The following is a 144,179-nucleotide window of genomic DNA, read 5'->3' on the forward strand; positions in this document are numbered from 1 at the left end:
AGGTCTTTATTCTGAGTGATAATGGGCTTTATAATGGGCTGAGCCTGTAATTACAGGTTCCAAGTGATTTTCACTCTGAACTCTGAGGATACTGCCCTCAGGATCCTGTCAGTCCCAGAACTCACACCTTCTTGTGTTGGAGAGAATTGCTTTTACGATTTCTTGGGCAATAATTTTCTTCCTTCTGTCTGTTCTCTCTTTCTAGGACTCAGTGTCCTGATATTTTCCATTTTTCTGTCTCCTATGCTCTTTCCCTCCTTTTTAGACATGGGACCTCAATATGTTACCCAGGTTGGCATCAAACATCTGAGCTCATGTAATCATTCTTATTCAGCCCTCCCCCCAAGCCCTGGGATTATAGGGGTGTGCCAGCCCTTTTCTTATTACTAGGTTGTTTTCTGTGGCCCTGGGATAAAGCCCATAGCCTCACACATGCTGGATAAGCACTCACCCCCCCCCCCATGTTTTTATTTCTTCATACTTAAAAAAAGATTTATATGTATGAGTGTTTTGTCTGCATATAGGTATGTGCATATGCATCTAGTCTGGTACCTGCAAAGACCAGAAGAGGACATCAGATTCCCTGGAACTAGAATTACAAATGGTTGTGAGCCACCATGCGGATGCTGGGAACCAAGAGCAGCCAGGGCAGGTAACCACTGAGCCATCTCTCCAGTGTCTTCAGTTTTATGTTCTGTTCTGGCATAATTCCTCAGCAAATTGTCAAGTTACCAACTTGATCCCTGGCTATATTCATTCCACTTCTCCGTCTGCCTGTTAAGCCATTTTCCTAGTTAAGGAATCCAGGTTTTTCTATTTGTATTTTTATGAAGTCAGCATCCTTGGGCAGCGTTCTGCAGACATTCGTTATTTGAATTCAAGATTTCTGTTCTTTATATTAGGTCTGATTCCTGAGCGACATGTCCCTGTTGACTGACTCTGGCAGCTGTTCCACAGTGACACTTGAAAGACTAATGCTCAGATTCTCAAACCAGCTCATAGATTTGCAAACAGATCTGTGCAGCTAGCATCACCTACAGCTACTCGGGCTGAACAGATTCCCGCAGGACTGTGTCTAAGGGCTGTAACCCTACCACACTTCTTCCAACACACCTCTACTTCCCTGTTCCAGGCACTTCTGGACAGGTTGGCTTGATGAGACTTAGGGAGTAGGTAGTGGGTCCTTAGGAGTCATAGCAAGGTGGAGGTATTCTCCCGTGTGGAAGGCAGAGGAAGAGGAGAGAGTCAAGATGTGTCAGAGTCTCTAGGATGTGAGACTCAGAGTCTCTAGGTTAAGTCAGGAAATGAGATAAATTGCCAAATGCAGACGTGGTTGAAAGGAAAAGCAAGACTGGTAAAGAACTGATACAGACCATAGTGACTGTGGTGGCTGGCAGTGAGTCAGCCCTGCACAGTGTTATGTGCTAACCTTGCTGAACCATGTGTCAGCACACGGGCTGACCTAGACATAGAAGCCTATTTTTCAGACTTCCCAGTCTTTTTCATTTTGCTTTGGGCAAGAAAAGCCCCGATTGTCCGGCTGTCAGAAGGAAAGGAGGGAGGGGGAAGAGAAGAAAGTCTCAAGTCATCAGTGTTCCAGTGACCTGGTGAGTTCAGGGCCATCAAAACCCCACAGAGCTTATACATAAAGCCACCTCCAGCTCTTCCTCTGTGCTCAGCCTCAACATCTCTGGAACTCAGATTGTCAGTCTTTCAGGCTATAAACATCTTGCTCACAAGACCTGAGGATCTCTCCCTCGCTCCTGACTGCTAAGTTCCCCCAGAGCCCAGAACATCCTTCATTCTAACTTGACAAAAGCACTGTGCTTTGAGGCCTGTTTTATAGGTTTTCTGTGCTACAGGTTTGCGGTCCGTTACCATCATCTGTCAGAGTTATAAAGCAGCAGTGTGCTCACTTTCCTGTTGGTTGATTTTATTTAGACACTAATTCCTATAACTGTTTAAAAAGAAGAAAAAGGACGAGGGCAGGTGGGAACACATTCCAGTCTCTCAGCAAATTCTCCTCACCTGCTCCATATATCACGTCTCAGGACAAGAAGCACAAATAACTCAAGAAACACGAATATACAACACCACCTGGACTTTAATAACAGACAATTAGTGGTCTCCTAAGTTACTCTCAGTTTCTGGCTGTCTCTAGATACTGGCTCCTGTGGAAGGCAGTTTCAGGGCCAGTAACTATCACTCTATGTCTTTACCAATAGACAGTACTTCGGCCATGGAGGCACTGAATAAATTCTTGTAGGCAAAATGATTCCTGCAAGAAAGAACCAGATCTGGGAGGCCAACGTGCTAGGCCAGGTTGATGGAGCCATTATTTAGGGATGAGAAGAGAAGGGAGGGAGGAGGCAGTCTGAAAAAGAACCATGAGTGATCTTGCTCAGGTCTGCAGCTCTCTCTGTCCCTGAGACAGTCATCTCCGTAAAACGAGACAGGTATGTTTTGCTCTGTCACAGCCTGAAAGCTGCTCAGGCAGAAACAAAAAGGGCATAGCCTCAAAGACACCGTTGGTCTCATGGTGTCTTTTTTCATTATGGGAAATTGGTACATCATGTAGCCATTTGCACATGTCTGTTCACTGGATATGTAGTCATTCACATGTAATTTTCCAGCCCCAGCCTTAGCCTCTATAAAGTTTTAGAGTCTACTTCACAGACCCCAGACTTGAAGCATTTGCTCCTTGAAGCAAAAGCAAATGTCTTTTCTGCTACTCAGACTCAGTGACGGATATTTTAAAATAAATTTATTGCTTTCTTAGGTATATTTATTTTATATACGTGGGTGGTTTTTCCTACATATATATTTATGCACCACATGTGTGCAGTGCCATCAGAGGTCTGAAGAAGGCATTGGATCCTCTGGAACTGGAGTTATCGGAGGGGATGAACTACTTAACGTAGGTGCTGGGAACTGAACCTGTGTCCTCTGTAAAGAATCGCAAGCACCCTTAACCTCTGAGCCATCTCTCCAGCCCCTATTTAAATTTTTATTATCTATTTATTATTTTATTCAGTGTTATATGAGGCCATCTTCTCACAAGTATATACGCACTTTGAACATACTCCCACCCCACTTCTCTCCCCTTCCTCCCTCTCCTATCAGCTCCCTTTTTTTACGTGGACAGTTTTACTTCTACTGTCACATGCGATTTTATGTGTCTGTAGATTTTATGTGTTAAACCCACCAGTATGGGGCAAACATGATATTTGTCTTTTTGAGACTGAGTTAATCTGCTTAAACTGAGAGTGTCCAGTTGCATCCACTTTCCTACAAACACTCAGTATGGCTGAGGAAAACTCCACTGTGTGTAGACGCCACATTTTCTGTGTCCACTCCTTTGTTGATGGAGTCCGAGGTCCGTTCCACAGCTCAGCTGTGCGCCATGCTGTGCGCCATTTGCTCTTCTCCCGTGGACTCTCTGTAGGTAGCTCTTCTGTGCAGCTCAGATGGACACACCCACCAATAGTGGCAGCATGTAGGCAGGAGAGGGAGCTGAGGCAGAAACCATGCAAACAGCATCCCTAAGGTTGCTAGGATCAGTCTTTGCACTACTGTATTTCATTTGAACTAGGGCAGGGGCTGTGAGCTGGGAAGTATTGTGCTCCAACTCCCTGCAGGTGAAACAAGTAAAGGGACCCTATTCTGCCATGAGCTTTGGCTAGAGCAACATTATGAATATTGGTAAAGTGCTGTTAATACCAACGGTAGAACTTTAGTCTAAGCACCACTTTTAATGTTTATTTTTAACGTAAGTGAGCTAGGATGTCAGGGGTCAGCTGTTAGACCTTTTCCATGTTCTTGGCTTCCTGTAGTAGAGAACTCTGGGCCTGCAGATCCTCCAGACTGCCTCCAAGACAGTCCCATTGCTTTCAAGTCTCCACAGCTACTGGCTGCAGCAGAGCTCAGCTCAGAAGGCACTGTCCCACAGCCACCGCTGCTTCCACAGTCCCAGGAGACCTTTCTGCCATTCCAAGCCTTTGGTGATCTCTAACAGGCTGATGGGGGGGGGGGGCACTCCCCAGTGGCTCAGCAGAAAGGGTGTGATGGCTGTGCAGTGGGCCCTCGGTTACCAACACTTGCTACACCCTCTTCTGGGCAATATGAGCAGGTGGTTGAGCTTGCTTTTGGGGTCAGCTTGGAGACAGTTTCCTGTGCTGGGGTCTGGTGTTAAGATATTGCCTTCTCTGAAGGCCCCCTAAAGTTTTTTTTCTTGCTTACTTATAATGTTTATCATTAGCAGATCTGGTTAGGAGGTGCCAACAGAATGAGAAGGTGACTGGAGAGACTTGGGAGCCAGAAGGCCAGGGAGGGAGACTGAGAAAAGCTGAAGGCAAGAAACCTCAGGCCCTGTTCATTGAAAGATCAAAGGGAGCTGCCAAGTCCTAAGAGGCTGAAGGTCCTGGCTTCTTGGTCCAGGAGATGTGGGGCAGAGGGTCCCACCACACAAGGTCCCTAAAAGCAGTGCTTGCTGTTGCCAGTCATTAGTGTTGGAAGCTAAGTATCAATAACAGCTGACCAGTGCTGGGGACTAAGGCCCAAGGCAGTGGGCCTGTGACCAAAAGCACCTGGAACCCCAAGTCTCTACTGCAGCCCGGAGCATCTGGACCCCTGTTCTCAGGGTTTCAGTTACAACCTCTGGCTCTGCCAACCCAGGCCCTGTGTCTCTGATGCTCAATTCGGGGAGCATCTCACCTGCTCAGATTTCTATCAGAGGAGAGGAACCATTGGCACAGTGGCCAGTCTCCCGCCCCTTTCCTGCCTGCTCTCATGATGTCCGTCTTCATAGTCTCTCCTCACTCATATTTCTGCCTCCACGTTGGCCACTCAACACCAAATTTACAAATTCTTTGAGCCTCAATTTCCTTGCCTGCTCAATAGGAGTGAGCACAGCATCTCAGTGAGAATTAGAGTTTCAGTAGGTTCATGCAAGGGTGCTAAGTGCTGAGGACCCTAAAGCCAGGGTGCCCCTTCTAGCTATTTACCCAGCCGCATCATGCAGCCCAGCCAGGATGGCTTTTAAGAGCTGCCTCTTTCATTTCATCCCCAATCTCCAATCTCTGTAGTTTACAGGACTCGCTTACCTACCCCAGTAACCCATGTCACCCTCCCCACTGTATTCTAGAGGAAGTCAAGACTCAAAGAGGTGGAGTCAAGTGAACTGGAACACAGCTCCCCAGGGAGCTGCTCTGGCTGCCTGCACTAACCACGCCTGGGTGGTGGTTGTTACTGGACTAAAGGCACGTGGCCACTTCCCTGTCGCGTGCTGAAGCCAGCGGGCAGTCAGCCTCACAAGTATCCTTGTAACCTTGCTATTTTGTCTGCGTCATAAGAAGCTTTGGCGCCACCAAGTGGTCATCTGGAGAACTGTGTCTTGGTACTGCAGTTTTGAGATCAACCTGAAGGGAGGCACCTCTGTCTAGCCAAGGGGGTTACAAAAGCTTACAAATCCTGGTTCCCAAAGCTCATCCCTGCCTGGATGCTCACTGGGGATGGAAACGAGCTTTTTGAGGATGCTTCACAGTGCACTCAATCCATACTAGATCCTTCTGTTGATGCCAGGCCCTGTGTCCTGTAATGAGGAAGCAGAGAGAGAGACCATGGGGTATGGTAGAGAAGAATCTATCTGCCAGAAATGCAGAAGTGAAGCCCTGTGGGCTTCCAAGTGAGGCCAGCTGAATTCTGTGATGACTTTTTAAGTGCCAGGAGCTAAGCAAAGTCACCCATGCAGAGGGCTGTCTCCTTGCCCTTATTGGCTCTGATACAAATCCTGGATGTCAGGCGTGCAGTCTTTCCTGTCTAGTGCTGTTATTATCAACAATAGTAACATTTGATGTGGCATAGGAATTGAACTCAGGGCCTTGAAGATGCTAAGCAAGCAACCTGCCACTGAGCCATGTACCCCAGTCTTTAAAACTTCTTTCCAGCACCTGAGTTGCCAACTCTTTCTACGAATTCTTGTCTGTATGCATGGTCCAAGCCAGGCTCAGCAGAAACACTAGGGGTTGTCATAGAACGGTTATTCCATACACCGCCCCCCCCCCCCGATTCTCTATCTCTGAGTCTGTCCACCCTTTCCCGTTCCAAGCCTCAGGTAACCCACATAGTCCTCAGGCATCTTTAAAAAACTCAGGCTCAGAATCCAAAGCTGTTTTCTCCCCTGAAGGCTCTTGGTACTTGTACAGATTTGCCATGGCCTTCTTCCTGGCTTTGTTTGTTAAGGACACTGGATAGGCAGGCATTTCCAGACCAAAGACAACAAGCTTCTCTCTGTACCCTTTCTCAAAACAGCAGGGCTGAGATGCCCTCATTTATACAACTTAAGGGGACTCCAGAGATAATAAGGCAAATCTGTTCCAAGGTGACTTAAGGTCTCCTTTCATAGACAGGGGAGCAGCTGGCATCATTCTACGTTTCCGCTTGAGTAGGCACTTCCATTACCCTCTGCACCTCTGTGGCTGGTTTCTGGAAGGATCGACTTCAGCAGGAAAGGAAGGGCAGGGACTCCTTCTCCCCTGGAGAGTCTCAGTCTGAACGCTATGGCTTGCATGCATCACATGAAGGATGTCTTCTCCTACAATTCTCTGCTCCAGTGGGTGATGAACTGGATTTACTCTGGAGGCATCTGTTGGCTCAGGGGAGCCTCGCTGGAACCACCCAAGGGTCTCTCTGCATGTGGAATGTAACAGCACAAACACTGTAAAATGGTCCATGTACACCTAAGTCCTGTGGGGATGGGAGGGCAGAGCTCTCATGTAGGACGAGGGAGGGAGACTTTGTGCTACCTTACAAAGAAGAAAAAGAAAAAAGAAATGTCTTTGTTCATAGCAGAATGAATGCAAAAGTAACCCTAATTTTGCTGCCCTTCCTATACCTATGTCCCCAAGCACTGTGACCATGCAGCAACTCCCAGGACACTCCATGGGATGTCTCCTACCCCTTGGATAGACTTGAGTTGGCCTTGGGACATAGTGTGGTTAACAGAATGTGGCAGAAGTAATAAAGTCTAATTTTAAGTGGAGGCCCAAGTTCTGCCTGCTTTCTTTCTCTTGGGTCTCTGGACTGAACTGGTAGAGCAAGAGGACACCTGGAGTCAAGAGAGTCATTCCAGTTGTCCTGGCTGAGCCTCTAGACACGTTAGAGCCCATCCAAGTGCAGCATCCCACATGGCTGCTAGACACTGCATGCTGTTGATACATGAGACGCTTCAGTCCAGCTAAGCAGAAGCACCGGGTACTCGGGTACTCAGAAGTGATGCTGCATGGCAGGTACCCAGTGTCACTGCTTGATGAGGCAGCAATAGCTAACCAGCATACCTGTTGTATCCTTCCACTACTGGACTTAAGTTCGTCCAGCTGCAAAGCTGTGTCTCTGGTTGTTTCTCTGTCTTCTGGAGTCATCTACTATCCAGGAGTCTCTGTGGACCTGGAGAGTCAGCAGAGGGTGCATTCACCTTGAGAGACTCACTAAATCAAGAAGATGAGGCTGTGAAAATGGGCAGAGGTTGGGATTCAGCCTCTGTGACTTCTTCTTGACTGTCATCTAAGGACTTCCATTTGTATTTCCCCTGGGGTGGCCTGCAGCTTCTCCCTAGAGCCCATCCTCCAGGAACAGCTTGCTACTGTGCTGATAAACAGCCTCAACAGACGTCTTGGGAAGTGTGTGCACGGTCACACTGAGTCCTGTTTCTGAGACTGTCTCTATTTTGCTCTCAACATTGGCTTGCTCTGAGTGTCTATGTTTAGAACAATTGTCGCTCAGGGATTTGGGGGCAGTGCTCTGATTTCTTCTAGCTCACAGAGTTAGTGAGTGTATGCTGTGGAGTGCGTGGCTCTGGCTCTCACATGCTTTAGAAGGTTTTAGGAGGGTTCTGCTCTCCCTGATAGGCTGAAACTTTGTGCTGAAATGACTTGAGTCATCTTTTTCCCTTGTGGTAGGGCCCCATTTAAGCTGAAGGCCTGGGGTTTAGAGGGTAGCTCAGTGGTAGGGAATTTGTTTTGCACATACAAAGTGATGCATGCCTTTGGTCCCAGAACTGTGACGCTAAAGCAGGAAACCTGAACGCCATAGCAAGCTCTAGATGAAGCTGAACTGCATTAAAAAAAAAAAAAAAAAAGGTGCCTGGAGAGAGGAGAGATGGCTCATCAGCTAAGATCACTTGTTCTTGCAGAGGACCCAGGTTCAGCTGCCGTCACCCACCGTCTTTAACTCTAGTTCCGGGGGATCTGATGCCTTTTTCTGGCTTCTGTCTGTACCAGACATGCAAGTGGTACACAGACATACATGCAAGCAAAACAGTCATACATATGACATTTAAAAAAAAACCTGGCTTTTAAAAGGCAATTGTTAAAAATGAAGGCCTATGTGTTTTTTATCTCTTGATCTCTGAATTAAGTTTTCTTCCTTTCTTTACTTTCCTGTTTTCTGCTTTTTTTTTTTTTTAAACCTTATTGTTTCTTATCAGGGTACATCACCTTTTACAATTTTTTAAATTTTATTTTATGTCTATGAGTGTTTTGCCTGCGTACATGTGTATGCCTGGTGCTATCAGAGGCCAGAAGAAGGCATGGGATCCCCTGGGATGTGGACAGATGGTTGTGAGTCATTATGTGGGCACTGGACCCAAACCTGGGTTCTTTGCAGGAAACGTACACTAACTACTAAGCCATCTCTATAGCTCTGAGAAATTTTCTCAGACAAAGACATATGCATAAATGTATAAATACAATAGAAGCATACATTTGCTCCTTTTCCAAATATTATGGTATTTACAAAGACAAAGAAATGGATTTTGACAGCAGTACTTCAAACTGTCTGAGTCTTTTTTGGGTTTTATTAATTACTTATTTTTTCATACCCTATTCTTGTTTCCCTGCTCTTTTCTAAAGATTGAAGATATAATTCTCAAATCTCACGGCTCATGGCTTTACTGTGTGCAATTAAATAGATTTCCTTATGTTCAATGAGTTTTGCACCAATCAAGAAAATCAACTCTTAAGTATCTTTATTATGCATTAAAAGCCCTTGTAACCCGTTGCTCAAATCCCCAGCACCCCCACATCTTGTGAGTCCTCTTCTTGCTGGCCCCTGGCAACCCCCATCTGCATGTGCACAGAGTATTCTTGGCTCTATAGTCTGATTTTAATATATTTCTTTTCAACTAATTAAGAATTACAAGGGATAAGAGGGGATTAATTAGGCCATATCCATCCTAAGAGGCATATACAGAAGAAAAAGACAGTAACTATGAAGGAAGGGAAAGGAACATGGTTATAGTTTCCAGCTTCAGTGTGCCCTAAAGGCCAGGTCCTGGAGGCTTGTTTCTCAGTCTGTAGCACTAAGGAGGGATGGTGAAACCTTTAGGGGTGGGACCTGGTAGGAAGAAGTTAAGTCATTGGAGACATAACCAGGGAGGGGATTTTAGGACCCTTAACCCTTTCCCTTGTCTCTTGGCTTCATTTCATCTTAGATTTTTAAATTCAATTTCTATTTATCCTCTTTTAAAATCAGTGTGACCACATTTAAAAAAAATGTATTTACTTTTTGTCATAGCCGTGATCAAACAGCCATCGAAAAGCAACTTAAGGAAGGAAGGGTTCCTTTCGGCCGCAGTTTGAGGGTGTGAGCCATGATGGCTGGAAGGTGCTCACATCGTGTCCACAGCAGAAGACATACGTGCTGGCGCTCAGCCTTTCTCAGCTTTGTTCAGTCCAGGACCCCACACCATGAAAGAGCAATTCCCACAGTGAAGGTGGGTCTTCCCACCTTGGGTAACCTGATCTAGAAGTCTCCTCGTAGACATGCTCGGAGGATTGTTTCCCTTGAAACTCTAGGTCCTGTGAAGCTGACAACACTCACCATCAAGGCTATAGTCCATTGTCTCCTTCTATTGAAAGGCATGTACGGACAACTTGATTGATGCTTGCTTTAAATGATGCTTGCCACACACGGACAATGGTTTGCATTTTTCTGGAGTTGGGATGACCCTTGACTCACTTTGCGTTTGTCCTTGACACTTTCATGCACTGAATGAGTCTGAATGAGAGAAACTAGTGAACATGTGCCTGCCATTGCCAGCGGGTGTTTATGTTATTGAAGAAAACAAGCTATCAATGCAACGTGAGAAATGGGGGGCGGGGACCGCGCAAAATCATTGTGAGGAACAAATAAACTAACAGGACCAAGCAGAAACTTGTGGTTTGAAAGACAGCCACGTGGATTCCCTCAGTACCGTGGAAACCGTGACAAGCCGGTAGCTCTGGTAGAAATGGTTCAACAGATGGTGTTGGCTTTTTGTGCGGGTAACCAACAAAATATCTGAAACAATTGACTTCAAGGAGGAGATGTTTATTTTGGCTCATGGTGCCTGAGGTGCTTGGTCCTTGTGCTGTGGGACCTGTGGTGAGGTCTCACTGAAGGTGCCTCCTTGTTCTCCCCAAGCTCACCACTGGTGGCAATCACAGGCCAATGAAACGTCTACAGGCAGAGACAGGGAGCTTGTGTGGGACCATGGGTCTTGTGTATATACAAACCACAACCAAGACTAGAAACGAGACAGATAGAAGAAGAATGGGGACATCCCTCTCATTCTATCACCTTCTGTCCTTACTTTCCCCAACCCTGACCCTGTTTGGCCCACAGGGCCATTGTCCTTCTGCTGCCTCATGACATTGCATTAGGTTCCCATTTGTTTTCTGGAGACCATACAGCAGTCCCAGGCCTTGGCCATTGGGCCCTGCTTACTCTGTAGGCATTAAATCTCTCACTGCCATCCACATTTGCATTCCCCAATGTGCCCAGCTGTTCTGCCTCTGCTTGGTTTGTGATGGCTTCTTGGGACTCCAGGGCCAGCCTTCAGTGTGTTAGCACCAGCTCCCATGTATCCCGCTCTGTGAAGCTGCCTCTCCAACCATGCCCTCAGTCTGGGCTTCTCTCTTAAGGACTCTGACTCCTGAACACAGGCTCTGTCATCAAGTCTGTGTTCTACCAGGGCTCTGGCTAGTCACCAAGTGTCTGAGGAGTAAAGGCATTACATGGGTCACACAGGCCCTGGACAGGGCTGGGAGTGTGGGGCAGCTGCTAAACATATGCCTGTATGCCACCTGCCTGCTTTGTTCACACAAGCAAGATAAGGAGAAGGATTCGAGATCCTGACCTTTCATATATGGATGGGAGGAGAAGCGAAGTCACCCAACATCACTACTGTACACACTGCTGATTTTCGATTCTGGTAAATCACTCAGTAAACTTCATATAAGCCAGGCACTATGCTAGACTTTATGGCTAGAGCTGTGGGCCTAATGATGATCTAGTCCCTCCCTCTCCGAGCTCACATGGTAAAGGGGCTGGGGCAGACAGTAAAGAGCAAACCTTTAAGTCAACATGGTGGCACACTGTGGTCTAGCACTTGAGAGGTAGAGGCAGGAGAGTCTGGAAGTCAAGCTCATTCTTGGTTCCTAGTGATTTTAATTAAGTCCAGCCTCAGCTGCTGTACGAGTCATGGTTCTCTGAAGAAATAGAGCTAATGAAATGAAGAAAGATGATAGGTAGACAGACAGACAGACAGACAGACAGGCAGGCAGGCAGGTTAGAGATATGTTAGGTGGGGATGTATTAGAGACGCTAATTGGCTGTGGTCTGAGAAGTCCAACAGTGACTGTCTCTGAACAGTAGTTGTTCAGCCCATGACGCTGGATGTCTCAACAGTCTAAATCTGGCACTCGGTACTCCTAGAGAGCTGGTTATCTTCAGTCCACCTATGAATCTCAAAGAAGTTAGTTCTAAAACCAGCAAACAGATGCCCCAACAGCAGGACAGATGGGTTTTCCAGAGAGAGAGTCGGGGCAAGTAGGTGAAAAGCAAACTTTCTTTCCTCTGTGTCTCCTCTGTGTCCTTTTATCGGGCTGCCACCAGAAAAGCTGACCCAGATTAGGGTGGATCTTCCGGCTTCAAATATTATGATCACGAAAATTCGTCACTGGAGCACTGAGCTGCTTGGGTGTTTAATTGATCTCAGACGTAGTCAAACTGACAGCGATATTAGCCAGCACTGCCGAGTAAGAGCTTAGCTCAAATCCAGTCGTAACCGGAGCATTTCCATCAACGGCTTGGGTTCCTTATGCTCTACCCAGACAGACCTCATGAACAGGCAAGAAGCTCTCGCCATGCCCGTTAGCAGAAAGTGGTGGCAGTTAGGCAGGTGGGAGCATCCGCAGGTAGCGCCAGCCTCATGGCCTGCCAGCCTCAGTAATGGAACCCTTAACATAGCAAGCTTCCCAGAGGGGGTGGTGTGAGAATTCCCCAGCCTTTGTAACAGCTCTGTGTAGGTCTGGAAATCAGGTGAGGTTTTCTAGTCCTTAGCACTGGGCACTGTGATAGCTCAGTGTGGCGCCTGAGACCCTTGGCCTTCTAGTTCCTGGAACCCCTCTGGTGACCAGGGCTGCTGTTTATGTTTCTGGCTCCTTCCTGCCTTCTATCTTCAGTCTCACTCTCTTTCTCTTGTTGCCTCTCTACTTTCTACTGAATGTGAAGTGTCCCCACGGGCTTGTGTATTTGAACAACTGGTCCCCAGCTCCTGGTCACAGTCTAGGGATGTATTGCTCACAGGACTGTGAGGATGGAGCTTATGGTAATAGGCTGAGTTCCAGCCGGAGCCTCACTGTGTCCTGGCTGACTGAGATGTGAGCAAGCTGCCTATTGCCCCAGCCACCTGAAAGTCATACACCTTTCCTGCCACTAGTCTGAGGGCAGGAAATGAAGTCTTCTCCACTGAATTGCTTCTGTTAGGCATTTTTCCCAGTGACAGGGAAAGAAATGAACACAGCTGCCCCTCTTTCTTCCCCAGGGCCCCCTCCCAGCTCAGCCTGCAGGCTGCCCAGCTTTTGTGGCCCCAATCCTTGTTGCCATGTCACCTGCTGCTTCTTTGTCTATATTACCCCCTCAATCCACACTACCAAGGGAAGACCACTCTGGGGGAGCCTAATGCTGCAACACCATGGGAGGCAGCACAGGAGGGGGTTCCCAAGGCAGCTCACCAAGTGCGCATGAACAGACTGCTTATGTCATCCAAGAAGGGGTGTCTGGATCGATCACAGCCATTGGCTTGTGTGTGTACCAACCATAGCCTTGGCACTGAGCATCAGTCCCTTGGACTACTTGATGACACCCATATCTGACACCGCTAAAGTGTCCAAGAACCTGAGACAAATTGCATCATGACCCTAGGGGAAAACCTACCTATTCTGGACCAGTATTCTGCTATAAAGGAACAAAGCAATAAAATGACTCCTAATGACATCGATGTACACATAGAACAGTGTGCCACTCAACCCTCACCAGAGAGGCTTCTTCTTGCAGTGGATAGTAATTAACACAGCGACCTGCACAACAGGACAATGTGCAGAGAGGGAGAGATGTTGGAGCACTCAGTTGTAAATGGGATGGCTTCATTAAACCCTTCCCTTCAGGGTTCTATGCAGAAGAGAAGGCAGAAGATTGTAGGAGCCAGAGGTGATAGACGACTCCAAGGAAACAAGTCTTCTAGGCACAAGACTGATGCACATATGAGCTCAGAGACTATGACACCATGCACAAGGCCTACAACAGGTTCCAACCAAACAGATCCTGTTGGGAGCCGCAGTGAGCGTGTCAGCATTCGCCATTCCAAGGTGGTGCGGGCATCTTGTCCTCCCACTAGTAAACAATTAACTGCGCCGGTGCAAAGGCAGAAAGCGCGCCAAAGTCACTGGCCAATCCCGAGGCATAATATTGGGTGATGAGTGAACAGCCAATCAGAAGTGAATACGTCACTCTAGGGTGTATTTAAGCTGTGCCTCTTCCTGTCTTTGCCCCTTCCGCGGTCTTCACTTCTGCTGATACAAGATTAAAGCCTCGCTGTGGTAACCACCCGAATTCTGCCTCTCGTGTCTCTCTTCTACGGGCGAAAGGGGACACGGGAGGCGCGCGGAACAAGATCCCAGGGTCTTAAGCTGTGGGTCAGGACACCACGTGGCGATACATATGAAATGTGTAGGTTGTGGAAAATTTGACAGCAGTGAAATGTTTCTGAAGGGGCTGGAAAGATGCTAGTCAGTGAAGGGCACTTCCTGCTTTTACAGAGCATCCGGGTTTGGTTCCCAGCACACACACATGGTAGCTTCCAAATATCTGCAATTCCAGTTCCAGGAGATCTGATACCACTGCTGACATCTATGGGTTCTTGTATACATGTGGTGTACATACATGTACTCCACAGGCTTGCAGGTGCACACCCCCCATACCCACACCCACACTCATATTCTGAGATTTCTGAAAGCCCAACAACTAATTCAAAATCAAAACATAATGAATCAAAGGTGATCCTGCCAGGTAGGGCTGACCAGTGTTGTGTTACCTGTGTTACCTGACTTCCGTGGGACAGCCTTGGATGAACACAACACATGCATGCATGTTGCCCTGTACATCACATCAAACCTACACACAGCCCATAAACACTGCCTGAAACCTTGCCTCAGAATGGAAGACTGGAGTATTGCACACTGCGGTGTTCTTAAGTCCACAGCAAATTCTTCTATTGCTATAAAAATGAATGATTTAATTACAGAAAACAAAGAATTTTAATATCTTCCTCCCGGCATTCCTCAGCATGTAAGGAACAAATTAGTGTATATTTAGATTTGTATTGTGTTAGAATGTTTGATTTCAAAAATTGCTATTTGAGCTGCATACTTAAGTTTCATAAAAAAAATCATTAAATGAGTGTTGGCTTGGGATTAGAGCAGAACTTCCAACCATTTCTGAGATAGCTCTAAACACTCTTTGTATTTATGCAAAGCTACACTCTCAGTATTGACAATTATAAAATTAAAATATTGATCAAATATGAAAAACAGTGACAATATTCTACCTTGTATGGTATCAAATTTTCAGCCAAGATTTGTTTTATGTAAAAATAATCAACCCTATTCATACATCTCATTAGAATGTAAATTTGCTCTCATCTTTAATAAAGGGTGAAACTATAAAGATACCTAAGATTTTTTTAAAAAAATAAAATTCATTATGATTTATTACCAGTAAACATTTGTGAATCTGTTTAATATACATACATGTTTAAGATCACGTGAAACTGTTCAAGTTAAAAGGGGTTGCAAGTGAAAAAGATCTGAGCTTTTGTAGGGTCTCTTAGGGTTCAAAGGCTGGTGATAACAAGTCTGGCTCAAATGTCTGAAACAGGCCTGGCTGAGCCTACCCTTCAGACGGGGCACCAGCTACTCTGGCTGTGTAGTTTTCTCAAGGCCTCTGTGAAGTGAGTATTCCAGACCACAGGTGCTAAGGATAGTCTAGCTAACTGACTAACAGTGGCTGTTAATTAGACTTCATGTCTTTGCTTATTTACAGGAAGATGAACTTCAGAAGGAGTACTTACAGTAATAACTTTAAAACTTGAGCCTGGGAGAGAGCTCAATTGATAAAATGTTTGCATACTGAATGTTCTTATTTGACAGAGAACAAGAAAGTTAGCTCTCCAGCCTTCTTTCCAAATGGTTCCTGTGTTGGGGATGGCTTGAGAACACGTTGTGCCCTAGTTACTTCCTGTTGCTGTGATAAAACACTGACCAAAAACAACTTAGGGAAGGAAAGGGTTTATTTGGGGAAAATCCCAGGTCACAGTCCATTATTGGGAAAAGTCAGAAAACCCAAGGGGCAGAAGCTGACGATGGAGGAATGCTGCTTATGGGCATGCTCTCTTACCACCTAGGACCACCTGTCCAAGGTGGCACCCCCTCTTCAGTGGGCTGGACACCGCCACATTTCTCACTAATCCGAAAATATTCCACAGGCTTGCCTACAGCCAATCTGAAGGAAGCATTTCCTCAGCTGAGTCTCTTTCCAGGTGACTCTAGTGTCCAAGTTGACAAAAACTAAGCAGCATACTGTCATAGTGAATGGGTGTGGATTGAGGGGTTAGGGAGGTAGTGACCTAGGAACCTCATATTAACACTGAATTGCACTAGGAATTTTTTATTCAGCTTCAGTAATGCAAATGTAAAAAAAATCAGTATTTCCTAGATAGGTTTTAGTCACATTTCCTGAAATAAAGTGAAGAAAGACATCTACCCTTCCTGAAAAGCACCTATTTTGACATTAGTGGAGAATCAGGAGTGGAAGGAACTGTGGAGAGGCCTCTGGGCGGCAGAAACTGTGGCAAAACGATAATGAAAACAGTAATTACAAGAATAGCAGAGCACGATACTGCGCCTTTGAAAATGGCAAGTGACTGTCACTGTGCCACTGGGCGGTAGACTGAGTAGTTTGCAGGCTCCCGGGGCTGCCTGCGCTAAGGGGGTGTAGCTTATCCCTGTAGAGGCCTTGGAGGTGGGACAAAGCTTTCCCGGGGGCGTGGCTGGTCGGTAGGCGGGCCCTCTCCGTGGGTCGCGCGGTCGGGGGCGTGGCCCCGTAGCTGTCCGGTGCGCCCGCGGCCAGTGCGTAGCGTTCTCAAGTTCTCAGCGGCTTTGCCGGCGTCGTTCCCTAGGCGGCCGCCCGCGTCCCGGTTCGTCAGCAGGTCCGGCTCTGCCGGGAGCGACAACGAAGCCCTGGAGAAGCCACCGTCCCCGCCGCCGCCTCCTCGGGCGCAGACCTCGCCGGGGCTGGGGAAGGTTGGAGTCGTCCCCAACCGCCGCCTGGGTGCTGTCCGTGGCGGCCTCATGTCGTCGCCACCTGGACGCCGCGCCCGCCTGTCGTCCCCCGGGACCAGCCGCCCGTCCACGGAGGCCCGCGAGGAGCTGCGGCGCCGCCTGCGGGACCTCATCGAGGGCAACCGGGTGATGATCTTCAGCAAGAGTTACTGTCCACACAGCACGCGGGTAGGCGGGGCCGGCCGTAGCAGAGCTCTGGGGCGGGGCCTGATGGGCAGGGTCTAAGTAATCCCGGTGGGAGGAGGGAAGGGAAGGTGAAGACTGGACCTGGAGAGCGGGCCTGGGAGGAGCCGGATCTCGGGTCGGCTCCGGGGGTCTGAGCACTCCCAGTGGGCGGGTCGAAGCCAGGGCTCAGTAGTTAGCGCTTGGTGGGCGGGGTCTGAACAAGGTTGGTGGGTGGGGCGAATCGGAGGTCTGTGGGAGTTCCTGATGGGCGTAACCGGAATAGGGTCTGGGCGGGGCTCATTGGGCGGGATGGAACCATGATACGGGCCCTGGTGGGCGGGGCTGATAGGGTCTGAGTGGCGCTCAGTGGGCGGGACCTAGTGGATGGGGGACGGGTCTGGGTGGAACCTAGTGGGCGGGCGGGCCTGAGCAGAAGAAGGTGGAAGGTGGGCGGGGCCTGAGGGTGGGCGGAGTAGGGCTTTTGTAGCGCTTTCACTGGCTTCATTGCCTACCTGCTCTGAGTCACTACTGGTCCCAGGAAGTAGCAACCTAGGGAAATACTTGCTTTCCAGCCTGATATGGGCTTTAGTTTATAAACATTAAAAAAAAAAAAAAACCCAACATTTAAAATTGTTGTCTTACTAAAACGGAAGTGCGAGGGATGGCGAGGTGAAGCTGGATCTAGATCCCATTTGTTAAGAAGCGTGTTTGGTTCCTTGACCAGGTTTCAGAACTAGCTGGGGCCTTGTAAGATGAAGGTAGAGGAGGTTGTAAGAACCATGGAAGTTGTGGCTAGTTTAATCTTTGTTGTACACTCTGTAATTTGGGGCTGGGTGGGCATTTGGCTTCGTTTGCATATTATGAGTTAAAAATAAACTTATAGACATCATTGGAAGGAAGATGCAAGATGGGGTTGTTCAATATCTTGATGTTTACTTAACATTATGAGAAAGTTGAAACAATAAGGGCCAGGTGTGTAACTTAGTGGGAGCAAGGCCCTGGCTTCCGTTTCTAGCACAATTTAAAAGAAAAAAAAAATAGATGCTGAGGCAGAAGGATCATGAATTTAAGGCCAGCCTGGGCTCCTATTAAGAGTCCTAGTACAAGAAACAGAACGAAATGGTGCCAGCTCTAGGACCCAAGTTCCATCCCCAGAACTCATATAAAAATGATGGCATAGTGGAGCACTTTACCTCAGTGTATAGAAGACAGAGACAGGTAAGTCCAAACTACCCAGCCTGTATGCGTCAGGCCAGTAAGAGAAGTTATTGGAAAGAAAGTAGACTGACAGTCTTATGGGAGTGACACTTGAGGTTGTCCTCTGGCCTGTATAGCTGCAAGTGTGCCTGCATGCAAAGATACACACAGTCACACACACATTAAAAATATGTATTTATTTTAAAAACTAATAAAATGCTGCTAGCAGCATGGAGACTCCAGGATGTTTCCTCCCTCCCCCCAGGGTTAGCCACATTCCTTACTCTTCTCTGAGAGGTATCTGATGTTGCACATCACTAACAGTGAGCGCTCTGTTCCTTTGGCCTGTGTGGGCCTTATGTGAGTAGTCACATGTTTTACAGCTCTTCCCTCAGCAGTTTTTCTTGGAGACTCATGCATGTTAGGACCTGTGGCTCTGTTTCATTACTCTCTCTGCTGTGATGTTCCCTAGGCTAACAATGAACTTGGGGTAATCCTCCTGCCTCTGTCTCTCAACTGTGAGGATTACAGGCATGAGGCACTGCAACTGGCTTAATATTTGGATCTTAAAAGCAATATGGATAGATACCTTTCCTTGGACACATCTGGAAGCACACCCCTGGCCAACATACCTAATTGCTTTTGAGCCACACTTGATCTTTGCCAAAAAGCCCAGAAGCGATGGGTGTCTTTCATTGATTCATGGAGTTGGTCACAGCAGCAGGGCGTTTTCAAGTACTTACACTAATTTGGCCTCTGCTGGTGTCCCCATTCTTGCTCTCCAGCCGTGGTAACAGCGGCTGCGTTACCCCTTTGCAGTTCTGGCAGGTAATGTTTTTCCGTTGAAGTTTTCATTTCCCTAATGAAGCTCAGGGTTATGGCTCCCTTGAGGAGTTTTCTCTTGTGAACCACCAATACCATTGTCTTCTTGTTTGTCTTTTGTTGTGCTGATTTGCAGGCTTTCTTTATGTACTATAAATACTAATCCTTTGGTTATATATTGGGAAATCTCGCAGACTCTCATGATTGAGTTTCCACTTTCCTTTCATGGTGTGTGGTTTTCCAGTCTTATTTAGGACCCCTGCTTTAGTCTTTGCAGTCATAAACCCATTGGCTCCTGCAGGTTTTGTAGTATGACTTCTACACTTGTTCTTTTTAACCCACTGGGAGTTGCTGTTGGTGAAGCCCAGTTACACTGGGGAGTCCCTTCTTTATATTGGCCGGATCTTCATATGTGCTGGTCTCTGTCTTGGTGTGTATATTGGTTTATAGTGGGGAGCAAAACATTTCCCGAGGTAGGATCTCTTACTAGCCCAAACTGGACTTGAACTCTGCAGCCTTTTCTGCTTCTGTTTGGATGATAGGTCTTCCAGCTTGTTCCTGGGTACATCCAAGAAGCCTGTCTTTTGGCAACCATTCACTGGCTGATTTTGTGGCAGTTTGTTCATGGGCCTATTAAATGCATCACCCACAATCCATTGCGGTTTCCACATATGTTCCCTACAGAAGCAACAAGAAAGATTTGTCCCTTCATTGAAGTGGTTATGCTGTTTAACAAGCATTAGTTATTGGGTACTTAGCACTGTAGAGACATGAACATGGATGGATCTGGCCCCCAGGAACTCAGAATAGCTGAGCCGTCACCAGCCAGCTCTCACGTATAGAAAAAAATGCTCATGACAAATAAGGGCTGTAGCAATGAGGGATAAAACAGTAGTTACTTTAGACAACCTACCTGTGCAGGCTAAGAGAAGGACAGGTGGGCTTCTCCTTCTGGGTTAAGAGGAGGTCTCCTTGTGAGAGGAGGCACACGACATAGTAATTGATGTCAGTAAAGAAAGGAGAGGGCAAAAGGCAGGATGTGTGACTCAATAGAAGGATTAAAGAGAACTGGGGTGGGCTTCCCTGGAAATGGCTGAAATTTAACTTCAAAAATTGTTAAGTGTTTCATGATGTTTTACCATAAATGTGGACTTAAGAATATGGTAAAGAACTGTTACTCCCGACCAGCAAGGATCTGACCTGGCCACCACACAAAACCTAGTAAGCCATGGGGACAGATGGATTCAAAGGCAAGTTGTAGTTAAAGGATATGTACAGGATAGCTCGAACTAAACTAGGGCAAATGCCTTGATATATATATATATATATATATATATATATATATATATATATACACATTTGTCATATCAGTAGAGTAGAGGCCAGTGACATTAGGTGTGGGGAGTAGAGGAAACCCTGAATAGGTGAACTTCTGAGTGAATGTTTGCTTTTGACGTTGGTAACAGCCATGTCAAGAGCTCCAAAGCCTGAAACCTTTGGGAAAGTTGCCAAGCCTTCCCCGGCTATGCTCAGGGAAAAAGCAAGCCTTCACTCCTGGTTGGAGCACTAAAGTAGATAGCGTGCACATAAAATGCCCATCAGAGCTTCCCTCTCCTAGCCCCTTTTCTACAGCCTTGACAACTGCTCCCCTCCAGAGACTGCTTCTACCAAGATTAGCAAAATCTGTGTCCTGGTTTCAGCTGTATGCAGCAGTCCTGCCTGTCATCCCCCACTGTCAACTCTATGTCTATATGATAAAATGCTTGGGGTGGATGCCAAGGTTTCTCCATCTGAGGCTCCAGACCACCATTCCTGTGTATCTGTGTGTTTGTCTTTTCTTCATTCCCCTGCCACCCTGAGTCAGGTTCATGTCCCCTGAGCCACGTGCAAGGCCTCAGCAATTAGAAAGAGCCATGTTGTTGGCCACCATCATCACAGTCTATTTCCAGAACTTTGAATCTGAATTCTAAATCCATCAACACAGTAACTAATGTTTCCACCTTCCCAGCCCTCACAGAGCACCTCCCAAAGATGAGTTTGACCACTCCAGGTGCCAAACAGAAGTGACACCATTCAGTGGTTGGCCTTTTGCTTCTGGCTTGTTTTGCTTAGTGTAATATCTGCAGGGCTTGCCTGTCTTACAATGTGAGCTGGAATTTTCCTTGTTCTTAAGGGTAAATAATGAGCCATTGTGTGTGTGTGTGTGTGTGTGTGTGTGTGTGTGTGTGTACACGTACATGTACCTACCTTGCCTATCACTCCATGCACCAGTTGATACTTGCCTTGCTTTTGACTGTTGTGAGCGATGCTACAATGAACACGAGAGCACAAGCACCTGTTACAGAGAATCTTGAGTTGTATTTTTCTGAGGAACTGTTCTTTTCTATGGTGACTTCCCTCATTTACTGGCAGACTAGCTTGTCTCTCTAATGCAGTGATCCTTAACCCTCTGGAGCGGGTATGGAAAGACCCTTTCACAGGGGTTTCCTGAGACCACTGGAAAACACAGATATTTACATTATGATTCACAGCAGTAGCAAAGTTAGTTATGAAGTATCAACAAAAGTAATTTTATGGTTGGGAGTTATCATAACGTCAGGAAATGTAGTAAAGTCACGTCCTGAGAAAGGTTAAGAACTGCTGCTCTAAAGGCTGTTGCCTCTCCTAGTTCTCGCCTGCCCATCTCCATTGCCTTTGAGATGGAACTTCCACATGGCCTATTTCAAAAGAAGTCACCCAGGAGTTCTCTGCTATTGTGGCCTGCCTCTTTGCCTTGTATGATGTTCTTGAGTTGGAGGTGGGGACAGTGACCTAATTCTCAATGAGTGGCACCTAGCTTCATGAGCAGGTTTCTTAATGGGCCTGTAGCCTCTGGTCACCTTGGCTTACCTTTCTCTTCCTGGGACTTGACCTTACACAGATAGCATGGTATTTTCCACCAGCCACCTAAGTAGAACATTTGACCTCTCATTTGACAGGAGGAAGGGAGCCCCTGTTTTGAAGCTTTTGTGACTCAGAGCTGTGGTGGAGCTGAGGAGTGCTGGTGACCTGCCGTTTGAAGAGACACTATTTTTGGGGCTACATTCACTTGAAATAGAGTTCTGCCAGGAGAAGAAGGGGCAGGTCCAGGCACCTGGGCCACAGCCTCTGCTTTTCCTGAGACTTTGGAAAGTTTTCTGGAATAAATGTTCGTTTGCTGAATGCTCATAAGGAATCTCCAAAACCTGAAAGGGTCACTCTTAGATAATTATTATGGTTATATGTCTCCAGGTTTTATCTCAGGGATAGAGGGAGTTGAAGGGTGGTCTTATAAAATGGCTGTAGGAAGACCAGTGGCTGCCATTGGAAGAACTGGAGTAGGTGAAGCCGATGGTGGCAAGAGCATGAGCTAGAGTTACTGTTGGGAACTAGAAAGGAGAACAGTTCAGGACTCAGCCATTGCAGGCATTGGGTGGGTGGTGGGGAGGATAGTATGACCTGGAAGATGTCCAGAAGGCTGGTGTTCTGGTGAAACCTAGCCAGAGCTTTGCACAGTGGTTATGGTGCAGATTCAACGCTCTGAGTGATGCCCACACTGTGGTCTCACATCTTATCTAAGTGGCCAGACTCTGGGGTGCTTTCCTTAATCCCAGTTGGAAATGGGCAGCAGTTAAACTTTCACCATGCTCCTGATTTCTGCTCCAGAGGGCAGAGCGTGTGTTTGTCTGGTTCATTGTTGCATCTTGTGGACTTGGAACTGCGGTTGACTGGTCCTAGGTGCCTCATGGTTGATTTAGTTGGACAGACTTAATGGCTGTTGAGAGGAAGCACAGAAAGGAAATGATATGGTTGAAGAAGATTTGCACTGAGGCGTGGCACCCATAGAAGAATGCCAGGAACCCGCCCTGTGCCAGAAAATAGATTTGGGCAGGAAAGTCGATTAGGAGTCATAAGGAGGCCAAGAGTAGAACAGAGGTGGCAGACTGGTCTAGTCTGGGGAACTATAGAAAGGGAAATATGATAAAACTGTTGGCCACACTCAGGTCCCTAAGGATAACCCATGTCGGACAACATCTCTCATTACCATATGTGACATGGGCACCCTTCAAAGCTGCTGAACCTTTTGAGAGCATGAAGCTGACAAGGGTCTCTCTTACAGGTTAAAGAACTCTTTTCGTCCTTGGGAGTGGTCTATAACATCCTGGAACTTGATCAAGTTGGTGAGTGGCCGTCAGTACATGCTGCTGTTTGTAGTGAATGCCAACATGACTGCTCTTTCCCATGGGCTTTCCAACTCCGTCTATTTTCACATCTTCCTATCAAATGAGCCCTTTTTATTTGTATTCAGCCACACAGATGATGAACCTTCAAAGGACGGTTGATAAAGAATTTCCATGGTTGAGGCAGGCCATGGGAGGAGCCGTAGGCTGCTAACTCTAAAGTGTTTGAGGTATTTCATCCTTGCCCGCCAGCATTCTACAGACTAGATTAGGCTGTCCTAACAAAAGGAATCCACTCCATTTCCTGATTTCTTACTCTGGGGAAGAATATCGTACATGTTCACCTTAGTTTTGAATCTTTGTCATCCATGGTGGGACAGTCACCGAATGCTTCAAAGTTTCTGCTGTTTGCCAGAATTTGGGATATGATAGTGACCAGAATAAAGTTCAACTTTGCCTTCATGGCATGCCAGCTTATCACCAAGTTATCCTGGTGAGGTGAGTCCTGGTGTGTCACAAGTCCTAAGTGTCATGGCCCAGCTGTATTTTCCAAGATGGAGGGTGAACTGCAGACCACACTCAGGAAAACTTCTAAATGTGATGGTAGGAAGTGTTTTCTTGGGAGCCATTGTGACAGGTTCCACTTGGGGTTTGCCTTCTTAAAGGACACTTGTCCTTGGTCGCAGCACGTAAAAGCTAACCCAGATGCTTTGTTTTGAAAGGAATCCATGGGTGGGCCTTTGGGTTTAAGGTGTCCTCTGAAGGCTTGGTTTTCCCATCTTAAGTTGTCTTTTCATAAAGTCTGGAGCAGTGGGCTGTCATGGATGGGAAAGCCACGAGCAGTGGAGCACTGGTCTGTCATGGATGGGAAAGCCATGAGCAGTGGAGCACTGGCCTGTCATGGATGGGAAAGCCATGAGCAATGGAGCACTGGGCTGTCATGGATGGGAAAGCCACTAGCAGTGGAGCACTGGAAGGCTTGAATTCTGCAAGGGCCCTTTATGGTGTCTTCATATACTGTTTTATTCTTTAGATGACGGGGCCAGTGTTCAAGAAGTGCTGACAGAAATCAGTAACCAGAAAACGGTGCCCAATATTTTTGTGAATAAAGTGCATGTGGGTGGATGTGACCGAACTTTCCAGGTAATGATGTTAATCAGACACGGTCCTCAACACTGTGTGTTCACACTGTAATTTAATCAGAGTCAATGGGAAGTAGCAGTGGAAAGGCACAGGGGCTGGCTATGGGATAATCCTGAAGACTTCAACGGAAATGAGATTTTCCACCAGTAATGCCTGAGAAGTTATACAATGCTGACCACCAGGCTCTGGAGGGCTGTTCTTTGCCTGAAGTCAGAGCAGCTGTAGCCTTCATAGGCCTGGGTCTACTACCACTGGTGTGTGCATGTGTGAGTGTGTGTGCGTGCATATGCACACGTGCCTATGTCTGTGTGTGTGTGTGTGTGTGCGCGCGTGTGCGCGTGTAGTATCATGAGACCCATGAGGGATTCATAGTGGCTCAGGAGCAGCTCATGACTCATGGGGTGTCTTGTGAGGCCCCACCTCTTCCTAGAGATAGATAAGCTGTTAATTAGCAGGAAGACAGTAGTCTTATACAGTAGTGTAGCTGACAGCAAGTTGCCCACTCTCCTATCAGCAGCCCAGTGAAAACGTGTAAGTTCACTAAACGATACCTGGAATCATCTCTTTGTTTTGCCTTATTGAAGGTGAACCTCTGTTCCATATTTGTTTCCATATTCTCAGGAAGAGTGACAGGTGGGTCACTGGGGCCAGGGCAAGTCTTTTCCTCCTGACAGAGTGAAGCAGACTGCTTCCCAGCAAGAGTTGGTCAACACAAACATCATTGTCTAGGGAATTATAATTCTGTCAAGACTGCCAATACTGGGTGGAAAGCACGTGGCCTTTAACATAATTCTTAAAATGCAGGAAACACAGGAGCCATTTTGGTAGAGAGTGACAGATTAAAACTGGGTGTTTATGGAGTGTGGCTCAAGAGTAGGGTGGCTGCCTAGCATGTGTGAGGTTCTGGGCATGGTTTCCCTTTGATGTTTATTAAATAGGGTCCTTATTCTATAATTAGTTTTTTTTTGTATTACAATTCAGTTCTATTTTAATCCCTTATGTATGTAAGCACAAGTAACCAATGATTGACTAAGTACGTATCTGAGATTTAATTAAGAGTACTTTTTGTCTGGGAGGATTGTCATGTTGACTGTTAATCCCTGATTCACATAATTATGCAGTAATAGCTCTGTTGTCCTGGAAGTGTCTCAACATGGCCTAGGCAATAAGTACTAGCCCCCTTAGCACACTGTCTAGCACTGTCAGTCCCAAGCTTGAAGATGATACCAGAGAATATGGATCTGGAATTCGAGGAGGTGGATTTTCCTGAGTCACATACACTAAGAAGGCCAGGGCAGTTTTTTTTTTTTCTACATTTTAAAACCATCCCAGGCACCATTCCTCAGTGGTCACATAGTTCCTTTGAATCCTGATGGTTATGTGCAAAGCACCTGGGCTGGTTCACAGGCAGGGCTAGCTCTTATCTGTTGCTTCCAAGGCAACAGGCTTTGCATGAAGACAATGTTTCTGGGTCACTTACCTGACTTCAGCCTATGGGCAGATTCTCATCAAGGGGTAAAATAGACAAGAAACCCCAGAGCCTACTTTATGGCCATTGGGAACAAAACAGTGACACGTGTGTTGTAACAGACATCCCCCGCCCCCAAGCACAGCAGTGGGATGTAGGTAGGTTTGGTAGCCTACATGAAGGTGCATAAGAGCCAGGTTTTGAATGAAGACTAGTCCAGAGGAACAAGGACTTGAAAAGTGACACTTGATCATTTCACCATGGAAAGTGGCCTTGTTTGACACTGATAGCAAGCCCAGCCCTCTGGTCATTCAACACATGATTAACGATCAGAATATCTAGGTCACGGTGGACATAAATGTTTGTATCTGTTGGCATAAGCTGTACTGTACTTAAATCTAGATAGGTGTACAATCTCAACAGGAATGTTTGATCCATTGTTCCTGAGGCTGTCCTCCCCCTACTCCCCTTTCTTGTTTTGGTGCCAGGAATCAAACTCAGGGCCTTATATTCCCCGACTAAGCTAAATCCCCCTGCTTTGAGTGATTTTTAAAAAAAGATTTATTTTTAATTTTTAAGTATGTGTATGGGCGGAGAGGGGAGAGAAAGTGTAGGCGTGTGTGCCAGCAGGGGTCAGAAATGTCAGTTTCGAGCACTTGTGTGCCCAGCACTTGTGTGGTGTGTGCCAGCAGGGGTCAGAAATGTCAGCTTCGAGCACTTGTGTGCCACCCATTGTGGGTACTAGGAACTTAACTCAGTTCCTCAGCTACAGCTCTTATCTGTGCTCTTGACAGATGAGCTGTTTCTCTAGCTTCAGATTTGTTTAGTCAAAGAATCTAAGCTGAATGTAAATGGAGTCATGTGGTATTCTGTCCCCTTTGGTAATCCGTAGGCACATCAGAATGGTTTGCTGCAGAAGCTTCTTCAGGACGACTCGGCTCATGATTACGATCTCATCGTCATCGGTGGGGGCTCAGGCGGCCTCTCTTGTGCCAAGGTGGGAGCATGAGTGGCCCATTATGACTTTTCAGAAAGTTAACTGTAATCGCGCATTCTACGCTTTTATAACAGCTGGTTCAAAGCGGGGTGGGAAGGAGAATGGTATCTGGAAAATTCAGATGTTCACTTGAGAGAAAAATGGGGCAAGAAGGTGACAAGGTACCTTTCCCTGTGCTTGTTCTTGTAGGAAGCTGCCAACTTAGGAAAGAAGGTCATGGTGCTAGACTTCGTGGTCCCATCGCCTCAGGGCACATCCTGGGGTAAGTTCCTGCTTGTCCTCTGCTCTAACAGGCAGCCTCTTTCCTGTCATCTCAGGCAACGCACCCCAGTCTCAGTAGGGTGAGCTGTCCATGGGTGTTGGCTCTGTAAAGGAACACGCAAACAGTTCAGCTTTACAAAGAGAAGGTGGTTCTGTGGCCCACGCTTCTGCCATAGATTTTGCATGTGTGTGCGAGTGCCCTCATTGTTGCAGGCACAGTGTATATGCTGTGTGTGTCCTGGTCACTTTCCTTTTCCGTCTCAGGCTCACAGCTGGGCTTGATGGCTGTATAGTGGCTGCCACTGTCAGTGTCCACTGTTGTTGCCCTTTGGTTGCAGGAACAGCACATGGGGTCCCTGCTGTGCACCTTGGCTGTGGGCTGCAGGGCAGAGTGTGCACCTTGCTCTGTGTGTGTGTGTATGTGTGCATGTGTGGTCCCCCCCCCCTTCTCAACAAAACAGAGCATACAGATTTTGTATAGAATGTTCATTCATGATTCAAGTGCATTCTTTTGTCTCTGGTCTGCTCTGGGCCAGATGCCTGACATCTGGTCATCTCTGTTTCTCTTGTTTCAGACTGGGTTTTGTCAGTTTGGAACAGTAAGGGGATGGGGGAGGGAAGCTAGGGTCCTGGTATGCTAAGCCTCATCATCTGGAAAGCCACACATGGTCAGTGCCACTGGCTCTGAGTCCTTCCCTCCCTCTGGCTTCTTGCCCCTTCTCATGGTCACGACCCTTGCTCACTCTGGGTACTGCTCTGTCTATGCACTCTTCTGTCTAAACTGCATTATCATTGCTCTATGGACTCTGTTCTGTACCCAGCCTGATTATGTGTTTTTGTTCCACTCAGAATCATAATAGACAAAGTATGAAAAAAAAGCGTTTGAAATTCAAGCTAATTCAAAGCTTTAGTCTGGAATTCCCAGGGTGCAGCAGGGCTTCTTGCTCCTTGACTTGTCCAGGTGCCTACCCATGGCCTTTTCCCTCCTTCTGACTCTTCCCCTCTTTTCTCCTCTTTCATCCAGAAACGATCCTACTAACCTGCACACTGGAGGAGTGCAGCAGAGAGTTCCTTACCTGGGTCCTGCGAAGGGGCGCTTAGGCCTGGTCTGCTTTGTGTAGGTCACAATCAGAGTAGGTGCCACCAGGCAGCTGGTGAGGACTGACAGTTGGCTCAGAGGAATGAGAGTGAGAGAGATCCTGGATGCTGAAGTCCAAAGCTACAGTGCTTGCCTCATGACCTGGGGCGTCCCTCATCCTTCAAGCATCAGACACAAGTGAAAGTCTGGATTCTGACTCCAGAGCTTTTCATATAGTTCTGGATTTTCCCAATTACTGGGTCTTCTTCACCGATTGCACGTTAGATAGTTGACCTAACCATTTGTGCCTCATATGGAGGATGAAAGTTGTCTCTGCCACCGCTTGAGCTTACCCTTCTATTGCTAGCATGTTTTAATAGCATTGCAGTGAATCGAGAAACCTCATGCAAGCATGCTTGCCACCCGGGAAACACTGACATGTTGCTTTCTTTTCAGGCCTTGGCGGCACCTGTGTGAATGTAGGCTGTATTCCTAAGAAGCTGATGCATCAGGCAGCCCTCCTGGGGCATGCTCTGCAAGATGCGAGGAAATACGGCTGGGAGTATAACCAGCAGGGTGAGCAGTGAAGGGGAGCCAGGGCGGGAGTACCCCACGACTCTGCATTCCTTCTGACTGGCACTCAGTCAGCTTTCCTTAGGTATATCCACTCTGCCCACCAGCTGCAGAGGCTGCAGCTTGGCTACTGTCCTGGGATATAGGCCTAGAGACAAAACTTGAGTAAGGCCAGACCCTCAGGAGAAGGTGGGAGGCAGTGACGATCATTTTTAGACTTTTTTCAAGTGTGAAGAAAATAGAATGAAAGTTTGTTGTGGTAGTGTTGAATCTAGGATAAGGGTCTTGGCTGAGTCCCAGCCCTGCTTGGTGTCTGGGCTCTGTCATGCAGGGTAATGACAACAGATCCTGTCCAGAAGGAGCATCAAATCTGCAGAGTGCCTGTGGGGACCAAGAGGAGCACCAAGAAAAGCTGGGAGGACGAAGTAATCCTTTGACCTTTGTTATGTTAGCCACTCTTCCCTCTTTTTCTTTTGAGGCAAGGACTTGCTTACCATGTTGCCCTGGTGGGATTTGAACTCGCAGGCTCAAGTAAGAATGCCTCTGCCTCTTGAGTAGCAGGGACGACGGGCATGAACCACCATGCCCAGTTCAAGCTGCATCTTGAAAGCCACAGAGGAGGAGGATGTTAGGGCTAGGAGCAGGTTGGCCAAAACTGTAGATGTGAGAGAAGGTCAGAGAGCTAAGCAGTTAGGTTTCCCCCAGAGCTGATGGGGGATTGAGCTCAGGCAGCAGAGAGGCAGACCGCAGCTTGGAGTCCAGATCCCTCCTGAAGAACTAAGGCACCTAGAGAGGGGAAGAGGACAGCTGGGGCAAGAAATGCCACCGGCCTAAACAAAGATGTCAAGGCTGAGAGTGGGAAGTGGATTTAGGGATGCTGAGGATGCAGATGTGACTGGATGTGGTTGTCAGCTAGACACAAAGGTGGAGGGTTTTCATGGCGGCTATACCAGAAGACTGTGTGGAGGTTTTAAAAATCATGAATGAGTTGTCTGTCTTCAGAGACCTTGATGTAGATATGGCCATCACCTGTCTATTGTCTTATAGATAGACAATTGTAGAAACAGCAGATTTACCCAAGGTGGAGGACAGAGGCAGGCATCAGGTTGTACAATGGGCATGGGCTGTGGTTCACTGAAGTAGATTGCACAGGCAGGCTCAGTTAGTAGCTGTGTGTGGCCCACTTAGTAGCTTGGCATGATAGAGTTCAGTTGAGACTAGACCCATCCCACCAGGCAGCTCCCTGAAGGACACTAAAGTAGGGTCTGCCAGTTGTCAGTGGGGTCAAGCCTCTCTACCTGGCAGGTTGGTTTCAGGGCAGGACTTCTGTATTTAAGATACTCCTTCTCCAGGAATCCTTCTGTTGCTTCAGATTCCACTGAAAGCATCTGGTGGACATCCTAGAAGGTTAGCTCTGTGGGGAAAGGGTCGTCTGGAAGGAGAGAGCTGTGAAGCAGAGTCACAGCATGTGGTGATAAAGTAGGGACTGGGGATATCCATAGATTGACAAGACTAGGAAACAGGAGGCTGGGATATTTTAAGACTCAAGAAGAGTTGAGGATAAAGTAACTATAATACTAAGTGAATCTAAAAACAGAAAACTGAAGCCTGTAGTGGGGACCCAAGTTACAGCATTAGTGTCTTAGAGGAATTTGTGTCACTTCTGAGGGCTCACAGTAGGTAACAAGAAGAACCTTTGTCAGGAAAGTACAGTCACAGCCCTAGAATGTGAAGGTGACCTAAAGTCATTTTATGAAAATCTCATACCTACAGTGCTCTAAAGACTCTGTCAGCAAGGCTCACATAAGAAACTTCTTTTCAGGATGAAGAGTGGGAAGCAAGGGTTTATTGAAGAGGTTGAGTCTATGTTAAATATGAGTTGGAGCTGCTCAGTGCATGACCACAGTGTTCCAGAGCTACCTAGTGCATGACCACAGTGCTCCAGAGTGACCTAGTGCATGACCACAGTGCTCCAGAGTCACCTAGTGCATGACCACAGTGCTCCAGAGTACCTAGTGCATGACCACAGTGTTCCAGAGTACCTAGTGCATGACCACAGTGTTCCAGAGTACCTAGTGCATGACCACAGTGCTCCAGAGTCACCTAGTGGATGACCACAGTGCTCCAGAGTCACCTAGTGCATGACCACAGTGCTCCAGAGTACCTAGTGCATGACCACAGTGTTCCAGAGTCACCTAGTGCATGAGCACAGTGCTCCAGAGTCACCCTGTGCATGACCACAGTGCTCCAGAGCCACCCTGGGTACATGGCTGTAATGCCTTTGGCCAATGCATGATAAAATTGGTCAGGAAAGAAGGGCCACATGCTTAGAAAGGGTTAATGGAAAGGTGTAATGTGATGATATGATATATCGAGAGCATATAAAAGATTGAGCTTAGCAATATTAGAATTAATTAGTTCAGTTAGTGTGAAAATCACATTTCTTACTTGCCAGCCATAACAAGCTAAAAATACGGTGAAAAATGACAAAAATGACGAGATGCCTTGGAGCAAAGCTAGCGGTGTACATGGGAAGACTGTTAGTGCGCACCAAAAAAGTACTAAGAATTAGAGGGGTTGTCTCAATATTATGAAGAGGCCATATCTCATGACTATGCAGACCCAGCACAATCTGAGACCTTATTTATTCCCTCCAAAGCTCAAAAGTGATCACTTTAAAGTTTATATTGAAAATAAACTTGTGAGACTAGCTGAGCTTGCTCAGAACAGAGGGTGACTTTTCTTATCCGGTTGGCTCTGAAGGAACAGACAGAGGGTGGAACCCAGCCAGGCCCTAGATTTGGCCAGTCAGTCACCCGGGGAAAGCTCAGAGAATCTGGGACTTGGTTACTCATGGGATATGCAGGTTGACGTACAGCCTTGTTTGGGGCCCTACTTTTATTTGTTTGTTTGTTTGTTTATTTATTTATTTATTTTACAGTAAAGGCCATTTGGCTTGTAAAGAGAATGTATAGGACCTCTTCGATCAAAGTGCCCCAGAGGGTTAGAAAGAAATGTCTTTAAGGGGTGAGGTTTGCAGAAATGTGTCACTGTGAAGAACTTTGCATCTGAGATTGTACAAAAACAACCATTCCAGGATGCAAAAGCCTAGAGCTCCGCTTACCCTAGGACCCTGGGAAGGCCTGATGTCCACATTGACTGTACTGGGGGCTGGAGAGGAGAGGGGCTTTCTGAGAGAGTTGGGGCGGTGAGGGAGGGAGGCGGGCAGGCCATGTCCCTTTGCTGCTAATTGGTTTTCTGGACTCTCATCCAGTTATCACCAGATTCCCCAGGCAGCCCCTTATGTCTTACAAATGTGGAGCTACACAGAGGTGTGTATGGGCCTCTAGATCCAGCACTTGTAGACAAGATGTAATACCACCTAGAAGAGGCAGGGGTGGCAGAAAGGACCGGCAGTTGAATCCTAGCCTTGTGTCAGATAGAACATTGTAAGATGAAAGGCAACTCTGAGTTCAAGCCTCGTTTATTGTAAAGAAATGTAAGGACCAGAGTGTTGCTTTGTAGTAGAGAAGCAGGTTGTAGTTTCCAACAGGAAGACGCAGCAGCAAGATGGCTCCCTCTAGTGTTATAGGACTTGGGCAGCATCAGGAACAGGGAGAGATGGGTATCTTGGAAGACTTAGGAAGTGGGGATTCCCCATCCCCTAGGCAAGATGAATTCTGCAGTTTGCCACGACTGCCTCAGCTCACAGCTCCTCAGGCAGGTATCACGGCAGGTCACATAGATCTGACTCTTCAGGAGTCTTCACCACCTCTGTTCCCTGTCAAGAACTCTGGTGGTTTCCATAGCCCTAACCTTGGCTTCAAGGCTTGGCCTCCAGTTGTTGTCTACTTCATCCAGGGCAGCTCTGCCTGCCTCCTTTGCTGCCAAGGCCTCGGTTGGCACATGGCTCCCCTCTTCTGCAGTCTGGCCCGCTGGCTGCTCTCCACAGCTCCACCTCTGTCACAGCTGTTACAGCAGTGGCTGCTCCACAGTCTGCTGTCCCCGCTGCTGTTTTCAGCTCAGCCTGCCCTACTAAAAATAAGCAAGCCAGACACCCCGAGATAAGTGTTTTACTTGGCCTAATATTGCAACCCTAAGGGAGGCAGCACCGGAGAGGTCTCCCACACCCCCTGATTTGCTGAATGAGAGGGGCAGTCTTGCATCCAGAGAAGGGGCATTGCCACCACCAAACCAAACCTCCCACGTAAAGGAAGGTTTCTGTTTGCATCAATCAAAGTCATATTAATGTCCCTTTTAGCACCAGACATAGTAGTCTTTCTGCTGGATTGCCAGAGGAAGAACTCCCACGGGCCTCAGAAAGTGGCTGCAGAGTCATCAAGTGGTCACCAAGGCTCATGACAGCAGAGAATCTGGTGCAGACTGTTTGAGTCAGCCCTGGGTGGGGCTGCACCTTCAGGAGCTGGAGCAAGCAGCTATGGTGGATGTGCGGTTTCTTTAAGGTGTCTGCAGAGTGTTCAGAAATGGCTGGTGATGGCATAAGGGTAGTCCTGCTGGCTGTTTGTCCTTTTGCTTAAGGCAGCCAGGTCACGAGGGAACATAACAGCTGCCAAGGAGGGAGTCAGGTCACCCGTCTCCCAATCTCCTTGCTCATCTCTGGGAAAATGGATGTCTGAAGCAGATCTTGGGTTGTGAACTTACCCTGTGATTTTTAACAGTATTGTACAGTGCTCAGCTCCTGTCCATGCCCATGGAGAAGGGTTTTCGTGTCTGTCTCAACCTGAGGACTTCTTCCTACCCAAAGGGCTGGGAGAAGCACATGCTCCATGGTGTAAGAAGGACTTCTGGGAGATGCTCCCTGTGACAGAGTGGCCCTGCCCTTGCGTGGTGGACATCAACACATGAGATGTGTACCTCTCTGTGGCTTCCTCCTTCGTCTCAGAACTCTGTCTCTTCTCTCCCCCACACTTTGTCATGTAAGCTGAAAGAAGAAGAAAGCATAGCAGGTGCAGGAAAGATTAAGTGGCACCACAATCTTGTCTTTAAAACAGTGGCACGGCTCATATGTGATCAATCAATCTGCATGGATGTGGTGGTGTACACATAATCCATGCAGGCAGGAGGATCACAAGTTCAAGGCCAGTCTGGGCTTCAGTGAAATACCCTGTTTTAAAAATGAAGGAAATACCAGCAACAAAACCTCACTCTGTACATTTACCCTGGTTATTTTCCAGTAAAGCACAACTGGGAGGCCATGACGGAAGCAATCCAGAACCATATTGGCTCCCTGAACTGGGGCTACAGGGTAAGCCTTCGGGAAAAAGGTGTGACCTATGTCAACTCCTTCGCAGAGTTTGTGGAACTGCATAAAATAAAGGTACGATGGGCATCTGCTGAGTTCATTGTCTTTCTTCACTGTCATTGACTTTGGCCTTGAACTGAAATTAAAATTCCATGTTGTACATTAAGGACATCAGCTGGTGTGTCACACTCACAACGTGTGGCCTCGTGTATGTGTGTGCTTTTCAGACCGCTGCTTGTTGGTTACATGTCACGTTAAATCGTAGTGTGTGCATTTTAAAGAACTTTTAATTTAGAGGTATTGTTTGCCTTTCATTTCATTGTTACTCAAAATATTTAAACAGCTTGAAGTGCAAAAGACTAAAAATAAGTATTTCAGTGGCTGGAAGCTTTTAGAAAATGAAAACATAACTTCCAGTCTGCAGTATTCATAGGGACTGCTTAATGTGGTTATGTATACCATCGAATTTCTGTAAGCAAATGCTTATAGAATGCTTGTATACCATTGAATTTCTGTAAGCAAATGAGGTCTTTTGGATGACCACAGGAAGATTAAACTGCAGTTGGAAAGACATCAGCCATTGCCCTCAGTGGATCCCTGTGCCACCAGATCCACATCTGGATTGTTTTGTACTTTTCTTGCAAACACAGCATGAGGTAATCTTTGTAGGATCTCAGGTTCTTTTGTGGTCAGTTAGACCAGCTGAGACCAGTGAGGCTGGTCAGCTTGAAGTTGTTCCTTCGAACCTTCCAAATTCTGTACTAACTAAAGGTAGCTTGTTTCTCAGCCTGTCTGAGGCCTGGCAGATGGCTGAGTTGCCCTGCCCTACCCAGCCTCTTCTGTGGACCTTATTTCCCCCAGGGGCTCAAGTTCAGAGCATCTTCTCTCCCATCCCACCCTCAATTGTCTGCTTCAGTACCATCCTAAGGAGCCCCTGACTCAAGCAGTAGCCTTCCAGCTGCTTGTGCCTCCACCTGTTTAAACACCATTGTTGATGTTGGAATTTTTTTTTTTAACCTGGAAATGTATTCTGAATCATTCCTGAAATCACAAATAACCAGTAACTCTTGCTTGCTGAAGATCTGTGGTGTGGTGTGTGAGGGCCTTCATTCTTAGCTCCAGCCTGCCTTTTAGGTTATGTGTTCAGGTCGTTCAGGGCAGGAATGCAGGCAAGAACAGAGGCAGGAACTGTGGAGGAGAGCTGCTTACTGGTGTGCTCATTTTCAGCTAGCTTTCTTAAGCAATCTGCCCAGGGTGGTACTGCTTCCCTACACCAATCACAGGCAAGAAAATACACCACAGACTTTACCCACACCAGCTTGATAGGGGCAACTCCTCAGTACTTCCCTTGTCTCTAGGCCTTCTGCAAAGCCATCCTAAACTGCCTTTGTACTTGCCACGCCAGGGCAGGGCTGTGGCCACTGTGCTGGTTCTATGTACCCATCACGACTGTTGATGCTACTGCGAGTGTGGTGATGAGACCATTTGCCAAAATGTATTTTCCTTCTTTCAAGGCAACCAATAAGAAAGGGCAGGAAACGTTTTACACTGCTTCGAAGTTTGTCATAGCAACAGGTGAAAGGCCGAGATACTTGGGAATCCAGGGAGATAAAGAGTACTGTATTACAAGGTAAGAGTAAACAGACCATTTCAACTTTGCTGCTTTGTGCGCTTTGATGTTTCTGTTTTATATGTTCCCTGTCTCATATCATGAAGGATTTGAGTTCATGACAAAAGTATACACAACACAAGAAGCTTCAGCTAACATACTAAAGTGGAGAGATATAAGATCAGGCTAGTGGTAAAGTCATTGGTAGAACCTACCCGGAAGCCATGCTGTGTCAGGAGCCATAATGGCACAAGCTAATAATGAGCAGATGATCATCTTGAAATGCTTGCCTCGGATTATTATATATTTTGTGATGAGTGTGCCCCATTAGCAAGGTTGTGGTGGATGTGATTTTAGGAAAAATTCCTGCTATTAATATGCTTTTCCCATTATTATTATTATACATATGCAACAATCACTAAGTAGTAGCACACCCCTTTGGAGCAGATCTCTGCAGACCCATGAAGATGTACTGTCTTGTAGTGATGCTATATAGACAAATAGATGACTTCTTAAGTCTTAATGATGATCCTATAAGAATTCCTAAAATTATATCAATGATTATTAAGCTTTTTTATAACGGGACTGCTATTAAGTCCCTCAGACATAGTTGAAACTGCAAAGAGAACTCTGTCAGACTTCTGAGTGTTATCAGTTAATTGCCCCGAGAGAGATAGTAACCAGACCTTCTCCTGTTTAGAGCACATTCCAAGAGGTAATAAAACAATTAACCTAGATCACTAAAGGGAATCAACGATTTATTATAGGTACCAGGACAGAAGAGAAAATGTTGCCTGGGTTTATCTATACAAAACTTCACTAATTTCTTAAGTTATAGTTTCAAACTTTCTGCGAACCTGTGGAGCTAGACAGGTGATGAATGTCTAGTTAGATAATTACTCCTAATGGGTATTCATGTAAACATTCTGTGTTGTAAACTTCTATTTCAATGTATGATTTGAATTTTGGTGTGAACTTGTGATGAACTTTGTAACATGTGACCATGTACTCTGAAAGATGCATAAGTACTGAAGACAAGGACAAGGAGGAGTCAGTCAGTTAGTTAGTTAGTTAGGAGCCCATCGTCCTTTCCTTTACTTTTCCCCCTGCCTAGAATTTTTCTCCCTTAGAATTTTTACTTTGTTAGAATCTTTTCTTCTTCCCCACTCAGGACTTTTCCGCTCAGATAGCTGCATAGGATACCTTTTATACTTAAATAAATCTATAGCAACATTTTAAAGTGTCTTTTCTTCTTGCGACCTCAGATTAGCAGATGTAAGTTAGAGCCCAGAAGTTCCTGCTGAGATAGAACAAAGGCCACATTGCCGAATCCTCTGCCATTAGGCTGCAGGTGTTAATCACCCTAGCCTGCAGTCTCTTACCCTCAGAAGAAGTTTTTAGGATAGCACAAGGCTATTTACTTAACCCCTTGCTGGTCTTAGGGCTGGGATGCAAGTGCCAGTTTCTGGCCACCTGCAGTCAGCTACAATAGCATAGGGCTGCCTCAAGAAGAACCGGACAGGAGGAGGAGAAGAAAGAAGAAGCAGCTGCTTCTCCCCCTCTCACCCACACCAGGGCTGGCCCCTGGCAATGCTGTTTCTAGGTAACTGCCAGAATTGGCCAAAGCAAAGACAGAAACCTAGCTGTGAGGTGCATGGCCCAGGAAAGCAGTGAGCCAGGTAGTCAGAGCAGATGGCTCTTTTGGCTCTTCCTATACTGCAAGTTCACTCCAGTGTCCTTAGGTGTCAAGTTAGAGACTGTGGTGCTGCAGGGACTTAGACTGTGGGGCAGATTCATGTTGAGGGAACACATTTTTATCACACATATTACTTACCACAGATGCTGTATATTACTCATATATCATACACACTCGCATACACCCCATACTACAGTATCTCATATACTGTACACACCCGCACATACCCCATACTACAGTACCTCATATACCATACACACCCGCACATACCCCATACTACAGTATCTTATGTACCATACACACCCGTACATACCCCATACTACAGTACCTCATATACCATACACACCTGCACATACCCCATACTACAGTATCTCATACACTGTACACACTGACACATACCCCATACTACAGTATTTCATACACTGTACACACTCGCACATACCCCATACTACAGTATTTCATACACTGTACACACTTGCACATACCCCATACTAGAATATCTCATACACTATACACACCTGCACATACTCCATACTACAGTATCTCATACATTGTACACACTGACACATACCCCATACCACAGTATCTCATATACTGTACACACCTGCACATACCCCATACTACAGTATCTCATACACCATTCATGTCAGCACAACCACATAAACTACATGCCATACACTAACCATTTTCATACACCATATACATTCACACACACCACATACTACATACACTAAACATACTCCATATACCATACATATGCATATAACGTACCAGATGCCTCTGCAAAGCAAAATTTTTTCCATTCCCTTTTTAAAAAAATGTATTTATTTTATGTGTATGGGAGTTTGCATGTATTTCTGTATACCATATGTGTGCAGTGCCCACAGAAGTCAGAAGAGGGCATCAGAATCCCTGGAACTAGAGTTAACAGTTGGCTGTGAGCCACCATGTGGCTGCTTGTAACAGCCCAGATTCTCTGCAAGAGCAGTCAGTGCAGTTAACCACCGAGCCTTCTTATTTTTTAGTAATTTGCTTGTGATTTTATTTGATTTTGAACTCACTAGCCCATGCCTTCTCTACATTCTCTCAGCCAGATCTGACTGGAAGCTTCCAGTGGCTCTTGTGTTCTTTTGATGTTTCTACTCAGGCACCAAATTGCCATCCAACAACAGATCAGCACACATCGAAACCTGTTTCATGACTGCCACATGAACTCTGTCCTCTTGTCTCTTACAGTGATGACCTGTTCTCTCTGCCATACTGCCCAGGCCGCACATTAGTTGTAGGTGCCTCTTATGTTGGTCTGGAGTGTGCGGGCTTTTTGGCTGGCTTGGGGTTAGATGTGACAGTCATGGTACGCTCCGTCCTTCTTCGTGGCTTTGATCAAGAAATGGCAGAGAAAGTGGGATCCTACCTGGAAAAACAAGGCGTCAAGTTCCAAAGGAAATTCATCCCCATTTCGGCAAGTCTGGGCAGCTTGGACCTTTGGCTGTCTTTCTTACTCTTTAAAGTTCGCCCTCCTAGCCGACTTCATTTCATCAAATACACTAGTTCCCACACTCACTCAGTGAGGAAGGAACATATCTACACCCAGGTCTACATCAAATACACTAGTCCCACACACTCAGTGAGGAAGGAACATATCTACACCCAGGTCTACAAACAGCCCCCTCCCCTGCCCCAGTCTCCCTTTTCAAGGCTGCCCTGCCTTCAGTCTCCTGACTGTCCTGTTTTCCCATCAGCTTGTCTGCAGACAAACCAGCCCTCCCTGCCTTTTGACTGGCTCCCCGCCATTCCTTTTCCTTTACAACCATCCTCTGCACACCACCTCTATTTTTCCGCCTGTTTCACAGTCGAATGCCTCCTCCTAGTTTTTCAGTCCTTTGAAGCTGCGTTTCAGAAAGCCCGCTGGCCACGACTGTGTCCACATGTTATGGGTCCCTCTGCTGCTTGTAGAGACATGTCTCCTCTGCCGAGGGCTTTCTGTTTTGTCCGGTGCAGCCCCAGCCTGTGTCTTCCCATCCAGTCTGCTCAGCCCTCAGATGCTGGCGCCCATTTGGTTTTGTCTGCATCTCTTCACTTTTTATGAATGATCTGTGACTTAGTTTTCTTTGAGCACTAATGGCACTCAGATTAACAGCTCCTGGTTGAGGTGTCTCCTGAACCCCCCACATGCATTCAGAGAAGCACTAGACACCACTACTTAAGTCCCCATGAGTACTTCAACAAGATAACATTTAAGCACCACGTTTCCCACTTGGACCCTGCTAATCTTTCTGACCCACGCAGTAAGTGGAGCACTTACTTAATAAGCCAACACCTGGAAGACTTCCTCTGTTCCTTTTTTATTTTTCAGTTTTTGCTGCCTCCTGTCTTAGTGAGTCCTTCACTTAATTCTGTCTGCAACATGCAGAACATGGATGTTTTATTTCTTTGCTTAGTCTAGAGCACTCAAGTGTACCCAAATATATATGCGATGATGATCACACTGCAAGCACCCCTATACATGTGTGTCCTTTGGTCAGTTTGTTGTCTGCCATGTTAGAGTCAGTACCTCATGTGTCCTTACTAGGTTCAACAGTTGGAGAAAGGCTTACCTGGGAGATTGAAAGTCGTGTCTAAGTCCACTGAAGGACCAGAAACGGTAGAAGGGATCTATAACACGGTGAGTGTGCATGGTGTGTGTTATGGAAGTGAGTGGACAAGGCATTGGGAACCTGGTAAGAGGAAACAACTATGGGGGGGGGGAGAGTGGGAGGGTGGGGGGAGGGGGAGGCTGTGACCACAGTTATGTTCAGTGATGTGTAAAGAGTGTCATGTGAGGTGTGCACATATGTGACTGTGCACAGAAAGCTCTGGAAGCTCACACAATCCACATTGATCTCTTGTTCTGAGAACCAGATATTTCATACATACATTTACTTGGAAAATTTTATGGTAAATATCAAGTATATTTTATAGACAAAAAAAAAAAAAACCAATAAAGTTTTCCTTTTCAAGGGCAAACAATTCCTGATTCTTGAACCAGCGTGTAGCCTGAGAGGCTGAGGTGCCAGTAGGTCTCTTAGATACAGTTTTAATAGGAACTGTCCACCTACTATGCAGTCTTCATTCATGTGCATTATGAAGTTATCTAAAAAGTAAATAAGTGAATGGAGGAACAGGCAGGTTAGGAAGTCATAACCAAGCACAAGAGCAGCCTCTGCCTGCTGAGGCTCTGGGTAGGGTCACATGGTGTACAGATGGGGGCTGGCTGCTCTGTTCAGTGGTCCAGGGAGATGACAAATCAGTCTAGGCATTGAGATCTTAGAGGCTCCACCAGCAGCCACCCAGGCCTCTAGGAGATGAGGGCCTCTTATGGGTTTGTTCCTGGGAGCTGTGTGGTACATGGTTACAAATGTTTTGTGTGTGTTTTTTACTGTGCTGCTGCTGTACAAAAAGGCCAAATTTTGTGGGGTTTTAAAATTATTTATTTGTGTGAATCCTATCTGAAATCCGTTCCTTGTATTGCTGTGGATTTCCTGTGCACACATTCATAATCTTTGACAGTAAGCAGTTTAGTCTCCTTGGCTGTAATGCTGGTTAGGGTTTTTGTCAACTTGACTCAAACTGGAGATACCCAGGAAGAAGGAATCTCAACCCAGGAATCACCTCTTATCAGGCTGTGGTGTGGGCATGTCCTGGGGTGTTTTCCTGATTGATGTGGGAGGGCCCTGCCCACTGTGGGCAGTGCCACCCCAGGCAGGTGGTCCTGGGTTGTGTAAGAAAGCAGACTGAACATGAACAGGGAGCAGCTCCCTCCATGGCTCCTGCCCCTGCTTCTGTTTGGGTTCCTGCCCTGACTTCCCTGAGTGATGGACCATGACCCGGAAGTGTAAATTGAAATAAACCCTTGCCTCCTCATGTTGGTTGGTCAGTGTTTTATCATAGCCATAGAAAGCCACCCAGGACAACACACCAGCCAGGGCTCCAGAGCAAGGTTTATAAGTAGTGGTGACAGACAACAGGTGACTCTTGTTCTCCATAACAAGAGGCAAGTTCCCGTGGCTTCTTATGAAAGAGTGATGCTCTCCTCAGTGTGCTGGTGGCAGTTGAGGACATTCTAGGTTTTGTTTGCCAAATGTTTTTTTTCTCACTTTATTTCTGTATTTAAAAATTAAGCACAGAGATTCACTTCTAACTGTTTCTCCAGCGTTTGGGAAATGTTGGGTTGGTTTCCTTCAAACCTGTCAAGGTGTTAAGTGATGTTTTCAATCAGCTTTGAATTCTTGGTATCAACCCAGTTCAGTGATTTCAATTTGATTATTTAGAATCGAATTGTTTAAATATATATAGGTATGAGTTCATGTTGGTGTATGTATGTGTAAGCTCATGTGTGGTGTGTGTGCACACTTGTATGATTTGTGTGTGTGTATGTATGTAGCATTTGTCAGCTTTTTTGAGTAAGTCTGCCACTAAATAGTCATGGCTGGCTTTAAACTCACAATGTGGTTCAGGCTGGTCTCAGACTCATAGTGATCCTCCTGCCTCGGTCTCCTAAGTGCCAGAATAATTGTGTGTGTTGCCATGCCTGGCTTTGACTTATAATTGTCTTTTACATTTTACATCTTAAACATTTTAGGCTTACCTGACTGTCGAGGTTATTGTGGTTCATGGGAGACACTGATAGTGTGTTTATTCCTTTATTTATCTTCTGGCCACAGTTTACCAAATATTAGGATTGGACTTTTATGTTTGGTGGAATTTACTGATGGAACCTTTTAGACTTAAATTCTCCAGGGGGAATGTGTGAATGCAGGTTTGTGGATTTTTTTTTGATATTTACTTTTGACTTATTATGTCTTCTTTTAGGAATTAGTCTATTTCAGTTAAGATTTCCAACACATTGTTATACAGTTGCTCAGATATAACTTACAGTCGGATGATCAGCCCTGTTGTACAGTTGATCATTTTTGGCAAATGCATGTGCATAGGTCACACTCCTTTAAAGCAGTAGAACATGTCTGTGAGTTCAGAAAGCTCCATGCCCTTGCCAGTTCCCAGCCACTCCTGTTTGGTTCTGTCACCACACACTTAATGTGTCCTGGATATCACACTATCATGGTATATTATTTGCTCTTCAGTGCCTGGCATGGTGTATCTAGGTGGCATTCCTAGGGCCTCTGGTGTTGTGTGAATCTGTAAGTGGGGGCAAGAGGAGGGGGTAGACACTGTATGTATGTTGGTACTTTTCTCTCTGTGTGTAGTGTGGGCTTGTGGCAAGGCAATATAGCATGGCTGGAGCACATAGTAGGAGCTGTGAGTGAAAGGAGCATGAGAAAGGACTGAGCTCCCACAATCCCCTTTGAGGGCCTGTACCTACTGACCTCACTCCTCTCCATAGACCCCACCTCTCAAAGGCTCCTCAGCTCCCAAGGGCACTACAGGCTACTACCAACTCTTTAACACAAGAGTCCTTGGAAGACATCCAAACCAGAGGAAGGGCACACTCATGTGACCTCAGTTTACTTTAATTATCACCAAATCCTCCCTATCTCCAGATCCTGTCACAGGCTGAGGTACTCTGGGCCAGTACAGAAACATGTAGGTTTGGAGGTGACATACCTCCTGGGTTTCTGCAGGTTGTGTGGGTAAAGTTAATGTGATGGTTTGTGCTGGGCAACCCAGAATCTCCTGGAGAGGGACCCCTGTGCAACTTAGGGGATTATCCTGTGTTAACTGAGATGGACAGGTTTGCTCGCTGTGAAGTGTGCCATTCTCTGGCTGGGACTGTGGCCTGTGTAAGTGGATAGAAGAACTGAGCAGCCTACGAGTCCATCACAGTCTGCGTCATGATTGTGGATGTGATCTGACCAGTTCTGCAAGCTTGAAGCCTTGACCTCCCCCACCATGAGCTGTAGCCAGAACTCTTTCTCCCCTTAGTTGATTTGGTTGGGCTGTTTTATCACAGCTACAGAAAAGAAACTAAGATGGTTACTAGGCTATGTCTCTGAAGGAGTCCATCTAATTTACTGGTCCAGGCCACTTACAGTATTTCATTGTTAGTCTTTTAATGCCTCAAACATTTGTAGTGGTATCTCCCTTGTCCTTCTCATGGGGATAATTTATGCTTCTGGTCTCCTCTCTAAATGCAGGTTTTGTTAGCAATTGGTCGTGACTCCTGTACAAGAAAAATAGGGCTGGAGAAGATCGGGGTCAAAATCAATGAGAAGTAAGTGTAGGGTCGTGTCAGTGTTACTGCGCATAACCCCATAAAAAACTCTGCTGATTGTTAAGATGCAACATTCTAATGCTTTAGGTTTCTCACCATAAGTATGATGCCAACCCAGTATTATTATCTTAATCAGCCAATTAGGGACTCTTAGCACAGGCCTTAAAGAGCTCATGTATTCAAAAGCAATCTAAAAACATATTCATAGAAATGTGTTCTCCCACTGTATATGGTTTAAAGTGAATTTTAGTGTCTATGATCAGTCAAAGAGAAAAATTCCGAAGCCCTGGGTGATCACGGGGAATGTGGAAGCTTCAGACCTTCAGGAAGCATGCTCTAAGCTGTCATCTGGGTTACTGGACACTGCAGTGCCCAGGCCGTGGTGCCACTTAGCAGTACAGCTCCTTAGTGTGTGTGCTTTCCTCCTCACTCTACCAGGAGTGGCAAAATACCAGTCAACGATGTGGAGCAGACCAACGTGCCGCATGTTTATGCTATTGGGGACATACTGGAGGGCAAACCAGAGCTCACACCCGTTGCCATACAGGCAGGCAAGCTGCTAGCACGAAGACTCTTTGGGGTTTCTTTGGAAAAGGTAAATTCATTCCTATTGTTGACCTGTTTGTATATATGTGTGTTTGTGTTTCTCTATGTGTCTGTGTGTCTGTCTGTGTGCCTGCTATGTATCTGTGTGTCTATTCTTTGTGTGTCTGTATATGGGAGCATGTGTATGTGTCTGTCTTTGTGTGTATGTGTTTGTATGCATAAACATGTCTATGTGTTTCTCTGCATGTGTCTGTGTGTACATCTCTCTGAGTGTGCATAATATAGCTTCTGTTTGAGTGTGTCTATCTATCTATCTATCTATCTATCATCTATCTATGCATATGCCTTTCTGTCTGTGTGTTTTAGTGTATGAATATGTGCATGTTGTTGTTTTTGTTTGTTTTTTTGTTGTTTTTGGTTTTGGTTTTTTGAGACAGGGTTTCTCTATGTAGCCCGGGCTGTCCTGGAATTCACTCTGTAGACCAGGCTGGCCTTGAACTCAGAAATCCACCTGCCTCTGCCTCCCAAGTACTGGGATTAAAGGCGTGCACCACCACTGCCCGGCTATGTGCATGAATCGGTGCTCTTTCTCTCTCTGTGGTGTGTGTGTATTTGTGTGTGTGTGTGTGTGTGTTTGGAGCTGAAGTCTGGGTCTCATGGAAAACCAAGTAAGTTATCTACCACTGAGCTTCATCCCGAGCCCTGAGACAGTATCTTCATCAAAATTAGGGTATCCATATTAGTACAAATAGCATTCATTGACTCAATTTCTAAATAAATATTCTTAGCAATAATTTCCAGTTGAGTGAGTTACCACTGATTAAAGAGTTGATAAAACGTGTATTTCTTGCATTCTTGAGCTGTCCTGTGACAGTGAAAATGACTGGGTCCAGCCCCAGGACTCACCAGATAGGTGGGAGCTGAGTCCTACAGGTCTCGGACAGTCCATAGATAACAGTCCAGAAGTGTAATTATGTGTCAGAATGCTGCAACCCAGTTGCTGCAGGGCAGGAAAAGATGCCTGAATTATCTGACAGGCTGGAAACAGGCCTGTTGCAGCTCTCAGTGGAGAGTGTGTCCTCATCAGACTGTGAGCATCTTGCACTGCCTGCATGATCAACCCCGTTCACGTGCAATTTCACATCTATCTTTTGCAAGATGACAGCTATGAACAGCTGGTTTCCTGTCTTGGTATTTCTTAGTGAGTCATTTGGGATCCTGGTGATTCCATCGAGGAAGCAGTGGTCTCTGGGTAATTCCATTGAGAAAGCAATGGACTTTTCTAGGAGTTGTATCATCAGATAAGAGGTTTGTGGGAATAGTAGTGTCCTCACAGGGACCTTTGGGAGGAACACACTGCCCTGGCAGTAGTCCTGGGGACCTGTGGCAGGGCTGGCAGATGCAGGGTGATGTCTCTGCTTGTGTGATGCACATCCCGATAGTGCACATGGCACTTGGGGTGTCTGCAAGGGTAGTGATTGTAATGGGTAGACAAGTGGAAGGAGGCTGGTGCTCAGAAATCCATGGTGAGGCCTCCTGTGTTCCATGGGGGGAGGTAAGGCCTATGTTCCCCAGCTGCATTTAGGAAGACAGCTGGTGGCTTCTGCAGGAACCATGTCGATGTGCCCGGCTAAGCCGAGGTGCCCGGGTCTCTTGAGTTGTGCTGCTCAGCCTGCTCCTCTCCTCAGAATAACTGATAAACACACTTTTTTCTGTTCTGAGGTTTTTGAAGTGGTAGACATCAGTCTAATTTGCCTCTAGCTGCTGGAGCTTGTGCTGCTTAAACACAAATATGCTTTCTTTCTTTCTTTCTTTCTTTCTTTCTTTCTTTCTTTCTTTCTTTCTTTCTTTCTTTCTTTCTTTCTCTCTCTCTCTTTCTTTCTTTCTTTCTTTCTTTCTTTCTTTCTTTCTTTCTTTCTTTCTTTCTTTCTTTCTTTCTTTCTTTCTTTCTTTCTTGCCTTCCGAGACAGGGTTTCTCTTTGACTAAGAGATCCTGTCGCAGTGGATAGGGTAGAAGAGTGATGGAAGATGATTCCTGATGTGAACCTCGGGCCTCCATGTGCTTGCAGACACACACCCATGTGGTGTGTGTGTGTGTGTGGTGTGCTTGCACACTTATAGCTCTTGGAGAAGAACCAGGTTTAAGTCCTAACACCCACATAGTGGCTCACAACTGTCTGTAACTCCAGTTCCAGGGGATCCAACACCCTTTTCTGTCCTCTGTAAGCACTAGACACACAGGTGGTATACAAACATACATTCAAGGAAACACCACACACATAAAGTGAAATAATAAATACCAGCAAATTTAGGCTTCTCCAGTCTTCATCAGTTAGCTCTCATAACTGCCAAGTCCCTTTTGATTTGACACAGCCCAGCTGCCTTCTACAAATCCATGTTGTAGAAACTTGCTGGGAAGCAGGTCATAGAAGTCTGGTGGTTTTTTCTTCTAGTGCGATTACATTAACATCCCAACAACAGTGTTCACACCTCTGGAATATGGCTGTTGTGGACTGTCTGAAGAGAAAGCCATTGAAATGTATAAAAAAGAGAATCTGGAAGTAAGTCCATATGTCCTTTATAATCACCCATCCGTCCTTGAAGCAACTCTGTATGTTGTAACTTTGCAAGTCTCTGTAGTGCTGATGTTAGTACTTGGGAGAGTTCTAAGTGAATCTAAACTCTGTCTCACTGGCCAAGTGATAGAAAGAATAGAGCTGTGGTGGGAGGGAAGTCAGGTATGCGAGTTAACACTTTGGAGATGCAGGTTGGAAAGGCTCTTGCCCCGTGTACAGTGACTCAGAGAAGCCTCCCCAGAGACTTGGCTGAGTCGGGTGGGAGCTGGGGTTAATAGTGCAGGTGTTGTGCCTCATCTTAGGAGGCAGGACAGCTCTGTGTCTGCTGATCTACCAGGTTTGGGGTGAATATGACACTAGGCAGGGGTCTCAGTAGTCACCTTCTCAGCCCACACATGAGTTAGTATGGTACCTTCGCCCAACAATGCTCGAAATGCTTGAAAATGGAGTTTAGCGAACAGGAGGCTGTTTGTATGTCTGACTAATGGCTGCACAAAGCAAAAGCGACATGTTGGCGTTTTGGGAGCCTGGCTCTAATGCAGCCATCAATGTGCTCCAGCTGGGACCTTGGGCTTCCACTTCTGCAAGCTGTTGCAGCCTGTCAGCTTAGGGGCCTAAAGAGCTTACCGAGGAGTAGGTTTTGTATGATGTTAATCTCAAGCTTCCCCCTTCTGGTCTAGGTGTATCACACCTTGTTTTGGCCTCTTGAGTGGACAGTTGCTGGCAGAGACAACAACACCTGTTATGCAAAGATAATCTGCAACAAATTCGACAACGTACGTAGATGCTGGATGCTGTGCTTTCTAGTCTACTCCATTTTCTCTGGGGGTTGGGCCCAAAGCCTTATTTGTGTGAAGTACACCGTCTACCCTGGGCTGTGCCTCCAGCCTGACTGACTGAGATTTTAAAATACAGCTTGGATTCTTGCCAGTTGTGTTTTTATGGCATCTCTAAAGATGGTAGTCAGGGCAGGAGCGAGCTCCCAGCTGTGTGCAGAGGCTGGCCCAGGAGCAGGTTCTCAGCTCAGCTCTTCCTGTCAGGAAACAGGAGAAGCTGCTGCCCAGAGCCCATAGTTGAACATGGATGGTCTAGAACTGTGGCTACTAACACTTTGGCTACCATCCAGCACCGTGTACAGTGCATGTTTGTGTGTTCTTCATTAGTGGTATCACGTGTGCTTATGAGAGGCCCTCAGAGAGAAGCTCCAGGGCAATAGGCAGGTGCTGATGGAGCTTGGGCAGGCAGGGATGTCTCCTGTTCCTGGCTCTGTCTCCTCTGTCCCTTCCTTGGTCCTCACGGAGGATCAGAATCCAATGACAGAGCTTGGCAGTGGACAGCCTGTGGCTTACCACTACCCTGGGTGCCCACTGCATGTTGCCCTGCGGAAGGTCTTCACTAACCATTCTTGAGCTCTGTTGAGTGTCAGGAGCAGGTATCTGCTCACTGGGCCCACACAAATCCACTTCTTAAGACCACAGGCCTTGGGATTATGCCAGTGTATGGCCTTGGTTCCTATGTGCCATGTTCGTGTGGCCCTCTCTCAACATAATTCAGAAGTCACACTTCACCCATGAGCTTCATCACAGGTAGGCAAATTGAGTGTGCTAGTGAATGAGTGTGAGTTACTTCTTACCACACATTTACAGATCATTTGAGAGGTTGCTCTCTGCTTAGTTTCTTTCCTATGGGCGATCCTGTATATTTTAGCTGTGAACTGTAGGGAGTATTCTCTCATTCTGACCCTTAGCTTATGGGAATTCTGTGTTCTGTATTAAAGGACCGTGTGGTAGGATTTCACCTTCTTGGGCCAAATGCTGGTGAAATCACACAGGGATTTGCAGCTGCAATGAAGTGTGGGCTCACAAAGCAGCTACTGGATGACACCATTGGAATCCACCCCACCTGTGGTGAGGTAAGGAACAGGAGGGTGTGTGTGTGTGCATGAGTGTGCATGTATGTGTGTGTGTGTTTGTGTGTATGTGTGTGTATAGGCCCAGGGACAGCCTTGAGTGTCATTCCTTAGGTACTGTCCATCTCTTTTGGAGATAGGGTGTCACACAGACCTGAATCTTGCCAATAGGCTAAGCTTGCTGGCCAGCAAGTCCCAGGATGTACCTATCTCTGTCTCTGTGACATGGAGATTTTACAAGCATGTGCTGGCACATTCAGCATGGCTTTCAGGGCTTGAACTTGAGTCCTCACATTGCCAGTTCTTTACCCAGTGAGAGTCTCCCCAGCCCACAGTGAGGTACAACAGCTTCAAAACAATTATGAAATGTGATGTCGGAGATTTTTGATTCTAATATATTTTATATTAGTAACCTAATTTAATGTGTTCTCTTAGTTCAGCTGGAGCACGTCCTTATAAAGCAGCAGTGACATTGCCATCTCTTGTCTTCTTTGCAAACAGGTATTTACAACATTGGAAATCACAAAGTCCTCAGGGTTGGACATTACTCAGAAAGGCTGCTGAGGCTAGCCCTGCTGCTGTTGGGTTTCCCTGTCACACTCTCACTCTGTGCCCACGACATCTGCTTGGGCACTGGGGACCAGTGCCGGGCTTTCTCCTGGCATAGAGACGAGAACGTGGCAGAGGACCAGCAGCAGCAGCATCTGGAGTCTCAGCTGACGGCATGCAGCAGCCAGGCTGCATCCTTGACGCCTTGGCTCGGAACCTGCAGAGGTGAGCCAAGGCCGACTCTTGCACGTCAGCCTCGACTTCCCCCCACAAGACCTTGGATGGCACAGTGAGCCCACCTCCCTTTCCCCGTTGCCAGTGCTCTGACCCTCACCTTGTTTCCATGAAGAGACTGTCTCTTTGCAGCTGTGGACTTGTCTGTAAAGAGGCGTGGTGTCTAGAGCACAGCACTCACGGATCTGTGGTGTCTGGGGAGCCATGTTACAGCAGTTGGCTGCACAGGCCTCCTAATATAACCTGCTGTCAGAAACCTGACTCATACCTCACTCCTTGCATAGCTCCTGAGGGGAGAACCTTGAAGCCACTTTCCTCCCAGCCTCTAGTCTAATGGAGCATCACAAAGAAGAAAAAAAGAATCCTTGTATTGCTATTGTTTTTCCATGTTTATCTTAAGGGTACTATTAAAAAGATTTTACTACAGTTTGTGTGAGCTAATTTGTTAAACATGATTTGTTAAGTCATGATCCATTGAAAAAATATTTCACTAAAATTAAAAAAAAAATGTCTATACTGTTTTATTTCTGAGGCTTACTTGCTGTTACTTGTCTTACTTGCTGTTATAACAAGGCTGTCCTGGAACTCAAAATCCTCCTGCCTCAGCCTCCAAAAGGCTGGGACTGCAGGCTTGCACCACCATAGCAGGCGGCCCTTTGTGTTTACACATCCATTGTCTCAGGCAGTCTGAGCTGACCAACAGCCATGTTGTTACAGGGAAATGATACTTCACATCTGATGTCTAACCAATGCTCCAAGCACTGGCCGAACCATCAACTAAATGTCAACTAAATGACAGGCCTGACCAGGTTAGGTGATGTGTTGAGCTCAAAGGAAAGAGGTCAGTTTCTAGCTAGTGTGGCTGGGCACAGCCCGGATGGAGAGAGAAAAGAGGGGCAGGTGTGTGTATGTGGGGGAGGGGCCAGGCTCTGTATGGAGGGGTCTGACTGTCCTGACTCATGACTCCAGCACCAGACTGCACGCAGGTGTCTTTGCATCTAGAATGGCCCATGTGGGAATCAGCTTCTGGGACTGCTGGTTGTTCTCTCACTGCTGTGAGATTCTATGGGTACCAGGTCACTTGGATCCAAGGCCACCAGGGTCCCTTGCCTGTGATCATTTACCCACAATTCAGAGGTGGTACATGGCTGTTGCCCTTTGGGGTCAGTGAGTTCAGAATGCTTACCAAATGTGGGTGGCGTTAGCCTTGTTCTCAGGAAGAGATTTAATCCTGGAACACACAGTGGCGCTTTTGCAGCTGCTTGCTAGGTGATGTACATGTCTGTCCAGTCACTGCAGAATGTCAGAGAGGCCATGCAGCCAACTGTGTGGAAAGTAAGCATATTGGGTGCACCCCTCAAGGCAAACACTGACTAGTGCCCAGCTGGTCATCTTTTTTATTTACTATATGTATATGAAAGTTTTGCTTCACATGTCTGTGTACTGTATGCATGCCTGGTACCTGCAGAGGCCAGAAGAGGGCACTAGATCTCTTGTGGCTGGAGTTACAGACAGTTGTGAGCTACAATGGGGTACTGGGAACAGAACTCTGGTCCTCTAAAAGAGCAGCCAATGCTCTTAACCACTGAACTGTCTCCTTATCTCCCAAATTGTCTTCTTAAAGCATGTATGTTTCTTCAGTGTGTTTGCTTTGAGTGGCTAGTGGTCATGGCTGACCAGATCAGCACTTTGCCAGAGGTGGCCTATCCACCATGTAGCAAGACTTCTTTGTAGTTGAACCTGGCTCATGTCTTTAGAAGCAAAAGCAGCTGACCTGTGGCGACTTGAGAGGGTGTTGTGTATAGGACTAGTTGAACTAGAAGCTGGTCGATACTCTCAACCACTGGTAACAGTGGCCTTTGCTAAATGCTTCTGCTGCTCAGTCTCTGTGGACTCAGCCCTGGCTGGAACACATCATGGCAGCAGTCAGACCTTCACAGGTCATTCATTGTACACAGTGCCCTCAGAGTTTGCATCTAAGTAGGAATGCCAGGCAAGGTGAATGCATAATTATACAAATAGCTTTGTCAGGTCCTGAGAAGGGAGTGGGCACCAATGCCCACAGTACTGCCCAGTGACAAACCAAAAGCGCTTACCTTCAGAAGAAACAGATGAGGGAACTGTCCCTAGGGAGAGCCATTTGGAGAGCCAGGACTCCCAACTTCTCCATGTGTCAAGGCCATGGGGCAGTATGTTGTGACAAATAGGGCCTGGCTCATGCTTGGATGATGGGAAAGATTTCCCTTATGGAGGTGTGGTGGTTTGAATAAGAACGGCCTCCAAAGGCTCAGATATTTGAATGCTTAGTCATCAGAGACTGGTAGCACTACTTGATACTGATTAGGAGGTGTTGCCTTGTTGGAAGAAGTGAGTCACTGGAGGTGGCTTTTGAAACTTTTAAAGCCCAAGCCAGGCCCAGAGGCTCTTGCTTCCTGATGTTAAGGATCCAGATATAGATATACTTGTATATCATCCTGTCTGCTAGCATGCTGCCATGCTTCCCATCATGATGATAGTGAAGGAAGCCTCTTCAACTGTAAGCAAGCCCCCAATTAAATGTTTTATGAGTTGCCATGGTCATCGTGTCTCTTCACCGCAATAGAACATATGACTAAGACAAGAAGTCTGTAACTTGCTTTATCTTCTTATTAAAAATATCATTAAAGTGCACACATGGAGGGCCACTTCCAGTCATAAGAGAGGGCTTGGTTAGGAGCACTGGTTGTTCTTCCAGAGGTCTTAAATTCAATTCCCAGTACCCACACCGTGCCTCAAAACTGTTTACAACTGTGTAGTCCCATGGGATCCGATAGCCTCTTCAGGTATGCAGAAAATACAAACAAAATGCCCCTAAATATAGACACATCTTAAAAAAAAATATCTGTAAATTAGAAAGGCAGAGAACCCATTTCACTTGGTGTTTTTTGGGTGGGTAGATCCCCTGGCGCTCAGGGTCAGCATATGGCTGTGACTCTTGAAGCATCCGTGAGGCTCCTGGCCACTCTCACCATGAAGACTGAGGCCCAGGAACCCCACAACTGAGCCAGCCAGGCAGGAATGATGTCAACTACCTTTCCCTGCAATGGCTGTCATGCCTGCCTCTCCTGGAGTCTTATCCCCTTCTCATGCCAGCTGGCCCCTATCTCTGCTAGGCGAAGGAGGCCCCACACTTCTTCACACAGCTTCTGGGACCCATGTTTTCCTGTTTGACATCTAGGGAATTAATCAATTGCCCATTTGTAGAGTAAGTGAGACCAACCAACCAGTTTGTCTGGTGTGAGCTCATCCAGAACTCCATTCAGCTTTCCTGGGGGGACCTAGTCCTTGGCTTTCACCACTCTGCAGAGGTCTGTGTTCATCTTCATGTCTGAAGGGCATTTGCTGAATTGGGAAATCCAGCTTGGCTTGTGTTTCCCATCAGCACTGTAAGGGTTTGGTTCTGGGTCATCTTGTCAATTACTTTTGTGACTGCACTTAGTGATTTCCTCCTGTGTGTGCCTTTCCGCATCACTACTTAGCTGTTCTTAAGACAGATGGGTGCTCAGCAGCTGGCGCTCCCTCTTGCTCAGAAAGGAAGGGCCTGTTCCAGGCCTTCCGGTGGCTACCCAAATACACAGATAGGACCAGGTCTTGTCCTGTGCACACACAGAGTGCCTTTCCCATCCCAAGCAGGCCTCTGTCTTACCACATGTTTTGTCGTTGGTGTGAGAGCAAGCCTCTCCAGACTTCTGCTCCCTCTTCCCAGCTCTGTGGTTAGAGGAGTCATTCTTTCAGGTCACCACAGCTATCCTGGCACACACTACTTGTCTTTCCTTATTGGTAATAATCTCTCTGGAGGAAGCTGCTCTGAGGCAAGTGTGATTCTCCAGGGTCACTGCTTCTGGGACAGCAGTAAGCCAGGGACATGAGAACAAGCATGGTGATACCTCAGCAGCCAGTCTGGTTAGCAGGAAGGAGGAATCTACTGTGGGTACCCTGCATGGAGAAAGGATCCACATCCCGGGTGAGGAGGAAGGAAGGGATGGGGAGGGGTGGGAGTCAGATGAAGTATCTATCTCTGGTATTCTATTTAATATTTTCAGACTAAAGTTGGTGGGTAACTGAAACCTGGGCGAGCAGAACTTCATACAGGGAATTATGGTGGATGTTTCTTCATTCTTAGCCTTTCTGGGCTTTACTGGGCTTCTAGGATCTGTGAGTTGATGTCTTACCCCAGCATGGGAAAATTCTCAGCCATTTCTTCCTCAAATATCTTATATGTTTTCTGCTTGTAGACTTCCAGTGTGGACGCACTGAACTTAGTTTTGTGTACCTCAGATTCCTTTTGTTCCCACTTTGACTCAGTCCCAAGATGTCCCAAGGCACACCCACCCCCTGCACCCAATGAAGCCTTGGGCTTGGTGGGACGGAAGTGATAATTATCCCAGATTATCCAGTCAGAACCCCAATTCACAGCCATGTCAGGAGATTATAAAGTTAAAAACTGGGTAGAACAAATGGAGTTCTGTTCTGCATGCTCAGGAAGGGTGTAGCCCCGTTGGGTGTCACTGGTCAGAAGCTCCCTGCCTCTGTTCTAGGAGAGAAGCAAGAGCAAGCCTGCCTAACCAGACCACCACCCTAGCACAGAAACACCAGGGATCCAGGTCCTGAGGCTTCTAGGTTGCCCAATCCTCTCATAGTCACCATTTCAAAGGGTCCAGCATCCCAAAATGAGGTCTAGACTTCCAGGGAACCTGGATGCCTGAGCCTGCCCGCTCCCTCTGCTGAGTCTCCTTTATACCACATGGCGGCACTAGAGAGCAGCGTACATTCTGTAGGGCCAAGGAACTCAAGGGTCTGCAAGGGACAGGGGAATGCAGTTTCCAGAAAAGCAACCTCTAGTCTCTGCTCCTGACCTCACCTGCTCAGGGAGGACTGTAGTCGATCTGCCTCATCTCCTGTGATTTCCCTGACACTGTCTGTGGTGAAGTGTGTCTTTCCTTCATCCTTTCCTTTACCCAGGTCAGGGCTCTTCAGGAAAACACCACCACCACCACCACCACCACCACCACCACCACCACCACCACCACCACCACCACCACCACCACAACCACCACCTTCCCCTGTAATCTGTTTTCCTAAAATCACACACACAACCAAATACAAGTAGGAAACTACAACCTGTCTAGGGGACCTAGCAAAAGAAGAGCATTGAACACGAATTTCTAGATCAATGATGGTACCATGAGGCAGCTGTGGACCCCACAGCCTTGCTTTTCACTTCACAAGGGAAGCATCTTAGCCTTCATAGCCACCTAAGGTTACAACTATGTGATTCCGGTTTACAGATGAGTAGGAAAAGAGCGGCGAATCACTTGGCCAAGACCACAGAAATAATCAAGGGCGGAGTCTGAATTTGAGAACCTAGGACTTGGTTCACTGAACTGGTGGGAGTTTGGGGGCGTGGTCAGCCGCTGCGGGCTCCGCATCTTTTAAAATAGCAACGGTTATTGCTGCGCCAGGACTGAGGTGGCATTCCCTCCTTCTCCAGCAGGTGGCAACAAAGCACTGAGCAAAACGTGCTCCTGACCTGGTAGTAAGCTTAGTTTGGCTGAAAATGTAACTAACTGGTACATGAGAGATGCCTTTCTTGGACCCAAATAAAAGTTGCAAATGGGAGAGCGACTCTGGGCTAGCAACGAATCTGCCAACACTACGTCTGCAGTCAGACCCAAGAATCTCATGTGGTTTTGGATCTTAGGGTGGATCAGATTCAATTTTTTCCTCAGAATTCTAGTCCAGGACGTCACTAGCTGCAGAGCACACACAACACACACTTACAATAAGAACTTGCCGATAGCAGTGATTTTTAACAGCTCAAAGCTCAGTACCATAGGGAAAAGGGGCAGGCCCCCGTAAGCCCCCCCCCACACCCCCTAGTTAATTTGCTCACCTTAACCTGCTAGTGTTTCCCTAATGCAGAGTGAGAGGATCAGTCGCTGTTCCAACATCTCCACAGAGGGAGCTCCACAGAGTTAGCAAGCCTTGGTTGAGGTCTGCTCCTATGCTTGACGGCTGTGGCTGCAGGGGCTGTTGTGACCCTGAACACTGCACATTCCTTTTCGAAGAGGCTCCTGCTGTAGAGAGAGTCCCAGACATCGCACAGATAGGCGCCTAGCAGGGAGCAGTGAAGACAAGCTCCGCTACCCACTCAGCTTGGGTGGGTCTAACTCCAGATTTGGTGGGCTCCTTGAGTGCCACCAGGTTGGAGAGGACTAAACTGGGGATGGTGTCAGCTTCTTTCTGGAACCCCGAAGGCCGGCCGGCCGTAAGCACAGTAGGTCCCGCAGGACCTCCAACCAGGAGTCCCCAGAGCAACTCACCTCCCGCAGGGTCTCAGGGGTCTCAGGATGTTCCTGGACCCCTTCCTCCTGGAGAATCTCATTTACACTCCCTCCCCTCTCTCTTCGCCCCTCCCTCCCTCCCCTTTCCTTCCCCCTTCCTCCCTCCCTTCCTCTCTCCTCCCCCTCCCTCTTCTGGCAAGCAGGAGTCCCACTTTAGTCTCTCTTCTGCCCAGCCATTGGCTGATCAGCTTTTATTGATAAGGCAGCCTACAAGCCAGCTCTTAGAGGCTCTCAGCTCCATTTTTTTTTTAATCTTTTGAAAGATAGCGATCTTTTCTTTAATTTGTATTTTGCATATTTCAACTCTGAGTCCTGCCCATCCATTCTTCCTTCTTGTCTATTATGTTTTTCCCTTCTTTTCCTATTCCCTCGGTTGCAGCGCTAAGTTGTTTATATTCTTTCACTCTTCTCTCCCCCAATGCCCTCTTCTGGGCGCAAACACGTGTGCGTGCACACACACATTCTTAAGAATTTTGTTAGCACTGAGTTTTTGATATTCCTAAATTTTGGTATTTTTTTCACTTTTATTATGGATTTTTAACTTTTCTCTTTATTCTTTTTTGACCCTGGGTCACTTCCCCTGGGTCCACCGGTCTCTCCTTTTTTCTCTAGGTCTAATGCAGGGCAGCACTCTACTCCACTGTCACCAGTCTCCGCTGTCCTACAGCGGTGTCTCAGCCTTTCCTTACTTTTCAATATATTGACAACCCTGGCTAGTGCTGGGGTGGTGTGTGTATGTGTGTGTGAGCGTGCATGTGAGCGTGCATATGCATTCACATATTTAAACTGTTGTTGCAGTAATTTCCAACCCCAATAAGCCCATATAAAAAACACAATCTAGTTATATTTATAAGCTGTATGCCTAGATTGGGCAGATCTAGCACTGTACTAACGTATTCCTCAGCTATGAGACTCTTTGCTACTTGTGGTTTCTCCTGGCCTCATAGTTCTGCTCCATCTTCACTTCCTCCTCTTCCTCTGTCCTCTTTCCTTCCTTCTCCTCCTCCTCCTTCTATCTGCTCCCACTCTCCAAGACCTTCTGCCCCACCTCTTTTTTCCACGGCCCAATCACAACCTCTAGCCTTTATTTGACCAGTTAAAATGGGGAAAAGTTCACATGAGATCACTTGAGTATGTGATCAGCTGCTGTGCAGGGTGCACAGATCAGTTAAGGAAGATCAATAAAGACAGACAACTGCCTTTCTTTAGAGGTTAGTTTGATCATGTAATCAAATTACAATATAAATTTTCATTCATGCCATCTTTAAGGGTGGTATGTAATAATAATTCATGAGAAATTTATATCCAATAAGTGTTATTGGCTGCAGACATTTAAGTCTCAGCTGGTCCCAGAACTGTCTCTGTGAATAGAGACATACATCACCCATCTTGATCTTGTCAACTTGGAAGGAACCCATAGCTTATCAACTTGGAAGGAACCCATAGCTTTTCTTTTCCTGTGGAAAAATAGGCATAACTGTTGTGTGTAATTTTAAGAAACATGCTTCTGCCTTCTTGGGGCCATACTCTTGCTGGTCTTACTCAGCTCTGCCAACTGGTGGCCATGTTTCCCAAGAGCTGCAATCACTCTGCATCCCTCATGGCTAGCTTCACCAAGCTGGGGGCTGCTGTTCACGCCCCACTGGCTAACTTCCCAGGTTGCCTGCTTTTTCCTCTCGCCCACCTTATCACCATGGATAGAAAACACTAGACAGTTTTATTATTTTAGAATTAGTCAGATAACTCAATAGCTGGGCAAAAAAATTTTATGCCCTAATCTTGTCAACTAGTTCCCTCCATCTTCCTTGGCCCCTGCTCGAGGAGGAGGCTACAAACTCTAGGGGCCTGAGACCTACATGTCTGCTGCTTCTTCCTCGCTCCAAAAACCTCATCTGAAAACTTTTTTCTGCATCTTTTCTCTTCCTCTTGGGACCCAGAAGTCCCACCTTTTCCTCTTCACCCAGAAATTGGCTTCTGCCTCTTTTATTGACACAATCAAGAAAGAATTAGGAAAGCGACACCTCCTCTATACCTTACCTTTTGTGTTCAATAAAAAATAATTAAAAAACCCCTCTTTTCCAAGATATAAATTGAACAAAACCATCACAATTAAGTAACGTACACAGTATGAGGTACAAATGATATCCAGTCCAAAAATTTGTCAATTTAGATAAAGTAGTCTACCATATTTCCTAACTGAAAGAATTATGGTTCTATCCCTGGATTATGTTTAGAATTTTAGCCTGTAACATCACTTGAAAACCATGCCATCTACACTATAAACTCTTTCTATGTTAAGCAACTTGAGTTTGATTATGAGGCTAAAACTAGTCTTCAACCCCATCAGAAATCCGAGAATGACTAAATATTACCTGAAAATATAGGAAGCACAAGGCATAGCTTCAGAAACTTGACCAATTTTTAGAGTCAGTTGACTACTTGGACAGTCTTCCATTTTTCAGAATCCAAGAGCTTCTGTCTTTGGCCTGGCCAAGGATCATCTAGATATCTGACAGACTTATTGTGCAGAAATTAGAAAGGCTGCTTGCTGATCCTTTCTCAGCAAAGCCAGTAGTCAATTATTCTGCAAAAATGTCCTTCTCTGGACAGTATTGTCTGTAGATGACCTGTGTAGTTTCTGCCCAGTGGCTGCCTGGCCACAGTAAGCAGTTCCAACTCGGGGTAGTGATGTTCAGTGACTTCTTTGAACTGTGAAGGGGGCACTGTCAGGAGCAGACATGTCTCATGGCCAAATGATTTTTTAATAATGAAATGGTCTTAACTGTCTTATGACTGGTTATTATTAAAATTGGCTCATAAAAGACAGCTGTCTTTCACATGCTTAAATAAGGAGCAGAATTTCATCCTTAACTAATCTGTGCACCCTACACAGAATAACACAATCCATGCAGATATCTTGATGGTACTTGTCTTAGTTAGGGTCTTGTTGCTGTGAATAGACACCATGACCAAGGCAACTCTTATAAGGACAATATTTAATTGGGGCTGACTTACAGGTTCAGAGGTTCAGTCTATTATTATCAAGGCAGACACATGGCAGCATCCAGGCAGGCATAGTGGAGGAGAAATTCAGTGTTCTACAGCTTCATCTGAAGGCCGCTAGCAGAATACTGACTCCCAGGCAGCTAGGACAAGAATATTAAAGCTCACACTCCCAAAGCTACACCTACTCTAACAGGGCCACACCTCCCTGGGCCAAACATACACAAACCATCACAGTACTTAAATTCTGTTTTGAGGTTTGTATACTGCAGAGTATACAGCTTTGGTGAGATTCATCCTCAGACATGTTGAACTGACCTGCTTAGACTCCTGGTGTCATGGATTCCAAGTCACCATGCCTCATTCAACCTTTCAGACAGATCCAGTCCGAGTTTCAGTCAAGCTCTGAGCCTTCTAGGCATCAGAGACTGAAGAACAATTGCTAGCTTGCCTTTCTTAAGGCCTAACCAGATTTCCTTATTTTCCCATCCCCTTCAAAGATATTTCAGTTTACCAAATTCTGTAAAATGGAAGACATCCATTTGCCAAATATGATTTCTTTGGGTGCCCTTAGGGTTAGTTCCTACAGGTAATGGAGTTTTGTTATATAATGAGCAAGTAGGGCATCGCCTCACAATTTACTTGGCTTGTTGCCAAGTGATAGAGAATTCTTTCTTTAAACCTTTGTTTAAACATGGTGTTTTTAGTGGAATTCTGAAGCCTCTAGTGTACTTCCTATCAATAGCTGATCAATTTCATTATTACCTTGTGCCAGAGGGCCTGGCAGACCTGTATGGGATCTTATGTGTGTTATATATAGTGGGTAACTCCTATTCCTGATCATTTGTTGTAGCCGAATAAACAGTGAAGTCAATTTAGCATCATCCTGAATAAGTTCAGCAGTCTCTATGTGTAAAACAACACTTTCTACATACTGAGAATCTGTTACTATATTAAGAGACTCTTGGAAATCTGATAACACCACGAGAATTTCATATAATTCAGATTTTGAACTGATTTGTAGGGACTCAGCCACCTTAATTACGTCTTCTGATTTATGTTCTGCCTTTCCTGATTTATTAGCATCAGTGTAACATGTAGGGGCTTCAGAAATTGGAGCTCCTTTTACTAAGGGAGAATTCAATTAGCTTTTTTTTTGAACTGAAGTTGCTTTCTTTTAAGGTATCTGTTGTTAATCTCTCCCAAGAAGTTACTGCATACCCTTTGCCAATGTTCATCTTGTGTTCACAATGAGGCAAACTCTGTGTTAGTAAAAGTCACTACTATCTCAGCTGGATTCATTCCAGATAATTGTTGAAGTCTCATTTTTCCTTTTAGTATCAATTCAGAAACCTTTTCTATGTAGGTTTTTAATTTCTTACTCTGTATATGTGCTAAAAATACCCATTCTAAGATATAATCTTCCCTCTGCATGAGAATTCCTGTAGGAGAATGAATAGAAGGTAAAATAACTAAGATGGAGGCCATCTTTGGATCAATACCATCTAGATGTGTATCCTGCAATTTCCTTTCTACCAGAGCTAACTCTTTCTCAACTTCAGCTGATAATTTCCTCGGGCTATTTAAATCTTTATCACCATGGAAAGGTTTGAAATAAATTGTTTAGCTCTTGAGTAGCTAAGCCAATTAATTGCAGGTGGCAGCTGGTTAATATCTCCTAGTAACTTCTGGAAATCATTAAGAGTCCTTAATTGGTTTCTTCTGATTTGCACCTTTTGTGGCCTAACATTTTGTAGACTTATTCTATATCCTAGATAATTAATAGAATCCTCTCTTTGTATTTTTTTTCAGGGGTGATTTGCAATCCCCAGCAAGGCAATTTTTTTTTTACTTCATCAAACATCCTTTCCAGGATATTTATATCTGAATCAGCCAATAGGATATCATCCATATAATGATAAATAATGGATTGTGAATCATCTCCAATGGTGGTTGTACAAAATATTGACACAAGGTGGGGCTGTTTAACATTCCTTGTGGCAGGAAGGCAATGGGATTCTAGGCTGCAGGGAACCCATTGGCTGAATAATCTTATTAATTGCTCTGAGATCTGTCAACATCCTCCATTTGCCAGACCTATTTTTTAAACAAATAACAGAGAATTCCAAGGGCTGGTGGTCTCCTCTATATAGTGAGCCTCCAGCTGTTCCTAGACTAGCTGTTCTAGCACCTGTAGTTATTCTTTTGCCATAGACCATTAATCAATCCAAATGGATGATCAGTTAACCACCTTATTGGTACAGTGGCTCCTTGATGTAAAGCTGAATTGTCAGCCCTTGCTCTGTCTTGTTTATGGACAGCCTGGACAGTCCATAACTGTATTTGATAACATTCCTTAGCTAATTTGATTTTTTTATTAGGGGCCTGACCAGTTTTATGGCCAGCCTCTGAAACTGAAGGGATATTGATTTGTGTTTTCTACTGTTGTAACAGATCTGTACCCCATAAGTTTATGGGTATATCAGCCATGTGTGGCTTTAATTTTCCTATCTGACCTTTGGGTCTTGTACATTTAAGCCATCTGGTGCTTTGCTTTCTTTGGGATAAAGTCCGAGCTCCTTGAAATTGGATGTCTACTTCTTGAAGTGGCCAATCTGCAGGCCATGATTTTGGAGAGATAATGGTGACATCTGCTCCAGTGTCGACCATTCCTTCAATTCCAATATTGTTTACTAATATTCTAAGCTTGGGCCTTTGATCCTTTATAGAAGTTTGCCAAAATATTTGTTTTTGGCCTGTTTTTAGTTTTCTTTAAATTGTTTGTAGAACTTGCCTCTACCTTGTTGTTTGTTCTCACAACTTCTGTTTTCAGAGCAGTGGTATTTAATTGTTTTGAGGGTTAGGTAGTCTAAAACCTCATTGATGGATGCCAGGATGCCCCAGATGGATTGTATTCCTGTCATGAATGATTAACTACAGGATGAGTTGCCCAGCACAGATGGCCTATCCTGAAGAATGACAAATATGAAGGCATGACACCCATACACTTAAAATAAGTGAGTCAAAAATAATCTAAGGTATAGCTTTATGTTTTCATTCAAATTTCTTAAACAGGAAGAGCATGCTGCTGTAATTTTTTCCAGTTACATATGGAAAAGGAATTTCATCAGAAAGTTAAGGTTTGTAAGGCTGCTTTCTATTCTGCAGCTTACACTGTGGCCTCAAATTTATGGATCCTTAAGTTACTCACAGAAGACAAATGTGTTTAGTGCTCCCAAACATATTATATTATTCAAAGATTCAGAACTTGGACAAAACCTTGACATGTGGATTTATTTCTTTTACATTTTAATTCATATATATTTTCACTTAGATGAGGGCTATGGTATCATAGCTCTGCTCTGATGGAGTCAGGGTCATTTCTACCTTCTCAAATACTGTCATTGCTCTGGGTTTGAAATCTTCAATTCTTCAGATTCTGTTGAAACTCACAAGCAGTTGGTGTGGACTACAGCTATGCTGCAGGGTTATGAGGAACAAGCACCATGTCTCCACACAGCCATCCCATCTGTATCTACCTTCTCTCAGGCCTGTCCCATGTTTGATTCTGGCCTTGACTCACCATCATTCTTCTCACTATTTTGTGTAATCATCTTTGTCAGCTTTCACCCTGACTGATGCCAGACAATATATTTATCTGAAATAAAAAATGTGCATCTCTATAAGGAAAAGCTTATCTTTCCCCATAAACCATCATCAATAGAACATTGTCTTCTCCAGCCACTGGTTCAGTGCATGTGGGTTTGCGCTCATCAAAAGCAAAGATGTCAATCAAAGGCCTCCATCTCTTCCAGGTCACAGTTGATCACTAGGTTGCAGCATCATCTCTGTGACATTGCTATGTATCTGTGGTATGCATCTATTTTAGTACTTTTGTTTAATAAAAAGAAAAATACATATTGATAATGTCTTGATTGCATATATTATGCATGGTAGTATCTTAAGAGTAACTTTATATCTGTGTGATATCATGAATGTTGAAAAAAAGCATTCTGATATTGCCTCTTCTTGCACCAGTCTGTGAAAACATGCTCTCTGATCTTTTTACATAAGGTTTACAGATCTAGCAATATAAACCTCATACAACACTAAGCTTCAGTTACCTGGGAATCAAAGGTGCTAGGTGCCACCATCTTTAGTGTGATGTGGCTAACTGCCTTCACAGGCACTACAGGAAAGGGTTTCGTGGGTGCTGAGAACTTACGATAATGACCATGATTTGCGGGTTTATTTTATAATTACTTTAAACCACTGCAAAGCTTTTTCTACAGCTTAAATGTACAGATGGAGCATGGGAGAAACTAACCCTTTTCTCCAGAGTATGGTTCAGACACACTCTGATGGCATCATAAGTGTCAGGTCACCTTCCTCAAAGCAGCATCAGGAGATGCTACAGAAAAAATCCCACTATAAATCACAGACAATTGGATGGGCAATTATGTCCCTCAGGCAAACATGGCTCACATATGTAAATATCATGGATCATTAAACAAAAGGCATATAATGACTTTCAAGCCAATGCATCACTTAAAAGAAGACTTAAAAATGTTTCATTTTTATTTTATGTGTATGTGTGGTTTGCCTCCCGAATTGCTGAAGTGGCTCTTGTGTAGCTGCTGTGCCCTGCACTGACACTGCACTTTACACATAGAGAAATCCCTTTCTTCTGCCTTCACCATTCTGAATAAAGGGAAGGAGATCATGGGGGACAGAACATGAGTTTCTGAAATGGTCCATCTTAATAACCCATATCTGGGAACTTTGTGTGCTGGGATGGAGGTGGGGCTGTGCTGTCAGATTAGAAAGCATGCTCAGTATGGAGAAAGCAGCAGCAAGAAAAAATCTGCATTCAGTGAGATCCAGCATTCAAGGCTAGATCTCTGGAACAAAGAGGTGCTGAAAGTCTCATCCCAACACACATCAAGGAGCAGTCCCTTCAGTTATGCAGGGTGGTGTCCTATGATTGGCCAAATCCTAGCAATACTGTGAGACCTAGAACCATTGAATGGCCCCAAACTAGTGACAACATTTTGTAGACAATGGATTTGATCCATCAATCAGGAAAGAAGCAGAGAGCAGAACAGGATTGGGAAGGCCCTGTAAAGACCCTGCTCTGAGTTTGGTCGTTTATGACCTTTCAGGTGTGCAGAATTCAGGGTGAAGGCTGGAGGGCAGGATGTGTTTTCTCCTCTGCAGCATGGGTTCAAGTGTGTCTGTTTCTGGGTAATGAGATGATGCAGGTGTAATTTCTCTACACTTACAATCTGTGTCCAGACTTCCACCCAGGAAGGCCTTGGGTTTGTTATTAGCATATGGATCAACATCAGGATGTTGCACCATCACCCCTTTCTGTAAGTTGAAGCAAAGCTATGCAAAAGGCCTGAGGGATGTGGCTGCAGTATATGTGGTTGGATTTGGACTTCAGTTACATTCAGCTCTTGCCTTTCTTATGGCGCTGTTCTGCTTGGAAAAGTAGGGACACTAGGGAGACATGGCTGGCACCATAGTGAAGGCAAAACCTCCACCAGCTAAGTGTATTTGCTGTATACAGAGAAACCCTGAGTAGCTGTAGTCCAGGACTGCAGATAACTAACACCCAGGAAGGTTTGGTAAAGGACTGACAGCTAACTCTGAATTGTCCACAGCATCTGTACACTGATAGGATCATGAAGTTTGCGTAGGGTCACATCTGCAGTTACAATATTTATAATAACCACCATTTGTAAAAAAAAAAAAAAAAAAAAAACCTCTCCATAAAAGTCAGTAGAAAGAAATATACTTTTTACTTAGAGAAACAAGAAGACCTAGAAGAGTGTCCCACAGACCACAGCCATCAACCATGGACCCACATAACCTGCTTCCCTCATCACCCAGTGATGACTCCTGAGAGGCTGGGCTTTGCTGCTCAACAGCTCTGACCTCCCTCCCACTGCATCTGTTGTGCATTTCTAGTATCAGAAAATTATAAGGGATATTAATTCAATGACTAAAACACAGAAATGATTAATGGACACAAATATCGTGTCCATTAGGAACATGTTCACTGTTTATTAACAATCTGTGTCCTGTGACCTCGTCACCACAGTGACTCAGGTGACCACTTCTACCAGGCAGAGAGAGGCTAAGGGATGACATGATTGTCAAGTTAACCAGGGAATGGAAAGGCTCTTAAGATGATTCTAGTAATTAAAGATCAGAAAGAAGCCCTCTGTTAGGTGAGGTTTGAACATACAACCCATTTCTTTTTCAAAGGCTCTCAGAACTTCTAAGTATTCACACTATAGAAGCCAGTATATCAACACTATTCCTTTTGTGGTACATAATCAACAGAAGGAAAATTAAGTTTATTTGTTTATATTTAAAGTTAGAACATCACTCACTACCTTTCAAGATGCAGACAAAGGATCACTTCTGAAATCCTCTGGAAATGACACCACACAACTTATGGATGATAGAGTAAATTTGGTAATTAGTTCAGAAAAATAAATTGAAATTAAAATTAACAGACATCTTATAAAAATTAAGTAATTTTAGGACCTTAAGGAAATGAATATTTCAGGAAGAAAATGCACTTGATGCAGTACACAGTGCCCTGTGTTGAGCGGCTGTCAGAGCTCAGTGTCACCATGGCAGAGGATGAAACTCCCAATTCAGTGCCAGAGTTCTTCCTCCCACAGCTTGCCTGGGTCTCAGCTACCTTCTGATTCTGCATTTGAGTCTAGAGCACTTACCCAGATGCACATAGCAGGGAGGGACTCTGAGCCTTAGGAGATCCTCCACAGACTTAGATGAAGAAAGAGTTTAATGCATCACTGCAGCCTGCAATTTTAGTGTTTGTCAGTGACAAGTTCCTACTGGAAAGCAGGGACATGTGGTATCCCACTGGATGACAGCCATCCTGGGAGAGCTGGGCCCAAACTTTTAACTGAGCTTCCTTGGCACACCTGAACAATGGATCAGGTCACAATGTAACCTAACCCCAACTTGCTTATTTTCCTCTAAGACAAAAAGAGTCCTAACTGTCCTTCTATTCCATAATTTATCTGCTTTTTTATTAGATATTTTATTTACACTTCAGATGCCACCCCCTTCCCCCATTCCCCCTTAGAAAACCTCTATTCCATGCCCCCCTTTCCTTTTTGCATTTATACATTTTTAAAAAAATGTTAATCATAGGCTTTATAAGTTTGGTAATGCTCAATCAGAGGTGTAACCCACTACCCAACCTAGATATATCAACTATCTTTGACTGGTGGAGACACGTGAACATCTGCCTCCCTGTCTTCATGTAAAACCAGATTCATTAAATCTAATAGATCAGAAAGTGGGGAATAGTTTTAAACTCACTGGTAGAGGAGACTACTTCCTGAACAGAACACAATGAATTAGGCAATAATTAATAAATGGGACATCATGGAACTGAAAAGCTTCTATAAATCAAAAAATACTGTCGAATGGACAAATCAGCAGTGTACAGATTGAAAAGGAATCTTCACCAACCTACACCTGACAGAGGGCTAATATCCAAACTTTACAAAGAACTCAAGACGTTAGACACCAAAAACCCAAATAACCCAATTTTTAAAAATGGAGTACAGAGTTCAACAGTGAATTCTCAACAGAGGAATCTCATAAGTCTGACAAGCACTTAATGGAGTGTTTAAATCGTTCCATCTTACACCCATCATAACGGCTAAGATCAAACACTCAAGAGACTGCACATGCTGGTGAGGTTGTGGAGCAAGGGGAACACTTCATTGCTGGTAACAGTACAAATCTGGACAACCACTTTGGCAATAAATTTGGTGGTGTCTCAGAAAACTGGTAATAGTTCTACCTCAAGACCCAGCTAATGCATCAGCTATATGTGTGTATACATATATATGCACATTTTTTTTCTGAAACAGGGATTCTCTGTGTATCTTTGGCAGTCTTGGAACTCAATCTGATGACCAGGCTAGCCCTCAACTCAGAAATTCCCCTGACTCTGCCTCCTGAGTGTTAGAATTAAATACATGTGCCACCAACACCCAGCCAATTTGAGGATTATTAAAAACATTCTTATTCTTATTTTTATGTTTGGTTTGTATCTGTTGTGTAGTAATATAGACTCACTTCTATAGCTCTTGCTGACCGTGAACTCAGCTGTTTCAACCTCAGGGTGACAGACTTGAGTCACCAGGCCCAATGCTGCTCTTGCGTTCTATACAACTTACAGTTGTGTGCTTTCTTCTTCATCCTCCATTCTTGACAGAGGCCCTCACGTCACCTAGTTAAATACCATTTCATTTGTTGATACACGGATGGTTTGAGGCTTCACTCAAAGTGAAGACAAAACACACAGCAGATGTCCAGTCTTTCTCTTTCCTCCAGTCAGTTTTCAGTGTTTCTTTAGATTACATGTAAGTGTCAGCATTGAAATTACTAGGTTCTAGGTGTGGTGTGGTGCATGTAGGTGACATCTTTTTCACTTTGAGTGACAGATAACGGTTTTACTGTGTTAAGTGTGCCTCTGGGTATGTTCAGCATTGTGTTTTTCTCTGAGAAAAAACAGTAAGTTTGTTTGTCTCTGGGAGTGTTCAGCTATGTAAAGTGAGTAGCTGGTGGATGGATTCCCCTGCCTGAAGTGTGCTCTGGGGAGGTATGGGTTTAATCTCAAGAATGCTGGGATTCTGCAAGCCCAAAGTTTTCTTGATGTTTATTGATACTAAAGCTAAGAAATTATCTAATTTAATATTTAAAACTGAATGTTTTGACCCATGTAAAGTACTGTTTATCATCCCTATCAATTTGACTCCTCTAAGTTCTGTCCTTTGTAATTCACTTTGTTTGTGTCTTTTTGGCAGGGTACATGTTCAAGATGTTCCTGGTGGACTAAGTCTAACATTCCTCAGCATGGGAAGACCATGATCTGATTCCACATCCTGACAGTGGATCCCACCACCAGACAGTGAACATTCCTACCTTTCACTACTTTAAATCTGGCTATCTGAGCATCATTGTGCAAATGACAGTATGAATCTCTGCATTAGTTCTGGCTCCATGTGTGTGGTATTTCTGGATCATGTGATAATTGGCACAAAAAACAATATTTCCTTGTGTATTTTGCCAAATATAAACAGCTGAGGCAACTGGTATTGGAAATGCCATAGCTATCACATAGTTAAAGTCGTGGAAGGTGCCAGAGAGACAGGTCAGCAATTAAGTATCTGCTCCATAGAAGACTCAAGATCTTTGTTCACATGAAGGCTGAACACTGAGTGGGGTGGGGGGAGGATTCGAGGGTGGGGAGGTAGGAGTGGGGGGTAGGTGGGGGCACAGCCTCATAGAAGCAGGAGGAGGGGGAAGGGATAAGGGGTTCCTGGGTGGTGGAGGGAATGGGGTAAGGTGATAAAATCTGAAATGTACATATAATATCCAATAAAAAAAGAACAAAACAAAAAAGAAAAAAAACAAGACAAAACAACAACAACAAAAAAGACTCAAGGTCAATTACCAAAACACTCACACTGAGTGGTCCACAAGTACCCATAGGTAAAGCTCCAGGGTACTTGACACTTCTTGCATCCATGATCACCTGCACACATGTATACACACACACACACACACACACACACACACACACACACACACACACACACTTTGTTAAAGATTACAAATAAATCTTTCTTAGGATCTTAAAAGCAATGTGCAAACCCAGATAAAATGAGAGCCGTCTCACAGATTTCCTTTGAAAACACAGTGAAAGACAGAAACCTCTTGTGATATTTGAGAAGGTATAGGTTTTAATTTTCTTTTATATACTCATCATCCTCACACAAAGTAAACAGATTTCACAGGGAAAAGATAATTTCATACATCAAATTAAGCCACAGAATATTCTCACTATGCCATGATCCATACACGGATGACAATATATTGGATGATATTCTGGGTCCATACCCATCACTGAATAATCAAGTATTTACTATTCTGCCACACATTGACCTCAAAAAGTTAATTATCTGTTTTTCAGTACAGATAAACACAAAAGGGCTGGCTGTGGCATAGCTATGAGACACAATAATTTGAACACAGTACAATACTGAGGAATTTTTGAATTTCATCCTTGAGTGGAAGATAACAGTGTCCAAAATGTAGAGAACCACAAAGAGGCTCATGAGCAGCAGGATGGTCCTGGTGGCCCTTTGCTCTGGGGATGCTTTGGGGGAAAGTCTGGTGCTGTGAAGACGTTGGGCCTGATTCTTGTGCCTCCATAAGAGAGATACCATGTACCCACTGGACAGGGCCATGAGACAGATGAGAAAGGCTTCCCTGATGGCTATCGGTGTGGAAAACATGCTTTTTCTGGAATAAGTCATTGGTAAAAGTGAACATGACTGAGTAACATACATAAAATTATCTGAGGACAAATTGGGTGTAGCAGTAAATGATATTAAGAAGTAACCACTAAAAGACATATAGAGGACACAGAGGAAAAGAAAGGCACCTGAGATGTGATGGGGAGATTTATGTTTAAACTTCATTAAATAGGAGCTTCTAGGACTAAGAGTGATGGTCCAAAGGACATTCAGCAGACAGGTAGCACAAAGGGTGAGGCCCCTCAGAAGCCTGTGCAAATAGATAAGGGAATGGCATATGGTAGAATCCCATCTCCCCTGAGACATAAAAATGTCCATAGCTATGAATCCCATAGTTATAAGCAGCAATAATTGGGTTAGGGACAAGAAAGCAATGTAGACGTCAATGAGCTTAGGCCTGTTGTCTCTAAGGAACATGCAGAGGTGGGCAAAGATAAGGATACTGTTAGCTGAGATCCCGATGCTTAATTCAACGAGCAAGGTGATTTTTATGTTTCTGTCAATTTGGAGTATATTGGCTTTATTCATTGTACATTGGTAGGAATCAAATATCAAAAATCTGAGGAGAAAAGAGAAAACCTTTTATTGCAAAATATTGCCTTACTCAGAAATACCAACCAACATCGAGCTTGCAACAAAATGTTGTCTCATCTTGATTTCACATCACTACCTCAGCTCCAGTTAACATCACCTCAAAGCCATCCCCACTGTTCCCCTGTCCTAATGCTTTCCAATCAAGGCCAAATTGGGTGTATTATTGTGAGACTACCTCTTAATATGAATTTTCTTGTATATTGAACATTCCCCTGAGTTCTAAAAATCATTCCATCTCCTTGTTCATGGATTTGGTTTCTTCTGTTGAAAGAGCTGCATTTGCTTTGATTGTCAGACACAAAATAGCTTTACCTATCTGGTGAATTGGAATAGAGAAGATTGCACAAAACTAGAAATGTGCTCTTCTGGGGGACTGTGTGCCTATGAGGTCCAGTGCACAGGATCATTTATATCAGTGACTGCTTTATTCTGCTCCTTACCACCTCCTCTCTCTCTCTCTCTCTCTCTCTCTCTCTCTCTCTCTCTCTCTCTCTCTTTCTCTCTCTCTCTCTCTCTTGCTCTTGCTCTGTGTGTGAGTGTGTGTCTGTCTGTGTCTGTGTTTGTGTGTGTATTTCCCTCCCCCATACCAAATTTTTTCTCTTCCCTCTCCCCCTTCACTCTCCATGCTTTCTGTTTCTCAAAAAGCATTTCTCTGTGAAGCCCTGGCTGTCCTAGAACTCACTCTGTAGACCAGGCTGATCTCTAACTCAGAGAACTTCCAGCTTCTACCTTTGAAGTGGTTGGATTAAGACATGTGCTAACAGTGTCCAGCCAGGGCAAATATTCTCAATAGATCTCCAGAACAAATGATTACCAATTTAGACTCCAAATCAAATTCTACCCACTGCAATTTTCTCAAGCACTCAGAGCTCTAGTTACCGCCTCTAGAGCATATGGACAGTCAGTCCTGTATTTGTGTCAAAGGACCCTAAGTATGAAAAAACATGCTGTATACATAACCACCAAACATGGAACTGATTCAGGCACAGAAAAATCTCTATAGATATGTCCTCTGCTAGTTTTTTAAGCAGCACCTTGGCATGTGGCTTGGGAGAGACAATTCAGCTCTGTTAATGACTGATCAGCATTTCCCCTGCCTGAAACAAAAAAGACAAAAATGACCAAACCAATAGAATGGTGAAGCCAGGTTTCCTTTCCAAACATTGTGAAATCCTAGTCTTTCTCTGAATCTTCAATGACTTTGCATCCAACCTATGACTTTAATCTTCTGTCATGATGCCTCTGAGAAAAGACCCCCAGAATCAAATATTAGTGTGAATAGACTCTTACTTTGTTTCTTGAATGTAAAGTCAGGATGGTAAATAAAACAACAGTTATAATAGACTCAGGGCCATCCCATTCTAAGGTCATGATTAAATGAAAAGTATCACCCAGTGTTGAAGGATAGGCTCCATGGGAGTCTTCCATCTCCTTCTAGGTGCAAGAGGCTTCTCAAGACTTCAGAGATGCCAGCCAAAAGTACATGAGAAATATAGTGGGTATTTTATGTAGAAGTCCTCATTTCCTTTAATGAACATTTAGTACATATGAGTACTGCTGTAAATAAATTCCAGATACATAGTAAAGAATTTTATTCCTGCCCATCATGTTAAAGCTTGTCTTTAACAACATCACCATGTTGGCAGCCAAAGTGCATGGCTTGAACCTGAAAATAGAACCTCCAGACAGAGTTATTAAATTAACAGGCTGGCAAGCCAAGGACAGATAAGTTTCTGCAGAGCCTTACTGACCTAAAACAGAAGTGCATTACTTTGAATAATGCATATTCCATGATGGGTAAGGGAGACATTCATGTCAGAATGACTTGAGACAGGCTCAGTCTTGTTAATGAAATGAAAAAAAACGGGGAGAGGCAAGGAGCCTTTGGGGCTGCTTGACAATAATCTGACATGGGCCAAGGACACAGAAATGGGCTGCTTGTCAGGAATATGACATTGGCCAAAAACAAGGAATTAAGCTTCAGGCAGAAATCTGACATTAGTCTACAGTAAAGAAGAAATTTCAGGTAAGGATCTAAATCTTAGGCTAAAACAAAGAAGTAATTTCAGGCAGGAATATAAATTTTAGGTTAGAACAAAGAAGCAATTTCAGACAGGAATCTAAATTTTAGGCTAGAATAAGGAAGTACGCTTCAGACATGAAAGTGACTTTGGGCTAGGACAGGGAAGTAGGCGCAGATATTTTGGTCATCCTGATAAACCCCTAAAAACAGTGATCTCAGGAGTGTTCACGTAATTAGATTTAATGCCTTGCTTGTTCTTTGACTATTTGAGTTTGTTGTCTTGCTTGTTCCTTGACTATTTGCATCTATTGTATTGGTAGACCCTCAAAATAGAACTTACCTTACTACATGAATGTAATTAAAATACTATAAAAACAAAAATGAGGATGAGATAGGATGTTCTAGGGTGGGGAAATGGGGAAAGGGGATGACATCTGAAATGTAAATAAATAAAATATCCAATAAAAAAGAATTATCAACTAAAAATCAAGAGTGTGAGATAAAATAATTTTGTGGTTTTTTAGTTTACATTGTACTGTAATGTAGTATATTAACAAGATCTACAAGTATTTAAAATGTTATAAATATATACTCTTATTTCAAGGAAATTTCTCTCTGCAACAGAAGACCATTACAGAAAATCATCAGCAATCAATATGTAGAGATGTGCATCCCAGATATAGTGAATTCATCTACCAAGACCCCCTTCAGCCAAGGTGCAGAGAATACCACAAGAAGATGGGTGGGAAGACAGAAGACCTGTGTGATCAGGGAGTTTGCTGTGAGACTGTCTCCTGGTCATGTTAAGGAGATGAGGCTGCTTGAAGATGAACAAAACAAGGACAATAATTAGACATGCCAAGGTACAGGAATTCCCACTACTCAGCCTACACAAAGAACTATGTGCAACTAAGGAAAGCTAATTACAGGAGGAGTCATCTTCTGAGGAGAGGACACCAATTGTGTGTCCAAAACCTGAATCAGCATGGAAAACACACATACAAGTAACATTACACAGACTGAGCATGTTGTAGGTATGCATTTAAAAACTTGTATTATGTAATAAGAGGAGGCCATGAAAGCAAGAACAGCATGGGATGTTATTTGGAGGGGTTAGGAGAAAGGATAACTCATATAATTATACTATAATCTTTAAAAAATAAAAGAAATATTAAATGAAGCAATAGGAAAAATGTTAGAATTCATCAACACTGAGTAAAAATTAATAATTAAGAGCTGAAGTGGAGAGCTGGTGAAAACATTTAATAATTTGGCTTTGTGAAATAGGTTGGAGAGGAGAAAGGAAAAGCTTAGAGGGCAGAAGAAGAGAACAAAATGCACCTGGAGCAGGAAGTATCCAGAAGGATCCTGAGCATTCCTTGATAGAGCAATTGCAAGGTTTCAATTGCTCAGGAGCACAGAGATGGCCCTCTGTTCTGCAGGAAGCCAGGAACCCATCACTACAGACACTGAATCATCCTTCAGTTATACAAACCACGGACAGCCCAAGATCCATGGCATCATCAATAGTCCTCAAAGGAATGACCAGTGTTCACCACAACAATGACCTGACCTTACCATCTGGGGGGGAAGTAGAGAGCAGAATGGAAGTAGCTTCTGCAGAAGCTACTGCATGATGGGTGCTTATGGTCCCGTGGGTGCATTGCATTTAGGGAGGAGAAAGGCAGAGTGTGTGTGTGTGTCCTCCTCTAGAGCATGGATGCAGCAACAGACACCCTGGTGTTGAGTGGCTATGTAAAGAGCAGAATTTAAGTCATGTCTGAACAATGCTTGTCTGTCCTTATGTTTATGAAACTGTTGCTTGTGTTTGTCATTGTCACACAGCTCTCCTTACCATGCTACTATTGCTCACACCCCTGCTGTGCCTCCATGAACAATGGACTGAAGGTTTAGAAGTTGGGCCTGGCTCTGCTTCATGAAAGGAGGTACTGTTTAGAATGGAGTTACACCAGGCAGTATTCTTTATCTAACAATTCTACTTGGACCACTACTTGGAAGACAGTTGGGAAGAAGCCACCTCTGTCTCATACAATGAAAATGTCACTAAGCAGATGTCAGCAGTGTGTCCAGAGAAGCCATCAAGAAAATGGACTGTTGAGAATATGATAGGGAAATAAAAAAAAAAATACTTGGGCTAAGAGAGGCTGAAACACTTTATTGTCCTCCGGGCTCACCCTTGCAGATAAACTGTTGCAGTATTTAACAACACATCTTCAGAAACTCCAGAGAAGTCAGTGTGCTCTTATGGTGAAGGGACAGGAAGTCCCAGAGAAGCCTTGTCACAGACCTGACAGGCATTTTGTCAAAGATGCCAGCGGTTGCTACAGAGACCCAACCGTGTTGCAGGAGAAATTTTTCCTAACAGATCCTGAGATGTGATGGATCCCAGGATGGAAAAAGAGATTACAGGCCTCCTTTCCCAGCAGCTTTGATGGACTCTTTGTAACAACAATAACAACAACAAAAAAGGTAATAGATTTCTGTTTCTCTGTTCCCAACCCCATGAGGAAATGCAGTTTGGCAAATTGTGGGATCTAGTAAAAGAGACCAGACCTAGAGAAAGCAATAAAATCCACATTGTCCATTATTTGAGTGCTTTGCAATTGTTCCCCCAAGGTTCAGGAGTTATAAATTCCTGTTCTTAGGACCTGGGGAAACAACAACCCAGTTTAGCATGGACTTGATATTTCATAACTGGCAGCCATGTGCCTTAGTTGAGACATCCCATGGGGCAGAGTTCAGGCTGAGGGCAGCCTCTGAGATCTAGTAGCTCGAGATGAACTGAGAGTGAGACTCAGTATGCTGTAAGTCTGTCCACTGTGCAGCTTTGAACCTACAGCTTCATTGCCTTGGAAAGCTTCTGTCTTAGTTAGGATTTTACTACTGTGAGAAGACACCATGACCAAGGCAACTCTTAGAAGGTCAACATTTAATTCAGGCTGACTTGCAGGCTTAGAAGTTCAGTCAATTATCATCAGGACAGAACATGTTAGCATCTAGACCAGAAGGATGCAGGAAGAGCTGAGAGGTCTATAGTTGTTCCAAAGTTAGACAGGAGAAGATTATCTTCCAGGAAGCTACAAGGAGTGTTTTTAAGCCTACATCCACAGGAATCCAGTTTTTCCAAAAAGACAATACCTACTCCAATAAGGCTATACCTCCTAATAATGCTACTACTTGGGCCAACCATACTCAAACCAGTACATTCCACTCTTTGTCCCCCATAGGCTTCTTCAAACACATGAGTCTAGTAGAGCCATACCTAGCCATAGTATAATAAAAAATATGTTTAGGCCAATTTCCAAAGTCCTAATTAACTAAAGCAGTCTCAAAGATGTCAAAAATCCAAAGTTCAAAGTATCTTCAAGTTTAACCTGTCACTTAACTGTAATCCACAAAGCAAGACAGGAAACCAGCTGGGCAAACTCCAAATTCTTCATCTCAGTGTCTGATGTCAAAGTGGTTTTCAGATCTACAAATCCTTTTTCATCTTTGTCATCTTTTTCGTGAGCTGCTTCCACTCCCCATTAAAATCTTTCCTCAGCAGATATCCCAAAGCAGGTTCTCCAAACCATCCTCTATGGTACAGATTCTTGTCCCAGTATCTGTGATCCACACTTTATCTTCTGGGCTCCTCCAAAGGGCTTAGAACACATATTAGTATTCTTGTCCTCTGAAACCACAAAAGCCAGGTTTCCACAGTTCAAATCACCCTCAGAAACAAAGTATTTCATATTCTTATGAGGATGGTCAATTAATCCCCACATACAGCATCCTACTGCACTCTAAATCCAAAACCCCAAAGTCCACATTCTTCCAAACAAAATCATGGCCTGGGCTATCATAGCAATACCCTAGTCCCTGGTACCAACTACTATCTTACATAGGGTTTTACTGATGTGAACAGACATCATAACCAAGACAACTCTAATAAGGACAACATTTAATTGGCACTAGCTTACATGTTCAGAGGTTAAGTCCTTGGTCATCAAGCTGGGAGTATGGCAGCATCCAGGCAGGCATACCTCAGGAAGAACTGACAGTTCTACATCTTGTTCCAAAGGCAAACAGGAAAACATTGGTTTGCAGAAAGCTAGGATAAGGGTCTTAAAGCCCACACCCACAATGACACACTTCTTCCAACAAGGCCACACCTACTACAACAAGGCCACATCTCCTAATAGTGCCACTCCCTGGGCCAAGCATATTTAAACCACCACAACTTCAAATCTCTGAATTAGTCAAAACAAAGGCAAAAAAGTCAAGTCCAATAACAATTCTAGACAAACACAGAGCTGAAGACATTACATTAAGATGTGGGTTTAAGGTTTCCTTGGTAACATGAGAAGATCTGTAGAGAAGAATAAGCCAGGAAATTCACTGTGTGACTAAAGTGCTGATACAGAGAGTCAATTTACTTTAGAAAAATGAATGCAAACCAAAAAATCTATGGATATTCCAGAAGTGTGCAAAACTGAAGAATTTTGGGAGTCTAAGGAAATGAATATCCTCCGAAAAAACCTACATTTATTACCCATGCAGAGCACAGTCCCCTTTACTGAGAGGATGTCAGAGCTCAGTGTCTCCATTGCAGATGCTGAAAACCTCCCTGTAGCCTGGGAACAATTTCTATCTCAGCCTTCCTGGGACCAAACCACCTTAGGATTCTGCACATGGGTGTAAGGGAACTTACCCAGATGGAATTGGCAGGGGAGGACTCTGTGCCTGAGGAGATGCTATACAGGCTTGAAGTAAGGGAGTCTTTAATGCATGTCAGCACATTGTAATTTTAGTGTCTATAGAAGGTGACAAGTTCTCACTGTGGAGCACGGATACCTGAAATCCCAGTGGAGCTTCTTCTCCACCTTTAACCTTACTCCCTGTGATCTAGATAACAGCCATCTAGGGAGGGCTGGGAACAAACTATATCTGAGTTATCTTGCAATACCTGTGGGAGGGATCAAAAAGTTTAGACCAGGTAGACAACTCTAACTTTGCTCATTTTGAACCTCAGATGTAATCAATCCCAAACCATTTCATACTTTGTGATGTGTCTGCTCTAGGGGGGAGAAACTCCTGGGCCTCTCATGACTTCCCATCAGCTCTGAGGCTCTCTGCCTCCGGTGTTAACAGGCAGCCTTTTGCTAAGTCAGTCCTCATGGGGAGTATTTGGATTCCATGTAGTATGGGTTCTGTGTGCTTTAATTTTCATATGTTCAGCTTCAGGTTTCAAGCTGTGAGTGACATTTACTAGTAAGTTTTAAAAGAAATTATAGGAAAGTGTAGAGGGAGAGAGGCAGAGCTGGAGGCCTTGGCGAGGAAGTCATGAGCACATGAAAGCAGCTTAGGGCAGGTTTAAACTAAAATCCTACTACCACAGTGAGTAGTCTCCATGCTCTGCAGTGAGAACTTGTCACCTTCTATAAACACTAAAATTACAATTGGCTGACATGCATTAAAAACTCCCCTATCCAAGCCTGTTCATTCTTTGCTCTATGCATGCATTCAAGATGTGAGTTTTCATTAAAAGGAGACCTTAACAGAATGACACTTTTCTGGAGGCTTAAACAAGACTCTCAATTTAGGCAGAACATTAAAGGATGAAAACTTTGCATCAAAAGCTAAACAAGAATCTTGACAAAATCATGGGTTGACTGTAACTCCAAATGTCTATAAAGAGATGCTGTTATCCAGGATTGGTCTTCATGGTGATTGCAGGGGAAGTTAAGTTGATGCCCAGAGCACAGTGATGAGTTGAAGGTGCTGAGTTCAGAAAACTGATGCATTTCCAGTGAAACCCTGGTTAGGTCTCAGTGCTGACTTGTTTCACAGAGCAAGCTTGATGCTTCCTCTTCATTCTTATAGTGTACTGTTCTACAAACATTTCTAGTGAGTCACAATGTGCCATGATGCTTTCAACAGAGCCAACAGTGGTCATTGATCCTCAAATCTAGGTTATACATTGTCGGGCCATGGAAGGGTATCTTGGTTCTTGGGTGGGCACAGGCCTGGAACCCCAAGACCCCAATGGAGCAAAGGCAGGTGTTCAGCCACACCCCCAGAACCCAGAGTCCTGACACATGGTCTAGATGTTCATTTAACCTGCACTGTTCAGTCACATGGGACAACAGGTAGAGGGCGTGGCTACAGGCCTCAGACTCAAGAGATTTCCATATTAATGAGTTACCTAAAGGCCAGAGGGCATAGCTAATTAAGTTACTCCCTCCCAGATCCTCCCCTTTTCCCCCTCCCTATTTAAGCCAGGCCCATTCTGGCTTGGGGGGGTGCACACCTGGACTATCTACATTCACCATGGACAATAAACCTTTGGAACCCCTTTGGACTTTCTTGTGTTATTGGGGCCTGCATGCAACTGTCCCTGTGTGGCCTGTGTGAAAGATGTCCCTGCGACCCAGCCGCTGGGTCCCTCAGCTTTTGTCACAATACATAAGCCTCATTCTTTTATAAACCACAGTCAAAGATATTTTCACTCAGAAGAAACTATAAATATGTAAACTCTACATATAGAAGTCTCATCAAGAGATAATAGATAAAGGATTTACTGAGAACAATGAGAAGGGACGGATAAGCTTGATGCTTGCATCTTCTTTGTTTATCTTTTTCTAATAAAACCATCTAACATTTATTAATATTAATGACAGTCAGTCACAATTACCTTTGTTTTACCATATTTATTCATCAGATCCTTAGTACTATTGAAGTAAGCTCTATTATAAGGGACACTGACTGATGAGTAAACTGGAGCAGTTTGAACAAGTTGGCCAACACAAACAACTAGTAAATGGAATTCTGAAAATCCCTTGCTCTAAGTGTGTTATGTAGCAGTTTCCTCCAGAGTTAAAAGTCATCCATCTGCAAAGGAAACTTTCTTAGTCATAGAGTAAAAGTTAAACACCTGGATATTTTAGGACAGGATGCTGACAAAGAGGTGAGAAAACAAGATGTTCTAGGGAAGTGGTCCTCACCTTTCCTAACATTGGAAACCTTTAATAGAGTCCTTCATGTTATAGGGACCTCCACCTATTAAATTATTTTTGCTGCTACTTCATAACTGTAATTTTGTTATTCTTATGAATCTTTTTTATTTATCATACATTTTTGTCTAATTTTCAATCATCTAAAGTTTATTTTTGTAATGAGAATCTCTTCTAAGTATCACCTGGCAATAAAGAAGCCTATGGCTAACGTGCTAAGGTAGGAAATAGGGGATGGGACATTCAGGAGAGAAAGTGAGAGAGAGAGAGAGAAAGACAGAGACAGAGACAAATGAAGGATAGAAAGAGATTGATTTGAGGACAGAAGCATACTAGATACAGACACACTGTCCAGCTCAGCCTACATGGAGCTCAGCAGCCTGACATCTGGGCACACTGCCATCTATTGCTGTGCCTGACACAGAGTCACAGCCTGCATCTGAGGTGTGTCAGAAACACTGAAGGAGGAGGAAAAGCTCATAGGGATAAGCAGACAGAAAGAATAATCTAAAGACTTGCTTAGAATTGTGTCTAAGTATTAAGGAAAGGGGCAAGAGGACTAAGAATTAATTTTTACTCTGTAAGGAAATTTCTTAGTCACCTTACATGCAAGATTCAGAGAGAAGCAGTATTAAACTACTGAACATGGTCCACCTTAAAAAAAATAAAAGAAGGGGAGTTCTCAGTTTCTTATTCCAACTGCCATGCCTGCTGCTTACTATCATGCATTCTTACTGTGACAAACCATTAGCCAAATGAATTAGAACATTTCTTAGAAGTTAAGAAAGATGTAAGTAATGAATGGTTCTGTAGAAAACAGCCAAGTTCTGATGAATGTGTACAATTTGACATTAGCACAGCTATGTTAACGACCAGTGGCTCAGACCCATGGTAAGGGCAAAACTTTCCCTGGGTAAAGCTCAGTGGGATGGCAAAGTTTTCCTGTGGTCCAAGTAGCAATGTTCTCACTGTGTGCAGAGAATGTTCACTACAGCTTCCCCGACTCCAGATGTTTACAGCCTGAAGACTGCCCACTACAGAGACAGTTACTCCTGAGAGCATCTAAACCTGCCTCTCCGCTCAACTGTATGCAATACCCTGCCTCCCTGCTCAACTTTATACAATACTGTGCTTCCTTCTTTTCTGTATGTAAAAACACCACTTCCTTTTTCAACTGAATATAATATACACACTCAGCTTCTAGGGTGCTGCAGCTTCTCCATCAGAGATCCCAAGCCAATTACAGCTTTTCTGTATGTAGTTGTGTTCCTACCCTTTCTTCATTTCCTCACTAACTGTAGAGTGCTGGGATCCAAGCTGCAGAAGGAAATAGCTCAAGATGAATCTCAACATTACCAGAAGACAAGGCTTTGCTATACAACTACATTGATGTTTATGCTATCAAGCCAAGGGATGAAAGCAAGGACATGAATGAAGGGAGAGGCTGATTTCTCTCCAGCTGGTTAGAGATGCAGAGGCTCCACTTAACAAGTGGTAGTACACATCACAGGTCTGAAGGTCAGTAAGAAGGGGCCCACCCCACAGTCAACTGTTTGTAAAATCCAGAACTGAACCTGAGGCATGCTAAGTTACCACAGCACGAAATTTCCACTGCCAAACAAACTAGAAGACCGAGCTTGTAGCACAGAGAGTTTTTTTCAAGCCCAGGATTTTGAAAATAAGATAAAACTATCGTCTCAAAGAACACTTTCCCAAAGGGGAAGGTTTCATAGCGATTGTGAAATAATTGAATATTTCAGCATTTGCCAGAGTGTATGTCTCCATCCTTTCCTTCAAAACCAGGTTTGAATCTCCCATAGGTGTTCTTATGAGAACCATAATTTTTAAGGAAGGGGAAAGTAGCACAACTCTTCCTTTTTAGATTACAAAAGAAACTGATAAAACGGTAGACAAAGACTCAACAACATGGAGGACAATGGAGAATGTAGGGCTTCACTACAATCTCCAGGGAAGGAATTTCTGGTTGCTGAAGATGTCTGCTCTTATATATGTATTATTTTCTTTCCAAAATTCTTTTAAAGCTGTTACTATGTGAACTTGAATCAAAATAGTGGGATATGAGAAGTGCATCTGGCCCTGTGAGGAGACAGAAGTTTCTGAACTGCTAATAACCTGTCACCTTGGAAGATTACTAACTACTTAGAAGAAAACTATCTACTAAGTAACAAAGATATACTGCCAACCCCTTCCTTAATGGTAAATATACATGGCATGTCAGCACCATGAACAGAAAAGAGCCCTTGAAAAAGCCCCTTTTCCAGAGTCTTTGGGAAAGTATGAAGCCTACCTCAGTATGGAAAGCCCAACAACATGCTCTGTGGCTCTCATCCCCGGACAGTGATTTTCTCCACAATGGACTCTAGCTATTGCTCACTTTTTCCACTGAGAATTTCTCATGCTATCATGTAATAAACTCTTGCTGTCATCTGTGGGGAGCCAAAAGAAGGCAGCTATCATCCTTGCAGCCATCTTGAGCCATATACCCTGAAAAGAGGCTTGTATACAATAGGCTACGATAGCTGAGCACACTCTGATAACATCTTGTTTTAGATACCCAGGGTCTTCCCTTGGGTGTGTGAGACTTAAGGGTGTGACTTAGAGATCAGATTTAGAGATAAGACCTAAGGGTATGACTTAAGGGCATGGCTTAGAAGTGAGACATATAAAAGGCAAGAGGCAGACAGAAGAGTTTAGTACAACTTGGAACTAGGAATTAGTTTAGACAGTACAACTTGGAGTACAACTTAGAGTAGGAATTAGGCATTGAGGAAGAAGACACTTGGACTAGAGAAATCGGAAGAAGAATTATTAGACATTAGGCACTTAGCTCTTGGAGAAAGAACTTGGAACTTGGAGGCACTAGGGACTAGGAACTCAAGACTTGGGACTTGGAGAGAAGAAGAGAGACTGAAGAATAAACAGGATTGAATTGCATTCTGTCGGTCTCCATTCTTTGAGCCTGCTCACTCTCTCTCTTCCTGAACCCCAACCCTTGGACTGGAGCAGCCTCTGGCAGTGCGAGCTCTAACAGTTTAGCCCCCAAGGCTTTTGGCAGAGCAGGTCCCAACATTGATAGAACCGTACGAGGTATTTTGGCACCCAAACGTGGGGTGGTGCAGTTTACAACATTTTTGGAGCCCAACATGGGGCAATGCAGTTTGCAACATTTTGGCCCCTAAGTGTGGAGCAGCTTGGGCTGCAACAGCCATCTACACTATGCTCTGTGGGAAGTCATTCAACTGAAATCAGCAGGTACAGGGAGCCCAAGAAAAAACATAGTGCAATCCTGGGAACACACCCTCCGTGATATTCTAACACTGGTCCAGAGAAGACACAGCAAAGACAAACACAGGAGTGCATCCAACCCTCATATGCAGACTTCCACCTGTTTTCAGTGTTGACATTGTGCACTGAAAGGAGCTGCTAGGATACAGTTTGTATTACAGTGGTTTTCACAACAAAGGATTTTAAAATGGAAATACTTCTTTAAATAACAGAGATGAGTGTAAAAGCTTCAAACATCTTTTCTGACTGTGTTGTTGTCTCTGGGAACAAACTAAGACCCACCAGCATCATTCAAGTTGTTCAAAATCCTGGATTGCTTCCCTGTTGCTGTGGTAAAATACTGTGACCAAAAGCAACGGAGAGACATTAATTTGTTTTGAATTACAAGCTATAGGGCATTGGCGAGGGAAGTCAGGGCAGGAGCTCAAGCAGGAACTGAAACACAAACTACAGAAGAAGGCTGCCTACTGGCTTTCTAACCCTGGCTTCCTTAGCTACCTTTCTCCTTGAGAACCCTTCATGTAACTCTTGACTTACCAAGCTAATAAAACAAAGTCAAGACAATTGAAGGTAACTAGAATATTTTATTTGGGTGCCTTTGGAGCACTTTGCAAGGTCCCCTCACTTAGTATACAGAGATTCTTGCAGTGTTCTGCTAGTGCATTTTTATCAGTGTGACACAGGTAGGGTCATGTGGGAAGAGAGCCTCAGTCTTCCACTAGATTTTCTTGTGAGCAAGTCTCTGAGATAGTTCATTGATTAGTGGTTAATTTGGTAGGGCCCATTCACTGTAGATGGTGCATCTTTGGGCAGGTGGTGTATGAGAGCAAGCCATCAGAAGTAAGGCAGTAAGCAAGCAATGTTCTTTCATTGCTTCTGCTTCAGTTTCTGCCTCAAGGTTCCTGCTCTGTGTTTCTGGCCTGGCTTCCCTCAGTGATGGCCTGGGATGTGCAGAGTATAATCTGAAATAATCTTTTTTCTCCCCACGTTGTTTATGGTAGATAATTTGGGAAGGGGGAAGGGAATGTCAGTTCATATAATTCTCCCACCAAATTGATGTGTAGGCACATCACTTGTGGTGAATTTTCTTGATTGGTGATCTATGAGAGAGGGCCCAGCTCAGTGTAAGTGGAGGCCCTGGGCTGGTGGATACTTAAGAATACAGACCAGGAAAGCACTGAAAACAAAAAAGCAGTGAATAGCATTCTTGCATTATCATGTACCAGTTCCTGCCTGTGGGTACCTGCCTTAAGTTCCTCTCCAAACTATCCTGGATAAAGAATTACTAACAGTAACTTTGAAATGAAGGCTTTCCTACCCAATGTGGATTTGGTCATGTTGCTTTAATTAGTTTAATCAAAGAAACTGTGACAATTCAACAACATATACAGCACATTATGAATATAAACTTATAATTAGAATATCAGGAATCTGGAGAAGTATCAACCCTCAATTATGGAAAGAGGAAATGTGGACTCATATAGAGCCTGTCTTTCAGGACAGAGTTTGGCCACCTTCATTTGATTCTGTAATTTAGGGTAGCCCCAACTCTATAAAATAAAGCTCTGTTTCCCCTAACTTTACATCCTGAAGGAAGACATGGAGTATGCTCCTGCTGTCATTTGCCCACTTTGCTCGTCTCTTGGAGTCTCTGGACTGAGAGTAGAAACATGGAAGATGCACTTACAGAGTATCACTCAAAGCCTGAATTGTCCATGAGAGTTCTCTGGAAAGGACTCCACTCAAATGTTCTGCTGTTTTCTAATTTATTTATCTTTTATCATCTGCTTCAGGCAGGGACAGAGCTGACCAGTCACTATGATCTGCCTTAAGTCCCACAGAGGACAAATATAAGGCACTGCATGAGAGAACCAGCAGGCAAAATATCCACAAAACCATCCCGTGCTGGACCACTGCCATGTTTAGTGTGTAAACAGTATGTTCTTGTATACCTAGTGTCCAACTGACACATGCATGTGATGGTGTATATGTTCAGGAGGAGGTGACTGGAGCGCAGACTAAGAGTGTTCAAGGTCACAGTTGGAGGAAATGGCAAATTGTGTGTGGAATGAGAAATGTCTGGATTCACAGATCATAATTGCCACCATTTGATATATAAATATATTAAGAAATTTCACTTTATAACCAGTAAATAGAGTAAAGACAGCCCCAATTAGAATAAGTGCATGCCAAAACTATTGGACATCTTTCATTGGGAAAACTGTTTATTTTATATAATCCTCCTCATTCAAACACATTCAAAATAGTAAACCTCTCTTCTCAATGTTCCTGGCAATCAAGATGTTGCAGATGAAAACCAAGTAAGATGCCTTTCCTCCTCCAGGAAAACCCACACATGCTAAATAAGAAAAGACATCATCTATGATGTGTGCAGTATTTAATGTTGAAAGAGATCACACACTGACACAGCCACAGGGAAACATGGGAACCAGCCATGGCTCAGCTTTGGACAGGTGAGTTGGTCTGTGGGCTGTGAGATAGAGCTGAGGTCTTCAGTGGAATAAGGGTGTATGGGTCCCTGCCTGTTTTCCTGAGGGTAGAACAGTAGCCTGGGGGTGATGCTTGAGGTTTTCTCAGGAGAAGTCATTGTTCCACTTTTCTCCTCAGCCACTGTTCTCACATATGATAAATAAGAACATCATTCTCCACACAGATTCTGACATAAGGAACACCTTTTTCTCTGAAATTGGCATTGGGAGTACCACTGCTTTCTTCTTCTCTTCCACATCCTCAAGTTCATTTGTGGGCAGAGTCCCAGACTCACTGACCTGCCCATTGGTCTCTTGTCCCTAATCCACCTACTGATGCTACTTATCATGGCATTCATACCCACAGGTATTTTTATTTATCGGAGGGGATGAGATGACATCATATATAAATTTCTTCTCTACCTGCACAAAATTTTAGAGGTCTCTCCCTTTGTACCACAAGCCTGTTGAGTGTTCTCCAAGTTATCATCCTCAGTATCAGAAGTTCCTCTTTAGCAAAGTTCAAGCATAAATCTCCCCATCAGACCTCATGTGCCATTCTTTTCCTGAGTGTTCTTTATACTTTCATTAACTGTCATCTCTTACTATCTGTTATTGCTATCCTCAATTTGACCATTAATAACTTTATTTATGTTACTCATTTCTGCTCTATTCTACCCTATGATAGTTCTACCTATCCATGAACATGGGAGATCTCTCCATTTTCTAAGGTCTTCCTCAATTTCTTTAGAAGACTTGAAGTTATTGTCATTCAATTTTACCCATATTCTTAAACTTTACATCTTGGCATTCCCTCCTGTTAGTCATTCACAACATACAGTCTGTTAATGTAGAACAAAACATCAGTGTCCTTTTCATAACTCCTCCATTGGGGTCCCCATGCTAAGTCCAATGGTTAGCTACCAGCATCAGGATCTATATTTGTCAAGCTCTGGCAGAGTCTCTCCAAAGACAATTGTATCAGGCTCCTGTCAGCAAGCATTTCTTGGCGTGAACAATAGTGTCTGAGTTTGGTGTCTGTATATGGGATTGAATCCCCAGGTGGGGCAGTTTCTGGGTGGCAATTTCTTCAATCTTTCCTCCACATTTGGTCCCTGTATTTCATTTAGACAGGAGCAATTCTGGGTAAAAAAAATGGAGATGAGTGGATGACCCCATCCCCCAACTGGGAGCCTTGTCTAACCTCTGGGTATGATCTCAACAGGTTGTCCATCCAGTTGTTGGGCATTTCAGCTAATCTCATCCCAGTTGAGACCTGGCATCCTCTTGCTTTCCTGGTATCTGGGACTTACTGGTGGCTAACCCAGTTCCCCACCCCCCATTGCCACACACCTCTGTTCAATTTCTTGACCATCTGTATATCATCTCCTCCTCCTATACCTGATCCAGCCCACATTTACCCCTTTTCTCTCCTCTCTTTCTCCCAAGTCCCTCCCACCTTCTACCTCTTGTAAGTATTTAGTTTCCCCTTCTAAGGACTGAAGCATCCACATGTTGGCCTTCCTTCTTCTTGAGCATCATATGACCTGTGAATTGAAAAATGAATCTTCTGAACTTTTTGCCTAATATCAATTTATCAGTCAGTACATGTGATGTGTGACTTTTGTGGCTGGGTTAGCTCACTCAGAATAATATTTCCTAGTTCTATCTGTTTGCCTGGGAATGCCATGAAGGTCATTAGTTTTAATAGCTGAGTAGTACCCATTGTGTAAATGTACCACATTTTCAGTATCCATTCCTCTGTTGAAGAACATCTGGGTTGTTTCCAGCTTCTGACTATTATAAATAAGCCTGCTAAAAACATAGTGGAGCATGTGTCCTTGTTCTATGTTGGAACAATTTTGGGTATAGTCCCAGGAGGGATATATCTGGGCCCTCAGGGAGTACTATTCTCAGTTTTCAGAGGAAACATCAGACTGATTTCCATAGTGTTTGTACCAACTTGCAATCCCAGCAACAATGGAGAATTGTTCCTCTTTCTGCACATCCTCACCAGCATGTGCTGTCACCTGAGTTTTGCATCTTAGCCATTCTGAGTGGTGTGAGGTGGTATTTCAGGGTTGTTTTGATATGCATTTTCCTGATGGCTAAGGATGTTGGACATTAATTTAGGTGCTACTTAGCCATTCGATATGCCTCAGTTTGACAATTCTTTGTTTAGATCGATACCCTATTTTTAATAGGGTTATTTGGTTCTCTGGAGTCTAACTTCTCGAATTCTGTGTATATATTGGATATTAGCCCTCTATGGGATGTAGGATTGCTAAAGATCTTTTCCCAATCTCTTGGTTGCTATTTTCTCCTATTGACAATGTTATTTGCCTTACAGAAGCTTTTTGATTTTATGAGGTCCCATTTGTCAATTGTAGATCTTAGAGTATAAGCCATTAGTGTTCTGTTCAGGAAATTCCCCCCTGGGCCCGTGTGTTCAAGTCCCTTCCCCACTTTCTCTTCTATTAGATTGAGTATATCTGGTGTTATGTGGGGATCCTTGATCCACTTAGATTTGAGCTTTGTACAAGGAGATAAGAATTAATCTACTTGCTTTCTTCTACATGCTGACCACTAGTTGAACCAGCACCATTTGTTGAAAATGCTGTCTTTTTTTCCACTAGATGATTTTAGTTCCTTTGTTAAAGATCAAGTGACCATAGATGTATAAGTACATTTCTGGGTCTTCAACTCTATTCCATTGATCTATCTGCCTGTCTTTGTACAATACCATGCAGTTTTTATCATGATAGTTGTGTAATTCAACTTGAAGTGAGACATGGTGATTCCCCCAGCAGTTTTTATATTTTTTAGAATAGTTTTCTCTATCCTGGGTTTTTTTCTTATTCCAAATGAATTTGCAAATTGCTCTTTCTAATTCCATGAATATTTGAGTTGGAATTCTGATGGAAATTGCATTGAATCTGTAGATTGCTTTCAGCAAGATGGCCATTATATTATATTCCCTACCACTCCATGAGCATGGGAGATCTTTCCATCTTCTGAGGTCTTCTTCAATTTCTTTCTTCACAGACTCGAAGTTCTTGTCATACAGGTCTTTCACTTGTTTAGTTAGAATCACACCAAGATATTTTATATTATTTATGACTACTGTGAAGGGTATGGTTTTCCTAATGTCTTTCTCAGCCTCTTTATCCTTTGAGTAGTGGAAGGCTACTGATTTGAGTTAATTTTATATCCAGCCACTTTGCTGAAATTTTTTCTCAGGTGTAGGAGTTCCCTGGTGGAATTTTGGGGGTTACATACTGTCACATTATCTAAAAATGGTCATATTCTGACTTCTTTCTTTTCCAATTTGTAACCCTTTGACCCCCTTTTACTATCTAATTGCTTGGGCTAGAACTTCAAGAACTAAATTGAATAGATGGAAAGTGGGCAGCCTTGTCTAGTCCCCAATTTTAGTGGGATTGTTTCAAGTTTCTCTCCATTTAGTTTGATGTTAGCTACTGGTTTGCTGTAGGTTGCTTTTACTATGATTTGGTATGTAGCTTGAATTCCTGATCTTTCCAAGACTTTTACCATGAAGGGGTGTTGAATTTTGTCAAATGTTTCTCAGAATCTAATAAGATGATCATGTGGGTTTTTTCTTTGAGATTTCTTATATAGTGGATTATGTTGATGGATTTCCTTATATTGAACCATCCTTGCATCACTGGAATGAAGGCTACTTGACCATGGTGAATGCTTGTTTTGATATATTCTTGGATTTTGTTTGCAAGAATTTTATTGAATTTTTTGCATCAATATTCATAGGGGAAACTGGTTTGAAGTTCTCTTTCTTTGTTGTGTGTTTGTGTGGTGCAGGTATAAGCCTAATTGTGGCTTCATAGAATGAGTTGGGTAGTTTTCCTTCTGTTCCTATTTTGTGAAATAGTTTGAAGAGTATTGGCATTATGTTTCCTTTGAAAGTCTGATAGAATTCTGCACTAAAACCATCTAGTTCTGGGATTTTTTTGTTGGGAGACTTTTAATGGCTGCTTCTATTTCTTTAGGGGTTATGTGAGGGTTTAGATGGTTTATCTGATCCTGATTTAACTTTGGTACCTGGTATCTGTCTAGAAAATTATCCATTTCATCCAGGTTTTCCTGTTTTGGAGAGTATAGGGTTTTGTAGTAGGATTTGATGATTTTTTTAAATTTCCTCAGTTTCAGTCATTATATCTCCCTTTTCATTTCTGATTTTGTTAATTTGGATACTGTCTCTGTGCCTTCTGATTAGTATGGCTAAGGGTTTATCTATCTTGTAGATTTTCTCAAAGAACCAGCTCCTGGTTTTGTTGATTCTTTGTATAGTTCTCTTTGTTTCTACTTGGTTGATTTCAGTCCTAGGTTTGATTATTCCCTGTCATCTACTTCTCTTGGATTTATTTGCTTCCTTTCTTCTAGATATTTCTGAATTGGTGTTAAGCTGCTAGTGTATACTCTCTCCAGTTTCTTTTTGGAGGCACTCAGAGTTATAAGTTTTCCTTTTAGCACTGCTTCCATTGTGTTCCACAATTTTGAACGTGTTGTGCCTTCATTTTCATTAAATTCTAAAATGTCATTCTTTATTTATTTATTTCCTGACCAAGTTATCATTGAGTAGAACATTGTTCAGCTTCCATGTGTATTTGATCTTTCTGTTGTTTTTGTTGTTACTGAAGACCAGTCTTACTCCGTAGTGGTCTAATAGGAGGCATGGGATTATTTCAATCTTTTTGTATCTGTTGAGGCCTGTTTTGTGACCAATTATATGGTCAATTTTGGAGAAAGTACCATGAGGTTCTGAAAAGAAGGTATATCCTTTTGTTTGGGATGAGGTGTTCTATATATGTGTGTTAAATCCATTTGGTTTATAACTTCTCTTAGTTTCACTGTATCTCTGTTTAGTCTTCAACTGTTATTAAGTGAGGTACAATATGTGCTTTGAGCTTTAGTAAAATGTGGGTGCTTTTGCATTTGTCGCACAGACATTTAGAATCAAGAGTTCACCTTGGTAGATTGTTTCTATGATGAGTATGAAGTGTACTTCCTTATCTATTTTGGTAAGCTTTGGCTAACATTCAACCTTATTCAATATTAGAATGGCTACTTCAGCTTGTTTCTTGGGACCACTTGCTTGGAAAATTGTTTTCCAGCCTTTTACTCAGAGGTAGTGTCTGTCTTTGTCACTGAGGTGAATTTTCTGTATGCAGCAAAATTCTGGGTCCTGTTTATGTATTCAGTCTGTTATTCTATGTCTTTTTATTGGAGAATTGAATCCATTGATGTTGGGAGACATTAAGGACCAGTGTTGTTGCTTCCTCTTATTTTTGTTGTTAGAAGTGGAATTATGTTTATGTGGCTATCCTCTTTTGGGGTCGTTGAAAAAAGATTGTTTTCTTGCTTTTCTAGGGTGTGGTTTCACTCCTTATGTTGGAGTTTTCTATTTATTATCCTTTGTAGGGCTGGATTTGTGGAAAGACGTTGTGTAAGTTTGGTTCTGTCATGGAATATCTTGGTTTCTCCATCTATATTAATTCAGAGTTTTCCTGTGCTGGCATTTATGGTCTCTTAGTGTCTGTATGTCGTTTGCCCGGGAGCGTCTATTTTTTATAGTCTCTGGTGAAGTCTGATGCAATTCTGATAGGTCTGCATTTATAAATTACTTGACCTTTTTCCCTTATTGCTTTTATTTTTTTCCATTTTTATTAGATATTTTATTTACACTACAGATGCCATCCTCTTTCCCCATTCCCCCCTTAGAAAACCCCTATAACATACCCCCTTTTCTTTTTGCATTTATACATTTTTTTAAAAAATGTTAATCATAGGCTTTATAAGTACGGTATTGCTCAATCAGAGGTGTAACCCACTACCCAACCTAGATATATCAACTATCTTTGACTGGTGCAGATACATGAACATTTGCCTCTCTGTCTCTCCCCTCTTTCTCTCTTTCATCACCTAGCTTCTCCTCCTCTTCTTCTCCTCCTCTTCTTACTCCTTCTCTTCCTCTCAGTACTCCTTCCACCTTAGCTCCTCCTACATATCACTCTTCCTGTTAAAATGAAACTTTTATCTCAAAATACAATTAGAGCATAATTATGCCAATTTCTACCCATGAGGTACAAGATAGTCCTTATACCTAGTCCATCATTTTGTTAACTAACCAGAATGTCTGTCATCTATCCTAACTAAAACATTTAGTTCTGAACCTGGCTTTAGGATGAATGTCAGCTGACGACCATCCACTCAAATCTTTTCTCTCAAGGTAAATAGCCAGGATTGGCTATGAGGCTATAAGTTTTCAACCCCATCAGAAATCCAGAATGACTGAGTTAACTATAATTTCGGGAAGCACAAAGCATAGCTTCTAAAACTTAGCCAGTTTATAGAGACCTCTGAACACCTGGACACTCCCTCTACTAAAAAACGTTGGAGCATGTGTTCTTCAGCCTTCTGGCCCAGGATCCTCTGACAGACCTTAGTGCTGCAGAATTATTAAGGGCTGATTACTCTGTCTAGGCAGATATAATCAGTCGACTATTCTGTAAGTGTGTCCTTTTCTGGACAGTAATTTGTCTGTAGAAGGAAAGAGGCAATTCTTGTCTAGTGGCTGTCTCACCACAACTGGAGTATCTCCAAAGATGCTCAATTTCTTCTTAGAATTCAATATAGGAAGCTGTCAGGAGCAGACAGGTCTCTAATGAAAATGAACATTAATACTGAAATGTTTGTCATGTCAATTCTGTGGATTTCTGATGTTTTGAAAACCAACTACCCATGTAAGGTAATCTGGACTGTTGCCTGTTAACTCCACTCAGCTATTTCTAAATAAAACATAGAAAACACCCTAACAATAAACTCCAACCCATGAATTTGCTATAGTCCCTTAACTCACAGGCTGACCATCTCAAATAAATTAAAAAAAAAGTTAAAGAAGGACTGGGTCTGAGCTTTGTATTCCTAAGTGTGTTATACTGGTACAATGCCTATGAGGGTAACAATATTCATCTCACTCTTATATCAATAAGAAGCTTGTACCAATGAAAACCTTAAAATTTGTAATCAAAGTAAACTGGTGCCGTTTAAGAATTTATATCTTCATCTTGATACTAATTATACAGATTTCTACTAATAGGTTATGGCTATGCAATAAACCCTAGCTAATCCTCTCTATTCCCACAAAATCACTACTTTTCCCTAGAAAGACAGCCCAACATTTACCACCTTAGTCCCCAAGCCCAGGGAATTGGGGCACTGACTCTTCATTAGCCTCTTCAAGCTGAATATGGGCATTGAGATATTAGAAGAGGAGTGGGGGGAAGAGCAAATTGATAAGCCTCTGATGCTGTGTCTTCACTGCCTCCAGATGAAATTTCCAGACCTCAGAGGTTTGAGCAGGTCTGCCCAGCTTGCTTGTTGAGTAGATACACCAAGGCTGATCACTCTGCAATATACAATTCTCAAAACAAATTTTAGTATCAAGATGTTTTTTTTTTTAAGAGGACTGACATTTTATTAAGGATGTTGGTTCTAACCGCTTTTCTTTTTTCCCCCTCTTTTATTGGATATTGTATTTACATTTCAAATTTTATCCACTTACCACATTCCCCCCACCTCCCAGGAACCCCTTATCCCATCCCCCCTCCTCCTGCTTCTATGAGGGTATGCACCCATGTACCCCCCATTCCCCCTCCCCACCCTCATATTACCCCCCACACAGTGCTCAGCCTTCAAGGTACCAATGACTTCGTCTCCCACCTATGCCCAACAAGGCCATCCTCCCCTACATATACAGCTGGAGTCATGTGTCTCTCCATATGTGCTCCTAGGCTGGTGGTTTAGACCATGGGGAGCTCTGGCTGGTTGGTGTTGTTGCTCTCCTCATGAGGCCACCAACCCTTTAGGCTCCTTCAGTTTACTCTCTAACTTCTCCATTGGGAACCTTTGATCAGATTAATGGTTAGCTGTGAGTATCTGCCTCTGGGTATGTCAGACTCTGGGGGACCTCTAAGGAGATAGCCTTATCAGGCTGCTGTCAGCTTTCCCTTCCTGACATCCATATCAGTGTCTATTTTTGGTGACTGCACATGGAATGAATACCCTGGTGGAATGGTCTCCATATAACCTCTCCTTCAGATTATGTCCCACACTTTGTCTCCATATTTGCTCCCTTGGGTATTTAGTTACTCCTTCTAAGAAAGACCTAGACATCCTCACTTGTTCTTTCTTCTTCATGAGCTTCATGTTGTCTGGTAGTTGAATCTTTGTTGTTTCAAACTTTTGGGCTAATCTCCACTTATCAGTGAGTAAATACCATGTGTGTTCTTTTGTGATTGGGTTACCTCACTCAGGATGATATTTTCTAGTTCCATCCATTTACATAAGAATTTCTCAAATTCATTATTTTTAATAGCTGAGTAATATTCCATTGTGTAAATGTACCATATTTTTTGTATCCATTCCTCTGTTGAAGGGCATCTGGAATCTTTCCAGCTTTTGGCTATTATAAATAAGGCTGCTATGAACATAGTGGAGCATATGTCTTTGTTATATGTTGGGGCATTTTCTGGGTATATGCCCAAGAGTGGTATAGCTGGGTTCTCAGGTAGTGCTATATCCAATTTTCTGAGGAACTGCCAGACTGACTTCCAGAGTGGTTGTACCAGTTTGCAACCCCACCAACAATGGAGGAGTGTTCCTCTTTCTTCACACCCTCGCCAGCATTTACTATCACCTGAGTTTTTGATCTTAGCTATTCTGACTGGTGTCAGGTGGTATCTCAGTGTTGTTTTGATTTGCATTTCCCTGATGATTAAGGATATTGAACATTTCTTAAGTTGCTTCTAAACCATTCGTATTTCCTCAGTTGAGAATTCTTAGTTTAGCTCTGTACCCTATTTTTAATGGGGTTATTTTGTTGTTTGGCATCTAATTTCTTGAGTTCTTTGTATATATTCGATATTAGCCCTCTATCAGATGTAGGATTGGTAATGATCTTTTCCCAATCTGTTGGTTGCCGTTTTGTCTTGTTGACAGTGTCCTTTGCCTTACAGAAGCTTTGCAATTTGCTGAGGTCCCATTTGTCGATTCTTGATCTTAGAGCATAAGCCATTGGTGTTCTGTTCAGGAACTTTCCCCCTGTGCCTAGGTATTCAAGGGTCTTCCCCAATTTCTCTTCTATTAGTTTCAGTGTATCTGGCTTTATGTGAAGGTCCTTTATCCACTTGGAGTTGAGCTTTGTACAAGGGGATAAGAATGGATTAATTTCTATCCTTCTACATGTTGACCTCCAGTTGAGCCAGCACCACTTGTTGAAAATGCTGTCCCTTTTCCACTGGATGGTTTTAGCTCCCTTGTCAAAGATCAAGTGACCATAGGTGTGCAGGTTCATTTCTGGGTCTTCAATTCTATTCCATTGATCTTCCTGTCTGTCTCTGTACCAATACCATGCAGTTTTTATCACTACTGCTCTGTAGTACAGTTTGAGGTCAGGGATGGTGATTCCCCCAGAAGTTCTTTTATTGTTGAGAATAGTTCTTGCTATCCTAGTTTTTTTTTTTTTTCCCAAATGAATTTGTAGATTGCTCTTTCTATCTCTATGAAGAATTGATTTGGAATTTTGATGGGTATTGCATTGAATCTGTAGATTGCTTTTGGCAGGATGACCATTTTTACTATGTTAATCCTGCCAATCCAGGAGCATGGGAGATCTTTTCATCTTCTGAGATCTTCTTCAATTTCTTTCTTCAGAGACTTGAAGTTCTTGTCATACAGATCTTTCACTTGCTTTGTTAGATTCACTCCAAGATAATTTATTTTATTTGTGGCTATTGTGAAGGGTGTCATTTCCCTAATTTCTTTCTCAGCCCATTTATCCTTTGAGTAAAGGAAGGCTACTGATTTTTTTGAGTTGAGTTTATATCCAGCCACGTTGCTAAAGTTTATCAGGTTTAGGAGTTTTCTGGTGGAAGTTTTAGGGTCACTTAAGTATATTATCATATCATCTGTAAATAATGAAATTTTGACTTTTTCCTTTCCTATCTGTATCCCTTTGACTTCCTTTTGTTGTCTAATCGCTCTAGCTAGGACTTCCATTACTATATTGAATAGGTAGGGTGAGAGTGGGCAGCTTTGTCTAGTCCCTGATCTTAGTGGGATTGCTTCAAGTTTCTCTCCATTTAGCTTGATGTTGGCTACTGGCTCTCTGTATATTGCTTTTACTATGTTCAGGTATGGGCCTTGAATTCCTGATCTTTCCAAGACTTTTACCATGAAGGGATGTTGAATTTTGTCAAATGCTTTCTCAGCATCTAGTGAGATGACCATGTGGTTTTTCTCTTTGAGTTTATTTATGTATTGGATTACATTGATGGATTTCCGAATATTGAATCATCCCGGCATTCCTGGGATAAAGCCTACTTGATCTTGATGGATAATTGTTTTGATGTGTTGTTGGATTCGGTTTGCGAGAATTTTATTGAGTATCTTTGCATCAATATTCATAAGAGAGATTGGTCTGTAGTTCTCTTTCTTTGTTGGGTCTTTCTGTGGATTAGGTATGATTGTAATGGTAGCTTCATAGAACGAATTGGGTAGTGTTCCTTCTGTTTCTATTCGATGGACTAGCTTGAAGAGGATTGGTATTAGGTCTTCCTTGAAGGTCTGAAAGAATTCTGTGCTGAAACCATCTGGCCCCGGACATTTTTTGGTGGGAAGATTTTTAATGACTGTTTCTATTTCTTTAGGAGTTATGTGACTGTTTAGATGGTTTATCTGCTCCTCCTTTAACTTTGGTACCTGGTATCTACCTAGAAAATTGTCCATTTCATCCAGATTTTCCAATTTTGTTGAGTATATGCCTTTGTAGTAGGATCTGATGATTTTTTAAAATTTCCTCTGTTTCTGTTGTTATATCTCCCTTTTCAGTCCTGATTTTATTAATTTGAATACTGTCTCTGTGCCCTTTGGTTAGTCTGGCTAAGGGTTTGTCTATCTTATTGATTTTCTCAAAGAACCAGCTCCTGGTTTTGTTTATATTTTGTATAGTTCTTTTTGTTTCAGCTTGGTTGATTTCAGCCCTGAGTTTGATTATTTCCTGCCATCTACTCCTCTTGGGTATGTTAGCTTCTTTTTGTTCTAATGCTTTCAGGTTTGCTGTCAAGTTGTTAATATATGCTCTTTTCAATTTCTTTTTGTGAGCACTTAGAGCTATGATTTTTCCTCTTAGTACTGCTTTCAGTGAGTCCCACAAGTTTTGATGTGATGTGTCCTCATTTTCATTTAAATCTAAAAAGTCTTTAATTTCTTTCTTTATTTCTTCCTTGACCAAGTTATCATTGAGTAGAGCATTGTTCAGTTTCCAAGTGTATGTGGGCTTTCTGTTGTTTTTGTCCATGTCAAAGACAAGTCTTAGTCCATGGTGGTCTGATAAGGTACTAGGGATTATTTCAATCTTTTTGTATCTGTTGTGGCCTGTTTTGTGACCAATTATATGGTCTATTTTGGAGAAGGTACCATGAGGTGCTGAGAAGAAGGTATATTCTTTTTTTTTTTTTTTTGATGAAATGTTCTATAGATGTCAGTTAAGTCCAGTTGGTTCATAACTTCTGTTAGTTTCATTGTGTCTCGGTTTAGTTTCTGTTTCCATGATCTGTCCACAGCTGAGAGTGGGGTGTTGAAATCTCCCACTATTATTGTGTAGGGTTCAATGTATGCTTTAAGCTTTAGTAAAGTTTCTTTTATGTATGTAGGTACCCTTGCATATGGGGCATAGATGTTGAGAATTGTGAGTTCCTCTTGGTACATTTTTTCTCTGATGAATATGAAGTGTCCTTCTTTGTCTTTTTTGATTACTTCTGGTTGAAAAATTATTTTATTTGATATTAGAATTGCTACTCCAGCTTGTTTCTTGGGATCATTTGCTTGGATGGATTGGTTGGATTGTTTTCCAATCTTTTACTATGAGGTAGTGTCTGTCTTTTTCACAAAGTTGCGTTTCCTGAATGCAGCAAAATGTTGGGTCCTGTTTATGTATCCAATCTGATAGTCTATGTCTTTTTATTGGAGAATTGAGTCCATTGATAGTAAGAGATATTAAGGAGAAATGAATGTTGTTTCCTGTTATTTTTGTTATTGGCAGTGGAGATATATTTGTGTAGCTACCTTCTTTTACGGTTTTGGAAGATTACTTTCTTGCTTTTTCTAGGTTGTAGTTTCCCTCCTTGTGTTGGAGTTTTCCATCAATTATCCTTTAAGTGCTGGATTTGTGTTGAGATACTGTGTAAATTTGGATTTGTCATGGAATATTTTGGTTTCTCCATCAATAATGTTTGACAGTTTTGCTGGGTATAGTAGTCTGGGCTGGCATTTGTGTTCTCTTAGTGTCTGTATGATGTTGGTCCAGGATCTTCTGGCTTTTATAGTCTCTGGTGAGCAGTCTGGTGTAATTCTTATAGGTCTGCCTTTACATGTTACTTTGCCTTTTTCCCTTACTGCTTTTAGTATTTTCTCTTTGTTTTGTACATTTGATGTTTTGACTATTATATGGCGGGAAGTATTTCTTTTCTGGTCTAAGCTATTTGGAGTTCTATAGGCTTCTTTTATATTTATGGACATCTCTTTCTTTAGGTTAGGGAAGTTTTCCTCTATAATTTCGTTGAGGATATTTACTGGTCCTTTAAGTTGGGAGTCTTCCCCCTCATCTATACCTATTATCCTTAGGTTTGGCCTTCTCATTGTGTCTTGGATTTCTTGTATATTTTGGGTTAGTAGCTTTTTGTATTTTACATTTTCTTTGACAATTGTGTCAATGTTTTCCATGGTATTTTCTGCACATGAGATTCTCTCTTCTATCTCTTGTATTCTGTTGGTGATACTTGTGTCTATGACTCCTGATCTTTTTTTTTTTTTTATGTTTTCTATCTCCAGGGTAGTCTCCCTTTGTGATTTCTTTATTGTTTCTACTTCCATTTTTAGATCCTGCATTGTTTTGTTTAATTCCTTTTCCAGTTTGGTTTCATTTTCTTGCAATTCCTTAAGGGATTTTTGTGTTTCCTCTTTAAGGGTTTCTATCTGTCTACCATTGTTCTCCTTAAGTTTTTTGAGAGTGTTATTTATGTCTTTCTTAAAGTCCTCTATCATCGTCATGAGAAGTGATTTTAATTCTGAATCCTGCTTTTCTGGTGTGAATGGGTGTTCAGGGTTTGCTATGATTGGGGAGCTGGGTTCTGATGATGCCATGTAACTTTGGTTTCTGTTGCTCACGTTCCTGCGCTTGCCTTTTGCCATCTGGTTAACTCTGCCTGTACTTGCTGTCTCTGACTGAAGCCTGTCTTTCCAGTTATCTAGCTTGTGTCTGATCTCCTAGGGGTCCAGATATCTTTGTGATCTTTTCCAGCTGTACTGATTACAGTGGTACCTCTAGGATGCCTCAGGATTTGGTGCCTCCAAGGTAGCAGTCCAGCTAGGTGTCTGCTGTTCTGGGTGTAGTGTCTCCTCTAGGATAACTCAGCATATGTTTTCTGTTGCTCTGAATTCAGTTGTTCCTCTGTGGCTCTGGGTTGAGTGGAGCCTCCAGTATGTCTCCGGCCGAATCCCAGGTCCACACAACAGCAGACCCGGCAGAGGTCTGGTCCAGGCCTCAGATCCAGGAGAAGGGTGGAATGGGAGTGCTACTCCGCAGGGGTGGGGAGGGGGGTATCTGCTGAAATCTGAGCACTCACAGCACCCAGCTATGGGCTTAGGGAAGTATGTGGGTCTTCCTACCTAATACTGGCTGTGGGATCCGTGGAGCCTCCAGAATGTCTCCAGCGGAGTCTGGGGTCCACACAACAGCAGACCCAGTAGAGGTCTGGTCCAGGCCTCAGATCCCATAATTCATCTGCTTAACTGTGATACCTCTGGTGCCTTCCTTGAGCTTCCATGTTTCTACACAGTGAGTGACAGGCTGCTTCTTCCAGGGTCTTTCAACACATGTAGAACATGAAATCTTGATTCTTTGCCCTATGACTTCCAGATTTCCAGCTCTTAGGAAACAGTAAAAATGAATTTAAAGAAAATATAGAAGTAAAGGAAGTCTTGGGAGTTTGGGGCTGTGCAGTCATAGGCAGCTTGAACATCACTGTGCCTGAGGCCAACCCTGAACTGGATTCTCCTCAAGGAGCTTGAATGACCAGCTTTCTCCTTACCGATGGAGTCAGGAAGTTTTAACATCTGTATGGACAGAAATTACATGCAATTTTGCTTTAGTTCCCTTGGTACTTTACATACAGTAATATAAAGATCCTGACAAATGGAGCTGTGAATCACACTCTGATGAGAATCCAACCATTCACGGTGGTCTACTCCTGTTTGTGTCTCAGAATTAGAAAATAGCATTTTGTAATAACTGCTCTTAAAATGTAAAGGGTTCACAAAGGATCAAAGCATGAAAGTTTAGCTATTTTCAGAAAGGATTGGAGACTTAAAGAACTAAACATATGTAAGAAACCAAAGACCAAAGCATCTACTGTCTACAATTCCACATAAGGCACCTGGGGCAGAGGAACCCTCAGAGGAAAGAGAAGGCACCCATTTAATAAATACCCAACTCATGGGGGAAGTCTGAACGCTGTGCAGTGGCTTCATGAGCAGTTTAATGCTCACACAACAGGCACAGCTCAGCTGGGGAAGAGGAAGCCACAGCATGGAGGGCACTGGAAAATGTTCATCACTTGCTCATCCCTCCCCTAAGTGTGCTGGGCTTCTGTCCTAATCTCTTGCACAGGCCATTGCTGTCCAGTTGTCATCAGGTTCTCTGAAAGAACAAGGGAGCTGGTGTTGGCCTAGCAGAGGAGGTGACCTTTCTTCCCCCTGCCTTATGAAGCCACTGTTCTCTGGAGGAACAGATGCCTCTTGGATTAAGAGATATAAACACACATTCCAGATCCAAATGGACTTGCTCTGTGACTCTGGGCAGGTGAATCAACCTTGCTGAATTTTCATTTCTCTGAGTCTTTATAAACTGACTTTAAAAAAAAAAATATTATGAGCAGTTTGTCTATATGCATGTAAGTTCACAGTATGCTTGCTTTGTGCCTGATATGTTCAGAAGCAGGTACTGGACCTTCCAGAACTAGAATCACAGATGTTTGACATCCCCTACAGAGGTGCTAGGAACTGAACTGGAATCCCTCAAAAAGCGGACAGTGATCTTAACTAATGAGATTTATCTCCAGCTCATGACATTCAAAACATTTGTATTGCTAAGTGTTCACTGTGCATAGTGTTTTGTGTTTCCTATAAATCCTTAGTTACATTTGCTGTTTGTATGAAGAGTGGCTTTGAAATTCTGATGGGGATTGCATCTAATCTGTGGGTGGCTTTTGATAGTAGAGCCATTTTCACAACATTAATCCTGTCAGCCCAGGAGACCTTTCTGTCTTCTAGCGTTTTCTTTATTCAGTGTTTAAACATTGTCACTCACTTCCTTGGTGAGATTTAATCTGAGGCAAGTTATGTACTTACTTATTCATTTACTTAAGATTCTTGTGAATGGGATTCTTTCACAATAGGTTTGTTATCACTACACAGAAAAGCTGCACATATTTAATTGTGTATCCTGATCCTTTGTGGAGTTTTACATGGCCAAAAAGGTTCTTGGGGTCTCTTAGGTACACAAAGCAAGTAACCTCACTTTTTCATTTCTATCTCCCTTATCTCATTCCTATGGCTTCTTGCTCTAGCTAAGCCTTGAAGGATTGTAGTAAATAAGAAAAAAGGTGGCACCTTTTTCACATTCTTGATATTAGTGGACATGCCTGAGGTTCTTCAATGTATAGTATAATTTTGACTATAGACTTGTCAAATATAGCCATTATCATATGAAAGTATGTACATATATTCCTGCCTTCTTTTATCAGGAAAAGTTGTTAGACTTTCACAAAGGGCTTTTCTGCATCTATTGACATGATCCCATTGTTTCTCTCTTTGAGCTCTATCTTTTTTTCTCTTTGGACTCTGTCTCTGTCCATTAACTAAGACATCCTGGGGAGAAGGTCTCAGACATTGACATCTTATAGAAATTAGGTTGCAGTCACTAGTCTAGAGTACTTGTTAAGGGCCAGAGGTCCATGTTACATCAGAATGGATGTTAAGTCTGGCTCTGTTCTGTATTAATGGAACCATGAAAATGTCAGCCTCAAAACACTCTTCTCACTTGTTTGTCACAATAGGAGGGAAGTGCTTACTTCCCAGGGTATTGAGGATTAAGTACTAGCAAGTAGATATTTTCTACACAGTGAGTGCTCCCTAAGCAGGTTAGGAGAAGATAGACTGTGTATTCTCACCAGAGGACACCCTACAGGAAGCTTATGTGCTTGGCCCATGGTGGCCACCTCAAAAAGATGTCTGTGAGTGAGTGTAGATGTTGTCAGTGTAGACAAAATGGATGAGAAAATACCAGGTATTGTGACAGGGTTGAAATAGCCATCATGCTTCTGGGCACTGAGAACTCTGAAGTTAACTTTTGGTTTACACTCCTTCCCCAGCCCTTGCAGAGCATTCTTGAGTAAAACTTTGAAATGGAAACAGAAGATTTTGGTCCAAGATGTCCTGGTGAGCACAATAACAGGCTACACTGCCCATGTGAAGTACTTTTCTTCCAGGGTCACTTGTGAAAGGTCACCAAGTATTGGATTTCCTCATTGCCCTCTTTTCCAGTTTTTGTGCTCAGGCTAAAGGGGACAAAATTCTAAGCCCCAAAGAAGACCAGAAGCCTGTCTTCCATTAATTCTGTCTTTAGATCTCCTAGGCTGGAATAGAGGTACCAGAACCTACTCAGCCCTCTACTTAGCCCTGTTCAGGCTTCTCTGACCACCTCAAAAGGCCCAAAAGCAGAGGGAAACTTTTCTATAGACACCAATGCCCAAATTCAAGATCCCCAGGCGTCTATGGCTTTCTTGTACATTGTATCACAAATACTTTTCGGGATGACATGAATAAGGGAAGGAACATGCCAGAGCTTGGCATGGTTGCCACAGCACAGCAGCCCTGTGTTGGGCGTGAGTATGATAGCTAATACAGTCAAGTTTAAAGAACCCAGAATCCACTAGGATCCTAAGCATGTTTTAGGCATGTCTGCGACAAAGTCTCTTGATTGGTTTAATTTTAGTGGGAAGACTCACCCTAACTCTTGATATTCCCCCTCTATGTGCTGGGTAAGAAGGAGAAAGAAGCTAAGTACCATGATTCATCTCTGTTCCTCAAATGTGAAAATTTTACAGCTGCTTTATATTCCTGCTATGTCATCCCCACCATGATGGGCTGCACCTTCAAATTATGAGCCAAAATAAACACATTTCTTCTAAAGATGCTTCTGACCTAAAAAAAAAATAAATAAATAAAAAAACAAAACAGGGAACTAATAGGCTCCAAAGAGGCTCCCTGTTCAGTTTTTGTCTAAATTTCTTCCACATCTTCTGGGATTTCCCCCGCAGTGGCTGAAAGATGGAAGATGAAAGCCCACAGGTTACCAGGCTGTCTCTTTGCACCTGTCATTTTGTCCAGAACCAGAATCACCTTTCTGTCATAAGGGCATTGCCTAAAGCCATGGACACTGCTGAGAATGTGACTGTGAAGTGCCAAGAGGTAAAGGTTCCCCTCACCTACTCCAGACTTCTAAGGAATTGCTCAGATGAGAGCACGCCTCCCCCAATCCCTGTGGCTCCCGAAGCTTGGTGAAGTCCCAGACCCTCACTCCTTCTAGCCCAGGAAAGCCGAAGGAAACACTGAAAGCCATGATGTCTTTGTGTTGCACCTGAGAAGTCACCATTGTGTGATCACCCAAGCCATTGCCTGAGCTTTCTAGTGAGGTCCTATTACCTCTCCAGGCCTTTTCCTGCCTGCGCCTTGTAGCTGATTTGTCCTCCGTCTCCTCTTGAGTTCTCCCTCTGTGCCCTTGGTTTGCTGGTTCCTTCACATCCCACAGGGGCCTTGGGAAACAGGATGCAGAACAGGGCAGGTTCAGGACTCACTGAGTTTTCCTTATTAATACTTACCTGTGTGTTACATACATATTTCAAGAGGTGAAGAAATGAATAAAAAATGTCTTACATGCCTCCTTTCTCTCTAAAACCTATGGGTACAGTTTGTTTATTAAACACTGTTGGCTTAGAACACTAATACATCTACCTGCCCGAGCTCCTGGAATGCAGAGTTGATGGCCCTAACCCAGGACTCTTGCCTTTTGCATGTAAGTCTTTGTTACTCCTTACTCCTGGGAGTAGCCATCTTAGAAAGCAGAAGAGGAAGAGGAATTAAGGAGATAGATTTGAGACACAGAGAGACTGGTGAGTTGCAGCAAATCGTTGCAAAAGATGCCCAAGTGAGTACCCAGCTGAGTTGTGGGGTCTAAAGTTCTGTGTAAGATAGATATAGTTAAGGATTTTCCACATGCCTCCAGGTACTGGCAAGTCATATTTTCTCACCTGTAGAAAATACTTCCCTGCTCCTGCCTGGAATGCTCTAGAATCTCAAGTGTAGGAATCCCTCTTTTATACTGTGCTGAGGCTGGTCCTATGCAAACCTAGTAAAAGCCTATTGGGAAAAGGAGCCCAAAACCTTCCTTGGCATCTCCTGTGGCACCTGTTCTGCATTTTGTCTTGTCTTTCCTCTGCGGTCAACAAGGCTCTCCCTGGCACCAACTGTACATGTCCAGTGTCAAGCTAGGAAAGGCTCCCATCTCAGCACCTACTATAGCAGGCAGCAATGTAAATTATGAAGGTGACCAGCCAAAGCGCCAGACTGTTTGGAAGAGCACTTAGACACCCCAAATGCTTCCTGGAATTAACCTGGTATCCTGGCGCTTGGCAAATGAGTGTGACTCAGTTCCCCTCAACCCACCCCACAACATGAACCCCCAAGAAGTCTAATACATAAAGTCAGCCTACAGCGTAAGAAGTCTTTAGCCACCAACACATTTTTTATGAACACTATTTTTTTTCTCATTGGAGGAATCTGTGTGTACATGCACTACATAGCTTAATAAAAAACCATGAGTTCACACTGTGGGCCAAGACAGGGAATTTAGCTTAAGTTTCAGGGATAGAAAGTGGGTGTAAACAAGGAGAGGAGAGGAATTCCCCAGGTGAGGCATTCAAATGTCCTTCAAGCCCTCCCTGGCTTTGGCATTGGTTCTGGGTTTATAGAACCTCATCATATCTTGCCCACACCTCAGAAACAAGATGGTACCCCAGAAGACAGAGACAATAACAATGACAGATTTTGTCTACACTTCCTTGTCTGGTCAGTTTCTGCAGTCTCAAGTGTTCTAGTTTCTTTCTGTTGTGATAAAGCCATGACCAGAAAGAACGAGGGAGAAAAAAGCTTATTTCAGCATATACTTCGAACATCACAGGCCATCACTGAGGGAAGTCAGGCCTTAAGCCTAGGGCAGGAACCTTGAGGCAAGAACTGAAGCAAAGGCCATAAAAGAACATTACTTGCTTACTGTTTTGCTTTTGATTATTTCATACAATTAAGCAGAGAGGCAGGTTATTGCATAGAGTTGAGCAGGGAGGCAGGCTTAGTTGCTCCCAGGAGTAACTATCTCTGTAGGGGCCAGTTTTCAGGCTGTAAACATCTGGAGTAGGGGAAGCTATGGTGAACATTCTCTGCCCACATTAAGAACATTTCTACTTGGACCAGAGGAAGGCTTTGCTATCCCACTGAGCTTTACCCAGGGAAGGTTTTGCCCTTACCATGGGTCTGAGCAACTGGTCATTGACAGAGCAGTGCCAATGTCAAATTATACACATTCATTCAGGACTTGGCTGGTTTCCTACAGAACCATTCATGAGTCAGATCTCTCTTAATCACTTAGAAATGTTCCAGTTCATTTGGCTAACAGCACTGTCATGGTGGGAAAGCATGCCAGCAAGCAACAGGCATGGCAGCTGGAATAAGAAACTGAGAGCTCACATCTTGGACCCAAACATAAAACAGAAAGTGAACCAGAGGTGGTAGCAGGATTTTAGGCTAAACCTGACCTATGCTGGTTTCATATGCCCATGATTGCCTTACCTAAGGCCTCCAGCTGTGCCTCTCTTCCTCTACACTTTACAATCAGTTCTTTTAAAATTTACTTGTAATATCACTCACAGCTTGAATCCGGAAGCTGAGCATATGGAAATTGATGCACACAGAACTAATACTACATGGAATCTGGATACTCCCCATGAGGACTGACCCAGCAGAAAGCTGTTAACACTGGAGGGAGAGAGCCTCAGTGCTGATGGGAAATCATGGGAGGCCCAGGAGTCTCTCACCCCAGAGCAGACATATCTCAAAGTATGAAATGGTTTGGGATTGATTACACCCGAGGTTCAAAATGAGCAAAGTTAGAGCTGTCTACTTGGTGCAAACTTTCTGATCCCTCCCGCAGGCATTGCAAGATAACTCAGATAAAGTTTATGCCCAGTTCTCCCAAGATAGCTGTTATCTAGATCACAGGTAGTAAGGTCAAAGGCGTGGAAGATGCTCCACTGGGATCCCAGGTCTCTGTGCTCCACAGAACTTGTCACTTTCTACAAACACTAAAATTACAAATTGCATTAAAGACTCCCTTAATCCTGCACAGGATCTCCTCAGGTGCAGAGTCCTCACCTGCCATGGCCATCTGGGTAAGTGCCAGGCACCCAAGTACAGAATCAGAAAGTGGTCTGGTATCTGGAAGGTTTATGGAGGAGGAGTTCCCGGGCTACAAGGAGGTTTTCAGCATCTGCAATGGAGACATTGAGCTCTGATCTCCCTTCAATAGAGAAAATGCAAAATGCAAAAAGCTCCTAACCCAAAACATCCAGGAAATCCAGGGCACGATGAGAAGACGAAACCTAAGGATAATAGGTATAGAAGAGAGTGAAGATTCCCAACTTAAATGGCCAGGAAATATCTTCAACAAAATTATAGAATAAAACTTCCCTAACCTAAAGAAAGAGATACCTATGAACATACAAGAAGCTTAAAGAACTCCAAATAGACTATATCAGAAAAAAATTCTCACTGTCACATATAATCAAAACACCAAATGCACAAAACAAAGAAAGAATATTAAAAGCAGTAAGGGAAAAGGTTAAGTAACTTATAAAGTCAGACTTATCAGAATTACATCAGACTTTTCACCAGAGACTTTAAAAGCTGGAAGATCCTGGACAGATGTTATACAAACTCTAAGAAAACACAAATGCCAGCCCAGGCCACTATACCCAGAAAAACTCTCAGTTACCATAGGTGGAGAAACCAAGATACTCCATGACAAAATGAAACTTACACAATATCTTCCCACAAATCCAGCCCTAAAAAGGATAATAGAGGGTAAACTCCAACACAAGGAGGGAAATTATACCCTAGAAAATGCAAGAAAGTAACCTTCTTCCAACGAACCCAAAAGAAGATAGCCACACAAACACAATTCCACCTTTAATAACAAAAGTAACAGGAAGCAACAATCACAATCACTTTTCCTTAATATATCTTAATGTCAATCAATTCAATTCCCTTATAAAAAGATATAGACTAATGGATTGGATATGTAAACAGGACTCAGCATTTTGCTGCATACAGGAAATGCACCACAGTGACAAAGATAAATACTACCTCAAAGTAAAAGACTGAAAAACAGTTTTTCAAGCAAATGGTCCCAAGAAACAAGCTAGAGTAGTCATTCTAATATAGAAAAAAAATCGACTTTCAACCTGAAGTTATCAAAAAAGATAAGGAAAGACACTTCATACTTGTCAAAGGAAACTCAACCAAGATGAACTCCAATTCTGAACATCTATGCTCCAAATGTAAGGGCACCCACATTCATAAAAGAAACTTTACTAAAGCTCAAAGCACACTTTGATCCTCATACAATAACAGTGGGAGACTTCAATACCCCACTCTCCTCAATGAACAGATCATGGAAACAGAAACTAAGTAGAAACATAGTGAAACTAAGAGAAGTTATGAACTACAGATTTAACAGATGCCTATAGAATATTTCATCCTAAAACAAAAGAATATACCTTCTTCTCAGTACCTCATGGCACCTTCTCCAAAACTGACCATATAATTGGTCACAAAACATGCCTCAAAAGATACAGGAAAATTGAAACAATCCCATGCATCCTATCAGATCACCACAGACTAAGACTGGTCTTCACCACATAAAGCCCAGGACCAGATTGTTTTAGTGCAGAATTCTATCGAACCTTCCAGGAAGACCTAATACCAACTCTCTTTAAACTATTCCACAAAATAGAAATGGAATGAACACTACCCAACTTGTTCTATGAAGCCACAATTATGCTCATACCTAAACCACACAAAGACCCAACAAAGAAAGAGAACTTCGACCAATCTCTCTTATGAATATCGATGCAAAAATACTCAATAAATTCTCACAAACTGAATCCAAGAACAAGTCAAAACAATCATCCATAATAATCAAGTAGGCTTTATCCCAGGAATGCAGGGTTGGTTCAATATTCAGAAACCCATCAACATAATCCACTATATAAACAAATGGAAAGAAAAAAACCACATGATCATATCACTAGATGCTGAGAAAGTCTTTGACAAAATTCAACACCACTTCATAATAAAAGTCTTGGAAAGATCAGGAATCCAAGGTCCATACCTAAACATAGTAAAGGCAGTATACAGCAAACCAGTAGCCAACATCAAACTAAATGGAGAGAAACTTGAAGCAATTCCACTAAAATCAGGGACTAGACAAGGCTGCCCACTCTCTCCATATCTATTCAGTATAGTACTGGAAGTCCTAGCCAGAGCAATTAGACAACAAAAGGAGGTCAAAAGGATACAAATTGGAAAAGAAGAAGCCAAAATTTCACTATTTGCAGATGATATGATAGTATACTTAAGTGACCCTAAAAGTTCCACCAGAGAACTCCTAAATCTGATAAACAACTTCAGCAAAATGGCTGGATATATAATTAATTCAAACAAATCAGTAGCCTTCCTCTACTCAAAGGATAAACAGTCTGAGAAAAAAATTAGGTAAACAACACCCTTCACAATAGTCACAAATACTATAAAATACCTTGGTGTGAATCTAACCAAGCAAGTGAAAGATATGTATGACAAGAACTTCAAGTCCCTGAAGAAAGAAATGGAAGAAGACCTCAGAAGATGGAAAATCTCCCATACTCATGGATTGGCAGGATTAATATAGTAACAATGGCCATTTTGCCAAAAGCAATCTACAGATTCAATGCAATCCCCATCAAAATTCCAACTCAATTCTTCATAGAGTTAGAAAGAGAGATTTGCAAATTCATTTGGAATAAGAAAAAAATACAAGATAGAGAAAACTATTCTCAACAATAAAAGAACTTCTGGGGGAATCACCATCTTGGATCTCAAGCTGTACTACAAAGCAATAGTGATAAAAACTGCATGGTATTGGTACATAGACAGGCAGGAAGATCAGTGGAATAGAATTGAAGATCCAGAAATAAACCCACATACCTATGGTCACTTGATTTTTGAGAAAGGAGGGAAAAATCATCCAGTGGAAAAAAAGACAGCATTTTCATCATATGGTTGTGGTTCAACTGGAGGTCAGCATGTAGAAGAATGCAAATTGATTCATTCTTATCTCTTAGTACAAAGCTCAAGTCCAAGTGTATAAAGAACCTCCATATAAAACCTGATACACAGAAACTAATAGAAGAGAAAGTGGGGATGATCCTCAAACACATGGGCACAGGAGTAATGTTCCTGAACAGAACAATATCTAATGCTCTAAGATCAAGAATTGACAAATGGGACCTCATAAAATTGCAAAGCTTCTGTAAGGCAAAGGACACTGTCAATAGGACAAAATGGCAACCAACATATTGGGACAAGATTTTTACCAATTCTACATCCAATAGAGGGCTAATATCCAATGTATACAAAGAACCCAAGAAATTAGACTCTAGACAATCAAATAACTCTACCAAAAAATTGGGTACAAAGCTAAAAAGGGAATTCTCAACTGAGGAAACTTGAATGGTTGAAAAGCACCTTAAGAAATGTTCAACATCCTTAGTCATCAGGGAAATGCAAATTGAAACAACCCCGAGATTCCACCTCACACTAGTCAGAATGGCTAAAATCAAAAACTCAGGTGATTGGAGATGCTGGCGAGGATGTGGAGAAAGAAGAACACTCCTCTGTTGTTGGTGGGCTTGCAAGCTGATACAACCACTCTGGAAATAAGTCTCATGGTTCCTCAGGAAATTGGACCCAGCTATACCACTCCTGGGTATATACTCAAAAGATGCTCCAACATATAATAAGGACACAATCTCCACCATGTTCATAGCAGCTTTATTTATGATAGCCAGAAGCTGGAAAGAACCCAGATGTTTTTCAACAGAGGAATGCACACAGAAAAAATGTGGTACATTTACACAATGGAGTACTACTCAACTATTAAAACCAATGAATTCATGACATTCTTTGGCAAATGAATGGAACTGGAACATATCATCCTGAGTGTGGTAACCCAATCACAAAAGAACACACATGGTATGTACTCACTAAGTGCACATTAGCCCAAAAGCTCACAATACTTAAGATGCAACTCACAGACCACATGAAGCTCAAGAAGAAAGACCAAAGAGTGTTTTAAGTGTTTTGGTCCTTCTTAGAAGAAGTAACAAAATAATTACAGGAGCAAGTATGAAGACAAAGTGTGGAACAGACTGGAGGAGGGACCTTCTGGAGACTGCTCCACCTGGGGATCCATCCCATGTACAGTCACCAAATGCAGACACTCTTGTGGATGCCAGGAAGTACATGCTGACAGGAGCCTTATATACCTGTCTTCTGAGAGGCTCTGCCAGAGACTGACATATACAGAGGCAGATGCTCACAGCCATGGAATCCCCAAGTGAGGAGTCATAGAGAAGATTGTAGAAGCTGAAGGGGATGGTGGCCCCATGGAGAGAATGACAGTACCAACCAACCAGAGCTTGCAGGGTCTAAACTGTCAGCCTGGGAACACACATGGAGGGACCCATGGCTCCAGCTTTATTTGTAGTTGAGGATGGCCTTGTCAGGCATCAGTGGGAGAGGAGGGCATTGGCTATGGGAAGGTTGGATTCCCCAATGTTGTGGAATTTGAGGGCAGGGAGATGGGAATGGGTGGATAAATGGGTGGGGGCACACCCTCAAAAAAGTAGGAGGAGGGGGAATGGGATCAGGGGTTTCTGGGTGCTGGGGAGAAATGAGGAAAGGGGATAACACCTGAAAGGTAAATAAATAAACTATCCAACAATAATAATAAATATAGACCGATAATAAAACTAGCTATTACAGTCGAGCATTTGAGACTTTTTGTCAACAATTTAATATTACTCATATTACTGGTATTTCTTATATTTCTCAAGGACAATGTATTGTGGAAGTGGCCCATGAAACTTTAAAACAATATTTTCATAAAATAAAAAAGGTGGCTGAGGCCTACGGGTAAGTGCACCCAGGAGCCCCCCAGACACATTCTGGGGGATCCATAGAACCCATAGCCAGCGCTAGCACGCCCCTTCCACCGCTCGCCCCTCCTGCAGTCTGAGGCCTGCGGGTAAGTGCACCCAGGAGCCCCCCAGACACATTCTGGGGGATCCATAGAACCCATAGCCAGCAGTAGCACGCCCCTTTCACCTCTCGCCCCTCCTGCAGTCTGAGGCCTGCGGGTAAGTGCACCCAGGAGCCCCCCAGACACATTCTGGGGGATCCATAGAACCCATAGCCAGCGCTAGCACGCCCCTTCCGCCGCTCGCCCCTCCTGCAGTCTGAGGCCTGCGAGTGAGTGCACCTAGGAGCCCCCCAGACACATTCTGGGGGATCCATAGAACCCATAGCCAGCGCTAGCAAGCCCCTTCCACCGCTCGCCCCTCCTGCAGTCTGAGGCCTGCGAGTGAGTGCACCCAGGAGCCCCCCAGACACATTCTGGGGGATCCATAGAACCCATAGCCAGCGCTAGCACGCCCCTTCCACCGCTCGCCCCTCCTGCAGTCTGAGGCCTGCAGGTAAGTGCACCCAGGAGCCCCCCAGACACATTCTGGGGGATCCATAGAACCCATAGCCAGCGCTAGCACGCTCCTTCTGCTGCTCGCCCCCCCTCCGGTCTGAGGCCTACAGGGTCTGAGTCCCAGACCAGACCCCTACCAGGTCTGCAGTTGTGTGGACCCCGGATTCCACCTGAGACATACTGGAAGGTCCGCTCAACCCAGAGCCACAGAGGAACAACTGAACTCAGAGTGTCAGACAATATACCCTGAGATATCCAAGAGGAGACACTGCACCCAGAACAGCAGACATCTAGCTGGACTGCTACCTTGGAGGCACCATATCCTGAGGCATCCTAGAGATACCACTGTAATCAGGACAGCTGGAAAAAATCACAAAGACATCTGGACTCCTAGAAGACCAAACAAAAGCGAGACAACTGGAAAGACAGGCTTCAATCAGAGACAGAAGTACAGGTAGCACTAGAATTAACCAGATGGCAAAAGGCAGGCGCAAGAACGTAAGCAACAGAAACCAAAGTTACATGGCATCATCAGAACCCAGTTCCCCCATCATAGCAAGCCCTGAACACCCCATCACACCAGAAAAGCAGGATTCAGAATTTAAATCACTTCTCATGATGATGATAGAGGACTTTAAGAAAGACATAAATAACACTCTCAAAGAACAGATAGAAACCCTTAGAGAGGAAACACAAAAATCCCTTAAGGAATTACAAGAAAATGCAACCAAACGGGAGAAGGAATTAAACAAAACCATGCAGGATCTAAAAACGGAAGTAGAAACAATAAAGAAATCACAAAGGGAGAACACCCTGGAGATAGAAAACTTAAAAAAACGATCAGGAGTCATAGATACAAGTATTACCAACAGAATACAAGAGATGGAAGAGAGAATCTCATGTGCAGAAGATACCATGGAAAACATTGACACAACTGTCAAAGAAAATGCAAAATACAAAAAGCTACTAACCCAAAATATACAAGAAATCCAAGACACAATGAGAAGGCCAAACCTAAGGATAATAGGAATAGATGAGGGGGAAGACTCCCAACTTAAAGGACCAGTAAATATTCTCAACAAAATTATAGAGGAAAACTTCCCTCACCTAAAGAAAGAGATGTCCATAAATATACAAGAAGCCTACAGAACTCCAAATAGTTTAGACCAGAAAAGAAATACTTCCCGCCACATAATAGTCAAAACATCAAATGTACAAAACAAAGAAAAAATACTAAAAGCAGTAAGGGAAAAAGGCAAAGTAACATATAAAGGCAGACCTATAAGAATTACACCAGACTTCTCACCAGAGACCATAAAAGCCAGAAGATCCTGGACTGATATCATACAGACCCTAAAAGAACGTAAATGTCAGCCCAGACTACTATACCCAGCAAAACTGTCAATCATTATTGATGGAGAAACCAAAATATTCCATGACAAATCCAAATTTACACAGTATCTCAACACAAACCCAGCACTTCAAAGGATAATTGGTGGAAAACTCCATCACAAGGAGGGAAACTACAACCTGGAAAAAGCAGGAAAGTAATCTTCCAAAAACCGTAAAAGAAGGTAGCTACACAAACATATCTCCACTGCCAATAACAAAAATAACAGGAAACAACACTCATTTTTCCTTAATATCTCTTAATATCAATGGACTCAATTCTCCAGTAAAAAGACATAGACTATCAGACTGGATACGTAAACAGGACCCAACATTTTGCTGCATTAAGGAAACACACCTCTGTGGAAAGGACAGACACTACCTCAGAGTAAAAGGTTGGAAAACAATCTACCAAGCAAATGGTCCCAAGAAACAAGCTGGAGTAGCAATTCTAATATCAAATAAAATCAGTTTTCAACCAGAAGTAATCAAAAAAGATAAAGAAGGACACTTCATATTCATGAAAGGAAAAATGTACCAAGAGGAACTTGCAATTCTCAACATCTATGCCCCAAATGTAAGGGCACCCACATACATAAAAGACACTTTACTAAAACTTAAAGCATACATTGAACCCTACACAATAATAGTGGGAGATTTTAACACCCCACTCTCAGCTATGGACAGATCATGGAAACAGAAACTAAATCGAGGCACAATGAAACTAACAGAAGTTATGAACCAATTGGACTTAACTGACATCTATAGAACATTTCATCCTAAAACAAAAGAATACACCTTCTTCTCAGCACCTCATGGTACCTTCTCGAAAATAGACCATATAATTGGTCACAAAACAGGCCTCAACAGATACAAAAAGATTGAAATAATCCCCAGCACCTTATCAGACCACCATGGATTAAGACTTGTCTTTGACATGGACAAAAACATCAGAAAACCGACATACACTTGGCAACTGAACAATGCTCTACTCAACGATAACTTGGTCAAGGAAGAAATTAAGAAAGAAATTAAAGACTTTTTAGATTTAAATGAAAATGAGGACACATCATATCAAAACATGTGGGACTCATTGAAAGCAGTACTAAGAGGAAAAATCATAGCTCTAAGTGCTCACAAAAAGAAAGTGGAAAGAGCATACATCAACAACTTGACAGCAAACCTGAAAGCATTAGAACAAAAAGAAGCTAGTATACCCAAGAGGAGTAGACGGCAGGAAATAGTCAAACTCAGGGCTGAAATCAACCAAGTCGAAACAAAAAGAACTATACAAAATATCAACAAAACCAGGAGCTGGTTCTTTGAGAAAATCAACAAGATAGACAAACCCTTAGCCAGACTAACCAAAGGGCGCAGAGACAGCATTCAAATTAATAAAATCAGAACTGAAAAGGGAGACATAACAACAGAAACAGAGGAAATTAAAAAAATTATCAGATCCTACTACAAAGGCCTATACTCAACAAAATTGGAAAATCTGGAGGAAATGGACAATTTTCTAGATAGATACCAGGTACCAAAGTTAAACGAGGAGCAGATAAACCACCTAAACAGTCCCATAAAGCCTAAAGAAATAGACAAAGTCATTAAAAATCTTCCCACCAAAAAATGTCCGGGGCCAGATGGTTTCAGTGCAGAATTCTTTCAGACCTTCAAGGAAGACATAATACCAATCCTCTTCAAGTTATTCCATCGAATAGAAACAGAAGGAACACTACCCAATTCATTCTATGAAGCTACCATTACACTCATACCTAAACCACAGAAAGACCCAACAAAGAAAGAGAACTACAGACCAATCTCTCTTATGAATATTGATGCAAAAATACTCAATAAAATTCTCGCAAACCGAATCCAACAACACATCAAAACAATTATCCATCAAGATCAAGTAGGCTTTATCCCAGGAATGCAGGGATGGTTCAATATTCGGAAATCCATCAATGTAATCCACTACATAAATAAACTCAGAGAAAAACCACATGGTCATATCACTAGATGCTGAGAAAGCATTTGACACAATTCAACATCCCTTCATGTTAAAAGTCTTGGAAAGATCAGGAATACAAGGCCCATATCTAAACATAGTAAAAGCAATATACAGCAAGCCAGTAGCCAACATCAAACTAAATGGAGAGAAACTTGAAGCAATCCCACTAAGATCAGGGACTAGGCAAGGCTGCCCACTCTCACCTAATCTATTCAATATAGTACTGGAAGTCTTAGCTAGAGCAATTAGACAACAAAAGGAAGTCAAAGGGATACAGATAGGAAAGGAAGAAGTCAAAATTTCACTATTTGCAGATTATATGATAGTATACTTAAGTGAACCTAAAACTTCCACCAGAGAACTCCTAAACCTGATAAACAACTTTAGCAATGTGGCTGGATATAAAATCAACTCAAACAAATCAGTAGCCTTCCTCTACTCAAAGGATAAACAGGCAGAGAAAGAAATCAGGGAAATGACACCTTTCACAATAGCCACGAATAAAATAAATTATCTTGGAGTGAATCTAACAAAGCAAGTGAAAGATCTGTATGACAAGAACTTCAAGTCTCTCAAGAAAGAAATTGAAGAACATCTTAGAAGATGGAAAGATCTCCCATGCTCCTGGATTGGCAGGATTAATTTAGTAAAAATGGCTATCCTGCCAAAAGCAATCTACAGATTCAATGCAATACCCATCAAAATTCCAAATCAATTCTTCATAGAGATAGAAAGAGCAATTTACAAATTCATTTGGAATAACAAAAAACCTAGGATAGCGAGAACTATTCTCAACAATAAAAGAACCTCTGGGGGAATCACCATTCCGGACCTCAAACTGAACTACAGAGCAGTAGTGATAAAAAACTGCTTGGTATTGGTACAGAGACAGAAAGGACGATCAATGGAACAGAATTGAAGACCCAGAAATGAACCCGCATACCTATGGTCACTTGATATTTGACAAGGGAGCTAAATTCATCCAGTGGAAAAAGGACAGCATTTTCAACAAGTGGTGCTGGCTCAACTGGAGGTCAACATGTAGAAGAATGCAAATTAATCCATTCTTATCTCCTTGCACAAAGCTCAACTCCAAGTGGATAAAGGACCTTCACATAAAGCCAGGTACACTGAAAATATTAGAAGAGAAGTTGGGGAAGACCCTCGAATACCTAGGCACAGGGGAAAAGTTCCTGAACAGAACACCAATGGCTTATGCTCTAAGATCAAGAATCGACAAATGGGACCTCAGCAAATTGCAAAGCTTCTGTAAGGCAAAGGACACTGTCAACAAGACAAAACGGCAACCAACAGATTGGGAAAAGATCATTACCAATCCTACATCTGATAGGGGGCTAATATCTAATATTTACAAAGAACTCAAGAAATTAGACGACAAACAACAAAATAACCCCATTAAAAAATGGGGTACAGAGCTAAACAAAGAATTCTCAACTGAGGAAACTCGAATGGCCGAGAAGCACCTTAAGAAATGCTCAACATCCTTAGTCATCAGGGAAATGCAAATCAAAACAACACTGAGATACCACCTCACACCAGTCAGAATGGCTAAGATCAAAAACTCAGGTGATAGTAGATGCTGGCGAGGATGTGAAGAAAGAGGAACACTCCTGCATTGTTGGTGGGGTTGCAAGCTGGTACAACCACTTTGGAAGTCAGTCTGGCGGTTCCTCAGAAAATTGGACATAGCACTACCTGAGGACCCAGCTATACCACTTCTGGGTATATACCCAGAAAATGCCTCAACAAATAACAAGGACATATGCTCCACTATGTTCATAGCAGCCCTATTTATAATAGCCAGAAGCTGGAAAGAACCCAGATGCCCTTCAACAGAGGAATGGATACAAAAAATGTGGTACATTTACACAATGGAATATTACTCAGCTATTAAAAATAATGAATTCGAGAAATTCTTAGGTAAATGCATGGAACTAGAAAATATCATCCTGAGTGAGGTAACCCAATCACAAAAGAACACACATGGTATTTACTCATTGATAAGCGGGGATTAGCCCAAAAGTTTGAAACAACAAAGATTCAACTACCAGACGACACGAAGCTCATGAAGAAGAAAGAACAAGTGAGGATGCCTAGGTCTTTCTTAGAAGGAGTAACTAAATAACCAAGGGAACAAATATGGAGACAAAGTGTGGGTCAGAATCTGAAGGGGGGGTTGTAGGGAGACCATTGTGTCTGGGTATTCATTCCATAGGCAGTCACCAAAAATAGACGCTGATAGGGATGTCAGGATGGGAAAGCTGACAGCAGCCTGATAAGGCTGTCTCCTTAGAGGTCTCTCAGAGTCGGACATACCCAGAGACAGATACCCACAGCTATCCATTAATATGATCAAAGTTCCCAATGGAGGAGTTAGAGAGTAAATTGAAGGAACCATGAACCATAAGGGCTGGTGGCCCTGTGAGGAGAGCAAGAATACCAACCAGCCAGAGCTCCCCAGGGTCTAAACCACCAGCCCAGGAGCACATAGGGAGAGACACATGACTCCAGCTGTATATGTAGGGGAGGATGGCCCTGTTGGGCATAGGTGGGAGACAAGATCATTGGTACCCTGAAGGCTGAGCACTGAGGGGGGGAATCTGAGGGTGGGAAGGGAGGCTGGGGGTAGGTGGGTAAACACCTTCATAGAGGCAGGAGGAGGGGGGATGGGATAAGGGGTTCCTGGGTGGTGGGGGAAATATGGTAAGGGGATAAAATTTGAAATGTAAATATTATATCCAATAAAAGAGGGGAAAAATAGAAAAGCGGTTAGAACCAACATTCTTAATAAAATGTCAGCCCTCTTTAAAAAAAAAACTATCTTGATACTAAAATTTGTTTTGAGAATTGTATATTGCAGAATGATCAGCCTTGGTGTATCTACTGAACAAGCAAACTGGGCAGACCTGCTCAAACCTCTGAGGTCCGGGAATTCCATCTGGAGGCAGCGAAGACACAGCATCAGAGGATTGTCAACTTGCTCTCCCCCCCCCCCCCACTCCTCTTCTAATATCTCAACGCCCATAATCAGCTTGAAGAAGCTAATCATGAGTCAGCGCCCCTATTCCCTGGGCATGGGGACTAAGGTGGTAAATGTTGGGCTGTCTCCCTAGGGAAAAGTAGTGGTTTTGTCGGAATAGAGAGGATTAGCTAGGGTTTATTGCATAGCCATAACCTATTAGTAGAAATCTGTATAATTAATATCAAGATGAAGATATAAATTCTTAAATGGCACCAATTTACTTTGTTTACAAATTTTAAGGTTTTCATTGGCATGAGCTTCTTAGTGATATAAGAGTGAGATGAATATTGTTACTCTCATAGGCATTGTACCAGTATAACACACTTAGGAATACAAAGCTTAGACCCAGTCCTTCTTTAACTTTTTTAACTGATTTGAGATGGTCAGCCTGTGAGTTAAGGGACTATAGCAAATTCATGACTTGGAGTTTATTATAAGGGTGTTCTCTATGTTTTATTTAGAAATAGCTGAGTGGAGTTAACAGGCAACAGTCCAGATTACCTTACATGGATAGCTGGTTTTCAAAACATCAGAAATCCTTAGAATTGACATGACAAACATTTCAGTATTAATGTTCATTTTTATTAGAGACCTGTCTGCTCCGGACAGCTTCCTATGTTAAATTCTAAGAAGAAATTGAGCATCCTTGGAGTTACTCCAGTTGTGGTGAGACAGCCACTAGGCAAGAATTGCCACTTTCCTTCTACAGACAAATTACTGTCCAGAAAAGGACACACTTGCAGAATAGTCGACTGATTATATCTGCCTAGACAGAGTAATCAGCCCTTAATAATTCTGCAGCACTAAGGTCTGTCAGATGATCCTGGGCCAGAAGGCAGAAGAACAGATGCTCCAACGTTTTGAAGTAGAGCGAGTGTCCAGGTGTTCAGAGGTCTCTATAAATTGGCTAAGTTTTAGAAGCTATGCTTTGTGCTTCCCACAATTATAGTCAATTCAGTCATTCTGGATTTCTGATGGGGTTGAAACCTTATAGCTATTTACTTTGAGAGAAAAGATCTGAGTGTAAGGTCATCAGCTGACATTCATCCTAAAGCCAAGGAAAAAGCCAGGTTCAGAACTAAGTGTTTTAGTTAGGATAGATGACAGAGGTGCTGGTTAGTCAACAAAAGGATGGACTGGGTATTAGGACTATCTTGTACCTCACTGGTACAAATAGGCATAATTATGTTCTAATTGTATTTTGAGAGAAAAGTTTCCTTTTAACAGGAAGGGTGATGTGTAGGAGGAGCTAAGGTGGGAGGAGTACTGAGAGGAAGAAAAGGAGTAAGAAGAGGAGAAGAAGAAGGAGAGGAGAAGCTAGGTGATGAAAGAGAGATAGAGGGGGGAGACAGGGAAGCAGATGTTCATGTATCTCCACCAGTCAAAGATAGTTGATATATCTAGGTTGGGTAGTGGGTTACACCTCTGATTGAACAATACCAAACTTATAAAGCCTATGATTAACATTTCTTAAAAAAAATGTATAAATGCAAAATGAAAAGGGGGCATGGGATAGGGGTTTTCTAAGGGGGGGGGAATGGGGAAACGGGATGGTATCTGAAGTGTAAATGAAAGATCTAATAAAAAAAAAAGAATGCAAAACACAAAAAATAAAAAAAATAAAAAAGGTGGAGGTATATCCCTGTATGCCACAAATTTATTTAAATCATGCTCTTCTTATTTTAAATTTTTAAAAAATTTGGATGCCAAGAAACTTTCTGCTGAGTGTCTATGTCACGCTATAACTAGGCATACTTATGCCTAGGTGAAAAGAAAGGATACACTGACTGGCATATGGCATGGTCTTGATCAAGTATCTAATATGGGGAAGAGGGCATGTTTCTGTTTTTTTTTTCTGCAGGATGCTGAAGGAGCATGGTGGCTGCCAGAGTTATTTGTGAGACATGCTGATTCTGGGACAAATAATGATGCTGACCTGTGAGCTTGCTGAGTGCCTTGACAATGGTGACTGGGAAGCTGTATTGGACATATGTTCCTGACCCACCTTTGCTTTCCTGTATCCCAGATGGGACAAGCTGCTTTGCCTCAAGTTTTTATACCTTGTGAGACAGAGAATCAAAAAAGAAGTTATAATGACTCTTTTACTTATTGTAAATGTGACTAGTTATTCACACTCAACCATGGACTGGTCTAGAAATTCAATAAAATATTGGAAATAATGGTCTTCATTTGGAAGGCTGGATCTGGACATTTTCATTTTCAGAGACATATTTGGAAGTTAGCTTTAGTTTTCTATGATGTTATATTAGCAAGAGATAAACCTGGGACAGGATCTGGATTTCAAAGAAGTGTTAGCACATGTGTTAAGGCTCTTTTAATTGTCAAGTTAAAATTACTTTTGTTTCTTCTATAGTATTTATTGTAAATTGCATTGATTGTACACTTTCTAATTGTGTTAATGTGTTGAAACCTGGCATGTCTGTTTTGGGGGGTCTATCAACCAGGTTTTGTTTTATTGTCCTGAGAATTGCAAAACATTGGTTTTCTGAAAAAAGCTTGCAAGTACTGGAAGAAGAGAGTTAGGCTTTAAGCAAAAGCAAGAGGGTAATGGACTTCATTATTTATTGCTGGTATAACAGCTTTAATTATATTAATTTGCTAGCACCACTGCTTCTGCAATTGCTTTGACACAGGAAGTTAAGACAGCTACTTTTGTTAATCATTTAGCAAAAAATGTTACTAAAATGTTGAGTATACAAGAGGATTTATTTAGGCATTTGGAACATCAGATTGATGCTCTTTATCCTATTCAAATTATTGGAAGGAGGTTCAGAGTTTAAGAGTAAGGAGATATCTAGAGTGTCATGCCAAATACCAATGGAGTTGTATTACTTCTAAAATTTACAATGATAGTCATTATAATTAGGAAAAAGTTTAAAGACACTTGCAGGGTACTTGGCATAATTTCAACACCTCTCTGGATGTTTTAACTTTGCATAGTGATATTATGAATTTAAAGAATGCTGGTCTGATGAGCTTTGATGCTGCAGATACTGCTGATAAAACTATCCATGGCTTAAGTTTAGTATTCCTATTTTTGTCAAGTGTCAAGAATGGCATATATAGTTTGATCATGCTAGCCCCTGTTGTCCTGGGAATACTTTTATTCATGCCCATCATGTGAAAACTTGTCTTTAACAACATGAACATGTTGGCAGGCAAAGTACATGACTTGAAACTGAAATTTGACCCCCAGACAGAGTTAGTAATTTAACAAGCTTGCAAACCAAGGACAGGTAAGATTCTGCACAAAGCCTTACCAACCTAATACAGAAGTTCATTGCTTTTGATAATGCATATGACAGGTAAGGAAGGCATTCTTTTCAGAACAACTTAAGACAGGCTCATTCTTGTTTATGAAATAAAAAAGGGAGAGATGTGAAGAGCTTTTGGTACTGTTTAGCAGGAATCTGACATTGACCAAGGACAAGGAAATGAACTTCAGGCAGAAATCTGACATTGGGCTAGAACAAAGAAGTAATCTCAGGCAGGAATCTAAATCTTAGCCTAGATCAAAAAAGTAATTTCAGTCAGAAATCTAAATCTTAGGCTAGAACAAAGAAGTAATTTCAGGCATGAATATAAATCTTAGGCTAGAACAAAGAAGTAATTTCAGGCATGAATATAAATCTTAGGCTAGAACGAAGAAGTAGGCTTCAGGCATGAAAATGACTTTGGGCTAGGAGAGGAAAGTAGGCTCAGATATTTTGGTCTACCTGATAAGCCCTTAGAAATAGTGATCATGGGAGTGATCATGGAACTTTGTTTCTTGCCTTTCTTGTTCTTTGACTCTTTGTGTTTATTGTCTTGCTTCTTTTTTTGCCTATTTGCACCTAGTGTATTGCTAATTCTTCAACCTAGAACTGACCTTAATACTTGGATGAAATCAAAATGATATAAAAGCAAAAAGGAGGAGGAGGAATGGGATAGGGAATTTATGGTGGTGAAGGAGGAAATGAAGAAAGGGGATAATATCTAAAATGTACATAAATAAAAATCCAAAAAGAATAGTTGCCCTGGTCACAGGCAACAGACTTCTGAGAGGCCTCACCCTTTGTGCTACCTGTCTCCTGAATGTACTTTGGACCATCATCCTTAGTCTTAAAGCTTCTGTTTAACAAAGTTGAGACATAAATCTCCTCATCACATCTCAGGTGCTTTTCTTTTCCTCTTATGTCTTTTAGCAGTCACTTCTTTATATCAACTATTGCTTCCCCTAATTTAACCTCAGATAATTTTATGTATGTTACTCAGTCATGCTCACCAATGAGTTACTCCAGAAAAAGCATGTTTTCCACACGAATAGCCACCAGAGAAGCCTTTCTTATCAGTCTCATGGCCCTGACCAGTAGATACATGGTGGCTCTCCTATGGAGGCACAAGAAGCAGGCCCGGCATCTTCACAGCACCAACCTTTCTTCAAAAGCATCCCCAGACCAGGACCACCCTGCTGCTCATGAACCTCTTTGTGGTTCTCTACATTTTGGACACTGTTATCTTCCACTCAAGGATAAAGTTCAAAAATTCCTCAGTATTGTACTGTGTCCAAATTATTGTGTCCCATAGCTATGCCACAGTCAGCCCTTTTGTGTTTATGTTCACTGAAAAGCATATAATCATATCTATATATCTATTTATATCTATATATATGCAATTGATGGGTCAATATGTGACACATAGTAAATATTTGATTACTCATTGATGAGTATGGACCCTGAATAAAATCCAATATGTTGTCATCAGAGTTATGGATCATGGCATAGTGGAAATATTCTGTGGCTAAATTTATAAAGGAAATTATCTTTTTTCTGTTAAATCTGTTTACTTTGTGTGTGGATGACCAGTATGTAAAAGAAAATTAAACTGGAGAGCCTCTCATATATCACAAGAGGTTTCTGTCTCTCAGTGTGTTTTCAAAGGAGATCTGTGAGATGGCTCTCCTTTGACCTGGATTAGGACATTGCTTTTAAAGTTCCTAAGAAGGCTTTATTTTTAAGTTTTAACATCGTGTGTGTGTGTGTGTGTGTGTGTGTGTGTGTGTGTTTACCTGAGTACAGGTGATCATGGAGGCAAGAGGCATCAGGTACTCTGAAGCCAGACACATAGGCACTTGTGGGCCACTGTGTGTGGGTTTTGGTAATTGACCTTGAGTCTTCTAATGAGCAGGATACTTAACTGCTGAGCCATGTCTCTGGCATAATCCATGACTGTAACTATGTGATAGCTATGACATTTCCAATAATTCAGTTGCCTCAATTGTTTATATTTGGCAAAATAAATAAGGAATTACTGTTTTGAGAGCCTATTATCACATGATCCAGAAATTCCACACACATGAAGTCAGAACTAAGCAGAGAACTATACTGTCATTTGCACAATGATGCTCAGATAGGCAGATTTAATATAGTCAAAGGTAGGAATAGCCACTGTCTAGTGGTGTCAGGATGTGGGATCAGATCACAGTCTCCCCATGTTGAGGAGTGTTAGACTTAGTCCACCAGAAAGATGTTGAACATGGACCCTGCCAGAGAGACACAAACACAGTGAATTACAAAGGACAGAACTTAGAAAAGTCAAATTGATAGAGATGATAAAGTATTTTACATAGAGTCAAAACATCCAAATTCAAATAATAAATTTGCAATAGATAATTATTTAGCCATAGTATAAATAAATGTTATGAGAAATGTGGGTTTGTAGCATGCTTGCATATTAGAGATTAAACCCATACCTCTCCAGAGCAAGCTTTGTGCAGGGGACCACAAACTCAGTCACATACTTCACACAGCTGAACAGTCTCAAAGAGAAACACACTTCACAATGTTGAGCATACCCAGACCCACACTTCACACAGAAAACTGTTATCTGTCACCCAAAGTGAGGAAATGTCAGAAATACCTGGAAACTTATTGGAGGAAAGAGAAAGACTGGAGAAGATCTGTTTTGTGTTCTGTCTTCATTTTGAGTGAAGCCTCAAACCATCCATGTGTCAACAAATGGAGTGGGATTTAACTAGGTGATGTGAGCAAACACTTAAAATATCAAGAATGGAGGATGAAGAAGAAAGCACACAACTGTAAGTTGTATAGGACACATGAGCAGCATTGGACCTGGTGACTCAAGTCTGTAACCCTGAGGTTGAAACAGCAGAATAGTGAGTTCAAGGTCAGAATGAGCTACAAAAGTGAGTCTACATCATTACATAAGAGTTACAAACCAAATATAAAAATAAAAATAAGAATATTTTTAAAAATTCCAAAATAGGCTGGGTGGCTCATGTATTTATTCCTAGTTCTCAGGAGACAGAGGCAGTGAAATATCTCAGTTGGAGTCCAGCATAGTCTACAGATTGAATTCTAGGATGGCTACTGGTATACAGAGAAATCATGTCTCAGAAAATCAATGTATATATGTGCATTGAACATGGAGAGGTTGAACTGGTGCCTATGTAGAAACTTCACCCTACATTCTCATGTCTTTCATATAAAAAGATACTCTTTGGCTACTAAAGACAGCCTTTGATCTTTAATGCTGTCCTGCTAGTAAAATGACCTAGGACAATGCTGGAACAAAATTGGTAGGAGTAGCCAACCAGTGTGTGATTTGACTTTAGGATCATTCCATGAGATGGAGCCTATACCCAGTAGTGCTTGTGTGACCAAGAAACAGAAACTAGACAGACAAGAGACTGATGGTAAACTAAATACTTCTAGTCTTTAAAAAGGTAATGATAAAATGTCTCAATGATGTTCTTCTGTAATCCTAGATGATTGCTTTATTTAGTCATCATGAGAGACTTCCTCCTGTAGCAATTGGGAACAAATTCAGAAACCCACAGCTAGACATAATGCAGAGAAAGAGCGGGGGAGAGAGAGGGAGACAGAGATAGAGACAGAAAGTCAGAGACAGACAGAGACAGAGAGGCAGACCTTTGGAACACATAGCTTCAAGTGGGATGCCTACATCACATTTCTCTCTCCAGAATTCAGGGAACCCCATGGAAGACAAAGCAGAAAGAGTGGAAGAAGAGAGGAAATGGAGAGCAAGAGAACAAGAGAGCAAGACCTCTAAGTCAACTGAGAAAAGCTCCTATGAACTCACATGGTCTGAAGCAGCAAGCACAGGACCTGCATGGCTCTGCACCAAGTCCTCTGCATAAACAACATAGCTTTCAGTTTAGTGTCTCTATGGAACTCCTGTGGTGTGAATGACAGGTCCCTCATTCTTGTGCCTTCTCTTGGGCCCCTCTCCATCTGTTGTTTGATGTGTTTAACTTGGTTGTAATTTTTTTGTTTTATCTTATTATATACTCTTTTGTTATATTTTGTTATTACCTCTTAGAAAGCCTTTCTTTTCTAATGAGAGAAGGAAGTGATGTGGATTCAGATAGGAGGGAAGATTGGGAGGAACTGGGAGGAACAGAGTGAGGATGAGCTGAGATCAGGGTGTATCATATGAGAAAAATAATCTGTTTTCAGTAAGACTGACAAAATATGAGAAAGAAAACAACAATCTGTAGTATGCTGTGTAGCATGCGGTGACTGGAGGTAACAATTTACCAGAGATTTCAAACAGCGAGGAGAAATGGTTTGAAAATTTCTATCATAAGGAAGTGACAAATGTTAGAGATAAATATATAGCATGATCTAAACATTCATTTTGCCATGTTCTCTCTCTCTCTCTCTCTCTCTCTCTCTCTCTCTCTCTCTCTCTCTCTCTCTCTGTGTGTTTGTATTTGCTGCGAGGAATCATGAAGTTGGCCTGGCCTAGCTTCCTTGAAGATAGGTTTTTCAGGGTAGAGTCCATGGCTCCTGGGGCACAATGTGCCTCCAGTTTCTGAGAAATGGACACACTCCCTCAGATAATGAAGCATTGAGGCCTTTGTATTCTGAGTAGTCAAGGAAGCATGAAAGGTTTCAGGATGATTTGTCTAAGACATTAATGTATATAAAGAAGAGCCTGCCACCAAGGACATTGTCTGGGTCTGTGGTCCTCCTGCAGCTGAGGTCTGTGTAGATATCTGTGGCCTGAGTTATCACCAGAGGTCAAACAAATATTTGTAGTCTGGGCTGCTGCCGGAGATCATGTGTTGATGTGTGACTTTTGTCAGGCAGTATGACTTATTAAAAATGAAGACAGTACATGTAACCTAATCTTTTGCCATTATGTCGCTTCCCATCACTTAAGGTTTGAGGTATTTCTTTTAGTAAAACTTAAAAACTGGTGCAATTTAAGTATAAACAATGACTTTACCAGGTTTGCAATGTGTGTTTACTATTGACACATTTCTGTGAATTTGTCTTTTAAAACATTGAGTGATACACAGTACTGTCACCAATGTGAAAACACACATGACAAGATGTGATATTTCATTTCTAACATAAAAGCATATCTCAAGTTCATGTCTTTATGTCATCAGCTAATACCAAAGACTCTCATGTCTGATCTGCTATTTACATTGGACTTTTACACTCACAGGAAACTCATCCAGGAGACATAACACTAAAAGTGCCAGAAGTGAGCACTGCACTGGCAGGACCCCAGCTAGAGCTTCTCTTTCCCAGGAGAGACTGCGAACAAGATTCAGATGAGCAGAGAGCAGTCTTTAAATCTGTGTTTGGTACATGTTTGTCACAAGGTTTTATTATTGAAGAATTACATTCTGGTATATTTACATTCTTGTCATTATTTGACTTTATGGGGAACACTTTAAATTTGTGTATTTGTGGTATGTGTGTGTTTGTTCATCTTAGGTAATAAAGGCACCTATGCGACATGATATTTATGTAAAAGTCAGATTTCAACTTATTACACTTCAACTTTGTTTAAGGTTCAGTCTCTTGTTATTCTCTATGTGGGCCAGGCTCAGTACTGCAGAGATTCTTGAATTTACCTCTCATCTACTTACAAGAACTCTGGTGTGAAAGATGCCTGGTACTCATTGTCTACAGTTATATGGATGCTGGGTATCTGAACTCAGGTCTTTGTTGCGCAGTGAATACTTTATCCATTGAACTTCAGGGGCACTAGAGACATTGCTGTGATGTCTGTATGAATATAAATGTTTTTATTGTGAGGAAGCACAAAAATTTTATGAACATGCTATTTGAATATTCTAGCCACTCAATAAGTGCATACACATCATATATCCCATAAACACAGAGATGTAGGACACTTGTTTTCATGCTGAATTGAAAGTCTGTCTATCAATCAAAAAAAATTTCTGTTGCCCCTTCTCTTGAACCTCCAAAATGGAATGTATATCATGTTTCTGAGTCTAACTGTATTGCCACTATCATTCAATCCACGTAAACCTTCTTTTCTCTCACTGAGTTATCTTACTTTCCATAGTAATTTCATAATTTGTTTGTGTTCCACTGTTGCTGGAACTAACCAAGAGTGAGACAACCAGGCTGAAACCAGAAGTCAGCTTATTGTATGGAAACAATGAGCCCAAAAGACATCAGTCCAAAAGCTGGGCTCCAAGTTAATTTTAGAAACTTTTTAATGTCCCCTGTGTCTTCTTGCATTAGCAATCTAGAGTGACTTATGTTGGGTTGGGTTATTAACCTTCTTAAAACAGTGTATTCAACTGCCTCATAAGCAGTAATGCTTCCCCCTAAACAGATTTTTCTGGAATCTCATTATACTTAAGACATAAGGAGGAGGAACAGGGTTTCAGGAGAGCTGTGGGGTAGAGTCTTGAATCTCCAAGGAGCTGGCCGGTGTGCTGTGGATATTTCCTGTTGTTAAGGGCTCCTTCCCACAGCATCCTGTGCTAGAATTGCCTTGCACTTAAGGACTAAACACTACCACACACCATACAGAGGCTGTGTTTTGGTCATATGTTCTGTTAATTCTAGACTGTTGTTTCCATCTTAAATCCTGGCAATTTGAAATCCCATTGTTCTTAGTATTATTGTACAAGTTACTGTGTGCCTTTTGCATATAATTCTGTTTTGAAAGGTATTTGTGTAATTTCTTTTCTTTCTGGATCATAGCACTATTTATGGCAAAAATGCCTCTCTATTTGGTAAAATACATATAACAGAAAACTGAAATATGAGTAAATATCAGAAGTGGTTGCACACTTATAAAAAGTGTAGAATATCTAAGACCACGATGGGCAAGTGTCAGGCCTTGGCCATTTAACCTGCACGATCAATCATGTAACACAGGTAGAGAGCTCCACCTCCAGAGATTAAAATATTAATGAGTTATCTAAAGGTTGGGGGGTGTAGTTAATTAAGTTATTCCCTCCTCCCTATAAAAAGCCAGGGGACCCTGGCTTTTTGGAGTGCACACCATCTACACCCATTCACCATGCCATGAACAATAAAAGATTTGGAAAACCAGACTCTACATGTCCCCTGGGCCTTCCTTCCTGTGCCTGCCGCCAGATTCCCAGACTTTGAAACCCTGAACCTTGCTGATGCAGCTGCTGGCCCATCCGCTGTGGCTGCGTGAATGGGGGACCCTTTGCCAGAGGTGTGGGAAGCCCGCCAGGACCCTGCTGCTGGACCGCCATGGGACCCTGCTGCCGGACCTCCCCCATGAGATTTTTTTTCCCACAGGCAAGAACTACCTCACAGGACTCCCTTAAAGGCTTGAGATAAAATAAAATTATATAAAAATACTCTTTTCATATTTCAAAGGGTATGTGGTTTAATCTTCTGTTACATATTTGACACCATATAGGTTAGAGTAAATCATTTTAACAGAGAAACAATTTTATATTTCATATCTGGCAAAGCACATAGACAGCATGCCATGATTTACAGTTCTGATGCCAGTACATTGGCTCCTCTCAAAGATTCTTGCCCATCAATGAATATTCAAACATTTATCACCCTCTTACATAAGGACCTCAAAAAGTTAACAATATGCTTTTCAGTGCTCATAAACACAAAAGGGCTGACGGTGGCATACATGTGTACCACAAAGATTTGGATGTAGTAAGACGTTGGATCATTCAGGAACATAGTTCTTGAGCAGGAGACGATGCTGTCAAAGATGGACATCAGTACAAAGAAGCTCATGAGCATCAGGACGGTCTGGGTAGCCCTTTGCTCTGGGGATGCTTTTGGGGAAAGGTTGGTACCCTGTAGATGATGGGCCTGTTTCCTGTGCCTGCACAAGAGAGCCACCATGTACCAAGTCGAGAGGACCATGAGACTAATAAGAAAGACATCCCTGATGGCCAGCAGTGTAGTAAACATACTTTGCATGAGGTGACTCAAGGGTAGACTAGAGCAGGACTGAGTAACATAAATGAAGTCATTCATGGTCAGATTGGGGGTGGCAATGACAGATAGTAAGAGACGACTGCTAATTAACATATAGAGGACACTCAGCAAAAGAATGGCACATGAGATGTGATGGGGAGATTTGTGCTTGAACTTTGCTAAACAGGAGCTTCTGGGACTGAGGATGGTAGCCTGGAGGACACTCAACAGGCTGGTGGTACAAAGGGAGAAACCCCTCAAGATTCTGTGCAGGTAGACAAGGAATTTACATGTGAGGTCATCCCATTCCCTCCAAGAAATAAAAATGTCTGTGGCTATGAATGCCGTGATCAGTAGCATCAGTAGGTGGATTAGGGACAAGAGACCAATGGGCAGGTCAGTGAGTCTGGGCCTGTGCCCATGAATGAACTTGAGGATGTGGAAGAGAAGAAGGAAACTGTTGCCTGAGATCCCAATGCCAATTTTGGAGAAAAAGGTGTTTCTTATGTCAGAATCTGTGTGGAGCCTGATGTTCTTATTCATCATATGTGAGAACAGAAGCTGAGGAGAAAAGTGGAACAATGACTTCTCCTGAGAAAACCTCAAGCATCACTTCCAGACCACCCTTCTTCCCTCACAAAAACATGCAGTGGGCCATACACCCTTATTGCACTGAAAACATCCTCTCCACCTCACACCTCACAGAACATCACATCTTTCCTAAACTGAGCCATGGCTGGATCCTGTGTTCCACGGTGGCTGTGTCAGTGTGTGAGCTCCTTGAACATTAAATACTGCACACATCATAGATGATGTCTTTTCTTATTTACCGTGTGTGAGTTTTCCTGGAGCAGGAACAGCATCTTACTTGGTTTTCCTCCACAACACCTTGATTGCCAGGAACATTACAGACCATTTTACTATTTTGGGTGAATTTGAATGTGGAAGATTGTGTGAAAGAAACCAGTTCTTCCCAATAAAAGATGTCTCATAGATTGGGTATGCACATACTCGATTTGGGCCTATCTTTACCCTATTTTCCGATTGTGAAACTGAATTTCTTAATATATTTACATAGCAAATTTTGGCAATTGTGATCTGTGAATCCAGACTTTTCTCATTCCACCCACAATCTGCCGTTTCCTCCAACTGTGACCTTGAACACTCTTAGTCTGAGCTCCAGTCCCCTCCTGAACATATATACAGTCACGTGCCTGTGTCAGACACATAAGAACATGCTGTTTACACACCAAACAGGGCAGTGGTCCAACACAGGATGGTCTCTGGATATTTCACCTGCTGGTTCTCTCATGCAGTGCCTCATGCTTGTGCTCTGGGGGACTTAAGGCAGATCATAGTGACTGGTCAGCTCTGTCCCTGCCTAAAGCAGAAGATAAAAGATAAATTACAAAACAGCAGAACATTTGAGTGGAGCCCTTTCCAGAGAACTCTCATGGACAATTCAGTCTTTGAGTGATACTCTAAGTGCATCTTCCATGTTTCTACTCTCAATCCAGAGCATCCTCCAAGAGAAAAGTGGGCAAATGACAGCAGGAGCACACTCCGTGTCTTCCTTTAGGATGTGAAGTCAGAAGGAAATTGAACTACAATTAATAGAAAGTTGGGGCTACTTCAAATTACAGAATTAAATGAATCAGGTCTAACTCTGTCCTGAAAGACAGGCTCTATATGAGTCCACATTCCCTCTTTCCCTAATAGAGGGTTGATACTTCTCCACATTCTTATATTCCAACTATAAGTTTATGTTCATAAATGTCTGTACATGTTTTTGAATTGTTAAAGTTTCTTTGATTAGACTAACTAAAGCATTATAACCAAACCCACCTTGGGTAGGAAAGCCTTCATTTCAGGTTACTGTTAATATTCCATTATCCAGGGTAGTTTGGGGAGGAACTTAAGGTAGGTACCTGTAGGCAGGAACTGATGCATGATCATGGAAGAGTTCTATTGTAGGGGTGATATTTAGAAAACAGTGCCTGGTCTGGTTTGTTCTGAGGCAGCCACCATATTCTTGCTGCTCCTTGGCTCTGACTGGGGCTCAGGCTATCTAGATGTGCAGGCCCTGGCACCCATGAGATGCCAGCATGGGGTATGGCTCTGCCAATCCACCATGCTGCTTCACAAAGCTTGGCTGAACCTCAGACAATATCTGCCATCTTCTCAGTACCCGGTAGAAATAAAAGTGTTAAAGCTTAATGATTATCTAAAGGATTTATATATTTAGCAATGCTCAATCAACAAGATGCCAACACAATTAGAGTTGTTACCCAATATCTAACCTTTTGATAGAAGTTGCTACCCAGGACAGCTTTCAACCCACCCATGGTTCTCCCTTCTTCTCCTCCCCTTACTCTTTTTCTTTCCTCCCCTTCCTCTTTTATTGCATAATTACTGAGCTCCTCTGCAAATACAATGTAGCAGAATAAGTTTCCTGCTACATGCTATTTACTGTTTTTTGTTTTCATGGCTTTCCTGGTCTGTATTCTTAAGCATACACCAGCCCAGGGCCTCCACTTACACTGAGCTGGGCCCTCTCTCATAGATCACCAATCAAGAAAATTCACCACAAGTGATGTGCCTACACATCAATTTGGTGGGGGGAATTATCAGAACTAACATTCCTTTCCCTCTTCCCAAATGATTTATCCTGTGTCAAAACAAAGAAACAAAAAACCCAAAATGCCTGGCACATTTGACCCTTTGTCAGGCTGACATACAAACACATCACTGTTACACTATAACCTTATCTCCTTTTTTTGTTCTGAAGGTATCATAGTAATATCTATCTCGTAATGTAAAAGTTCATCAGTAGCCTCTCTTTGGCTCTCTTCAGGGACTCTAACCCTGACACAAGGTGCCAAGCCAGAGTGTCACTCCCTGATCCCTTCCTGCCTGCAGGACCAGTACCACCTGAGAGACTCTTTTTTTTTTTAAATTTTATATTTTATTTACATTTCAGATGCCATCCCCTTTTCCCATTTCCCCTCCCTAGAAAACCCCTATCCCATGTCCCCTTTTCCTTTTATACATTTTTTAAAGTGTTAGTCAGAGGCTTTATACATTTGGTAATGCTCAATCAGAAGTGCACCTGAGAGACTCTTAAGCTACCAATTTGGCTGTAAGCATGAGATGCAGCCTCAGTCCTATCTGGAGCACCGTGTCTGTGTGGTGAGCCCAAGAAAAAACAGTCTTCAGAACGTTTCAATTGCACCAGAAAGGCAATGGTTTCACTTTAGTGGTTCTTAACCAATGCCTCTCATAGAATCTTGAAGGGACTCTCAAAGTTCCCTCTGGAACTTCATAAGACAGCCTCTGTCATCTGCACTGCTCTCAGGTTTATAGTCTAAGACCACACCAAATAATCCACTAGGATATCAGCATTCTATGTAGTTTACAGCCCAAAGTTTCCAATTTCTTCCACAATCTTCCAAAAACACATGGTCAGGTCTGTCACAGGAATACCCCATACCCTAGTATCAGTTTCTGTCCTGGTTAGGCCTTCTGTTGCTGTGATAAAATACCATGATCAAAAGCAAGTTGAGGAGAAAGGGACTGTTTCACCATACAGTTTCTAGTTCTTCATCCAGGGAAGCTGGGGACAGAATTCAAGACAGGAGCCTGGAGGCAGGAACTGATGGAGAAGCCATGGAGTAGTGTTGTTTACCACATTGCTCCTTATAGCTTGCTCTGTCTACGTTCTCATGGTACCTAGGACTACCATCCCAGGTGTGGAAATGTCCACAGTGAGCTGTGGCATCCCACATCAAATCAATCATCAATCAAGAAAATGTACCAGGTGCTTGCCCAGGGGCCAGTCTAGTGGTTTCATTTTCTCAGTTGGGGTTCCCTCTTCTAAAATAACTTTAGTCTGTGTCAAGTTGACATGAAACTATGTAGCACAGACATTACTCCTATGGGGCATATAATTTTGTAAATAAATTCTTGTTACAGAGTAAAAATTTATCACTGAAAGTCAAGGTAGTGGGTGAAATGGTTTTATACTTCTTTAGATAATGAGATATTATAATGGAAGAGATTAAGCAGAGGTAAAGAAGATACAATTCACAAGTACAGGGTACTGGTTAAGGCATTAGACCTGAGGCAGTTAGTTGGAAAAACTCTAACAGAGCCGATTTCCTGAAAATAAAGTTCTGTAGCATTATTAGAAAAGGGTAATCCTTTATAAGATTATGGATCATGTATTCTAGAATGGACATCAAATAGTATATGATATTATATGTATAATAACTGGGTTATGGTTAATTATTCCCATTGTACTGTGAAGTTCTTTATAATACTTATGTTTGTTTCCAAATCCCAGTCAGGATCAGAACACAGTAGGGGGGAGAATGAGATAGCTCTGTTTCCCACTGATCATGAAATTGGCAGTTGCTTTAAGGGACAAATGTTACCAGGAGCACAGGTTCTGGTTGTTGTTTTGCGACCTGTGCACACTGAGCCACAGGAGCCAGTTTTATACACTTCACTTCATGGACAGAAAACACACCTGTAGAGTTTAAAGTAGTAGCTGGCATTATATGTGTGTTGACACTGACTAAAAAGTACAAGAATTCTAAAATGCTTTCTCTCACACTGTTTCTGAAAATGCGTGTTTTTATGTAATTACACTGAGCTAACCAGAAAAGAAAAAAAAAAAGAGATGAAACGTGATCTTTATAAACACATCACTTCTTCACACTTCCCAGGTAGTCTGCTGTTAGCTCTGCAGAGCAGGTGCAGGCTGTGCTAGTGTCAGAGTCACTTCAGAAACCTCAGCCCTGCAAACCTGAAGCTCTTAGGAAAGTCAGACAGGCACAAAGGTTGTGACTCTCAGTGATAATCTAAACATCATGGCTTCAGGGATTCTGGCTTCGAAAGCACTGGGAAGTGTTATCTTTCTGGAGGTAGAATCCCACAGTAGCAAAGAGAAAATGTAAGGGACGTGATTGCTGGCTATCACGAACACCAGCTTATCAGGAAAGACACAGATGACATTTCTCTAGTTATCCTGCTACCTCTGAATTTCATGGACCATACAATTCTATATAGTTTTATAGCATGAGAATCAGTGTTGAGCAATGGTGGCACACACCTTAATTCCAGCACTTCAAAGTCAGAGGTTTGTGGGTATTAGAGTTTGAGATCAAACTGGTCTACAGAGTGAGATCCAGAACAGCTAGGGTTACACAGAGAAACCTTGTCTTGCAAGAACAAACAACAAAAAGTATAAGTAAGGCATGTGGATTCTGGACAGATATATAATTTCTGTAGAAAAAGTACTGTTGAGTATGAACCCTCCTCAGATACAAGCCACAAAGAATTCTCTAGCCTGTTTCTTCAAAGCTGAGCCTCAGCAGCTCACACCTTCCTGGCTGAGCATTAGGAGAGCAGGAGAAAGGACCCACATTCTCAGATCTGCAGAATTAAGGGAACTCGTCTAACAGAGAGGGCAGGAGGGAGAAAGCTGTGACAGGCCTGGCAAAATCTATTGTGCCATGCACTGTGATTGCATTTTGCACAATGTAACAAAACAGGCTACTTTCAAGAGACATGGAATTCTGTATATAGTGTTCCCAGCACCAGGAAAAGTCACTGATTTCTGAAACAGGTCCCATTAGAAGAAGCTACACTTGGGGAAAGGAAAGGAAGGCATTTGGCCAGATTAGGAAAGGAATCATGTGTGGAACAAGAAATGACAAAGTAGAATCTGAGCAGTCTTCAATTAAAGTGGATTGTGAAGGCTGTGGCTGCTCAGTGTGGAAAAATGGAAAACTCCCTGTACAGCCTGAATCAAGGAAGCCCTGATTTTAGCCTTTGTGTCATTCCAAAGTTACACATCACCAAAGTTACACATGAACACCCATGGCCCATAAGATCATCAACTAGAGGAGTTTGGTAGGTGACACCGGCCCTTCTTGAGGATGAGGTTACTCAGTCAGGATGTCTGCCTTTGTAACAATCGCAACTTAAACTTAGAAAGACACTAGGGAGAAATGGCTGGTACACCAGTAAAGGCAAAATCACCACCTGGTAGATGCTAGCGCTGTTTCCAGAGATGCCTGAAATAAATGAACTGTGGGAATGTAATGGGCAAACCATGAAGAGCCCTTGGGCTGAGGGATGGCAGCTCGTTGTGAAAGACTGTGTAAGAATTGTATTTTAAATCTCAAAGCCTGTGGCTGTGTCTTCATGCTCAGACTGCCAGTGGGAATGTTACCTGATGTTTCTAAATAAGCCTTCAGAAACAGCAGGAACGGGTACCCCAGAAGAGCAGCATGCCACAGACTCCAGCCATCAACATGGACCCCACACAGTCAGTGCTTCAGCACAACCTGCTTCCCTCATCACCCAGTGATGACTCCTGAGAGGCTGGGCTTTGCTGCTCAGCAGCTCTGACCTCCCTCCCACTGCATATGTTGTGCATTTCTAGTATCAGAAAATTATAAGGGATATTAATCCAATGACTAGAACATAAAAATGATTAATGGACACAAATACCATGTCCATTAGGAACATGTTCACTGTTTATTAACAATCTGTGTCCTGCAACTGCATCACCACAGTGACTCAGGTGACTGCTCCTACCAGGCAGACACCTGACACAATTTGTGAAGGGTTGACACAATTTGTGAAGTTAACCAGGGAATGGAAAGGCTCTTAAGACGATTCTAGTAAATAGAAGTCAGCAAGGAGATCTCTGTTAGTTGAGGTTTGAACATACAACCCATTTCTTTTTCAAAGGCTTTTTGAACTTCTAAGTATTCACACTATAGAAGCCAGTATATCAACACCATTCCTTTTATGGTACATAATCAACAGAAGCAACATTAAGTTTGTTTGTTTATATTTAAAGTTAGAACATCACTCACTACCTTTCAAGATGCAGACAAAGGATCACTTCTGAAATCCTCTGGAAATGACACCACACAACTTATGGATGATAGAGTAAATTTGGTAATTAGTTCAGAAAAATAAATTGAAATTAAAATTAACAGACATCTTATAAAAATTAAGTAATTTTAGGACCTTAAGGAAATGAATATTTCAGGAAGAAAATGCAGTTGATGGGAACACAGTGCCCTGTGCTGAGAGGCTGTCAGAGCTCAGTGTCACCATGGCAGAGGCTGAAACTCCTCCTGCAGTTCCAGAGTTCTTCCTCCCACAGCCTGCCTCAGACCTAATCACCTTCTGATTCTGTACTTACTCAGGGCACTTACTCAGATGGAAGTGGCAGAGGGAGTCTGAGAATCTGACTCTGAATCTGAGCCTGAGGAGATCCTGCACAGGCTTAGGTGAAGGGAGTCTTTAAAGCTTCTCTGTAGCCTGTAATTTTAGTGACTGTCAGTGACAAGTTCCCACTGGAGAGCAGGGACATGTGGCATCTTACTGAAACATTTTACCTGTTGAGTTGAGTTTACTGTGTTGGATGACAGCCATCCTGGGAGAGCTGGGCCCAAACTTTTCACTGAGCTTTCTTGGCACACCTGCAGGTTAGATCAGGACACAATCTAGTCAGCCCAACTTGCTAATTTTCTCCTCATGCAAAATGAGTACAAACTAAACTTCTACTGCATAATTCATCTGCTTAACTGTGAGATCTCTGGTGCCTTCCTTGAGCTTCCATGTTTCTGATAAAATCTACACAGTGGATGACAGCGTGCTTCTTCCTGAGTCCTTCAACACACACCTGTATTCAAGAAATCTTTGTTCTGTTCCCTGTGACTTTCAGATTTCCATCTCTTAGTAAACAGTAAAAATGAATTTAAAGAAAACACAGAAGTAAAGGAAGCTTTGAGAGTTTGGGGCTGTGTAATCATAGGCAGCTTGAATATAATTGTGTCTGAGGCCAACCCTGAACTGGATTCTTCTTCTCAAGGAGCTTGAATGACCAGCTTCCTCCTCACTTATAGAGTCAGGAAGTCTTAACATCTGTTTGGACAGAAATGACATGCAATTTTGCTTCAATCTCCCAGGTACTTTACATAGAGTAATACAAAGACCCTGACAAATGGAGTTATGAATCACACAGCAGAGAATCTATTCTGGGCCTCTTCCCTGTCCCCTTCGCCCATGAAATAGACACGTGAGGCAGTGTTCAGGTGGTTACCACAGCAAGGCTTAATCTTGTATCAACATAAGTGGAAGACCCAAAGCCCGGAAAAGGCACTGCTATATGTACCCTAGAGTGGCGTGTTCACTTCTGATTGGCTGTTCACTCATTACCCATAATACGCCCCGGGATGGGCAGTGACTTTGGCGTGCCTTTGCCTTTTGCACCTGCGCAGTTAGTTGTTTACTTGTGGGAGCACAGGATGCCTGCACCATCTTGTAATGGCGAATGTTGTCACTGCTCATCGTGGCTCCTAACATCTCCCCATATCAATTTTATTAAGATGGAACAGCCTTTTGCCTATCAAGCACGGCACCAACTCAGTGAGGGAAAGCAGAGGCCTGATCCCCTGTGCAAAATGAGATATTGTAATGGGTTTCTTCTCTTGTCGTCTTGCAATGAGTAATACTTCCCATACCCATCTCGATGCCTTTTGACGGAGAAAGGGAGCCTCCACCCTGGGGAGCCACCAGGAGAGGAGGTTTTTGGCATCAAACCTTTGTGCAATCAGGCATACTTTCAGGAAATCTATCCACACTTGTGGAACATTCCCTGTCGAGTACCTACTCACAAACACCTCTAAATATTCAGGTACCACAGTTATTCACTGCGGATCCTAACAAGAATCCATTCATCCAGGGCGGTCCACTCCTCTTTTTGTGTCTCAGAATTAGAAAATAGCATTTTGTAATACCTGCTCTCAATATATCAAGAGTTCACACAGGAACAAAGCATGAAAGATCACCTGTTTCCAGAGAGAACTGGAGATGTAAGAAACTAAAGATCATAGCATCTACTGTCTGAGATTCCACAAAAGGCACCTAGGGGAGAGCAACCCTCAGAGGAAAGAGAAGGCACCCATTTAATAAATACCAAACTCATGCCAAGTGGGAAGTCTGAATGCTGCACAGTGGCTTCATGAGCATTTTAATGCTCATACAACAGGCACAGCTCAGCTGGGGAAGAGGAAGCCACAGCATGGAGGGCACTGGAAATGTTCATCCCTTGGTCATCCCTACCCTAAGTGTGCTGGACTTTTGTTCTAATCTCTTACAGAGACTATTGCCATCTAATTGTCACCAGGTTCTCTAAAAGAACATGGGGGCTGGTGTGGCCAAGGAGCTGGCCTTTGTCTCCTGCCCTTTGCTTTAGGAAGCCACAGTTCTCTGGAGGAACAGACTCCTCTTGGATAAGAGATATAAGCATACATTGCAGATCCAAAATGGACTTGCTCTGTGACTCTGGGCAGGTGAATCAACCTTGCTGAATTTTCATTTCTCTGAGTTTTTAAAAAGTGACTTTTAAAATCTTATGAGCCTTTCCCCTGTATATATGTATGTTCACAGCATGCTTGCTTTGTTCTTGATTGAGATCAGAAGCAGGCACTGGACCCTCCACAGTTAGAGGCATGTATGTTTGACAGCGCCTACATAGGTGCTAGGAACAGAACTGAAATCCCTCAATAAGTGGCCAGTGCTCTTAAACTGAAGAGATTTATCTCTAGTCCCTGACATCTAAAACATTTTTATTGCTAAGTGTTCACAGTGCATAGTCTTTTGATTTTCATATAAATCCTTGGATATATTTGCTGTTTCTATGAGGAGTGGCTTTGGAATTCTGATGGGGATTGCATTTAGCTTGTGGGTTGCTTTTGATAGCAGATCCACCTGCACAACATTAATCCCATCACTCCAGGGAAATGAGGAGTCTTTTCTGTCTTCTAAGATTTTCTTTTCTTTTCGGTGTTCATTGTGTAATTCATTAACTTCCTTGGTTAAATTTAATCCAAGGCAAGTCATTTACTTATTGAATTACTTTAGATTCTTGTGAATGGGATTATTTTTTCTCAACAGGTTTGTTATTTCTACACAGAAAAGCTGTACATATTTGTGTATCTCATTTTTTTGTGGAGATTTATGTGGCCAAAAAGGTTCTTAGGCTCTCTTATGTACTTAGCTGTAGAGAGCCTGACTTTTTCATCTCTATCTCCCTTATCTCATTCCTATGGCTTCTTGCTCTAGCTAAGCCTTGAAGCATTGTAGTAAATAAGAGGAATGGTGGCACCTTTTTCAGACTCTTGATTTTAGTGGACATGCTTGAGATTCCCCATTGGAGTATAATGTTGACTACAGATTTGTCAACTATAGCCATTATCATATGCAAGTATGTGCATATATTCCAACCTTATTTTATCAGGAAAAGTTGTTAGACTTTCACAAAGGGCTATTCTGCATCTATTGACACAATCCCATTGTTTCTCTCTTTGAGCTCTATCTTTTTCTCTCTTTGGACTCTGTCTCTGTCTGTTAACTAAGACATCCTGGGGAGAAGGTCTCAGACATTGACATCTTATAGAAACTAGGTTGCAGTCACTAGTCTAGAGTACTTGTTAAGGGCCAGAGGTCCATGTTACATCAGAATGGATGTTAAGTCTGGCTTTGTTATATATTGAGGGAACCATGAACATTTTCTGCCTTAAAGAACCCTTTCTACTTGTTTGTCAAACTGGGATGGAAGTGCTTACTTCCCAGGGTTTTTGAGGAATTAAGTATTAAAGAATAGGAATTTTGTACACAGTGAGTGCTCCCTAAGAAAGTCAGGAGAAGACAGACTGTGTATTCTCACCAGAGAATGCTCTACTGGAAGCTTATGTGCTTGGCCCATGGTGGCCTCTGCAATCAGATGTCTGTGAGTGTGGATGTTGTCAGTGTAGACAAAATGGTTGAGCAAATGCCAGCTATTGGGAAAAAGTTGAAGTAACCATGAGGGTTCTGGTCCTTGAGAACATTGTGGAAGCTAACTTTTGGTTTTCCTTCTTAACTGCCCTTGTAAAGCATTCTTGAGTAAGACTTTGAAGTGGAAACAGAGGATTCTGGTCCATGGTATCCTTGTGAGCATCATAGCTGGCCACATTGCCCACATGAGGGATTATTTGTCCAGGATCACTAGTGAAATGTCACCAGGTGCTGGATTTCTTCATTTCCCTCTTTTCTGTTTTTCCCCCCTCAGGCTGTGGGGACAGAAGAAGAAGACCAGAAGCCTGTCTTTCATTAATTCCCTCCTTATATTTCTGAGACTGGAATAGAGGCACCAGAATCTGCTCAGCCCTCTCCTTAGCTCTGTTCAGGCTGCTCTGACCTCCTCAGACCACTCACAAGCAGAGGAAGAGTCTTTTATAGGTGCCAATGCTGAAGTCCAAGATCCCCAGGCTTCTATGGCTTTCCTGTGCATTGTCTCACAAATACTCTTCAGGATGATGTGAATAAAGGAAGGAACATGCCAGAGCTTGGTATGGTTGCTACAGCCCAGCAACCCTGTGTTTGGCATGGGTATCATCATGAATATTGTCAAGTTTAAGAACCCAGAATCCACTAGGGACCTAACTAGGCACATATGTGACAGTCTCTTGAGTAACTACTTTTGAGTAGTTACTTTTTTGAGTAACTACTTTTGGTGGGAAGTCTCACCCTAACTGGATAATCCCCCTCTATGTGCTGGATAAAAAGGAGAAGGCAGCTAAGTACCTGCATTCATCTCTGTGCTCCTGGAGTGTGGAAATTTTACCAGTTGCTTCATGTTTCTGGTATGATGCCATCCCATGACACCATGATGGGCCGAATCTTCAAATTATGAGACAAAAGAAACACATTTTCTTAAGTTGCTTCTGAGTTAAAAAAAAAGGAAACTAATATCTCCCCAAAGAGGCTCCATATTCATCTTTTATCTAAATTTCTTCCACAGCTCCTGGGATTTCCCCACAGTGGCTGATAGATGGAAGATGAAAGATTGCAGGTTGCCAGGCAGTCTCTCCTCACCTGGCGTTCTCTCTAGAATCGGAATCACCTTCCCGTCGTAAGGCAATTGCCTAAGGCACTGGACACTGGTGAGTTGATGACTTCCAGCTTTCATGATGTACAGGATTCCCTCACCTACTCCAGATTCTAAGAATTGCTCAAATGATAGAGAATGCCTCCAACAATGCCTTGTGGCTCGCATGGCTTGGTGGTGTCCAGGACTCCCGCTGCTGCATAGCCCAGGAAACCTGAAGGAAACACTGAAAGCCATGATGTCTTTGGGTTGCTCAAGAGAAGCCAGTGTTGCCTCTTGATCACCCAAGCCCTAACCTGAACTATCTAGTGAGGTCTTATTACCTCTCCAGGGCAACAGGCAGGAAGGTTTTCCTTCCTGTGCCCTGTTGTCGGTTTGGTCTTGGTCTCCTCCTGAGTTCTGGCCCTGTGCCCTCGGTTTGCTGGCTCCTTCAGGTCTTGCAGAGGCGTGGGAAAATAGGATGAGAGAGAGGGCAGGTTCAGGACTCACTGTGTTTCCCTTGTCAAAACTTAAATGTGTTACATAAAGGAGGTGAAGAAATGAATAAAAGGTGTCTCGCACGCTTTCTTTGTCTCTAAAGCCTATGGGCACAGTTTGTTTAGGGTATATTGTTGGCCTAGAACACTAATACATCTTCCTGCCTGAGCTCCTGGAGTTGATGGCCCTGTGCCAGGACTCCTGCCTAGTGCACCTAAGTCTTCGTTATTCTTTACTCCTGGGAGTAGCCATCTTAGAAGGCAGAAGAGGAAGAGAAATTAAGGAGATAGATTTGAGACTCAGAGAGACTGGTGAGTGCAGCAAATCATTGCAAAGATGCCTAAGTGAGTACCCAGCTGAGTTGTGTGGTCTGAAGTGCTAAATAAGATAGACATAGTTAAGGATTTTCCACATGCCTCCAGGTCCTGGCAAGTCAGATTTCCTCACTTTTGGAGAGTGCTTCCCTGCTACTGCTCGGAGTGCTCTAGAATCTCAAGTGTAGGAATCCCCCCTCTTACACTATTTGGAGACCAGCCCTATGCAAAGCTAATAGTGGACACATTAGTGAAAAGAACCCAACACCTTCCAATGTATCTCCTGAAGTCTCGTTGTTCTGCATTTTGTTTTGTCTTTCCTCCTATGTCAACGAGGTTCTCTCTGGTACCAACTGTCCATGCCCAGTGCCAAGCTAGGAAAGACTTCACTCTCGGCCCCTACTACAGCAGGCACCTATGTAAATTATGAAGGTAACCAGACAACAGTGCCAGAATATTTGGAAGAGCAATTAGACACCCTAAATGCTACCAGGAATTAACCTGGTATCCTGGTGCCTGATAAGGGAGAGTGACAGGGTACTCTGCGTCCCTCACAACAGGAGGCCGGAAGCAATCAAGTACATAAAGTCAGCTTACAGAGTTAAGAGGTGTTTAGCCACCAGCACATTTTCTGTGAAGACCAAATTGTTTTACACTGGAGGAATCTGTGACCAAAACACTAGCAGAACACTGCAGGAATCTCTGTATACTAAGCAAGGTGACCTTGCAAAGTGCTCTGAAGTCACCCAAATAAAATCTTCTAGTTACCTTCAATTGTCATCTTGATAGAGTCTAGAGTCACCTGTGGAGTTCTCAATAACAAAGATAGCTAAGGAAGCCAGGGGTAAAAAGTCAGTAGGCCTCCTTCTTCTGTAGTTTGTGTTTCAGTTCCTGCTTGAGCTCATGCCCTGGCTTCTCTCACCAGTGACCTATAGCTTGTTATTCAAACCAAATTAATTTCTCTCCAAGTTGCTTTTTTTTTTCACAGTATTTTACCACAGAAATGGGGAAGCAAACAAGGATATGGAACAACTTGAATGATGCTGTTGGGACTTAGTTTGCTCCCAGAGACAACAACACAGTCAGAAAAGATGTTTGACTCTTTTACACTCAGCTGTGCAAATTTTAGAAGTATTTCCATTTAAAAATCCTTTGTTGTGAAAACCACTGTAATACAAACTGTATCCTAGCAGCTCCTTTCAGTGCACAATGTCAACACTGAGAGCCATGTGGAAGTCTGCATGTGAGGGTCGGATGCACTCCTGTGTTTATCTTTTTTTTTAGATGTGAAAATCTTTATTGGGTATTATATTTACATTTCAAATGTCATTCCTTTTCCCCATTTCCCCTCCCTAGAAAACCCCTATCCCATCCTTCCTTCTCCTTTTTGCTTTTATACTATCCCATCCCTGCTTCCCCCTTTAGTTTGTATGCTTTTTTTTAATGTTAATCAAAGGCTTTATAAGTTTGGTAATGCTCAAAAACAAGATGCCCATATAATCAGAAGCGTAATTCAATACCCAACCTAGATATACCAACTACCTTTGACTGGCAGAGAAAATGAACATCCGCCTCCATGTTCCCCCACCTCTCTCTTGTCACCTAGCTCCTCCTCTTCTCCTCCTCTTCCTCCTCCTCCTCATCTTCCTCTTCTCCTTACTCCTCCTCTTCCTCTCCTTACTCCTCCCACCTTAGCTCCTCCTACATATCACCCTTCCTGTTAAAATAAATCTTTTCTCTTAAAATACAACTAGAACATAACTATATGAATTTGGGTCAGTAAGGTACAAGATAGTACCTAATACCCAGTCCATCATTTTGTTGACTAACCAGAACCTCTGTCATCCCTCCTAACTAAAAGACTTAGTTCTGAACCTGGATTTTTTTTTCTTGGCTTTAGAATGAATGTCAGCTGAAAACTATACTCTCAAATCTTTTCTCTCAAAGTAAATAGCTGGGATTGGCTATGAGACTATAAGTCTTCAACCCTGTCAGAAATCCAGAATGACTGAGTTAACTATAATTGCGGGAAGCACAAAGCATAACTTCTAAAACTTAGCCAATTTATAGAGATCACTGAACACCTGGACACTCCCTATACTACAAACTGTTGAAGCATCTGATATTCAGCCTTCTGGCCCAGGATCATCTGACAGAACTTAGTGCTGCAGAATTATTAAGGGCTGATTACTCTGTCTAGGCAGATATAATCAGTCGACTATTCTGCAAGTGTGTCCTTTTCTGGATAGTAATTTGTCTGTAGATTGAAAGAGGCAATTCTTGCCTAGTGGCTGTCTCCCCACAACTGGAGTAACTCCAAAGATGCTCAATTTCTTCTTAGAATCCAATACAGGAAGCTGTCAGGAGCAGACAGGTCTCTAATCAAAATGAACATTAATACAGAAATGTTTGTCACGTCAGTTCTATGGACTTCTGATGTTTTGAGAACCAACTATCCATGTAAGGTAATCTGGACTGTTGTCTGTTAACTCCACTCAGCTATTTCTAAATAAAACATAGAAAACACCCTAACAATAAAATCCAAGCCATGAATTTGCTATAGTCCCTTAACTCACAGGCTAACCATCTCAAATCTGGTAAAAAAAAAAAAAGTTAAAGAAGGACTGTGTCTAAGCCTTGTATTCCTAAATGTGTTATACAGGTACAATGCCTATGAGAGTATCAATATTCATCTCATTTTTATATTAATAAGAAGCTGGTACCAATAAAAACCTTAAATTTGAAATCAAAGTAAATTTGTGCCATTTAAGAAATCATATCTTCATCTTGATAATAATTATACAGATTTCTACCAATAGGTTATGTCTATGCAAAAAATCCTAGCTAATCCTTCCTATTCTCACAAAACCACTACTTTTCCCTAGAAAGACAGCCCAATATTTACCACCTTAGTATCCAAGCCCAGGGAATAGGGGCGATGACTTTTCTTCAACTTCTTCAAGCTGATTACGGGCGTTGAGATATTAGAAGAGGAGTTGGGGGAAGAGTAAATTGATAAGCCTCTGACGCTGTGTCTTCACTGCATCCAGATGGAATTCCAGGACCTCAGAGGTGTGAGCAGGTCTGCTCAGCTTGCTTGATGAGTAGATACACCAAGGCTGTGTATTCTGCAATATACAATTCTCCAAACAAATTTTAGTATGAAGATAACTTTTTTGAGGGCTGACATTTTATTAAAGATGTTGGCTCAAATAGCTTTTTCCCCTCTTTTAATGGATATAATATTCACATTTCGAATTTTATCTCCTTA

General features: G+C 43.0%; 3 protein-coding genes and 1 pseudogene across 3 annotated transcripts; 2 read left to right on the forward strand and 2 right to left on the reverse strand.

Moving 5' to 3' along the window:
• Nucleotides 1-16,407: 16,407 nt before the first annotated feature.
• On the forward strand, nucleotides 16,408-49,637 carry Txnrd3 (thioredoxin reductase 3). The gene is made up of 16 exons (XM_034512361.2): nucleotides 16,408-16,883; nucleotides 23,038-23,098; nucleotides 24,132-24,241; nucleotides 26,602-26,706; nucleotides 26,896-26,968; nucleotides 28,502-28,621; nucleotides 33,814-33,956; nucleotides 35,396-35,511; nucleotides 38,423-38,648; nucleotides 39,759-39,851; nucleotides 43,321-43,397; nucleotides 43,836-43,992; nucleotides 46,397-46,504; nucleotides 47,200-47,295; nucleotides 48,297-48,431; nucleotides 48,930-49,637. Exons 1-16 carry the CDS (start codon nucleotides 16,725-16,727, stop codon nucleotides 48,990-48,992), a joined length of 1,842 nt encoding a protein of 613 aa, XP_034368252.1. The 5' UTR covers nucleotides 16,408-16,724; the 3' UTR covers nucleotides 48,993-49,637.
• An 18,937-nt stretch (nucleotides 49,638-68,574) lies between these two features.
• LOC117715404 (vomeronasal type-1 receptor 44-like) lies at nucleotides 68,575-69,507 on the reverse strand. Its single transcript, XM_034512197.1, has one exon. The coding sequence runs from the start codon at nucleotides 69,505-69,507 to the stop codon at nucleotides 68,575-68,577; it is 933 nt and encodes a 310-aa protein (XP_034368088.1).
• Nucleotides 69,508-120,913: 51,406 nt separating this feature from the next.
• Nucleotides 120,914-121,635, forward strand: LOC117715691 (vomeronasal type-1 receptor 44-like; annotated as a pseudogene).
• Nucleotides 121,636-127,768: 6,133 nt separating this feature from the next.
• On the reverse strand, nucleotides 127,769-128,734 carry LOC117715362 (vomeronasal type-1 receptor 51-like). The gene has a single exon (XM_034512140.1). The coding sequence runs from the start codon at nucleotides 128,702-128,704 to the stop codon at nucleotides 127,769-127,771; it is 936 nt and encodes a 311-aa protein (XP_034368031.1). The 5' UTR covers nucleotides 128,705-128,734.
• Between the last annotated feature and the right edge of the window lie 15,445 nt (nucleotides 128,735-144,179).

The sequence above is a fragment of the Arvicanthis niloticus genome, chromosome 9 (genome assembly GCF_011762505.2).
Source record: "Arvicanthis niloticus isolate mArvNil1 chromosome 9, mArvNil1.pat.X, whole genome shotgun sequence".
In the NCBI taxonomy this organism is placed as follows: Eukaryota; Metazoa; Chordata; class Mammalia; order Rodentia; family Muridae; genus Arvicanthis; species Arvicanthis niloticus.

What these genes read in the sequence shown, in the direction of transcription:
- Txnrd3 (XM_034512361.2), top strand. Translation starts at nt 16,725, where the DNA reads ATGTCGTCGCCACCTGGACGCCGCGCCCGCCTGTCGTCCCCCGGGACC. An exon ending in CCTGGAACTTGATCAAGTTG is followed by an intron (nt 23,099 to 24,131) that starts GTGAGTGGCCGT and finishes TTTATTCTTTAG; the next exon opens with ATGACGGGGCCAGTGTTCAA. An exon ending in GCCTCAGGGCACATCCTGGG is followed by an intron (nt 26,969 to 28,501) that starts GTAAGTTCCTGC and finishes CTTTCTTTTCAG; the next exon opens with GCCTTGGCGGCACCTGTGTG.
- LOC117715404 (XM_034512197.1), bottom strand. Translation starts at nt 69,507, where the DNA reads ATGAATAAAGCCAATATACTCCAAATTGACAGAAACATAAAAATCACC.
- LOC117715362 (XM_034512140.1), bottom strand. Translation starts at nt 128,704, where the DNA reads ATGATGAATAAGAACATCAGGCTCCACACAGATTCTGACATAAGAAAC.